Raw genomic sequence first — 121,306 nt, forward strand, 5'->3', positions numbered from 1 at the left:
AAAGGTAGGGCAAAGGCTGGTCACGGCGGCTCATGCCTGTAATCCCAGCACTTTGGGAGGCTGAGGCGGGCGTATCACCTGAGGCCAGGAGTTTGAGACCAGCCTGGCCAACATGGTGAAACCCCGTCTCTACTAAAACTCCAAAAAAAAAAAGGCTGGGCATGGTGGTGGGAACCTGTAATCCCAGCTACTCGGGAGGCTGAGGCTGGAGAATCGTTTGAACCAGGGAGGTGGAGGTTGCAGTGAGCTGAGATTGTGCCATTGCACTCCAGCCTGGGCAAAAAGAGCGAAACTCTCTCTCAAAAAAAAAAAAAAAAAATAGGTAGGGGCAGAGATGGAGAAAGACAAACAGGCAGAGACAGGAAGTAGAATGACCTGGTGCCAGGCGCCACTGCCAGCAAGACCCTACACCAAACACTGGCCCACTTTCTTTCCTTTCTATTTTTTTTTTTTGGAGACAGGGACTTGCTCCGTCCCAGGCTGGAGTGCAGTGGCACAATCACATCTCACCACAGCCTCCAAACCTGGGCTCAAATAACCCTCCCACCTCAGCCTCCAAGTAGCTGGGACTGCAGTTGTAAGCCACTGTGCCCGGCTAATTTTGAAATTTTTTTTATAGAGGCAGGGTTTTTTGGGCCAGGTGCCGTGGCTCACGCCTGTAATCCCAGCACTTTGGGAGGCCGAGGTGGGCGGATCACGAGGTCAAGAGATCGAGACCATCCTGGCCAACATGGTGAAACCCCGTCTCTACCAAAAATACAAAAAAAGTAGCTGGGTGTGGTGGGGCACGCCTGTAGTCCCAGCTACTATGGAGGCTGAGGCAGGAGAACTGCTTGAACCCGGGAGGCGGAGGTTGCAGTGAGCTGAGGTCACGCCACTGCACTCCAGCCTGGCACCTGGTGATGGAGTGAGACTCTGTCTCAAAAAAAAAAAAAGAAAAAAAAAAATAGAGGCAGGGTTTTGCTATGTTGTCCAGCCTGGTCTTGAAATCCTGGGCTCAAGTGATCTTCCCACCTTAGCCTCTCAAAATGCTGGGATTACAGGTGTGAGCCACTGCACCCAGCCCACTGGCCCAGTTTCTAGGGACTGGATACCTGCCCAGGTGCACAGCTTGGTACAAAGTCAGAGGATACCTCCTCAGGCTTTGCCCAACTCGTGGGGGGGTCCACCCTCCAGATGCACCAACAGGTGGTCAAGGGACAGGACCTTGCCCTCCCCGACCTGGTTCTGGGGGCCCCAGCCGACCTGCAGCAGAAGATGGTACTTGAGGATGCGCTGGACGGGTTTCAGTAGGAAGCTCTGCAGGGGCAGCGAGTGGCGAAGCTGGGCCTGGCGCTCTTGCAGCCAAAGGGCTGCTGGCGGAGACAAGGACAGCTCCCGGAGTAGGGCCAGGGAGCTGGGGGCACAGCACAGGTCAGTGGGGGTTGTCAGTTCCAGTGGGTGGGGCCAAGAGGGGTCGGGGAGGGGCCAGGGTTTGGGAAGGGTAGAGGTCTGACAGGGGGCTGGGCAGTGGGGGAGAGGTCAGTTACTGTCACAGCCTGGCAGGGGTCGGTGCTGGATGGGTCGGGGGGTAGAGGGAGGTGACTGGCACATCAGCTTGTGGGCACGGCCTGAGGCCCGGCAGGGGCTCCTGCCCCTCACCTCGGGTAGTTCATGCAGTACAATGTGTAGATGTCAAAATCCTCGCTCTGCGGGTGACATGGGAGTCAGGGAGACCCCAGGTCCCAGCTTCCCACGACCCCCCTTCCAGCCTAGCCCAAGCCTGCTCTCCCCGCTCTACCAAGGCCCCCCACCCCTCTCCTCACCCGCTGCACGAAGCACTCGGCAATGCCCCCGGCGCTGCTGGTGTTCTCCAAGTCCTCTAGGAGCTCGCTACAAGGGAGAGGGGAGGGTGAAGAACTGCCTGTCTCCACGAACCCCCCCATGGGAGGCCTCCAGGAGGCCGACGCCCCAGCGGGCTGCTGAGGCTGGGGGTTTGCTGACTGCCAGCATCTCCTAAGGGGATGTCACATCTGGAGGAAGGGTCCTCTGAGGGCTACACGGGACATGGAAACCTGCTTAGACTTTGTCCCTGGACAGCTTCTCATTCTCCAGCTTGAACTGGTGTCACCGCTGGCATGAGTCTAGGGGTGTCATGTCGTGACTCAAAGAGCTAGGATGATCTTAATATCCTGCTATTATCCTGAGACCTCATCAAGGCACTTGAAAGTGTCATGGTCCTTGGAACCCAGCGTCCTCCTTACCACAGTGACCCTCCTGGTTTTTCAAGCAGTTTCCTAGGATGAAGGTTTTCAGTGCTAAAGCTGGAAAAGTCCCAGGCAAATCAGGTTTAGGGGGTCACACGCATGCTCACGCTGTCCCGGCCTTCAGGCCCCACGTGATTCTTGGATTCATCGTGAGCTCAGACCTGACACAGCCTCGAGACCTTGTCCTGATGCTGGAACCCTGTCCCAGTGTTTGGGCTTCATCCGGGTCCTCTGACTCCCATCTCCTATGGCCCTCCCTCACTCTGGGTCCTCACTCCCAGTCATGATCCCTGATCCCTGCCCAATGTCACAATCCCACGTACCAGCCTGGACAGAACACTTTGAAGCTCCAAGATTTGGGTTAGAAAATAATAGACCTTCTAACTAGTCAATGCCCTCCCCCCGCCTGTCCCACCTGCCCCTGACCTGCTGAACTCGTAGATGTCCTCTATGTTGGCAAACAGCGTGCCCACCTGCTCCATGCTCAGCCCCAGGACCCCGCCGTCCAGCAGAGGGCCCAGGTAGTCCTGCAGGGATGACTGGGGTTACCAGGGCCAAGGGGCTGGCCTGGGTACTCACTGCCCTCAGGTGTCTGCCCGCCTTACCTCCACGATGCTGCGGAGGTCCCTGACGTAGGCACGCTCTGTCTCCACGATCTCTCGGGCCACACGCTCCAGCCTGGAGGGTTTGGCTGAACCTGGGATCCCCACCGGAGAGAGATGTAGGCGGATGGGGGGCCCTGGAAGGGGCTCTGGCCTGGAGGCTGAGCAGGCTGGGGTGGGCCCCGGGGCTGGGTCTCCCTCAGAGCCCACTGTGCTCAGGGATGTGGAGCTCCCAGAACCTCGGGGGGAGGCCATGGCAGGGGTTGCAGGAGCTGCTGGGGTGTGGAACAGGAGGTCAGAAGAATCTCTCCCCACACCGACTCCCACAGCCTTTCATGCATTCAGCCCCCACCCTCACCCGCACCTGGCCAACAGCATGCCCACAGGCTCCTTCCTCCCTCCCAACTGCCCTGCCTTGGTCTAGTCCCATCCTCTCCTATTGGGGTCATCTCTGGACTTCTGGCCTCCATTCCTCTAATCCACCTCCACGAATCAGCCAGGTAGACCTTTATTAATTTGTCCATCTGACCGTGTCACTCCCGTGAGTATAACCCCTTCATGCCCCTCGAGATAAAGTCCAAACTCCTCAGATCCGCAGGGCAGTGGGCAACGTGGCTGACACAGATTCCTCCAGCCAGCTCTCCTCCCACAGCCACCCTTTTTCTTACACTCTGCATTCCACTGACACTCAACTTCTTTCAGTCACTTACATGCAGCCTTTTCTTACCTCTGGGCCTTTGCACATGCTGTTCCTTGCATGTGGAATACTCTTCCTTGTCTTTGCCCAACTCCTTCCCCCTAATTTTCCACTTCTCAGTTGAGATGTTCCCACTTCCAGGACCCTTCCCCTGACCTTCCAGGATGGGAGGATTCCCCCATCACAGCCCTTACCACTCTGCCCAGCGCTGCCCACTCTGGCCCTGTCATTGCCTGGGGATGCGGCCACCTCCCCCACCAGCCTCGGAGCTCAGTGTGAGTTGGCCTGGGGCTGTCTCGATCATCCCGCGTTGCCAGCATTGCCCAGAAATAAATGCCCCACAGGCTCCGCCCCTGCCTCTGGGCTCACCTGTCCGAGTCTCACACACGGTGGCACAGTCACACACTTCGCCTCTTCGGCCACACCCGAGGCTTGGGCTAGGTTTGGAGAGGCTCAGTCCTTGGGCTCCCTCAGGCATGGCTGAGCGGCCCAGCAGGGTCCTGTAGAAAGACCACTTTCTTGGCTATCAGGACCCCATGGGCCTCTCCGCCGACCAAACTCACAGATGGGGGCTGGGAATGAGGAGCATGTTCTAAATCCAGGGAGGGGCTCCTGGGAATCACTAATGGGGGAGGCACAAAGTGACAGAAAGATGGGGACAAGGAGAGAGAACCTGGGGAAAAAGATGGAAAAGCTGAGACAAAGAAGAGTGAGCGGAGCAGGAGGCGCAGAAGCTGCGAGTCCCGTTTGTTTGGGGCCAGAGGCTTAGAGATCCTGGGAACGTTTGGGCTCTGGCTGGAGCGGAGGGCGAGGGGCAGGGCTGGGAAAAGCCGTGGGCGGGAGGCCGCGGGGTCCCAGGGGAGGGCGGAGGCTGGGGGACCGGATGCCAGGGTCCTGCAGACGGCTCCCTCCCCCGCCGAGGGGTGCGCGCTGGGGCGCTGGCCCGGAGCCCTCGCTCCCCCTCCGGCCGGTCCCCCTCGAGCCCCGACCGCCGTCCGCACAGCCGCAGCCTCCCCAGCGCCTTCCCACACCCCTCCAGCCCCCAACTCCAGCCGGCGCCTCAGCTCGCCCCCCGCCGGCACGCCCCCTCATTGTTCAGCAGCGGCGCCGCCCCCTCCCCCAGTCCGCCTGGGCCCCTCGCCTTCCCCTCACCTCCCCGGGAGCCTCCAGCCCCGGCCCGAGGCAGCCCGGCTCCTGCGCGACCCCGACGCGGTCTCGAGAGAGGTTCGGAGCCCGGACTCAGGGGCGTGAACTTCGGGCTCTCAGGCTCCAGGAACAGAATTTGGGGTCTCTCGGAGAGTGGGGTCCCACAGTCGGAATTTCTCGGTGTTCTAAAGTGGGGGATGCTAGGAGCCTCGACTCTGGAGTCTCAGATGGGGGCGCTGGGGACCCACATTTCTGAGTCTTCTAGATAGGGCTGTGGGGTGGCGGGTGGATTCCCGGAGTTCCCCTAACTCTAGGGGCAGGGATGAAACTCCCTGTGGGGTGGCGGGTGGATTCCCGGAGTTCCCCTAACTCTAGGGGCAGGGATGAAACTCCCTCTAGGTGGGAGCACAGGGGGGTCCCAAAGTCCTGGGTCCCCTTGAAGTGATGGACGCTGCAGCCCAAAACTGGATAGGGGGCTTAGAAGTCTGAATCTCAAGTTCCTCCAATGCGGGGTCTTGGGATCGGAGCCAAGAAGGGAGTCTGCGGTCCTGGATCCTGAGTTCTTGAAACGGGGGTGTGGGGCTCTCGGCCTCCAGGGTCCTGCGGGGTGACGTCCAGGGCTCCCGGCTGCTCCAGGAGGGGGCGCTGGGCACCTGGATGGCTCAAGTCCTCCAGCCTGGGCGCCCGGGCCTGGGCTTCGGGGTCTCTCAGGATGCCGAGCAGAAATTCTGGACGCCGGGGTCCGAGCCTCTGGACCCCTCGGGCTCTCAGCTGGGTGTCACAGGGCTCGAGTGACGGCGGCGGCGCCACATCTGGGGAGGGAGAATCCGGTCCCAGCTGTGCGGCGGGGGGCGGTCGCCCGGGGCTTCCCCTCCCCCTCTGTCGCCCCGGCTCACATCCTGTTCCCGCCTGCGGGGGGGAGGGGCAGCCTTCCGGCCGGCCCGGCAGCGACGGGTTAAGGCCCCAACCCCTTATTCTGCATATTCATGAGGAGGCGTGTTCTCTGGGTAGGCGACACCTCTACATTCCAAATGCCTCGCGGACTTTTCCCTTTTACAGCAAGGGCTGCGAGGCGTGAGAATCCGGAACTGACGAAGGACTGTGTCCCATTGGTAAATCAAAAGTTTTTAATCTGCATATGTAATACAAGGCGGGGCTGTCCGGTGAGGTCACGTGGCCATGAATGACTGAAGGACTCCCCGGCGCAAGGGTGCGGCCAGAGCTCCAGTGGCGCAATCGGTTAGCGCGCGGTACTTATATGACAGTGCGAGCGGAGCAATGCCGAGGTTGTGAGTTCGATCCTCACCTGGAGCACTCTTTTTCTTTTACCTCCCCCAGCACTTTTAATTATTTTCTCATCAGTTCTTTTTTCTCATCAGTTCTTATAAACTTATACATCTTATAAACCAACCAAAACGTCTACATCACTTAGATGAATGAACATTTCCATCTTTTGAATTATTGGGCTCAAAAGACTTCTAGGCTTTTGGTGACAGTCCCTTGTTTGCTCTGTATTGTAGGAAGGTGCGGTTTCCATCCTAGCCACCAGGTGGGGGTATCGTCTCTTATTAGATGCTCTGGGCATGGACTTGAGTGCAAATAGTTTGACTTCTGCAGAGATGTGGGTCCTGGGTAAACTGTATATGGTACTGCCTCTGCATATTTCTCTGTCTCTTTTTAATGCCTCTTCTACAGATGAACGAATTTACCGGTCTTGGAGTTTTCCACCTCTGTTGAAAAGGAAAATTGTTTCCTTTCCGGTTTTGAGTCTTTTTCAACAAATACTGAACATTCACTATGTGCCTGGCCTCCTTTAGTTGTGTGTCATACAGCAGTGAATGTCACAGGGCTCGAGAAACAGAGCCTTGGACACGGAAACAACAAGAAAGAGACATCGCTGGTTCTTCCTTTAGCCAGATCAGATTCTCTTGCCCTTCCCCAAAGAATCCCTCATGTAAGGAAAAGGCACCTCCCATCAGCTCCCACCTCCCAAAGGCACATCCCTGCCCCTGAGGACCTGACATTCTAGTGGGGAGGCTTATTGCTGTAAACAAAAGAATTAAGGACATTTGAATGTTAGGTGATGATGATAAATGTCATGGAAAAAGTCCAGCAAGGTAGGGAAGATGGGTAGTTAGAGGTGGGGTGTGGACTGCCAACAGCAGAGGTCAGGGAGGATCTCATAGATCAGGCAACTTTTTTTTTTTTTTCTTTTTTTTAAAGATGGGGTTTCACCATGTTGGTCAGGCTGGTCTTGAACTCCTGACCTCAGGTGACCCGCCCGCCTTGGCCTCCAAAGTACTTGGATTACAGGCGTGAGCCACCAGGACCGGCCAGCTCAGGCAACTTTTGAGCAGAGACCTGAAGGAGGAAAGTGAGCCATGAGGACACCAGGGAAGTGTTCAGGCAGAGGGAACAGCTAGTGCAAAGCTCCTGTGGATGAAGCAGACCAGCTAAGAGGCCAGTGTGCCTGCAGCAGAGTGGTCAAGGGGGAGGGTAAGCGATGGATGCCAGACTGTGTGGGCTGTGGGGAGGACTTAGGACTTTGACTTTTATGTGATCTGACTCAGGTCTCATAACAGGCTTCCTCTGGTTGTCTCTTGGGGAAGTGGGGAAAATGGAGACCGAGGGCAGGGGCTGGAGCAGAGACTGGGTGGGCTGCTATGAAGATGCAAATGGGAGACCTTGTTGGATAGGACCAGGGTGGGGGTCATGGTGGGGGTCATGGTGGGGGCAGGTGGATTGTGGATCTGTTTTGCAGGTGGATCAGACAGGATCGCTGTTGGCCTGGGGTGTGGGTTTGAGAGCAAGGTGTCAAGAGGTACTCCCGGGTGTCGGGCCTAAGCCCTGGTAGCTGGTGGGAGATGCCGTTTTCTTACATGAGGGATTCTTTGGGGAAGGGTGAGAGAATCTGATGGGGCTAAAGGAAGGACCAGCGATGTCTACTTTTTGTTCGTTCCGTGTCCAAGGCTCTGTTTCTGCGAATGTCTCTGCCTGCTTGCTCCTGCTCTTGCTCTCTGCCCCTCCTACGCCCTTCCATGGCAGGGGTTCTGACTCCCTCTCGCCTGACCCTCTTCTACTTATCAGGGCCTGAGCCCTTTCCCACAAGGGAGGCAGTTTCCTGGAAGAGGAAAGGTCAGTGGGCCAGGGGAGAAGGCGAAGGAGGCCTGAGAGCAGGAGGGAGGCTTGAGGAGGGAAGAGAGAAGGGAGAGGAGGGAAGGGGCTGGAGAGGGCGAGAAAAGGGGGAGGAGGGGGAGAGGACAATGGGGAGTGAGAGGGCAAGGAAAGGGTGGAGAGGGAAGGAAGGACAGAAAAAGGGAGAGAAGGGAGACAGGAAGGAGGAGAAGGGGTAAGAGACGGCAGGATGGGGAGGCTGGAAGTGGGAGAGAGGAGTAATGAGGGAGGGGACGAGTTGGAGGGTGGGGAGAAGAACTGAAGGCAAAGGGCATGGGGTGGGGCAGGAGGGTGCAGAGGAGGAAGTGAGAAGGAGGAGGAGGGGTGAGGGTAGGGAAAGGAGAGAAGAGGGAAGCGGGGGGCGGGCAAGGAGAAAAAAGAGGGGCAGCGTGGGGTGAAGGCTGGACGGCAGGGCCGAGCCGCAGGCGCTGACGCAGGGCGGCTTCCGGGCGCGGGGCGCTAGGCCCCGGGGTTGGTCCCGACGCCGCTGGCCTTGTATGGTCGGAAGACGCGGTTCCCCCGGGGCCCCTCCTAGACGCGCGGCCCCTACTACCCACACACCCTGGCCTCGCGGGGCCAACCCTGGTGGGTGTCCGAGGCCTCGGGCTTCCAAGGTTCGGAAATACCAAGATCCGGTAATTCTTGGGCTCCAGGGTCCCGGGTGGCCAGAAACCTGCAACTCCAAGCCACCAGGGCTCTAGAGTCTAAAGTGCCAGGGTACTCAACCTGAGACTCCTAAATGTTGAGATCCTAGACTCTTGAGACACTAAAACCCGCTTTCCCCCAACATCCCGAAGGCGTCGAAGCCCCCCCGGAACCCCGAGTCCCGAAACGGTTTCCGTTACCCCAGGCTGCCCCGCCCCGCGCCCGCCCCCGCCCCCGCTCGCCCTGGGCGCGCGCCCCAGCACATTCCGTCCTCTCCACCCGGCCCCTCCCGCCTCCCGCGGCCCCGTGGGGACGGAAACATCCCGTACCCGCTCGCGCGCGCCCGCCGGAGAGCTGGGTCAAGGAACCCGACAAGCCGGGAGCGCGGCGCCCCCGACGCCCGGGAACTGGCTCCCCCGGTTCTCATCTGGTGACCTCACCTGGTCCCACCCTTTCAGGTGAACGGCCAGGCCCGGTGACGTCACTTCCTGCCAGGTAAGCGCCGCGGGGCTGGGAGGAGCAGAGTTGACTGGTTCCAAAAAGTCACCCCTTCCCTCCCCATTCTTGTCTCTAGACCGCGAAGAAGCGAGGATCCCAGTTTACACGCAGATTCCGTTTATTTAAAAATTTCCAAAAACACAAAAATAGACTTTTAAGGTAACAATATATATTACTAAATATATTATTATAGTCTACTTATAATAATTATACCGTCGTTTCCAATATTACAAAAAAAGAGGAAGAAAAATACGAGGGAAGCAGACGACCCAATATATATAAATACTATAAAATCATATTAGAATAAATAAAGTCGTCATAAATAAAGACCCATTGATTCATGGGTGGGGTTTGGCAACAGCTTTGGCTACTTGCTTTAGGAGGGTAATTTGAGCACCAGGATTCCCCCTCAGGGGAGGTTCCAGTTACCAGGAGACTCTGGAACCTCAGATCTCTAAAAACTGGAGGGGCAGAGAAGGCCTATTATTCACAGCACGTAAGATTCCAGGAGACAGATTTGCGCAGGGAAGAGGTGGGGGAGAGGGTTCATTGCCTCCCTTAAATATGCTACATTGTTTTTTAAGAACCTCAGAAGACACTCCATCCCCCACCACGAATACTGAGCTTGCACACTTGGGGACCTGCCCCAGCGTGAGGTTAGGGGAGTGGGTTAATGCATTCTGGAAAAGGGGGTTACTTGATTACTGTCCCCGAAGTCTCCACAGCCATGGGTCCATGCAAAGACCACAATGCAAGAGACGCGGCTCCCCCACTGAGATCCAGCTGATCTGGCAGGGCAGAGTCACTTGTCATTCAGAAACAGAGATGCGATTGAAAATGGGGAGTCGCCGGGGGGCTGCCGTGGGCTGGGGTGGTGCAAAAACCCCCGCCTCGAAGACTGGAGAGTCAGAGCCCCCCAAGCTGCTGCCGCTGCTGGCATATTCATCAGGGTCAGATCCCAGGGATTGTACAGAGGGGCTTCGAACCAGGCCACCCAAGGCACCCCCCCAGACGCTCATAGGGGTGGCCCTTCGGCAGGAGGGGCAACAGACTGGGGTGGGGTCTCTTCGAGCCACGGGGGTACCAGGGGCAGCAGAGAAGGCAGAGGGTGACAGTGGAAGGTCCCCAGGTGGTGGCGGGGAGCTGGAGGGTGAGAAGGAGCAGGACAGGGAAGGGCCGGCCAGGCCTGGCGGTGGTGGTGAGGTCCGGCGGCCGGAGGGCAGGCCAGAGAAACTGATGCTCTGGCGAAGCACAGGAGGGTGGCCCGGGGCCGCCAGGTCTTCGCTGGGGTTGTGGATGAAGTGGCAGCGAGAGCCGTAGGGGCAGCGGCCCTGGAGGTAGAACTTGTGGCAGAGTTCCGTCTTGTACTTGGGGTGGCGATTGGCTTGGCGCAGCTCGCCCAGGCCATGGGCAAACTGGCATTTGGCCCCATAGCGGCAGCGCCCACTCTCTGAGAAGGTCCGACATAGCTCAGTCTTGTAGCGGGAGGAGGTGGTGGGGGTCGCTGTGGGCGAGGTGGGTGAGGGTGACAGCTCGGGGCCCAGGTGGGGAGCCAGCGGTGCGAAGCCAGGGGGTGGGGGCACCCAGCCAAAGCTGCGGCCCTCCACCAGGCTGGTGGAGCGGCCAGGCAGGCGAGAGATGACCCCAGACGGGCTGGAGTCAGAGGGGCTCAGGCTCCAGAGTCCCGAGGAGCCCCAGCCTGGGCTGGACTCGGTCTCTCCGTGGTCGGATGGCACGGGCGCGTCGGCGTTCAGCGACAGGAGGCTCTGCGGAAATGAGTCGGTTAAGGCACCCGAAAATGGAGGGCGACGCCCCACCCCAGCTGTAGGGATCAAGAGCTTGCCAGGCCGGTTTGTGGGCTCCCGGCCTGAGCCCCACCCGCCCGCAGAAACTCCCAGATTCCAGATGCCAGGAACCCAGATTTGGAGATTCCGAGTTTACCCCCGACCGAGGCATTATCCCGAGGGACCCAGGAATTCCTGTTTCCCCCGCTGGACCAAGAGGGGTCCCCTAAGTCAGAGCGCACCGTTTCCCAATTTTCAGTCTCTGGGTCTCCCCGGATATGACCCACGCGTCGGGATCTCCAGTTTCACAACTGGAGGAACCGGGCAAAGTTGACCCAGGAGTCCGGATCGCTTTGGTTTTAGGGTTTTCAGAGAACTACGGTCAGGGACTGGAGAGACATAACTCGGATCCCCCCCACCCTGAGACTTCAGCCCCAGAAACGCCTCCGCGCAAAACCACGCCCTCAGCAACGACTAGGGATGAGCCAGGTATGGGGGCCACTTCCGCCTCCAGGCAGCCTCAGTGTGAGAAAAGTTCTCCGACTTTCCACTTGCACGGGCCGCCCCACCCATGTTTGAGCCGAGACCCGGGAGACGCGAGCTCCATTTCCACCTCCAAATCACCAAGCTGGTCTTGGGAGTAGAAGGCAGGGGCGCCGGGCTGGCGCGCTAGGGAGCCCCAGTTGGAGAAGGGAGGCAAGCGTCCCGGACTGGAGCTTGCGACTCTAGAGAGCTGGGAGTCAGGCGTGCAGGTGCCGAGTGGCGGGGACTCACCTCATAGATGGCGGTGAGATCCATGGTGTAGCGGTTGGCCATGAGAGAGTCGGCCAAGTGTCGGAGCGCTGAAGTCAGGCTGAGGCTGGCAGGGAGAGCCGGCTTCTTATAGAGAAACGGCTTGGGGCGGGGCCGGGGGCGGGGCAGGAGGGGCGCTTCCCGGACGCGCGCCCCTGGCGCAGCCTGGCTGGCCCTGGACTGGTTCCCTTCCGCCCGGCCCTGGGCCAGGACGCGCCTGAGTTTGGCCGGTGGACAGCCGCGACCGGGCGGGGAGTGCGTAGGGCAGGGGTGGAGGTCGGGGTAGGGGTGCGGATGGCGGGGCGCCTGCCGAGTTTTCAGAGCTGGAGACTGAGGCTTGTAGAAGGGAACTGGGACGGATGTGGGGGCAGGGTTCCAGGGACAATTGGCAAGGGCAGAGGCCCGATGGGGCGTGTGCGTGCGACACAGAGGGACAGGGGCGGCGAGAGACACGCAGAGGGGCACAGACAGACCGCGAGAGAGGCAGAGAGAAAAACATCAACAGAGACCCAGAGAGGGATAGAGAGAGTGAGGAGGGAAGGGAAGGTGGGGAGAGAGAGAAAGTCCCAGAGACAGATTCAGAGGGAGAAGAGGGTTGGGAGGATCACAGAAACAAACCGAAAGGGGCTGAGCGCAGTGGCTCACGCCTGTGATCACAGCACTTTTTGTGTTTTTCTTTCTTTCTTTCTTTTTGAGAGACAGGATTTCCCTATGTTGCTCAGGCTGATCTCGGGCTCCTGAGCTCCAGTGATCCTCCCACCACGGCCTCCCAAACAGCTGGAATTACAGGTGTGAGCCGCCAAGCTCGGCCAATCCCAGCAATTTGAGAGGGTGAGGCAGGTGGATTATCTGAGATCAGGAGTTTGAAGTCAGCTTGGGCAACAGCGAGATCCCATCTTTATAAAATGTATTATTAAAAAAAAAAAATGACACCTGTTGTGTCATAAAGAAAGGAAGAAAGACTGGACAAAAAGGAGAAAGACTATGAGAAAGAAGCACTTAAAGAAATCTGAGGCTGGGCGTGGTGGCTCACGCCTGTAACCCCAGCACTTTGGGAGGCCCAGGCGGGTGGATCATGAGGTCAAGAGATCGAGACCATACTGGTCAACACGGTGAAACCCCGTCTCTACAAAAAATTAGCTGGGCGTGGTGGCACACGCCTGTAGTCCCAGCTACTTGGGAGGCTGAGGCAGGAGAATTGCTTGAACCCAGGAGGCGGAGGTTGCAGTGAGCCGAGATCGCGCCCATTGCACTCCAGCCTGGGTAATAAGAGTGAAACTCCGTCTCAAAAAGAAAGAAAGAAAGAAAAATCTGTAGAACAAAGCCCCAAGAAAGAACCAGCAGGCCTTGGAGGAGAATTCTCTGAGAACTGCTTGCCTTGTGTGGTCTCACTCCCAAACAGCCCAGACAGATAAGGAGGCCGGGACTGCCCTCCCACTTAACACTTGCTGGGATTGGGTGGGTGAGTGAGTGGGTTGGGGTCCAGGATACCTGGTGAAGCTGAAAAGGGGCCTCCTTTCCCAATTAACAGGGTGCTTCTAGCCCCTCACTTTCAGGCAGATAATCTCTTCTTCTGGGCTGATCATTGTTCTAAGTGCTTTAAGTATGTACAGTAATCCTAAGTAAGCCAGGTGGTATGCCCATTTAATGCAGGAGGAAACCAAAGTTGAGTTACTCTTCCTGCCTGGTTCACACCTGTAGCCCCAGCACTGTGGGTGTCGGAGGTGGGAGGATCACAAGGGCTCAGGAGTTAGAGACCAGCCTGGGCAACATAGCGAATCCCGTTTTCTACAAAGCATACACAAAATTAGCTGGGTGTGGTGCATACCTATGGTCCCACTACTGGGCAGGGGAGGGGGGGCAGGCTGAAGTGGGAGAACCGCTTGATCCAGGAGGTGGAGGTTGCAATGAGCTGAGACTGGGGTTTTTTTCCAGGGGGATAAAAATGTTACTCTTCTAGTTCGAGCTAGCAAATGGCAGAGGCCTCATACCAGGGCCCGAAATTATGTTGAGGTTTGCCCTCTAGGAAAACTCAAGCTTGGAAAGGTGGAGGTCTTTTATTATAATAGAGAGTTGCATTGATTGAAAGCTGTTTTAAGCTTAAAAAAAAAAAAAATTGGGTCATCCCCAATTGATGGCTGGATGAGCCTCTTATAGTGGGATGTGGCTTCAGACTACATTTTCTTTTCTTTTTGAGACAGAGTTTTGCTCTCATTGCCCAGGCTGGAGTGCAATGGCACGGTCTCGGCTCACTGCAACCTTCACCTCCCAGGTTCAAGAGATTCTCCTGCCTCAGCCTCCCAGGTAGCTGGGATTACAGTCACCCGCTACCACGCCCAGCTAATTTTTGTATTTTTAGTAGAGACTGGGTTTCACCATGTTAGACTGGTCTCAAACTCTTGACCTCAGGTGATCCACCTGCCTTGGCCTCCCAAAGTGCTGGGATTACAGGTGTGAGTCACGGCACCTAGCCCAGACTACATTTTCAAGGCTCATTTCCCACACTGGCGCATCATTTCTTATCAAAGGGTTGCCCTAAATGAAAACTCTCCTTAAGATCTGGGAAGACAATTTATTTTTAAAGGGGTGTTGGAGAACTGGCTGCCCTGAGTGAAAATGCGGGGGTAGAATCATTGCCACAGTGCGCAGGTATAATGCTGGAAAGTTCATTCTTGCAGGGCGCGGGCTTGTGTTAAGGTGGGGAGATTCTGCCAGGATCCACGTCGACTTGCTTCGTCGGAGAGCTGTTGGGGGGAATCCCTGGTGCATCGCTTGCTGAGGCCGAGGGGCCTTCCCGGGCCGGTCTCGTGAGCTGGGCGGGCCGAGGGCGGCTCTGGCACGGTTGTGGCCTCCAGCTCGCCGGTGACTCACTCGTAAGGGGCGGGGGAGCGGGGGCTTCCTGGAAGCCGTGACGAGGAGGTTCAGCCCGGACACTCGGGTTCCTTGGGTTCCTCTCCTGTAACCAGGGCTCCTGTCTCCTGTAAACAGAGCCCCGAGGACAACGGCGGGAAAAAGGGGCGAGGAGGGAGACGTGGGACCCGCCTCTCGGCCGAGCTCCAGATCTTACGCAGCTTATAGGACTGAGGCGGGGAAAGAGGAGTGGGGGGCACCCTTGGGTCTTCGGAGCCCGGCTCAGCTTGGGCTGCGCTCTATCCTGGAGGAGGGATTCCAGTTTCTATTCCCCAGAGACCAGGAGCATTTCCCATCCCTGAGTCAGGCTATCCCCCTCCTCTCTCCCATCTGCTGAGTCATCGGCCCCAGAGTCAGGACTTTTGGGATAGGGCCACTCTCAAAGGAGGGGGATGCTTTGCTCGCAGAAAGACTGGTCCTCCATCTCCCTAGACCGACAGACCTGGAGACCCAGGAGCCAAGGCCTCAGTCCCTCCTCGAAGTGACCCAGGGGCCTGAGTCCCCAGCCCCTCCTTCCTCAGACCCAGGAGTCCAAGTCCCAGCCCCCTCCTCTCTCAGGACCTAGGAATCCGAGACCCCAGCCCCTCCTCCCTCAGATCCGGGGGTTGAGGCTCCCAGCCCCTCCTCCCTCAGACCCAGGAGACTAGGCCGTCCATCCTCCCCCCAGGTCTCGGGAGTCCCAGGCCAGGAGGAAGTTCACGGCAGTACTCCTCCCTGTTCCCCACGTAGCCAGCGGGAAAATCCGCGGCCCCAGCAGCGGCCGGGAATCCCCTCTGGAATGACGGTGGGGAAGGGGATGGCCGGGGTCCCCCGCGGGGAGCTGGGGCCAGTCCTGGGCGGGCGGGGAGAGAAGGAAAGGGGCGGAAACCAGAGAGGCTAAAAATACAGCCAGCACTTCCGGCCTAGGGGGAGGGGAGCGGAGAGCAGAGTTTCCAGAAAAACAAGCGGGGACGGGAAACGCGGGGGTGTGAGAGCCGGCCGAGTGCGCGGGCGAGCTGGGGAGCGTGTACTCGCGGCACGTGTGCCCGCGCCGTGTGTGCGCCTGGAGTGATTGCCTGGGCCTGAGCTGGCGTGGCCGAGGGCCGGGCTGGCCGTGTGTGCCCTGGCCTGCGACTGCGTGGGCGGTGGGCCTGGGCCGGCCGGCGTGTGTGCTTGTGGGTGCAAAGGTGTGCGCCTTGGCATTTAGGGGTGCGAGATCCGGCGTGCCTGGTGAGGGACCGGAGTGTGCCCAGTTTCCTGTGAGAAGGCTGTGTGCATACAATCCCGCATGACTTGGCGGTGTGAATCAGTGTGTGAAACCGCCTGTGTGATTGTGCCATGTGTGCGTTGACCGTCTGTGGGTGTGGGGTGGATTCTTTGTTGTAACTGTACTGCAGTTTGTCTTTGAGGCGGCATTCGTAAGAACATGAGGTTTTCATCCCCACCTGCACATCTGTGTGTAGCTCTGAGCCACCGTGGGATCTGCAGTGACTCAGTGTGTGTAACTCTTCGCAGGTGCCTGGGTGAGGGAATGACTCTACCCTCCACTGTGACTGAGGCTCTGTGCACACACAACTGTGTGCGTGTGTGTGTGTGGGGCTTTGAGGCAGGGTCTCGCTCTGTTGCCCAGGCTGGAGTCCAGCGGCATGATCTCGCTCACTGCAGCCTTGACCTCCCAGCTGAATTGATCTTCCCACTTCAGCCTCCCAAGTACATACAGGCACATATGAAGCTGTGTCAGCATCCGTGTGACTCCAGCTGTGACAGTGCAGCAAGGCCCTTCCTTGTGGTTCAGTGTGTGTGGTCCCCAGGTGTTCACATGTCCACGTCCTTTGTCGTGGGTGTCTAAGACTGCGTGTGCACATCACAGTAGGCCGGCATCTAAATGCTGTTCCTGTGGCCCCAGTCATAAGGCAGTGAAACGGATGAACTTTGGTTCTTGACGTCTACAGCCCGCGTGATGGGGAGAGTGGCTGGTGAGCTCCCCCTTTATGTCACTGGTTCTTGTGTCCGCCTCCGTGGGCAGAGCAGACATGCAGATGCGAGCACCTGAGAAGCTGGGGCAGTGCCGCTGAGGCTGCTTCTGATAGTGCTGGGCTAAGGACAGGGCTGAGTCAGCCCGTGATGGGCAAAGTCTGCGATGGGGTGAGAGATAGCTTATCGGGTTAAGTGGTGGTTTAGAGGGTTTTGTGTTCATACAGCTAGGTTGCTCCATGAGAGTATTTGTTTATGGGACTGTCAGTGGGATGGGGTTCCTGGGGGCACCACGGTTGTAGGATGGTAGGTTAGCTCTGCAGGGGGGCAGGCATGCTGTGTTGCTGGAGTCCCCACGGTCTGATTTGTGGTGGCTGTGCACCTCACATCCACCCCCTCCATGGAGCCTGCAGTGTGCACCAGACTGTGTAATCTCCCTCTGGGTTTAGTAATCTAGCAAAGCCAAGTCCTCACCAAGGCCCTCTGTGACCTGTCTGGATTTCCTCTCCTATCCCTGCTCCCCCATTGTGCCCAAGCCTCCTTTTTATGTGTTCCATAAAGCCCAGCACATTCCTGTCCCAGGGCCTTGGCACGTGCAGTTCCCTCTGTCTGGAGCACTCTTGCCTGGATGTGTGGATGTCCCCGAGCTTATTCTTCTCCTTTGGAGCTGCTGTAAAATCACCTTCTCGGCCAGGCATGGTGGCTCACGCCTATAATCCCAGCACTTCGGGAGGCCGAGGTGAGTGGATCACTAGGTCAAGAGATCAAGACCATCCTGGTCAACATGGTGAAACCCCGTCTCTACTAAAAACACAAAAATTAGCCAGGCATGGTGGCGCAGCCTGTAGTCCCAGCTACTCGGGAGGCTGAGGCAGGAGAATTGCTTGAACCCAGGAGGCAAAGGTTGCGGTGAGCCGAGATCGCGCCATTGCACTCCAGCCTGGGTAATAAGAGCGAAACTCCATCTCAAAAATAAAAATAAATAAATAAAATAAAATAAAATCATCTTCTCAGTGAGGGCTTCCTTGACAAGGATTAAAAACACAAAAGGTGGGGCGCAGTGGCTTTTGCCTGTAATCCCAGCACTTTGGGAGGCTGAGATGGGCAGATCACTTGAGGTCAGGAGTTCAAGACCAGCCTGGCCAACATGGTGAAACCCTGTCTCTACTAAAAATACAAAAATTAGTAGAGGCCGGGCGCGGTGGCTCAAGCCTGTAATCCCAGCACTTTGGGAGGCCGAGGCGGGTGGATCACGAGGTCAAGAGATCGAGACCATCCTGGTCAACATGGTGAAACCCCGTCTCTACTAATACAAAAAAATTAGCTGGGCATGGTGGCGCGTGCCTGTAATCCCAGCTACTCAGGAAGCTGAGGCAGGAGAATTGCCTGAACCCAGGAGGCGGAGGTTGCGGTGAGCCGAGATCGCGCCATTGCAGTCCAGCCTGGGTAACGAGAGCGAAACTCCGTCTCAAAAAAAAAAAAAAAAAAAAAAAAAAAAATTAGTAGAGTGTGGTAAATGCACACCTGTAATCCCAGCTACTCAGGAGGCTGAGGCAGGAGAACTGCTTGAACCCAGGAGGTGGAGGTTGCAATGAGCTGAGATCATGCCATTGCATTGCAGCCTGGGCAACAGAGTGAGACTCGTCTCAAAAATAAATAAGAAAACCCTTTCATCTGTTTAATAATAAATACATGGAACATATATAGACCATAATAAATGAATGTTCATGAAACCAGAATCCAATGTAAGTTCTCAAACTTTTAATGTTAATAAGTAACACAATTCTCCATATGCAGATGTTACATTTCATGCGTTAGATTTGCTATCATTTTTAAATTATGCATCTCCATTTTTTGATCTTCAATTACACTGAAAAAAATGAGTATTTTGCTTGTGTAAACACCTCCACTTCTTTTTTTAAAAACAGGGTCTCCATCTGGCCAGCGCAGTGGCTCAAGCCTGTAATCCCAGCACTTTGGGAGGCCGAGGTGGGTGGATCATGAGGTCAGGAGAGCAAGACCATCCTGGCCAACATGGTGAAACCCTATCTCTACTAAAAATACAAAAATTAGTGGGGTGTGGTCGCGCGTCTGTAATCCCAGCTACTTGGGAGGCTGAGGCAGAATCGCTTGAACCCAGGAGGTGGAGGTTGCAGTGAGTTTAGATTGTACCACTGCACTCTAGCCTGGTGACAGAGCGAAACTTGTCTCAAAAACACAATAAAAGCAGGCTCTCCATCAACCAAGCTGGAGTGCAGTGGTGTGACCACAGCTCACTGCAGCCTAGACCTCTCAAGCTCAAGGGATCCTCCCACCTCAGTCCCCGAGTACGTGGGAATCTGGGAACGCACCACCACCCCTGGCTAAGTTTTGTATTTTTTGCAGATATGGGCTTTTGCTAGGTTGCCCGGACTGGTCTTGAATTCCTGGGCTCAAGACACCACCTGCCTGCGCCTCCCAAAGTGATGGGATTACAGGCCTGGGCCACTGAGCCTGGCCCCAGCATCTCCACTTCTGATCTCACTTTTCAGCTTTAATTTCTCCCCCCTGATATGTTTTATCACATGTACTGTCTCTCACTAGAATATCAGCTCCAGGAATACAGGGCTCGGGCAAAAGATACCCAGTGTTTGCTGAGTGACTGCAACTTCCTGGTGCCCATCTTTCGCTGTGTCCCTGGTAAATGTGCATCCATCACCTGACCACCCACTCTGCGTCTCTGTGGCTTCCCTGGGTGTGGTTTTCAGCACTGGTAGGCCCTGTATCATGGGTGCTGGGCTCTCAGGCCCCCCATGTGTGTGATGTTGACCACCTGTGAGGGCCGGCAGTCCCTCAGTCTTCCTGTGTGCGTGTGTTCATGGACAGACATGTCTCTACCACTGCTGGTGGGCTCTGCTTGGGTGAGGGTTAGTGGTTTTCAGCTGTATTGAAGATAACTATGTCACGTTGGGCAGGGCTATGACTATGTTATCCTGCTTATTTGGAGATGAAGTGTGGTTAAGGAGATGTGTGATGGTGCCCAAATGTCAAGGACTAGATGGTCAGTTTTTTTTTTTTGAGACTGAGTCTTACTCTGTTGCCCAAGGCTGGAGTGCAATGGCACAGTCTTGGCTCACAACTTCTGCCTCCCGGGTTCAAGCGATTCTCCTGCCTCAGCCTCCTGAGTCGCTGGGATTACAGTTGCGCTAATCTTTTGTATTTTTAGTAGAGACGGGGTTTCACCATGTTGGCCAGGCTGGTCTTGAACTCCTGACCTGAGGTGATCCACCCGCCTTGGCCTTCCAAAGTGCTGGGATTACAGTGAGCCACCACACACAGCCTGGTTGGTCAGTTTCATGTGTCAACTTGGGCGGGCTACATTCCCAGTCAGTCAATCAAACACTCATCTCGGCTGTAGCTATGGAAGTGTTCTGTAGATGTGATTGAAGTCTGTATCAGTTGACTTTAGATAAGGGAGATTATCCTACATCTGGGGACTGGGTAGAAAACTGATTCAGTGAGATAAATGGGCAAAACTGAGGCTTCCCTGGAGGAGAAATTCCTCCTAGGGACAGTGCTTCAGCCTTCCTCCTGCCCTACATGCCCAGGCACTTCAGGAAGAACAAGGGGAGGAGTTTCCTGGGACACATGCAGCTGGCCATTTCTGTTTCCCCAGTGGGGACTTGGGCTCAGCGTGAATCACAGAGGTTTCCATGGTCCTGGGGTTTCCTTGCAGAGATGGGGTCCAGGACAGGAGGCCACTGGGTGGCAATGTGGGAACCATGGCACAGAAGGTATTGGGTGGGGCAGTTCTCCAACCAGGCTGAGTCACTAGAGCCTTTCACACCCCAACATCTGAGCCTGGGCTGGTAACTCCGCCCTGCACTTGCTCAGGCCTGAAGCCAAGGCTGAGCTTCCTGAAGCTCCCAGAGAAGCAGGGAGTCTCGTGGGGCACTCCCTCCTTGAAGCCCCCTCCCCAGGGCCTGCTTCCCGGAGCTGGGGCTCAGGCACCTGGGTTCTTCCCCAGGACTGATGATTCATCCTGGCTGGGGCCTTTTCACTTCTCCTTTAGGGCTAAAAATACTGGGACCCAGGCATCCAGCTGGGCCAGCCTTGTCACAGATTGCACAACGCCCCACACTTGAGTTCCGCTGACGCAGGCTTGGGTGAGGGTGGAGGCCTGAGTTGCACCCTGCTCAGACCCATGGAGCTCAGAGCCTGGGCCCCTCCACTGCTCCTTTCACAGGCCAAGGACCCTGGGGTCTGGGCTGACATGGGAGCCTCTGGGGGACTCTGGGCTTGGCTGTGGCCCCTGGAAATGAAGTCCCTTCCCTTAGTCCCAGATAAGAGTGCTGGCCTCCTGCATAGACACAGTCCCAGTTAGGAGCTAGGATAGAAGACAGCTAAAGAGGACTAAGAGAGAGAGGTCAGAGAGAGAGAGAGACATAGGACCACAGGGGCAGAGACACATTAGCCAGAGCAGAGACACAAGGACAAAAAGAGACAGGCTGAGACAGACAACTGTAATAGAGATAGAGGAAGAGACACAGAGCCCACCTCCCAGCTGGAGACAGAAGGACTGAGAGAGAGGGGACAGCCAGGGCTCCACACCCAGCCTAGGTTGGGAGAGGGCCCCTGGAACAGAGAGGTCATCAACACACACAGTCCAAAGTCTACCTGAGGCTAGGAGGGGGAGCAGGAAGAAGGGCTGGGGAGGCAAGGGCCCGGGCTGCGAGCTCCCTGTCGGCCTCTGCTGCCCCCTGCTGGCTCCAGCCGCAGTGCTCAGACAGGAAGAAGAGTCAGAGGAGGCTGCTGGGTTTAGGCCTAGGCCACTTCATTCCCTTTGCACACCACCCACCAACCACTGCCTGCCCCACTCCCTGCCCCCGACTTCACAGGGTGCCCCCAGGGCCAGCAGGTGGTGCAGGCGTCTTGCCCGTGACCTTGTTGGCACAGTCCAGCAGGGCGGTGTGAATGTCCTTGGCACAGGTAATCTGGGCTTTGATGACCGCCAGGTATTGTGGGTAGGGCAGGCTGTCAGGCTGCACTGCGTCGGGCTTGGTGGCTGTGGGCACCAGTGTCGGAGAGTGCTTGGCACTGTCGCAACTCTGTGACAGGCACTCATGTGCCAGGCGCTGTGGACAGGCAGGTAAGGGGGCAGCATCAGATCCACCCCAGGTCATTCTACCCCACCCCAAGGGCTAGCTGGGGGTTGTTGGTTTGGCCTCTGGATTTCCCAGGTCTGGGAGTCAGAGCCTGGCCCTGCCAATCACTTGCTGGGGAACCTTGGGCATGCGGCTGCTCTTCTCTGAGCTTCAGTTTCCTCCTTTGGAAAATGGGTTTAATAACCACCTCTTCCTACCTCATAAGGTGAGAACAGTTAGACCAGGTGTGTGACACCCAGGCCCAGGTCCTGGCACACCATTTAAAGTGCCAAGAAATGTTAGCTACTATCACTGTTCCTGCCCCTGCCCCAGGCCTGGTGTTGGCAGTGGCATCTTGGATGGCACTTGTCCCTGTTTTCTGCCTGCTTCTCTAGCTGCTCTACTTTTTATTTTTTGAGACGGAGTCTTGCTCTGTCACCAGGCTGGAGTGCAGTGGCATGAGTTCAGCTCACTGCAACCTCCGCCTCCTGGGTTCAAGCGATCCTCCTGCCTCAGCTTCGCAAGTAGCTGGGACTACAGGTGTGCTCCACCATGCCCAGCTAATTTTTTGTATTTTTTAGTAGAGACAGGGTTTCACCATATTGGCCAGGATGTTCTTGATCTTTTGACCTCATGATCCACCTGCCTCGGCTTCCCAAAGTACTGGGATTACGCCTTATTTTTTATTTTTTATTTATTTTTTATTTTTTTATTTTATTTTATTTTATTTTTGAGACGGAGTTTCGCTCTTGTTACCCAGGCTGGAGTGCAATGGCGCGATCTCGGCTCACCGCAACCTCCACCTCCTGGGTTCAGGCATTTCTCCTGCCTCAGCCTCCTAAGTAGCTGGGATTACAGGCACGCACCACCATGCCCAGCTAATTTTTTGTATTTTTAGTAGAGACGGGGTTTCACCATGTTGACCAGGATGGTCTCGATCTCTTGACCTCGTGATCCACCCGCCTCGGCCTCCCAAAGTGCTGTGATTACAGGCGTGAGCCACCGCGCCCGGCCCATTTTTTATTTTTTTTGAGAAGGAGCTTCACTCTGTTGCCCAGGCAGCAGTGCAGTGGCACAATCTTGGCTCACCGCAACCTCCGCTTCCCGGGTTCAAGCAATTCTTTTGCCTCAGCTTCCCAAGTAGCTGGGACTATAGGCGTGCGCCACCACGCCCGGCTAAATTTTGTATTTTTAGTAGAGATGGGATTTCACCATGTTGGTCAGGCTGGTCTAGAACTGCTGACCTCATGATCTGCCCAACTCGGCCTCCCACAGTGCTGGGATTACAGGTGTGAGCCACCACACCTGGTCAACTCTAGGTGCTTCTCACACTACCTAAGACATGCGCACAGCCATTCCCAGCCCTGTCGTCTCACTGTTCAAGACCTCCCAGGGCTGTCACACTCACACACACCACTCAGTTTCCACCTCTGCACTGACGGCGCCCATATTGTTGCCACCTCCCCCAACATTCCTAGGGCGCTTATACTCCCCAAAACTGCTCCTCCTAGGTCCCTGTTTCAGGGACAGCCCTCCATTCTAAACCAGAGAACTGAGCCTCATCCTAGAAACTCTCTCTCCTTCCAGCACACCAGTCCTGTGGCCCAAATACAAAGCCCTGCACACAAACCTCTCAAGTTCCCACCGGTCTTCCACATTTTCTCACGGCCCCGCCCTGGTGCAGCCTAGTCCAGGTGTACTTGGATTCTGCCATGGTTGCCTCCTTGGGCTCCTGCCTCTAGTCTCAGCCCCTTGAACCCACCCCTCGTTTGCCAGTCAGAGGCATATTCCTAAAAAGCAGATAGAACGCCAGGTGCGTTGGCACACACCTGTAATTCCAGCACTTTGGGAGGCTGAGGTGGGTGGATCACAAGGTCAGGAGTTCAAGACCAGCTTGGCCAAAACCGTGAAACCCTGTCTCTATTAAAAATATAAAAAAAGGCCGGGTGCGGTGGCTCAAGCCTGTAATCCCAGCACTTTGAGAGGCCAAGGCGGGTGGATCACAAGGTCAAGAGATCAAGACCATCCTGGTCAACATGGTGAAATCCTATCTCTACTAAAAATACAAAAGCTGGCCAGGCGTGGTGGTGTGCACCTGTAGTCCCAGCTACTTGGGAGGCTGAGGCATCAGAATTGCTTGAAACCAGGAGGAGGAGGTTGCAGTGAGCCGAGATTGTGCCACTGCACTCCAGCCTGGGTGACACATGCCTAGTATTATGTTAAGTAGTTTATATGCATAATGTGAGTTTTCCTGGAAACTCCATTTCCCTAAGGAGGAACCCTTTCCTAAGGAGGTAGAGATTGATGGTACATCTGACAGCAGCGTCTGTATTCTTAGTCACTTGCCCTCCTCTCAACTCCTGCCCCTCCTCCCTTCTTTGTCCCAGACTTGCTCACATGTGCTCTAGTAGTAGCCTTCCCTAAGCCACTCTCTCCCTATCCCACCCTGGGCTTCCACAGCTGAGATTCCCCCAACCCAGCCCTGATCCCTGTGCCTGTGCCTCCCCAATCATAACCCTAAGCACTCTGGCCTAGGCTTCTCCCATCACAGCACTGACCACTCTGAGCTGTCCCTGTTTAGGGGTATGTTTGTTATTCCATGCAATTGAAAGCTCTGTGAGGGCACAGATCAGAGCAACCCTGTGTCCCCAGCGTTGGTGGAAGCACAGGTCTGGCCCACAGAAGGTCCCCAGTTGAGTGTGAGCTGACTGATTGAATGAGGGTTTCTGAAGACCCCGGAGAATGGGATAGAGCTGTGGTTACCCAGTGTCCAGGAGGCCTCTTACCAGGCAGAGCTCCAGCTGGTCACAGAGTGCGTAGAACTCCTCCAGGCACTTGTCAAAGCGCTGTATGGGTCCGTCACTGCTCTTTCTACAGACCAGGAAAAAAGGATGTCTGAAGAATTGATTTCTAATCTCTGGGACACCAGTATCTACCCAACCCAGTGTCCATCAGGAAACTAGGTACGGGCCCAGAAGATCTGAAGTAGTGGCTGAAAACAGAAGGGTTAAAAAAAAAAAAGAAAAGGAGGTTGGGCGTGGTGGACCACCTGAGGTCAGGAGTTCGAGACCAGCCTGGCCAACATGGTGAAACCCTGTCTCTACTAAAAATACAAAAATTAGCCAGGCGTGGTGGCAAGCACCTGTAGTCCCAGCTACTTGGGAGGCTGAGGCAGGAGAATTGCTTGAACCCGGGAGGTGGAGGTTGTAGTGAGCCAAGATTGCACCACTGCACTCCAGCCCAGGTGACAGAGCAAGATTTCATCTCAAAAAAAAAAAAAAGAAAGAAAAGGAAAAGTCTGGGGGTGATGGCTCATGCCTGTCACCCCAGTACTCTGGGAGGCCAAGGTGGAAGGACTGGTTTGAACCCAGGAGTTTGAGACCAGCGTGGGCAACATGGTAAAACCCTGTCTCTAAAAAAAACAACAACAAAAATAAAATAAAGAAAGAATATAGGCCGGACCTGGTGGCTCACACCTGTAATCCCAACACTTGGGAGGCCAAGGCGGGTGGATCATGAGGTCAGGAGTTCGATACCAGCCTGGCCAACATGGTGAAACCCTGTTTCTACTAAAAATACAAAAAAATTAGTCAGACATGGTGGCACACGCCTCTAGTCCCAGCTACTCGGGAGGCTGAGGCAAAAGAATCGCTTGAACCTGGGAGGTGGAGGTTGTGGTGAGCCGAGATTGCGCCACTATACCCCAGCCTGGGCAAAAGAGTGAGACTCTGTCTCAAAAAAAAAAAAGAATATAGGAGGAGTGATTCATGAGGCTGAGAGGATTATGTGAGGCCAGGAGTTTGAGACCAGCCTGGGCAACATAGCAAGACCTTGTCTCTATAAAAAATTTTTTTACAAATTAGCCACGTATGATTGGCTCATGCCTGTAGTCCTGGCTACTTGGGAGGCTGAGGCAAGAGGATCACCTGAGCTCAGAAGTTCAAGGCTGCAATGAGCCAAGATCATGCCACGGTATTCCAGCCTGGGTGACAGAGGGAGACCCTGTCTCAAAAAAAAAAAATTATAGGAGGTGAGGTAGGCAGGCAGCAGGGAGAAGGAAAGATGAATTTCAAAGACTGGAGTGAAAATAGAATATCCTGGGGAAAGGGGCTGTACTCACTGTCCATTGTCGATGTTAGTGTTCTGAATCAAATTTTGGGCTGCAACCTTCATCAAGGTCTAGTCAAAACAAAAACGAAATATGTGGGAGGTAGAAAAACAAAAGGGAATATCTTTGGCAGATCTACACTGTTCCTTAAGATCACTCAATCTCAGGCCATCATTTTGCCTGGCACCTTCTCTCCTGACTTTCCAAAGTAATACTCATTTCCATTCCTATAGCTGTCACCACTCCATCTTCCCAGAGGCCTGTCCTCACCTGAGCTTCTTGACAATAACCTAAGGATCCTCCCTCATCTAGCAATCAAGGGCAGAATCTCTGTATAAGCCAGTCCTCTCTTCAGCCTTTAATGACCAGAGCCCAGTTTCTCCTTTAAACAACCCTTCACTCAAGCTCCAGCCAATCCCAGCCTCAACATCAGCGCTGATGCCATTTCTGCCGAGCTTCACTTAGGTCTCACATAAAACAGGTTTTGGCCGGGCGGGGTGGCTCACGCCTGTAATCCCAGCACTTTGGGAGGCTGAGGTGGGTGGATCACGAGGTCAAGAATTCGTGGTGGTGTGCCCCCTGTAATCCCAGCTACTTGAGAGGCTGAGACAGGAGAATCGCTTGGACCTGGGAGGTGGAGTTTGCAGCAAGCCGAAGATCATGCTACTGCACTCCAGTCTAGGTGAGAGAGCGAGACTCTGTCTCAAAAATAAATAAATAAATAAATAAATAGAGCCGGGCGAGGTGGCTCACGCTTGTAATCTCAGCGCTTTGGGAGGCCGAGGTGGGCGGATCACAAGGTCAGGAGTTCGAGACCAGCCTGGCCAACATAGTGAAACCCCGTCTCTACTAAAAATACAAAAATTGGGAGGGCGCGGTGGCTCACGCCTGTAATCCCAGCACTTTGGGAGGCCGAGGCGGGTGGATCACGAGGTCAAGAGATCGAGACCATCCTGGTCAACATGGTGAAACCCCGTCTCTACTAAAAATACAAAAAATTAGCTGGGCATGGTGGCGCGTGCTTGTAATCCTAGCTACTCAGGAGGCTGAGGCAGGAGAATTGCCTGAACCCAGGAGGCGGAGGTTGCGGTGAGCCGAGATCGCGCCATTGCACTCCAGCCTGGGTAACAAGAGCGAAACTCCGTCTCAAAAAAAAAAACAAAAAAAATACAAAAACTAGCCGGGAGTGGTGGCACACGCCTGTGGTCCCAGCTACTCGGGAGGCTGAGGCAGGCGAATCGCTTGAACCCGGGAGTCGGAGGCCAGCTTCAGTGGCAGAGTGAGACTCCGTCTCAAAAACAAACAAACAAAAAAACAAGAGTTTTTTTTGTTCTTGCTTTTTTGAGATGGGATTCTCGCTGTGTTGCCCAGGCTGGAGTGCAATGGCGCGATCTCGGCTCACTGCAACCACCGCCTCCTGGGTTCAAGCAATTCTCCTTCCTCAGATTCCAGAGTAGCTGGGATTACAGGCGAGCGCCACTATGCCCGAGTAATTTTTGTATTTTTGGTAGATACGGGGTTTCACCAGGCTGGTCTTGAATTCCTGACCTCAAGTGATCCACCCGCCTCAGCCTCCAAAAGTGCTGGGAACACAGGCGTGCGGCACTGCGCCAGGCCAATATAGCAGGTACTACTCCTCTTTCAGCTTAGCGCTCTCTCCTACTGACCTGGCCCTTGGCCCGCCCCTCTGAAGTTAGACTACCAAATCCCGTTTGTTTTTCGCTGCTTCCGGCCAATCACCTGTAGACTCTCCTTCAGCTGCGGGATGAGCATCTTATAACGCTGCACAGGATCGAAGTCCTGTTGCTGTTGCTGCAGGAGGCCGCTCTGGGCAGAGCCCACCAGTTGTGCTGGCGGTTGCGGCTGCTGCTGGGGACCCGGGCCGCCAGCCGAACTGGGACCCGATACACTAGCAGCTGAGGAAGCCGCTGAAGCTTGCTGCTGGGATGCAGCCATCTTCTTGACGGACCGCCGGAAGTGCGTCACAAGTGTGTCTCTCCCGGTTGCTTTTCAACATCCCCATCTCTAGTCCCCGTTTGCTAGATAGTCCCGCCTCTCAGGCAATTCAGCCAATGGAAGGGAGGAGTTGCCCTCACGTTCCGTCATTCTCAAATCCGAGGTTCAGACGGAGAGATCTGTCTACCAATCACAGAAGCATGTCTCTCCCTCGCTCCGCCCTTCACCCAGACGCTGGCCAATCGACGTGTGGTTCCAATCCGGACTTCATTTTCCCGCAGGCGTTGCAGCCTGAGGAGACCCGTCGGGTCCTCAGCGTCTTGGCGGCAGCTGATTGGAACAGCAGCTTCGAGTCCGTCCCCGGTGCTGCCTGCGTGTTCACCCGAGTCTCGCTGGAGCTCTTCTCGCCCGCCCACCTCATCTCAACCCACTTTCCGCGGAGAGCAGCGCCAACCCGGGCCTGCCTTGGATCAGGCGTCCCCTGAAGTCGGCACGCCCCTCCGCGTCCCGCTTCGGCCCCGCTAGGACCCCGTCCGGGCTGCCGTCGCCTCGTCGCTATGGCGCCCACCATCCAGACCCAGGCCCAGCGGGAGGATGGCCACAGGTAGGCGCCACGGTCTCTCTTCTTTCATTAAGGCGGGGGATCGGGAGAGGGTTTCTGCTGAACGTCACCAGCCCCCAGGTCTGCCCGTGACGTCACGGAGCGCTCACCTTTGACGAAGGGGGCGGGTTTCTTCTGAGACGCAGGTGTTGCCCTCCTCCCCTGCCGTGCAATTCAGGGATTAAGCTCTTGGAGACCTCTAGAAGGGATTCCTCCAGTCAAGTGTTTGAAGATCCCTCTTCCAAAGACGATTGAGTACATGATTCTTTATGAAAACACTTGAAGCCATCCCCTGCAAAAGGGATTGAGCACTTGGCCTTGTTCATTAAAGCTTTTGGGTGCACTTCTTCCTAAAGAAATTGAACATTTGTCTCCTTCCATTAAAGCATTTGGCCACCCCCACCACCAAAACAAACGAGCATTTGTCACCTTTCCTACCTTTTGAAAGGTTGGAGAAGCCTTTTTCATTCTCCTGTCAATCCCGTCGTCTCCACCTATCGCTGTTTCTTTCTTCTCTACTAGGCCCAATTCCCACCGGACTCTGCCTGAGAGGTGAGCCCCACTGTGCTTTCCCAGGAGCGGTGGGGCAGTAGGGCTGGGAGCAGAGGCGGGGCAGCGGGGGCCCATTTTGAGCCACTGTGTTCCTAGGTCTGGAGTGGTCTGCCGAGTCAAGTACTGCAATAGCCTCCCTGATATCCCCTTCGATCCCAAGTTCATCACCTACCCCTTCGACCAGAACAGGTGAGACTAAGGAATGGGAATACTACTCAGGTATCAGTTCCTTGGAGGCGGGGACTGCTTGTCTTGTTGGCTGCTGTCTGCTCAGGGCCTCGCACAGTACCCACCTAGCACATAGTAGTAGCTGCTCAATGTTTATTAATGAATGGAGCAAGCAGTGTCCAAGTCCCTTCCCACTGGGGAGCCAGCTTTCACACTCCGCCATGGGGGACACTTGATTCTGAGTTCCTCCCCAGAGAAGTTTCGCCTCTGGGAAGCAGGGCTGTGAGGACTGAAGCTGGAATCCAGACATCACAATAGGTGTTTCCCCACCCAGGTTCGTCCAGTACAAAGCCACTTCCTTGGAGAAACAGCACAAACATGATCTCCTGACTGAGCCAGACCTGGGGGTCACCATTGATCTCATCAATCCTGACACCTACCGCATCGACCCCAATGGTGTGTGGGGAAACAGGGAGGGTCTGCTGTAGGTCAGCAAAGGCCCAGGCCTGGGCCTCCCTCATGGTCCTCCTGCCCCCTCGCTCTCCTCTAGTTCTTCTAGATCCAGCTGATGAGAAACTTTTGGAAGAGGAGATTCAGGCCCCTACCAGCTCCAAAAGGTAAGTGGGTGCCAAATGGGTATTGGTGACTGGTTCAGGTGGGCCCTACAAGCAGGAGGGCGGTGGGGTCCTGAGGTACCTGATTTCCTACCCCAGATCCCAGCAGCACGCGAAGGTGGTGCCATGGATGCGAAAGACAGAGTACATTTCCACTGAGTTCAACCGTTATGGCATCTCCAACGAGAAGCCTGAGGTCAAGTAAGTTGCAAATAGGAAGAGGGGGAAGGTGGAGATATCAGGTGTGTCCAGTGGCCACTAAACACCTTTTTCTTCACTTCTAGGATTGGGGTTTCCGTGAAGCAGCAGTTTACCGAGGAAGAAATATACAAAGACAGGGATAGCCAGATCACAGCCATTGAGAAGACTTTTGAGGATGCCCAGAAATCAGTAATTGAGGGACTGGGATGGGGAGAGGCAAGGGTGTGGCTGCAGAGCTCTTCCTCAGCCTGTTTTTGCCCCACCAGATCTCCCAGCATTATAGCAAACCCAGAGTCACACCGGTGGAGGTCATGCCTGTCTTCCCAGACTTTAAGGTCAGGCCCAAGGTGGGAGGTAGAAAGGGATAGCCTCCCATTTGTGCCTGTTCCCATCTAACCCCAGTGCCTACCATCTTCCTAGATGTGGATCAATCCATGTGCTCAGGTAATCTTTGACTCAGACCCAGCCCCCAAAGACACAAGTGGCGCAGCTGCGTTGGAGATGATGTCTCAGGCCATGATTAGGTAGGTAGTCCTGCTGCCCACCTTAGCCTGCTCCTTGCTGCCTTTTGTCCTCACACTTCATTGCCACTCCTTTTTCCCCAACCAGGGGCATGATGGATGAGGAAGGGAACCAGTTTGTGGCCTATTTCCTGCCTGTAGAAGAGACGCTGAAGAAACGAAAGCGTGACCAGGAGGAGGAGATGGACTATGCACCAGATGATGTGTGCGTGGACTGGGGTTAAGTTTTGGGGATTGAGAAGTGTCCCCTTTTCTCCCTCATAGGGAGGAAATGGGGCTGAACCTGTGCCTTCATCCTCAGGTATGACTACAAAATTGCCCGGGAGTACAACTGGAACGTGAAGAACAAAGCTAGCAAGGGCTATGAGGAAAACTACTTCTTCATTTTCCGAGAGGGTGACGGGGTTTACTACAATGAGTTGGAAACCAGGTACTCGGCACACTCCTGTCTGATTAGCCTAGATCTGTGCTTCTTAAGACCCTCGGGCATGCAAGAGCCACCTTGGAGGTCATTTGTACCTAAGAATTTGTTGTATGCATTGATAAACGAGCAGCAGATGTCTGGTCGGGCACATGTGCTGGACTAGGTTCTAATGGGAGAAACCAGAAAGAAATTTTTTTTTTTGAGACAGAGTCTCACTGTGTCACCCAGGCTGGAGTGCAGTGGCACGATCTCAGCTCACTGCAACCTCTGCCGCCTTGGTTCAAGTGATTCTGCCTCAGCCTCCTGAGTAGCTGGGATCACAGGCGTGTGCCAGCATGGCAGCTAATTTTTTTTGCATTTTTAGTAGAGATGGGGTTTTACCATGTTGAATGAGATTTTGTATGAGACTTATTTATATCTCTAATACAAAGGTTTGATAAAGAACTTAGGGATAAAAAAGATGGGGTTTTCTAACATGTGAGGATTAAGTCTGCACTTCAAATTAAAAAGGCTTATGTTGGAAAAAAAAAAAAAAGTGAGCCACTGCACCTGGCCAGAAAGAAAATCTTAATGCAGGAGACATTTAGAGCTTTTGTAGGGTAGAGGGCCAGATTTCTCAGTTATTAGTAACAGACTTCACATGAAAGTAAACATTGCCAAAGTATGGAGTGATACATAAAATCAGCATGAATGTTTTAAATGAAATGCTTAATACCCATGTTCAAAAATGTGACCCCAAAACTTCCCTGATGGCTGAAAGTTTACTGCTGTGCCAATGCCTCTGGTTTAGAGTTGGGAAGGCTTGAGTTTCTGTTTAAAGCAGAGATCACAGGTTCTGATCCCACAGGCCAGGCAGGAAATGTAAAAGAGCAGTGGCCTGGTAGAGTCTGAGTGACCTGGAGACCTGGAGCTCTGGGCAACCATGGAGAGCATTATTCACTTCCAGCCTACTGTGGCTATGCTGTGGGACCTACTTTCCAAAAGACCCAAATCCAGATGATTTGACATTTCTTGGTTTCTCAGAGTGCTGGTAACTAATTCACATATACAGTCATGCACTGCATGTTTCTGTCAACAACGGACTGCTTATGGGTGATCACTTAAGATAGAATAGCATATCTTTACTGTACCTTTTCTTTTTCATTTTTTTTGGAGACAGAGTTTCGCTTGTTACCCAGGCTGGAGTGCAATGGCGCGATCTCAGCTCACTGCAACGGCGCGATCTCAGCTCACTGCAACCTCCACCTCCTGGGTTCAGGCAATTCTCCTGCCTCAGCCTCCTGAGTAGCTGGGATTACAGGCATGCGCCACCATGCCCAGCTAATTTTTTGTATTTTTTAGTAGAGACGGGGTTTCACCATGATGGCCAGGCTGGTCTTGAACTCCTGACCTCAGGTGATCCACCCGCCTCGGCCTCCCAAAGTGCTGGGATTACAGGCGTGAGCCATCGCGCCTGGCCCGGTCCTTTTTTTTTCTTTTAAAAGATGGGGTTTCACCATGATGGCCAGGCTGGTCTTAAACTCCTGACCTCAGGTGATCCACCCACCTCGGCCTCCCAAAGTACTAGGATTACAGGCGTGAGCCACCGCGCCCAGCCTTTGCTGTTCCTTTTCTAAGTTTAGATACATAAATACTTACCATTGTGTTGTAACTGCCTGCAGTATTCAGTACAGTCACATGCTGTACAGCTTTGTAGCCTAGGGCAACAGGCTACACCATTATAGCCTCAGTATGTAGTTGGTTGTACTATGTTTGTACAAGTGCATTGTATGATGTTCACATGATGTATTACCAGAATGTATCCCTAAGTGGCCTGTGCCTGTATTTACGTAAATATACCATATAACACCCCCCCCACACACAGGGTGTAGGGCAACCAAACTGGTGCCATGGGAGCCAATCTTCCTCTCTCCTGCCCTCACTATTTTGAGCTTAGTTGCCCTTATTCAATCTGTATTTATTCTCATTTGCTCTGAGCCAAGTATCGATGGGGAACTAAGTCAGACCAGACTCTTCACAGTGGAGGTGGCGGAGGGAAGTGAGAGGTTATGTCTTTAACTGCATCTTCCACTTCTCTCCCCCAAATTCACCTGCAGGGTCCGCCTTAGTAAGCGCCGGGCCAAGGCTGGGGTTCAGTCAGGCACCAACGCCCTGCTTGTGGTCAAACATCGGGACATGAACGAGAAGGAACTGGAAGCCCAGGTAACAAGCACCACTGGGCCAGGGCATACATGGCAGGGAGGGCAGTGGTTGTAGGTGAGGAGGGGGAGAAAAACCCAACAGAACACCCTCCTTTCCCTCATTCCAACCTTGCTGCTTCCAGGAGGCACGTAAGGCCCAGCTAGAAAACCACGAACCGGAGGAGGAAGAGGAAGAGGAGATGGAGACAGAAGAGAAAGAAGCTGGGGGCTCAGGTAAATCTGAACAGGTCAAACCCTGGGAGCCCTGGGAGGGTGGAAAAGTGGGTCTCACCTCTCTCCATTCCCTTCCAGATGAGGAGCAGGAGAAGGGGAGCAGCAGTGAGAAGGAAGGCAGTGAGGACGAGCGCTCGGGCAGCGAGAGTGAACGAGAGGAAGGTGACAGGGATGAGGCCAGTGACAAGAGTGGCAGTGGCGAGGACGAGAGCAGCGAGGATGAGGCCCGGGCTGCCCGTGACAAAGAAGAGATCTTTGGCAGTGATGCTGATTCAGAGGATGATGCCGACTCTGATGATGAGGACAGAGGACAGGCCCAAGGTGGCAGTGACAATGATTCGGACAGCGGCAGCGATGGGGGTGGCCAGCGGAGCCGCAGCCGCAGCGCCAGTCCCTTCCCCAGTGGCAGCGAGCACTCGGCGCAGGAGGATGGCAGTGAAGCTGCAGCTTCTGATTCCAGTGAAGCTGATAGTGACAGTGACTGAGTCCCAGGGCATTCAGGGCTGGTTCAGACACCACTATTACGAGCAGGAAAGCACTTTTCTAGTGGTCTGTTTGTAAGCCTTTCACTTGTTTGTCCCCCACCCCCAAACCTTTGCTGTTAATAAAGCCAATTTCTCTTTACTTCCCTCCCTTCCCCTACCTTGTCCTTCTGCCCGGTGCACACCTCCCCTAACCCCCAGGTGCTCAAAGACCTCAGCTTGAGGCTTAGAAACACAGGCCAGAGGCAGGGCCAATGGTTTCCCACAAAATGTAGCACAACAAAGGTCAGAATTCGTTTTTTTTTTTTTTTTTTTTTTCCAAAATAAGCCCAGACCATTAAACAAGTGAAACTCCAACAAATAAGTCTTCTCCAACAGCGAGAAAAACTGTACAGTTACTCAAAGCTGATTCTGCCAGTGGGGCTGGGGACAGAAGTGGGTAGGGAGGGCGAAATCATGGAGTAGGGCCTGGGGAGGAGGCTGGAGTGGGAGAGGGTCAGTCCTGCCCATCAGAGTGGGGCCGCCTGCGTCCTGCACACTCTGCTGTCAGGTGGGGTGGGGGGCAGCTCTTGCCTCCCTGTGTGTGTGAGAAGGTGTCCCTCACCACCTCCCAGTGCCAGGCACAGTCAGCTCACCCTGATGGAGAGTGAACAAGACAGGACAGGCTGGGGAGGGGGGAGGGTCCCATGAGAGGGACACCCTGCTGATTCCATCCCACTTCCTGCAGCTAGTGGGAGGGGGACTGGAGAAGCCCTGGGAGATTGAGGGGATGAGCAAAGGCACAGAAACATGGAGGGCCGGGGTGGGGGACTTGCATAGGTTGATGAGTGTGCAAGAGGTACATAAATAAACCTGACACCCCACCCAGCCCGGCACTGGGAGAGGAAGTGGGGACCCAGAGGCAGGTTCCCAGGGCCACCCTACCCCCTGGCTTCTTCCCCCTCCCTGGGCTCAGAGCAGAGGGAGATCCACAGACCAGGAGGGAGGGGGCAAGAAGGTCTGGGGAATGGGGTGATAGTGCAGGGAGGGTGGTGGTTTTAAAATTTTTTTTTTTGGTTTTTTTGTTTTTTTCCCAACATTTTGTATCTTTAATAACATACACAATGGTTACCAGCCATATTCATAACAAAAGTTATTCATAAAATGTATCTAAAAATAACATTTTTTTTTTTCCTTTTCGGTGTGAAAAGCTTGAGAATGTCCCAGTGGGGAGGGTGGGTTGAGAGGGAGGAGGGCGTTGAAGAGGGAGACCCTGGCTTCCCCGCAGTCTGAACCCCCAAATCCCCTCCCTCCACCTGGGCCCCAACACAACCCCTCATTAGGAATAGGGACCAGACGGTCTGTCAGACTCTGGGACTGGGACGAATCTCTGGGTTATGATATAGTGTTTCACTTAAGTGAGGTCATGACATAATGGGGGAAGAGGAAAGGCTGAAAGAAAAGGGAGGGGCTTGGGGAAAAACCCAAAAACCAAACAATCCCCTTTCCCTAATTCCTGACTCCCGAGTCTCACCAACCAGACCTGGGAGTGGAGAAGGGTGTGTATTCATGGGGAAGGGGACGTTAAGGCAACAGACTTCCTGACCTCACTGGCCACCTTGGCTGCCCACCTCCAACCTCTTCGTCTGGGGAGCCAGGGCTGGAGGAAAACGGGTTAGAGCTTGGGGGTCTGGAGGAGGGGGCTCTGCCCTCTCCCCTCATGAAGTTCAGGCTCCCCCTGCCACTGTCTTGGCTGAGAGAGAAGCCAGGGGATTCTAAAAATGAGAGGGAATGATCAGAGAAAAACCGTTAAGAACTATATAAATATGTATCTTAAATAGGCCTAAGAAATTAATCATAGAGAACCTCTGGTGAACAGGGCCAGGGGAGGTGAGAGAGGAAGGTGGCTCCTGTCCTGGGAGAATGTGGGGAATGGTGAAGGGGAAGAAGGTGGAGACAAGAGAGGGCTTCCTCTCCTTGCTCCCTTTCCTTCTCCCCAGCTCCTCTCAATAACATTCTGGAGGGCAGGTCTCTGCCCTGCTCATGTCACCCCAAATGTCAAATGTTTCTGAGCAGCTCCACAAGGTAGTGGTCAGTCTGTCTCTGGGGAGTCTGCTCCCTTGGGGAGAGGCAGGTGGTCAGCGGTCTGGAGGAGGCAGGGATGGGATGGGGCCAGGTGGGGATGAGGAAGGGAAGGAGAGAGGCAGGCAGTCTGGCCAATCCCTGCCTCCTTTATCCTGACTGCCCCCAACTCCCCGGGCCTCAGCAGAGATCCCTCGACGGGCCTGGGAGTGAGCAAGGCATGTGCCAATGTTAAACAAAAGTTAAAAGGGTGAGAGAGTAGAAAAATATTAGAATAGATAGCTGAGCCAGCCCACCCTCTCGCTGTCGCGGAGAAGCCCGTTGGGGGTTGGCCCCCGCCCGCCGCCCAGGGAGCCTATGGGTGCGCTGGGCTGTGGGTCCTGTCAGATGGTGGAGGTTTTGTCTGTCCCATCTGTGGTAAGAAAGGGAGGAAGGGAGGAAGATCAGGAGCTGGAGGGAGGCCCAAGAAAAGGCACTCAGGTAGCCTGTCATCCCGGTCAGGCCCTCCCTGGAGTCTGGCCTCCCTGGGGACCCCTCAGGATGACTCTGAGTTGCTCAGTTCAGAGGCAGAGATGCTGGGTAGGTGGGAGCTGGGTCAGGGATAGAGGAAATGCTCACCACCCAAGGCGTGTTCTGTCATGCTCAGACACAGAGACTCCAGAGTGGGATTGATCTCCAGGTCAGGCCCAGGGACCGGGCAGTCTGGGTGGGAGAGAGGAGAATGGAAGTGGTGAGGACAGACTGGACTCGGGTGAAGAAGAGAGCTGGGATAACAAAGGATGCTGGTATGGGAAGGGAGAAAGAGAGATGGAGGGGAGAGAAAGAGATGGAGAGGGAGAGAGATGGAGGGGCAGAAAGAGAGATAGTGGGGGAGAAAGAGAGATGGAGGGGATAAAGGAAGAGGCAGAGGTGGACAGAGAGAAGGGTGAGTGTGTCACACAGCAGGCAGAGGAGACAACGGCAATGGCAGAGGCTTGGTGGTGACACAGAAAAAGCCTGACTTGCAGACAGCAGAAGTGAAACTGAAGGAGCTCCTGGAGGCCACACACAGCTTGCTGTGACTACTTTGGACACAGACTGCACACTGCCTTGGGCACAGTCTGGGCATCTGCCCTGGACACTGGGCAGCCCCCTGAGGCTCCCTGACTGAAGACCTGCTCTGTACTTGGTGCAAAAGCTAAATTAAAACCCTTCCTGTCCCCATTTGGACCTGCTCCTCTGGGCAGGATTTGATCCAGGCAGGCCAGGCAGGTGGGGCAAAGCAGGACAACCACGGGACTTGTCCTCAAACCACACTTGGCAAAAGGGCCTCCTATTCTGGCATCTGGGAAACTACTCACCTCCCTAGGCAGACCCGATCCCACCCCACACTGCTTAAACCCTTCCCTGACTCCTCACTGCCATTAGGACAAAGTCTGAGCTGTTTACCTGGGTTTAGAAGACCCAGCTCCCATCTCCACCCTCATCTCTCATCACCATCCCCTCCGAACCTTGAGCTCATGTCGTATCAGATCACCCAATTGTCTCTCCTTAAAAAAAATTTTTTTTGAACTTGGGCAAGACGTTTCTGTCTCTAACAGTTGGGAGGATTCACAGCACAGGAGAGTTGTCTGAAAGCCTGGCACATAGCATACTGGTAAAGAGAATGGTTCTTGTTCATTCCTGCAGTTCAACCACCTGCTTGTTTAACATCATTTCAGATGCCTACTGTGTGCCAAGCGCTGTGCTAGGATGAACATGATGGATGAGTTCCCGTGGCCTCAACAGATGGCTGCCCACAAAACCTCATTAAGACTCCCAACTGACCTGGCAGTTTATAACATGAATTCTGCAAATCCAGGTTGTCTCCAGAGTCAGCCCATTCCAGACCAGCCTTATCTGTCTGTGTAGCCCCAGTGCCCAGCACTGGGTGGAGGAGTCAACCCCTCATTTGTTGAGCAGGGCAGGGACCTGTGGCTAGCAAATCTCTATCTTCCTTTTGCCCGCTTGGCCCAGCTTCTTTTAATTTTGAGATGGGGTCTCACTGTCGCCTGGGCTGTGGTTCAGTGGCACAATCTCTGTTCACTGCAGCCTTGACCTCCTGGGCTCAAGCGATCCTCTTGCCTCAGCCTCTGAAGTAGCTGGGACTACAGGTGTGCACCACCACGCTCAGATAATTTCTGTTTTTTTTTGCAGAGATGGGGTTTTGCCATGTTGCCCAGGCTGGTCTCAAACCGCTCTACTTGCCTCAGCCTCCCAAAAGTGCTGAGATTACAGGCGTGAGTTACTGCGCCCGAATTTGACCCAACTTCTCATCTCCCATCTCTAGGATGGTCTGTGAGCAGAGGTCAAACAGCCCTCTCACTTCAAACACTGTTTGTGTAGAACCTCATCTAAGAGGTGAAGTCCACTGGTTCCTGTGTGGTCACCTGGCGTCTGAAAGAATGCCAGTAGGTGGATGGGCAGGACTCCCCTCCACAGAAATCTCACACTTTGACTGTACCATCCCCTCAACCCCTTCTAAATTGAGTATTCAATGATTCTGTAAAGAAAGAGATGATGACAGAGACCAACACAGACACTAAGATTATGACATAGGGTGAGAATCATGGGATGGGATGGGTGTAAGGGGTGAGAGAAGACGATTGAGAGGGGTAGGGGCAAGACCTGAGAGATAAAATTGAAGCACAGGAGGAAAACAACCCCTCACAACTGGGGGAGATGGGGAAGAGTGGTGCCAGGTATGGGGAGAGGTACCCAAGCAGTCTATAAGGAACAGTGGATATGAGACCCAGGAGAGAGGGGAAAAGTCAGCTGAGGGTGTTGGCCAGGCAGAGTCCCAAGGGTGGGGCACCTCACCTGGAGGGAACATGAGAATGGCCTGGGGTGACGAGTGGACCGGGAGCGAGTGGGTGCGTTGCACAGAGCTGCGGCTCTGACTGGGCATGCTGTTGCTGCCTCCAGGGTTGGCAAACCACAGGTTCTGCACAGGTCCCAGGAAGAGAGAAAGTAGTGAGTGGGGAAGAGGCCCAGACCCAAGAGTGGTGGAGTTGGTACAGGCCTTCTCCCACTCCCACCCCTGCCACCTCTAAGCTGGGCCCAGATGCAGAGGTACAGACATACACATCCCAGGTACTGCCACCCCAGCCCCAAGAGGCCAGGTCCCCTGCTTCCAGGCAGCTCACCTGTCGGCCCTGGCCTCCAAGGCTGGGGCTGGTGAGGGCATGTCGAGGGGAGACACCCCCAATGCCTGAGGGGCTCAGGAGGCCCATCCGGCCGGGTGGGAGGGCCCGGGGAGGCATTGGGAACTGCCGCTGGGTACGCCGGGCCACTCCTATCCCCACAGAGCCAGCTATGGGGAGCGAGTTGGAGCCGAAAGCCCAGCTGTGAGAGAGCAGAAGGCAGGGTGTTAACTTAGGTAGATGGGGCCCATCTGTCCATCCCTTCCTCACCTTCCCCAAGTGGTAGGAGAGAATATAAACCTCCATCATACATTCTGTCCCCATCTGCCCCAAGGGTACCCCTGGAAGGAGATAGGAAGAAGACAAGAGTTTCCTCACTGTTCACTCATAATAGTTCTCTAAACTTCAATTCTCAAGGGAGATATTTCTGTTATTTGTCTGGTCTAAGAAGGGACTTCTGGCCCTTTGCATACAGGTGAGGAGCAAAACACAGATGAGGGGCCTGCCCATGGGACATGTGTTTCTTAGCTCAGCATCCTACTCTAGTGGGAAATTTTCTTCTGGGAAGGTACCCCCGTGACTGAGTAAGTAAAAATTGGGTTCTCAGCCCAGAACATAATCACCCAATTAAGGACTGATTTGCTAACCAGCAGAGACCTGTGAGGGCATGTCCCTGTACCCTGGCTGCCTGCCTACCCTTTCTGCTGCCGGTAGTTCTGCATCTCTAGTGCGGCTTTGCGCGGGAATGTCCGGAGGAGCTTCAGCACTTGCTGTTTCCAGGATAGCAGCCGTTTCTTTTGCGTCTCCGTGAAAGCCTAGAATTGGCAGGGCATGGGTGAAGCAGAGAGGGTGGTGCTTCTTTCAGACTTTCCTTCCAGTCTTCCATTCATTTATTTAAATATTTATTGCCTGGTCGGGTGTTTGCCTGTATTCCCAGCACTTCGGGAGGCTGAGGAGGGTGGATCATGCCTGTAATCCCTGTACTCTGGGAGGCTGAGGTGAGTGGATCACTTGAGGTCAGGAGTTTGAGACCAGCCTGGCCAAGATGGTGAAACCTCGCCCCTACTAAAAATACAAAAATTAGCAGAGTGTGGTAATGCACGCCTGTAATCCCAGCTACTTGGGAGGCTGAGGCAAGAGAATCCCTTGAACGCAGGAGGCAGAGGTTGCAGTGAGCCGAGATCACACCACTGCACTCCAGCCTGGGCAACAGAGCAAGAATGCCTCAAAAGAAAAGATTTATGGCTCATCTACTCTGTGCCTGTGCCAGGCAATTCTGGGATGCGGAGGTGATCATGCCCACAGAGCTTACAGTTTGGTTGTGAGGGAATGATACACACATAATGATAATTGTGATAAATTATCCCTCCCTGAGGGAGAATAGGAAGCAAAAGAAACCTAAATAAGAATGAGGGGTTGGTAAAGGTGTCCCCGAGGTACAAATGTCTTTTTTTTTTTTTTTTTTAAATTTTGAGACAGAGTCTCACTCTGTTGCTAGGCTGGAGTGCAGTGGCATGATCTCAGCTCACTGCAACCTCTGCCCCCTAGGTTCAAGTGATTCTCCTGCCTCAGCCTCCAGAGTAGCTGGGAGGACAGGCATGCACCACTATGCCTGGCTAATTTTTGTATTTTTAGTAGAGACGGGTTTTCAGCATGTTGGGCCAGGATGGTCTCGATCTCCTGATCTCGTGATCCACCCGCCTCAGCCTCCCAAAGTGCTGGGATTACAGGCGTGAACCACTGTGCCCGGCCTCACAAACGTTTGAATTGACAGTTGAAGGGTGAGTAGGAGGAAGGGGTACTATTCCTGACAAAGAGTCTATGCAGGCTGGGCATAGTTGCGCATGCCTATAATCCCAGTACTTTGGGAGGCTAAGGCAGGGGGATATCTTGAGGCCAAGAGTTCAAGACCAGACTAGGCAATAAAGCAATACTCCATCTCTAAAAAAGAAAATTATCATGCCTGTAATCTCAGCACTTTGGGAGGCTGAGGTGGGAGCACTTGAGGTCAGTTCAAAACCAGCTGGGCCAACACAGTGAGACTTTGTCTCTATTAAAAAAAAAAAAAGGCCAGGTACAATGGCTTATGCCTGTAATCCCTGTACTTTGGGAGGCTAAGGTGGGTGGACCACGAGGTCAAGAGATCAAGACCATCCTGGCCAACATGGTGAAACTCTGTCTCTACTGAAAATACAAAAATTAGGCCAGGCATTGTAGCTCACACCTGTAATCCCAGTACTTTGGGAAGCCAAGGTGGGCGGATCACCTGAGGTTGGAAGTTCGAGACCAGTCTGACCAACATGGAGAAACCCCATCTCTACTAAAAATACAAAATTAGCTGGGCATGGTGGTGCATGCCTATAATCCTAGCTACTTGGGAGGCCGAGACAGAAGAATTGCTTGGACCTGGGAGGTGGAGGATGTGGTGAGCTGAGATTGCACCATTACACTCCAGCCTGGGCAACAAAAATGAAACTCCATTTCAAAAAAAAAAAAAAAAAATACAAAAATTAGTTGGGAGTGGTGGCACATGCCTGTAATCCCAGTTACTTGGGAGGCTGAAGCAGGAGGACTGCTTGAACCTAGGAGGTGGAGGTTACAGTGAGATGAGATCACACCACTGTACTCCAGCCTGGCGACAGAGTGAGACTCCATCTCAAAAAAAAAAAAAAAAAAAAAAGAGGAGGAGAGAGAGGAGTGTATACAAGGGCTCTGAGAAGAACACTCTAAAGCCAACACTGGTAAGATGCAAGACTGGAAGGGCTGGCAGGTGCCAGGTCAGGCAAGGCCCTGCGGGCCACATATGACACAATGGTCCTCAGAATGATAGGGCAGCCTTTCCCTTTTCAAGTATGTTAGGGAAGGCCTTACCTCATGAGTCAGGCACTTTTCGATGAGCTGGAGGTAACTGGTGATGTTCTCTTCGTCTGGTCGGGACACCAGCAGCTGGGTGCACACTGTGGGACATGAGAAAGGGCAGGCTAGCCCCTAGTGTGCCCTCTGCCATGTTCCAGCCTCCAGCTGGCTCGTGCACAAGAAGGAACAGGAGATTCAGGCTGGATCAGTACCAACTATTAAGTGCTAGCCATAGTACTTGGGTTATCATGAGGATATTTAACACAGTTCCTGACACAGTCTTGTCACTGCAGACGTTTTTAGCCGAGAAACCTAAATCTTGGTTGAGTCACTTGCCCCAGGTCCAGATCCAGATTGATCTGGATCCAAGTGTAGAGTCTGCTGTGTCATGCTGCTTTAGGAAAGACTGGAGCTGTGATGAATTTCACCATCCCCACCCCCTGGACTTTGGTCCCCTCCAAGAAAAATCAATGGACTCCCCTCAACTGCTTACCCTTTACTACACGCAATTTCTTCTGACACACTGCCCCATCTTCTGCTCAGCCTGGAGATGCTTTGAGGGGAAGGGCTGTTATCCACCATCAGCTCAGATGTGCCCAAGGGCAAGAGGCCTTGTCACCCTGTCTTGGCTACTGTCTGTAGTGTTCCAGTGTCCCCCAGGCTTTACAAAGCTCTGCTCCCACCATCTAACTTGGATTTGATCCCTGGTGGCTGGGTTCACTTGGCTTTCTGCCTCAGGATTTTCTGCTAGGCCATGGCTGGTCTCACCTTTGCCCATCACCCGTGTAAACTGGCTGGGGATGTCTCCGTCGGCGACGGGAGCCGGAGCAGGCTCACTGCCATCAGTGGGAGCTGGAGCTGGTAGAGGTGGGTAGTTCTCCACAGGTGGAGGGTCCTTGGCCTCAGTGCCCTTGTCTGTGATGGGGTGGGCTAAAGGAGGCTCAGCACCTGGCAGCGGTGGCTCCCCTGGGGCCCCATCCTTGGCAGTAGGGGTGGTGGCGGCAGCAGCCACGGTGGCCTGGAGGACACTGTAGGCCTTGATAGGAGTGATGATGATCTGCTGCAGCTCCTGCAGAGCGTTTCGTAGGTTCCCACCTTCTAGCACATCCTGGATGGGAGGACACAGGCTGGGGTCACATGCAGACCCTACAATGAGGGACAGAGGATATCTACACAGAGGGTCAGACAGGGCTTGCAGAAGACTGGGCAGGACCCTGGGTTCCAGCACAGAGAAGGCATGTACGGGCACTGCAAGCCCGCAAACATATAGGCACACATTTCCTCTTTCTCATCAAGGTGAAACTCACGAAAAGGCAGTCTAATGTTGGAGTCTCAGGGACCCACCAAGGACAAAATCAGAGATTCAGACCCACACATTGAGTGGGGAAGAATACAAACAGAAGGCAGTGGCAAGGAAAGGGAAAGAGGAATGCAAATCAGTCAGATCAAATCAAATCAGAAATGGAAGGAAAATGAGTTTAGAAACAATCAAATGAAAGGAAAAGAGAGATCGTGCATACAAAGACACTCTCCTCTACCAGAAAGACCAGTAAGAAATGGAAAAGAAAAAAGGGAGAGAAGGTATAGAGTCAAAAGACAGAGATTCTGGAACCACAAACCAGGATAGACAGGGAGGGGAGCCTCTTAGCCACCAGCAAGTGAGCCCTTTGATGCTGGCTTGTATGTGGTCCCTGGAGTCTAGCTCCCTAGGACTGGGGCTACTGAGGCCAGACCTGAGGAGTTGGAAGGCCAACTCAGGGCCTTTGGTATACTGATACCACCAGGTGGCTGGGTGGCCTTGAAGATATAGATACCAGATCCTCACCTTCTCTAGGGACTTGAGGACGCTCTGTCTCTCACGTAGTTTCTGGATGCTCAGGGCTATCTTGTGGCGGGCACCTTTGGTGACATTCTGTGATAAGGGGAGAAGGTGACAAGAAGCTGGAGATGGGAGGCTGAGGTACTTGGGGGTGCCCAAATAGAGATTAAGGAGACAAAGGAGGCTTGGGCTGTAACGATGCCAAACTAGTGATGACCCCAGCACCTCCCTGATGGTCCCCTTGGCTTCACCTGAGACTCCAGGTGCTGCTCAGTCAGTGTCATCATCTCCTCGTAGCTCATCTGTGAGAAGAGCGCTGCATACTTGTGCAAGCGGAGGCTCTTGAGCCATGAGGGCACATCTTTGGAAAAGGAGGGAGGGTGAAAGGTCAGGAGTTTGGCCTTGATGACCAACGTAAAGGAAGGGTTGTGGGGATAAACCCACAGGAAGCCACAAAAATGCAAAAAATTGGAAGGGGGTTGGGAGGAGCTAATGTTCCATCAGCTCCTTCTTTATCTGCCTGGCCAGACCCTCTCGGGCAGCCTTCCCTGGGGAGGACATCTGACCCTTCTGAGCTGCTCAGCTGGATGTGTACTAGGATGACCTCACTGATTGCTTCAAAACTCTTCCAGGAACCTCTGATCCATCAGTTACCTGTGTCCTGGCTTCCTTGTCAGACTGGGGTGTGTGAAGACAGGGGGCTCCTCCCCAGTCAGACCAGAACCTGTTAGGGTAGATGTGGGGTCTCTCTGCTTAGTCTTGAGCCCTAAGAGCAGGGACTATCTATTCCCCTCAGACATGTCCCCTCCTCAGAGGGGTAGGCAGGTGTCAGCTACAAGCTCCTTTCTGCCCTCTAAACTCTGCAGAAGCCCCTAGAAATGGAGAAATGAGTCCTGGTGCTGCTCTCCCCAATGTACCTTTCATGCCACTTCCATCCTCCTGGAAAGTGTTCCGGCTGGAGCCCTGCTCCTCTGTCTGCTCACTGCCAGAGGAGGCCACGCTGCTCTGGGGTGAGAGGGGTGCGTGATCGGGCGTGGTAAAAGCAGCCCGGGCCCCAAGCTCCTCTGGACTCGGCCACTCACCAGGGGCCTGGGGGCTTGTAGGGATGAGTGACATGGAGCGCTTCAGCGGGCTGGGGTGGATTTGGCAGGGGAGACCTGGCCAGAGTGGGAAAAAAGCAGAAGATTAGGCTTGGGGATCCAACCACAGGAGACCATCCCCCTGCCGTCAGGGCCAGGATGGCAATTTGGCCCCATAATGTGCCAAAGGAAGGGACCTGGGGTCTAAGGGGAACCGCCTACTAGATATACCTCACTCCCTCACCCCCAACACCCAACCGATCAGCAAGCTGTCAGCCATTTCCCTGAACTTCTCCAGCTCCACTGGCTCAAGCCACCAGCACCCCTGGAGGGAATTACTGTCATACCCTTCTCACTGGTTTCCTGCCTTCACTCTCACCTCCTGCAGTCCACGCCCCTCACCATAGCCATAAGGATCCTTCTAAAAATGAAAATCTGACCAAGCTGGACTCCTGCTCAAATCCATGTGACTTCCTTTCACAGTGGAAACAAAATTCAAATGCTTCCACATGCCTAAAAGGCCATGCAGAACCTGGCCCCTGCTCCTCTCTAACTCTCCTCTCCTACAACCCGCCACTTGGTTCATGCCTATCCTTGGCTTCCTCCCAAATGTCCCTTTGTTCCTGAAACACTCAAGCTTGTTCTAGTCTTAGGACTTCTGGACTTGCTTCTTACTTTCCTGATCTTAGTGGTTGGCTCCCTCAAGTCTCATCTCAAGTGTCACCTCCTCTGAAGCCTACTCTAAACCCTTAATCTGAAGTCATGCCCCACTCTGCTGCCCCAACCCCAGTTACTCTATCACCTTACTGTCTTGTCTTTCTTACAGCACCTATCACAACCTGAAATTATCAAGTTATTTATTTATTTATTCATTGAGATGGAGTCTTGCTCTGTTGCAGGGCTGGAGTGCAGTGGCACAATCTTGGCTCACTGCAACCTCTGCCTCCTGGGTTCAGGTGATTCTCCTGCCTCAGCCTCCTGAGTAGCTGGGATTACAGGCGTGCACCACCACACCCATCTTTGCAGTTTTAGTAAAGACAGGGTTTCACCATGTTGGCCAGGATGGTCTCCATCTCTTGACCTTGTGATCCGCCTGCCTTGGCCTCCCAAACTGCTGGGATTATAGGTGTGAGCCACTGTGACTGGCCTTGTTTACTTATTAACTGTACCCCCTAGAATAGAAGACTTGTGATAGCAGGAACCTGTCCTATCTTAAACATTATATATTGTAATGAATGAAGTATGTAAGCTGCTTCCTCAACAACCTCGTTATGGAGCCTCACCATCTCCATTTTTTTCTGCAATGAGCCCAAACTGGCCACCCATGGGGCATGGTGGCTAAGGGTGATCCCAGGCCCTCTTCTGCAGGATGCTCCACACCCTCTGTCCATCCCACGTCTGAGATTGACAAATGAATCCAACTTTTTTTTTTTTTTTTAAAGATGGGGTTTCACCATGTTGGTCAGGCTGGTCTTGAACTCCCGACCTCAGGTGATCCGCCCGCTCTGGCCTCCAAAGTGCTCGGATTACAGGTGTGAGCCACCACGCCCAGCCAACGAATCCAACTTGATTTTCTTTTTTGAGATGGAGTTTCGCTCTGTCGCCTAGGCTGGAGTGTAGTGGTGTGATCTTGGCTCACTGCAACCTCTGCCTCCCAAGTTCAAGCAATTCTCCCTGCCTCAGCCTCTAAGTAGCTGGGACTACAGGCACCCGCCACCATGCTGGCTAAGTTTTGAATTTTTAGTAGAGATGGAGTTTCACCATGTTAGCCAGGCTGGTCTTGATCTCCTGACCTCAGGTGATCCGCCCGTCTTGGCCTCCCAAAGTGCTGGGATTACAGGCGTGAGCCACCATACCTGGCTTCCAACTTGATTTTTAACCACTCTCAAGACAGGGCAGGCTCCCATGAGCTTCCAGACCTTTATCTGTGCTTTTCCCTCTGCCTCGCTCACCTCTCCAACCCTTCTCCATCAGCCACTTCTCCCTTTGTGCCTTGCTAATATACCCCTCTGCTGCTGTCTCAGGCACAGAGCTTGCTGCCCTCCTCACTATCCTCCCTCTCGCACTGGACTGTGGGCTCATGGAGGATGGCAGCTCAGCCCAATTACTTCTACAACTCCATGATCAGGCACAGAGCATGACACACAGAAGTCCTTCCAATGAAGTTTCATAAAAGACAAAGGGGTGCTAAGAGGGCCTCTTAGTTCCACTTATCTCATCCAAAAGTACCCCAAGTCAGCCTAGACAAAAAGAAATAAAACAAAGCCAAAAAGCCTCATCCTGGGTAGGTGAGAACATCAAGGCCCGTGGAGCTGAAGCTGAAGCCCTTTGCCCCAGTTCCTATGGGGAGTTGATAGGCTGAGACAGAGCCCAAGCCTTGTTTCTGATGGAAAGGCTGGGGTTCCTGCCTGTGCTCTACTGACATCCAGCCCAGGAAGGAGGGCTAGCCTGATGCAGGCCCTAGAGCATCTTCCCTCAGCTGTGACAATACTGATGCTCCTTGCTAGGAAATCATCTAAGGGAGAAGGCAAGGCAGTGTTCCACCCCTAATATCACCTTCTGCTCTACCCTAGAGTGTCCGAGGTCCTCTTCCCAGGGCTTCTTCAGCCTCTAGACTCCCTCAGCCTGGGCTTCTGTCCCCATTCAGGACTCTTGAGGGAACATGGCACACTCTGGGCCCTGGGGGGCTGGGGAATCCTCAAGACAGGCCTTTTGGCCTGTTTTGGTGTTTCTGGCCTTCTTCCTCCCTTCTCAGCCAAGAAGGGGGCAGGCGAGGCTGAGAGGGCAGGAAATTACCCTGACTGGAATGATCGTGCAGTTCCTGAGGAGTCCTGCTTGGCTCCGCACTGGGGTGGAGGCTGGCCACAGCATGAGAATGACAAAAACAAGAATGCCGGCTGGAGATCCAGGGCCTTTCACTCTCCAAGAAATCCTGATCTGTCCTTGGCAGCACCCCAAACCCACGCTGGCTGCCCTCAAAGGCCAATCCTTGCTCCCCACTCAAAAATATTTTAATGATTTCCTGTTTCTTGCAACTGCCTGGAATCCGAAAGCTTCTCCTGTCCTTCAAGGCCCCCCAGAATGTGGCCTTCACACACTGAGGTCTGAGGGTAAAGACAGACCTGAGTTCAAATCCTGACTCTGACTCTGTCGCCTGTGTGTGATCTTGGGCAAGTCACTTCATTTGCCCCTCTGTCTCCATTGCCACATGAAGTCCTTAGCTGAGGGATAGGCACATGGTAAGCACAAGTGTCTGCTACTGCTATTACTCATTCAAATCCACTCCAGCCAGACCTGTCTGTACACTGTCCCCTCTAATTTTCCACCCCTGTGCTAATTTAATGTTGTGCTTTCTACTTGGAATGTCCAATTCCTTTTTCTCTTTTGGTCCAAACCCCTATCAACATTGTTGAATCTTGGTCCTTTAATAGCTGCTGGGGTCCCCATGATGGGGAGCACAGAAGGTATCAGAAGCAAGAAATTTATAGGTACCCTGCATGGGTTATCCCTCCCCTTGGTGAGGGCTGAGCATTTCCAGGAGGGGTACTTTTTGGTGGAGGTAGTGTAGCATCGTAGTTCAGAGTATGAGCTCTGCAGCAAGACTGCTTGGCTTTAAATCCTGGCTATACCACCTTGGCCAGGTGAGACTTAGCCAGTGAGTTTATAAGTATAAAGTTCTTAGAATAGCTCCTCGTAAAGACTGAACACTCAAGTTTTTTTTTGTTTTTTTTTTTTTTTGAGATGAAGTCTTGCTCTGTTGCCGGAGCTGGAGTGCAATGACGTGATCTTGGCTCACTGCAACCTCTGCCTGCTGGGTTCAAGCAATTCTCCTGCCTCAGCCTCCCAAGTAGTTGGAATTACTGGCACGTGCCACCACACCTGGCTTATTTTTGTGTTTTTTTTTTTTTTGAGATGGAGTCTTGCTCTGTCACCAGGCTGGAGTGCAGTGGCACGATCTCGGCTTACTACAACCTCCACCTCCCGGGTTCAAGTGATTCTCCTGCCTCAGCCTCCCAAGTAGCTGCAGCTACAGGTACGCACCACCAAGCCCAGTTAATTTTTGTATTTTTAGTAGAGACGGTGTTTCACCATGTTGGCCAGAATGGTCTCAATCTCCTGACCTCATGATCTGCCCACCTCAGCCTCCCAAGTGCTAGGAATACAGGTGTGAGCCACCATGCCTGGCCTAATTTTTGTATTTTTAGTAGAGATGGGGTTTCACCATGTTGCCCAGGCTGGTCTTGAACTCCTGACCTCAAATGATCCACTCGCCTCGGCCTCCCAAAGTGCTGGGATTACAGGCCTAGCACTCAATATTTTTCGGCTAGAATGATCATTATTAATACATCCTCCCATCCTGGAACTGTGATGCTCCATGACTGGTAAATGAGGTCCAAGGCGCCTCAGGTTGCTGTTTCCTGAAACTGCCCTTCTATCCCTTTATCTTCCCAGGTTCTCACCAGCAACTGGGAGGGAGGCAGGTGCACTAGAATATCCACATTAACTGGGGAAAAAACTGGCTCAAGGGGTAACTGACGAGCACTAGGTACCAGACAGTGGGGCATTTGGGACCTGAGGTTACCCCCATCTGCTGGCACACATGACATTTCACTGCCACTCTCTCCTGTCTTGCTTTAAACCAGTGCCTGCTGAAGGGGACTAGCCACTCTGAGGTTAAATCATCAACCACCCCCGCACCCTGAGTCAGGTCATGCCGCCTTACCATGGCTTGGAAAAGCCACCCTTCCTTATCCTGCATATTTCAACTAACATTTCATAAAGTCACTGGGATACCAATTCCTCCTGCTCACCCTAGCCTGTAGGGCTTTCACTAAGAGAGCTCTTTCAAACCTGCTTAGTTGGCAGAACAGTGTAGTGGTCAGAGGCAGGCTCTGGCATCAGACTGGTTGGGTCTGTTCCACCACTTGTTCTACGTATAACCTTGAACACATGACTTCACCTCTGAGTCCCAGTGTCCTCATCTGTTGAATAGGGCTAATGATATGGTTGTGATGCCGCTTGAGATCATATCTACAAAGTGTCTATAAAACAGCACCTAGCATAGTCAATGCTGAAAAATGTTACTAGCTATAATAAACACCTTGTAGCATGAGTTTTGTCTTATACAGACAGTGCTCTCAGAAACAAAGCTGTAAATTGAGGCTAGATACAAAAATCCATAATGACTGAACTGGAAGGGACCTCAGATGACAGGATCCACACTTCCACCAAGCGTCATAGCCTAATGTCCTTAGAGGCCAGGTATATATCAGAAATGCCCAAAGTGGGGTTGGTGCAGAGGCAGACTGGGAGCAGAGGCAGACTGGGGTGCTTGTGCAGAGTCTAAAGAGCATGCTCAACATTAAGCTCTATATTATTGTTGCCACTCAGAAAACAGGTCTTGCTGAGTTGCTAGATCTTTTGACTTCTCAAGAGAGGCTGGAAATCTCATTTCTAGGGAAGCATCCACATTTATTTAAAAACCCAACACAACAAAACAAAACCAAAGTATGGGTTCAATAAGACATGTCTGTAGGTCAGATTCACCTTTGGGAAAGCCAGTTCACAGCTCTGCATTGCCTCATAAAGCTGAGGCCTAGAGCTTATGCGACTTGTCTAATGCCACAGAGTGAGGGAGCTCTTACCAGTCCAACCTTTTTCAAGTAGACATGGCCTTCTGGGACACCACCCCCACTTACCTGTGTTTGTGTTGCTCCCAATACTGTTGATGGCTGGCGGCACTGAGCTGGACGGGTGGAAGGGCACGTGTCCATTTTCCCGGGGTGGCTTGTCCTGCCAGCCTGGCCCTGCCTCCCCAGGGCCCAGCTCTGCAGGGCCCCCCCACTCATCTGAGCCTTGGCGCGAATGGTAGGAGGGCTCTGGCCGGGAGCGGAAGCCACTAGCCAGCCGCTCTTCCAGGTGGCTCAGCCAGAGGGCCAGTGCGTTGCGGTCCTCCAGTGTGGTGGCTGGGTGGATGAGGGCATAGGAAAGCAGCTGGCGGCTCTCCTCAATGAAGGCATTGCTCTCGATTGAGTAGGCCAGTACTTTCTGCAGTAGCCTCATGTACTCCGACTTGGCCTCTGTGTTGCCTGGCTGAAGCAGGGGAAGGTGGGTCAGCAGGAGGGATACCACCTTCTCTTTGGACTCCTGCTGCCACTGGCTGACGATGGCTACAGAAGGGATAAGAAGAAATGTCAGGAAAGCCAGGGTGGGGTACTCCTATTCACCTGAGAGCACTGCCTATGGCCTATTCCCTCATATTCCCTCAGCTCCAATCTCCTTTCATAACAATCTCCTTTCCATAACTCCCAACCTTATCCCTCATATAGGTGAGATCAAACACTGACCCTGCTTCTAGCATTTTTTTCTTATTTTTTTTTTGAGACAGGGTCTCGCTATGTTGCCCAGCCTGCAGTGCAGTGGCTATTCACAAGTGCAATCCCACTATTGATCAGCATGGGAATTTTGACCTGCTCCATTTCCAAACTGGGCCAGTTCACCCGTCCTTAGGCAACCTGGTGGTCCCTCGCTCCTGGGAGGTCACCATATTGGTGCCACTCTTAGTGCAGACACCCAATCAGCATAGCACATCATAGCCCAGCACTCCTGGACTCAGGCAATTCTCTTGCCTCAGCCTCCCAAGCACCTAGTACTACAAGCACATGCCACCACACCCAGTGTAATTTTTCTTGGTTCTGTAACTCCTGATCTCAATAACCTGCAGTGCCTTCCAATCAGCCAAACTTGCTACTCTGGAATCTGAACTCCTCCTGTCCCCAGGCTTGCTCTCATGCTTTATCTCCATGATCCTTTACTCCATTCTTCATGGCCTCTATGCTGTTTCACCTGTCAAAAAACAGTCTCCTTCCTGAATGGAGAAGGCAGTGGTATATGGTAGTTAAAAGCTTGGGCTCTGGAATCAGATGGTCTAGACACCCAAGCTTATAGCTGGATCTTAATAAGCCACCTTGAACCTCACTGACACTAAATTATCTGTAAAATTTTGGCGATAATTACAGTACCCAATTCACAGTATTGCTTTGAGATTCAATGAGCTAGCTAAGAATGGAAAGTGGTTTGGCCTTTAGGACATAGTAGATGCTTGCTATTGTTTTCTCTCTGCTTCTAGATTCTCCCCTTCCAATCCATTCCATACATGTAGATGCATTTATCTTCCTAAATCACAACAAGATGTCATGTTCCTGACCAGGAGTTTACAATGGCAATCAGCAAGCACCAACAGACTCAAGTCCAAGAACTCCTAGCCTAACATCACCTTCATTTCCAGGGCACTCTCCATCTCCCATTCCTCCAGACAAAGACTCAGCTCAGGGTATCTCCCCATCTTCTCTGGGGTTCTCTCCACAGTATATATTCATCCAAGTTCCACACTTGGCTGAGATTCAAGGTTTTGGTCCGCAACAACCTCCTTCCTCCTACACAAATTCTCTTTGGTAGATGGCCTAACTTACTGACCTCCTCCAGGAAACATCCCCTGGCTGTTCCATGCCATGGTCATCTTGACCTTTCCTTTCTATCCTACTGTGTGAGGACCTGAGTCTGCCCTGTGGAGATAAGTCAGGTTTCCCTTTTCAACCCAGAAGGGAAGTCCCTAAGAATATGGCCCCAGGCTGGCCACATCAAGGAAGGCTTGGGGAGGAACTGTTACAAGTCTGACTCTCCCCATCAAAAACCTTGTTAGTGCTGGGTGTGGTGGCTCACACCTGTAATCCCAGCACTTTGGGAGGCTGAGGTGGGTGTTCAAGGCCAGCCTGGCTGACATGGTGAAAGCCTGGTTTTACTGAAAATACAAAAATTAGCCAGACTACAGTGGTGGATGCCTGTAATCCCAGCTACCTAGGAGGCTGAGGTGGGAGAATCGCTTGAACCCAGGAGCTGGAAGTTGCAGTGAGCCAAGATCATGCCATTGCACTCCAGCCTGGGTGACAAAGTGAGATGCTGTCTAAAAAAAAAAACAAAAACCTTGTTAGCTAAACAGGGTGGAAGATGGAGATAGTGCTGACAGGAAAGGAAGAGGGATAAAGAATAGCAATACTTGAGAAAAGAGACAAAGATTTAGGGCTGAGGCCAACTATGCTCTCACCCGTGGGCAACTGAGCTCACACCTGTAGCCAAATCATTCGTAATGATTTACAAATACCTCACAATAAAGGAGTTCTGAGAGGTGTGCTAATCGTGAGGTCTTGGAAAAGGGCAAAGGATCTGGCTCTAACCAGACAGAACTAGGACCCCAAAGGAGTGGGTGATGAAAAGGAACAGGCAGAGATGTGGCATATGTCCCGTAACTACCACTTACTGGCCATGTGACTTTGGGCAAGTGTAATCACTTCACTGAGCTCTAATCTATCCGTAAAGTGAAGCCCAGAATCATTCCTACCTGGCATGGCTGCTATGAATTATGTGAGGCCATAGCACAGAATAGGTCCTTAGTAAACACTAGCTGCTTTTGCTAGTATCATGGTTATCATATCTCACTGTGTCTCCCTCCTTTCAAATACACACAGAGATTCTAAAGATACAAGCCAATCTCCTGGCCCAGGAAACCAAGAGGCTGGGAATAAACACCTGTAAGGAAAGTCTTGGAAACCTAAATGTCTGAGGGTCTTTCAATCCAAGTTTCTTAGACCTTTAAGATTCCAATGACACCTAGCATGCTTCAGGATTGGCTTAAAAAAAAAAGTTCTGGCCAGGCACGGTGGCTCACGCCTGTAATCCCAGCACTCTGGGAGGCTGAAATGGGTGGATTATGAGGTCAGGAGATCGAGACCATCCTGGCTAACATGGTGAAACCTTGTCTCTACTAAAAATACAAAAAATTAGCCAGGTATGGTGGCATGTGCCTGTAGTCGCAGCTGCTCGGGAGGCTGAGGCAGGAGAATCACTTGAATCTGGGAGGCCGAGGTTGCGGTGAGCTGAGGTCATGCCACTGTACTCCAGCCTGGGTGACAGAGTGAGGTTCCATCTCAAAGGAAAAAAAGTTCCATGGACCTCTGGTCTCCTCTACCCACACTGAAGGATGGACACCTGGCCTTGCATCAAAAACTCAAGAAATGCCCTTTCCGTAGCACTATTTCTCTGATTGATCTGCTTAGAACTCTGTGGCCTAGAATTCACTCCTAATTCTGCTTAAATCTGTAGCCCTAGGAAAATGAATCTCACACAATTCCTAACTTCTGGCTATAAAGACTGCGGATTTTCTTGACCTAGGGCTCTCTGCTCTAAGCTTCCTAGACAGAATACCTGTTAAGTTTTTGTTTTTTGAGATGTAGTCTCGCTCTGTTGCCCAGGCTGGAGTGCAGTGGCTAGATCTCAGCTCACTGCAACCTCTGCCTCCTGGGTTCAAATGATTCTCCTGCCTTGGCCTCCCAAGTAGCTGGGATTACAAGCATGCACCACCATGCCCAGCTATTTATTTATTTTTGATGGAGTCTCACTCTGTTGCCCAGGCTGGAGTGCAGTGGCATGATCTCGGCTCACTGCAACCTCCACCTCTGGGGTTCAAGGATTCTCCTGCCTCAGCCTCCCAAGTAGCTGGTGTAAGGCCGGTTGCCTCACCGGGAGCTCGGATGCACACCTCCCACCCCCTTTGTCCGAAAGCTCGGACATGCTCGGGCATGTTCCCTTCTCCCCTTCTCGCACAGCCTGGCCTTCCCTTAAAGAACCCAGTATGCAAGCGGGGTCTTGTGATTCTAGCCAATAGCAGCCGAGTCTTTCTAGCCAATAGCAGCTGAGTCTTTCTAGCCAATAGCAGCCGAGTCTTTCTAGCCAATAGCAGCCGAGTAATTCTAGCCAATAGCAGCCAAGTCCTGTATGCAAACAAAGGCTTGTAACCTTACCCAATAGTAGTCCTGCTCTCCCACAACCAATCGAGCTCCTTCACGCCCTATAAAACCCCACATCTGAGAGGAGTCCGTGCGACTTCTCTGGCCCCTCCTGTCAGGCCGCAGAACCTCGCCCAGGAGCCTGAATAAACCCTACATATTGGATCTTCTTGTGTTGGCCTCAGTTTCTTCTTTTTAAACCCGGCAAGAACCCAAGAACAAACCTTACAGCTGGGATTACAGGCACATATCACGACACCTGGCTGATTTGTATATTTTTAGAGGAAGAGGGTGTATCATCACGTTGACCAGGCTGATCTGGAACTCCTGACCTCAGGTGATCTGCCTGCCTAGGCCTCCCAAAATGCTGGATAACACTGTGTCTTGCCTGCTACTTTTTTTTGTTATGTTAGCCAAGCTGGTCTTGAATTCCTGATCTCAAGTTATTTGCCCACCTCGGCCTCCCAAAGTGCTAGGATTACAGGCATGATACACCATGCCCAGCCAAGAAAATACCTGTTAAATCTATTCATTCAAAGACATCAACTCATATTATGTCCACAGCATTGCTTACAATTAATAGTAGAACCAATACCACTACTGCTGCTGCTACTACTATTACTGACAATGGCAATAACATATGGCACTTCCTTTTTTTTTTTTGAGATGGAGTCTTATTCTGTTGCCAGGCTAGAGTGCAGTGGTGTGATCTCAGCTCATTGCAACCTCCGCCTCCTGGGTTCTAGCAATTCCCCTGACTCGGCCTCCTGGGTAGCTGGGAGGTGCACGCCACCGTGCCCAGCTAGTTTTTTGGATTTTAGTAGAGACGGTGTTTCACCATGCTGTACAGGATGGTCTCGATCTCCTGATCTCAGTATCTGCTGTCTTGGCCTCCCAAAGTGCTGGGATTACAGGCGTGAGCCACCGCATCCGGCCGGCACTTTCATTCAGAATGGATACTGTTCATTGAGCATTTACTATGTGCCATACACTATACTAATATGACTGTTTTTCATCCGTTTCAAACCTGTTTTAGCATCCACATCTTGCAGATAAGAAAACAGATCTGGGAAGGTGAGGTCACATACCCCAAGTTGACAGAGCCAGTAAGCGACACAGCTGAGATCCGAACCCAGGCTCTGTGGGCCTCCAGAATTAAGAGGAACGTTTTTTCTTTTTTGAGATGGAGGCTGCTCTATCGTGCAGGCTGGAGTGCAATGGCGTGATCTTGGCTCACTGCAACCTCTGCCTCCTGGTTTCAAGTGATTCTCCTGCCTCAGCCCCCACCAGTAGCTGGGATTACAGGTGCGTGCCACCACACCTGGCTAATTTTTGTATTCTTTTTTTTTTTTTTTTGAGATAGAGTCTCGCTCTGTTGCCAGGTGCCAGGCTGGAGTGCAGTGGCGTGATCTTGGCTCACTGCAACCTCTGCCTCCTGGGTTCAAGCAATTCTCCTGCCTCAGCCTCCCGAGTAGCTGGGACTACAGGCACATGCCACCACGCCCAGCTAATTTTTATAATTTTTTAGTAGAGACGGGGTTTCATCATGTTGGCCAGGATGGTCTCAATCTCTTGACCTCGTGATCCGCCTACCTCGGCCTCCCAAAGTGCTGGGATTATAGGCATGAGCCACTGCGCCTGGCCAATTTTTGTATTCTTAGTAGAGACAGGGTTTCGCCATGTTGGCCAGGTTGGTCTCAAACTCCTGACCTCAGGTGATCCAACCGCCTTGGCCTGCCAAAGTGCTGGGATTAGAGGTGTAAGCCACAGTGCCAGGCCAGGAGAAACTTTTTACCCACAACCTTTTATGTCACCAATGCCAAGTCTCTCTTCTTCCCTAGCTTTCCAAATCCCCTTCAGTATCTGCCACTCAAAGCCAGGAAACCTCATTCTCTTGTCTGTCTTCACTTGAACCAGCTGCCAAGATTACAAAGCTGGCCTTTCAGGCCATCTCCATATCTAAACATCATTTTCCAAGGCAGATCTGGCCTTCCTGAAGTCAAGAACTTTTATCTTTCCTGCTCTCCCATCTCCACCTGGCACTTGATCAAACGGTAAAAACTCTGTGGTACCCTCTTTTCATAACTTAGTCCTAGAGTTTTCAGTTCTTGATGAGAAAGAAGATAGTGATTCCCATTAGGGACAGAAAGTCAAGAATGAAAATAAACAAAAATAAAAATAAAGAAGTTGAGGATATGCATCCCAGTCAAAAAAAACAGTTGCCTGGGCAGTATGCTTCCTCCTGTGTAAAGTAAAGATTATAAAAAGCTGCTGAGAAGATGCAGGGAGATGATGCATGTAAAGCATCTGAGAGTGCACCCAGAGTAAGCATTCAGTCTGTGGCTCAATGATGGGTGTTTTCCTCTCTTCTCCAGTAGAGTCCAGTCGGCCTGCCCCTCCAGCTCTACCCTGACATTTTCAATCGCTGTTGTTTAGGCCTTGCAGGGTAGCCAGAGGCATCTGGGACAGAGAGAAGCCTTGTCTAGTCCCTCCCCCACTCCAGAGTACTGCCAGGACCCCAGGGCTAAGGGGACCAGCTTCTCCTCTGGTACTGCCAGGGGACATGACAGAACAGCCCCAAGGGTTGGGCTCAATGCAAGACCTTGTTCTGCTGCCGAGAAAGGGGAGACTGGTTTTGGACGAATGGAGGCTGACTCCAGGGAAATGTGTATTCATGTGTCTGTGTGGTGGTGGTGGGGAGGGCAGGCCTCCCATGACTGAGAAGCATCAGTGAGTACTGGAACTGGTCCAAGGAATTTGAGCAGCCTCAGGCCCCTTGGGGTGAGTCCAGCTGGGGCTAGAAATGATGGGTGGGGATGGAACTTCTAGTTTCCTGCCCAGATCAGAAAAGTCTGGCCCAGAGTGGAGGCACAGCAGAGGCCCAACGAATACCTGCACAATTGAACCCAGATGGTCTCCTGGAAGGTAGTAGTGTCTGTGCATATCATGTGCCTCTCTAGGATCCCCTAAGCTCAGGTCACTCCGTCTCAGGTTCTAGCAGAGTATATTGAGTGAGAGCACAAGTTCAACAGGCAAATTTGCTGGGTTCAAAATCTAGCTCTGCCTCCATGATCTAACTCAATGTAATTGTGGGCCAGTCCTTTAACCTCTCTGATCCTTGGTCTCCTCTTCTGTGCAATGGGGACTGTAAAGCCTCTACCTCACAGGGTTGTTGTAAAGAATCAATGAGACAATCATGCAAAGTGCCTAGTATGTGGTAAGTGCTCAGTACATTTATTATTGTTGCTCCTGGTTAAAATCTAGAGCCCATGCTGTTACAGGGCTGGTGGGAACAGTTCATGTACAAGAGCACATCTGGGCCTTCCCCTTAAGATTCCCGACAGGGGTGGGGAATTTCACACAGTTATTTACCAAAAACAGACACATCTCTGGTTCCTTGGAGCTAGATGCACAACAAGCAATGATGAAATTCTGGAGGTGGGCGGATGGGGGAAGGGGCTGGGGAATGCTATGACGCCAATAGCTCCTTCTCACCAAGCTGCAAACCTGGACTCTGCAAACATGGAGAGGCTGAGGAAGATGGTGCATATAAATGTCCTCCTTGGCTATAGTGGCAGCAGGGGAGAACTGGCCAGGTGACCAGAGCTAAGTAGGTCATGACCCTAGGTCCTGGCAAATCAAAGGCACCAAACAAGACTTCCATAAGAGCAAACCCATTTTAATATAATGGGCTAGTGCAACAATTGTAGTAGCCTCAGGCACCAGTCGGAGGGGCTAGGATTTGGCACCAAGCATGACCTTCTCTGCCTCACCCCAGCTCACACTGACACAGGGGAGGGCCAGGGGGCTCACATTTTTGTTTGATGAACTGTCAAGCAGAGCCTGAAATTGGAGGGTGGAGGCCAGGGTTGCGCTCTGGTGACTCACTTGCCACTGCTCCCTCCTGACCTCAGTTTCCCCACCCAGATTCAATTAGCCAGAGAGGGAGGAGTTTAAACCTGCTAGATATGGGGACTGACTCAGAGGATAGGAAGTGGGAAGAAAATACAGGAAATGTCTCCCAGGAAGCTACAGGACCATGGAGTGAAGGGGAATTCAGCTTCCCTGACCCTAGTCTCCTCTCTCCTTTCCATGGGAACAGCCTTCCGGTCCAAGTTAGCATCAGGGAAAAGGAGAGGGGCAGGGTTATTGTTCTAGCTCCAAAGAGGCAGGGAAGACAGCACCTGGAGAATGAACAGGGATTACAACAAGGGACAACCTGGGACCTCTCCTTCCTTGTTCCAGAGATCCCTGGAATATTGCTTTTCTGTTCCTAGGTGTTGCCTCAGGTCCTGCTACCATGAAACTGATGCTGGCTGCCCGGGCTGGAGGACTTCCCTACACCTTCCCAGCTGCCCGAGAGGAAGCGATGACCTAGGCCAGGCTTTCCACAGCTATAAGCCCCGATTCCCCACTTCTAGTAGGTCACAAAACAATATCCTTACTACCTTCCTGGGCCTACCCAGAATCAGCGTCAGCATCAAGACAAGTGGTTCTCCACGAGGTGCACACAAGAGTCAACCAGGGAGCTTTAATCTCCAGGGAAGGACCTGGGCATCACACTATTTTTAGAAAGGCCCTGGGGGATTCTAACACAAAGCTAGGGACATACTCACCTAGGTAAATTTCTCTGTGCTACCTGACCTATCTGAGCAGGAAAGAGGCAACTGGGCAGCTCTGACCCAAACCCACATCCAAGGTCTCCCTGGAGAACTGGAGGAAGTAGTAAGGTTAGCTGGGTGGGACATGGAGATAGAACCCAGATAAAGCTGGGGATTTGCCTCACTGTTCATCTCTCCAGGTTTGAAAAGACCTGAAAAGCTTAAAAAAAAAAAAAAAAAAAAAAAAAAAAAGGGCTTGGAGACAGGCAACTCTTAACCGGGGACTAGTGAACCAACTGAACTCAAGAATTGGTTTGTTGAGTAGGTATGCATCTTTTTGGGGAGGGTAGGGAAGAAGGGAAGATTTTCTGAGTGGTCTATCCCGATAAATATTAAGAACGCTTGTTCTAGAATAATGTGCTGGGCTTCTCCCAAAAGAAAGAAGTATCCTTGGCTGTGGCTTTGTCTTCTTTGGCACATTATTTCAGAGCCCAAGAAGTACCTGGAAAGTACCAGGACAACCCCTTCATCGTCCAAATGGGGATCCTGAGGCCCGAAAGGGTCAGGCAGGACTGACCCAGGTCACAAGAGGTGTTAGTGGAGAGCTGGATCTACAATTCTTGGGTGTCTCATGTCTCAGGACAAATGAATCCACCAGCAGGGCATCGCCTGTCACACTGCCTGGTTAGCAGAAGAACCTGGGTATTCATTCCCAGGTCCAACCCCTCAAGGTTCAGATCTTAGTAGGTCTATAGGGGGCAGAAATCTGGATTGTAACAATCACCTATCCCCAGTGATTGAGATGATGATGCAAAGTTTGAGAAACACCAGGGAATGGGAAGGCCATAATGACCAAAGGAGAAACAAGAGTATGAACAGTTCCTTCTTTGAGGCAGGTCTCCAGGCCCAGAAAGGAGCATCTTCCTTTACAAATAAGGCAGATGGGGTTCTACTTGAGGGTGGGAGTGAGATAGGAGGCACCTGCCTCCCTAGTCTTAGAGCCTTTAGGTCTACTAGACAGCAGGCATTCAAGACCCTACCAGAATTTACCTCTGTGATCACTTCTCTTTCAAGTTATGCTTTGCTCCAGTCCTGGCAGCCTTCCTGCTGACTCTGGAACACACCATGGCCCTCCCTCATTCTAAGTTTTCCTTATCTCTCCACCCATTTAAGTACCAGCTTATTATAGTCTCACCATCTGACATTGGGCTGTGGATAAAAACCTTGATTCATATATTCATTCATCATTCAATTCCTTTCACAGCACTTCTCAACCTTGGCTAGGCATTACCTCCAATATCCCACTGCAAATCATCTGGGAATGGGCCTGAGGTTATTTGTATAAAATGCAGCATGTCTTTCAAGGGCAATGTGGTGAGAACAAATATTTTAACTGCATATACCTCTAAACTAGCGGTTCTGCAGAATCTGATGAATTCATCCTAGAGATGTTTAAAGTGTACTCATTACATCACTATTTGTAAGAGCAACACCACATGTACCATATGGAAGAGTCTATTGGTCAAGGGTGCTAAAGAGCTTTGAAGTCAAATCTGAACTCTACTGCTAACCAATTGTGTGACCCATGGCAAGTCACTTAATATCTCCTGACCTCAGTCTCCTCATTTGTAAAATGGGGGAGTAACAGGGCATACTCTAAAGAATTGTTGTGAGGTGTAAATGAATACTTAGCAACGAGATATAGAAATATGTGCTGAATATGGAACAATCTTCAAATCATATTGTTAAGTGGTTAATATGCATGTTTGGCCACATATATTCAGACAATTAAAACAATGACAAAGTTGGAAGGAGAATATGTATGTGTTCATATATGTAGGGAATTTATCTCATAAAACGTAAGAAAATGAGAACATGAAGTCTGGAAGAAAAACCTCACTTTTCACCCTTTGTACTCTGATTTTAATACAAGTTCTGAAAACAAAAGCAAAACCTAAAAATACTCAAACCACTACCAATAAGTACTATTGGTGATTCTGATATACAGCTAAGAATGGTACCCAGTGGTAATCCAACTGCCTGCTCAGGATGGGGCAGTGGGGATGTGTGACGAAGCTGTGTAAGATACTGGCCTGCCCCAAAGGAGCCCCCACTCTAAAGGCAGAGCCGTATCACAAACAGAACTTCTGCCCTTAGTGTTAGAGTGGTGGGAAGGGTGGCAAGGGTGAGAAATGGCTGAGCTCTGAGCCTACTACAGTGGAGCTGGGTTCTTATTGCTCTTTGTCTAGGACTAAGAAATTACTGCCAGACCAGGAACTCAGCTAGTGTGATCCCTGGCCTGAATAACCATCTCCTCACTACAGTCATGCTGCTTCTGTGACTTCTACATAAAAACTCAGTAAAATAAGGGTGACTATTGCTAAGGCAAGTGGGCCTGGGAGATGAGGGAGGCCAGGCAGCTGTGTGGCTCCCCAAATCCCAATCCTAGCAGTCCATGCTTGCTTCTTCACCTGTAAAATAGGGCTAATGACAGGTACCTACCTCATAGGGTTGTTGTGAGGACTAAATGAGTTATTAACATTAAAAATAACAACTGACAGTTATTAAGTGTTTAAGCTATAGGTGTGTGAATTCACTGAATCCTCACAACTACCCTAGAAGGTCGATATAATTATCATCTTGATTTTTTCTTTCCTTTCCTTTTTATTACTGAGATTACATACTTCTCAGGATATCATCTTGCATTTAAGATGAGGAAACTGAGGTACAGAGCGGTTAAACTACTTGGTTATAAGACAAGTAACAGAAATGAGATTTAAACTTAGACAGTCTGACTTGAGAGCCACACAAGAACATGCCTTTTTTTTTTTTTTTTGAGACACAGTTTCGCTCTCGTCACCCAGGCTAGAGTACATTGGCGTGATCTTGGCTCACTGCAACCTCCGCCATCCGGGTTCAAGCAATTCTCTCACTTCAGTCTCCCGAGTAGCAGGGATTACAGGCGAGCACCACCATGCCCAGCTAATTTTTGTATTTTTAGTAGAGGTGGGGTTTCACCATGTTGGCCAGGCTGGTCTCAAGCTCCTGACCTCAAGTGATCCACCTGCCTCAGCCTCCCAGTGCTGGGATTACAGGCCTGAGCCACCACACCCGGTCAAGAACACTGCTTTTAAAAGTTAATATACAAGTAAAGATAGTACTTGGCTTGTTGTAAGGGCTCAATATGAACTATTATAAAGAAGAAGGTGCAAACAGTTGGGGTGACTAATTTGGACAAACTGCATGGAGCCCCTTGATTCCCTACCCAGCTAGCTTTCAGGTATCCACTACCCTCCCTCTTCTCTGGCCTCCACCTCTCCCATTTGTCACTGGTGCCAACAGCTCTCCATCCAGCCCTGTGGAGGCCCAAACAGCCAGAGCAGCTTCAGCAATAGCCTCTGACTCCTGTCTACAACTGGGGCTTAAGAAAGAGACAGGTCCTAGAGAAGCCTGGCTCACCCATGCCAATGCCAATCTCACAGGACACAGAGTGCCTCTCTAATAAGTACTTGGGGAACTGACAGGATGAACTGTATCTAAATTCTAAACTCTCTGGAAGCTGCTTATGCTTTAAATCCAACCTGCCTTTGAGGGTAAAGAATAGTATAAGATGACATGAATTTTGGAAGAGTTCTAAAATTCCCTCCTAGCCCTGATATCCTGAAGCTTAAGAAATTAATTACTGGCCAGGCACGGTGGATAATGTCTGCAATCCCAGCACTTTGGGAGGCAGAGGCAAGTAGATCACAAGGTCAAGAGATCGAGACCATCCTGGTCAACACAGCGAAACCCTGTCTCTACTAAAAAAATACAAAAATTAGCTGGGCATGGTGGCGCATGCCTATAGTCCCAGCTACTCGGGAGGCTGAGGCAGGAGAATTGCTTGAACCCAGGAGGCGGAGGCTGCAGTAAGCTGAGATTGCGCCATTGCACTCCAGCCTGGCGTCTGGCAACAGAGTGAGACTGTCTCAAAAAAAAAAAAAAAAAAAAAAAAAAAAAGAGGCCGGGCGCACTTTGGGAGGCCGAGGCGGGTGGATCACGAGGTCAAGAGATCGAGACCATCCTGGTCAACATGGTGAAACCCCGTCTCTACTAATACAAAAAATTAGCTGGGCACGGTGGCGCGTGCCTGTAATCCCAGCTACTCAGGAGGCTGAGGCAGGAGAATTGCCTGAACCCGGGAGGCGGAGGTTGCGGTGAGCCGAGATCGCGCCATTGCACTCCAGCCTGGGTATCAAGAGCGAAACTCTGTCTCAAAACAAAAAAAAAAAAAAAAAAAAAAAAAGAAAGAAATTGATTACTGCTCACCTTCTATCCCCCTTTCATTATGACTTTAGTCTGTTCCTTTCAGCAGCCCACATAAGCCACTCTCAATGATCTTCCTGTTAGGGGGAGTTTCCAGTTTGTGTTGCCTTCTCCCATGAGTCCACTATTCTATGCCTGAGGATTTATGGCAACACAGTCCCAGAAGACCCATGATGACGACTTGGGAGGTAAGGGATTCCCCACCCACCAACCCTAGAACCCACAGTTTTTAGCCCCATTGTTGGTTTGGCCTTCTTAGCCACGTGACATCTGTTCCAGGTCTCTCTCCTGCTGTGTTCCCATCTCTAAGGGTGGAGACTCACCAGCACTGTTGGCCTCCGACTCCAGCAGGTGGATGTCATTGCAGTCCGCCAGTGAGTGCTCTAAGCAGAGCTGCAGGAAGCGGGCCTGGGTACGGGTGACCCGTTTCAGAAGTGACAGCAGGGCCACTGTCTGCTCACACTCATTCCAGCCCTTGAACCAGCCAGCGAGGATGCCCACCTGGTCTCGGAACATCATGGTGCCGGGCCTGGGGCCAGGGTGGGGGGACGGCGGTGGCAAGGGCCAGCGCCGTCACATGGTCCCGGCTCTGGCCTCCTGTTACCTTTCCCCTGAGGGCCAGGGCTTAAGGACGTTTCTGGGCGTGGTGGCAACGGTTGGTGGGGGAGGAGGAAGCCTGCTCACATGGGGGAGGTCTTGGTCCAGCCACGCCTCTTCAGTCTCCTGAAAAAGGAAGCAAAGGGGTCAAACAGAAATAAGGGGCTGAAACTTGTGTGATGAGTGTGGGCTGAGGGAGCATGAAGGCCTCATACGTTTCTCTTTCAGGGTACTTGCTCTGCTGAGCTCCTAGAAGAAAGATGAAGCCAACACCAGATATTAAATCAACTTTCACTCAAATCTCCAAATCCAGAAAAAAGGCTTGTTGGGACTTAGATGCCTATCTCAGAGACCCCAAGGAGATGCTGGCCCTCACACCTGGCTATCATAGTGTCAAAGGAAGTGGATTTAATGTAGGAATTGGAAAGATTTTTCAGAAATGGGAAATAGGAGGCTGCAAATTATGAGAAAAGATATGAATTGATGGCAATCTGGCCCAAGGTGACATGACTAAGCAGAGCATATCTTTGACCTTGCTGGTTTCTGGCCACCTTCTTTGAAAGCTGGACACTGTGACTGCTAACCTACTGATAGGACTCTAAGGGCTCTCGCTCTCTTTTTTTTCTTTTGGAAACGGAGTCTTGCTCTGTTGTCCAGGCTGGAGTGCAGTGGTACAATCTCAGCTCACTGCAACCTCTGCCCCCAGGGTTCAAGTGATTCTCCTGCCTCAGCCTCCCGAATAAGTAGCTGGGATCACAGGCGTACACCATCATGCCCAGCTAATTTTTGTATTTTTAGTAGAGATGGGGTTTCACCATGTTAGTCAGGCTAGTCTCGAACTCCTGACCTCGTGATTCGCCTGCCTTGGCCTCCCAAAGTGCTGGGATTAGGCGTGAGCCACTGCGCCTGGCCAAGGGCTCTTTAAATTACTTCAAGCGAGACCCAAAATGCTGAGTAGAGGATGGATGGTAGGGTAGTGACCTTGGCGGAGATCTCAGATATGCAGCCGGCCATCTGATCAGTAACTGGCTGGGTATCTATCAGGTATGGGGATGGTCAGAGGCCTTTTCAAATATCACCACAGGCTGAGGGAATCTCACCCTCTCGAACCCAGCTCCCTGACTCTGGAAAACGTACAGCTCTGATTTTTCAGATTTTACCTACTTCTACTCTGAGGTGAATCACTCCCTGCCCTCTTAATTTCCCCGAAGGCTGCTCCAAACCCAAACTCTCTGTTTGGGAAGTCCCCCTGACTTCCAGAGACGCCAGCCTGTCTCAGACTCCTCCTGGGAGCCAAGAAAATGCCAACCTGAGGGGAAGGGGACAGACCAAAGTAAAAAACTCACCAGCTAGGAAGTATCCAAATTCCTCTCTTAGGAACTACAGATAAGTTACTTCAACTGGGCAAACAACAGATCTATTTTTCAGTTTGCTGGTTTCTGGATACCACCCTGAAGCCTTTTTCTAAGTATCTTGAGGTCTCCACTCAACATTTCCTCCATCTGTCTCTCTTGCAACCAGTGCCCTTGGCTGTATCCTCAAACCACATTCAGCTCCATCCCCCTTTGGCTGCCAAAGGACTAAGGCTCCTTGGACTGAGAACTTCATACAAAGACCCATTGAACCTACTGGGCTCAGGTCTAAGGGAGCTACTTATTACTCTCTGAACTTCTGTGCACTTGCTGAAGAGAACTGTGGGATGCATGAGGCAATAGCTGTGACTTGCCTCATGGATCTCCTGTGGGACCCCTAAACAGAGCGAACTGGCCTGGTTGCCAATCCCTTTGGATATAAGAAGCAGGAAAGGTATGAGGGAAAATGAAATCTTGCTCCAAGTTAAACAAGCATCCAACAATTTTTTTTTTTTTTTTTTGAGATGGAGTTTTTTGCTTTTGTTGCCCAGGCTGCAGCGCAGTGGCAGGATCTCAGCTTAACACAATCTTGTAACCACCGCTTCCTGGGTTCAAATGATTCTCTTGCCTCAGCCTCCCGAGTAGCTGGGATTACAGGCATGTGCCACCACATCTGGCTAATTTTGTATTTTTAGTAGAGACAGAGTTTCTCCATGTTGGTCAGACTGGTCTTGAACTCCCGACCTCAGGTGATCCACCCACCTCAGACTCCCAAAGTGCTGGGATTATAGGTGTGAGCCACTGTGCCTGGCCCAGCAATTTCTTTTAAAGGGGAAATCAGATGTCACCTCCCTGACCTAAAATTCTCCAATGACTTCCCATTGCACTTAAGTAAAATCTAAACAAGGTCAGGTGTGGTGGCTCATGTCTGTAATCCCAGCACTTTGGGAGGCTAAGGTGGGTGGATCACTTGAGGTCAGGAGTTTGAGACCAGCCTGGCCAAAGTGGCGAAACTCCATCTCTATTAAAAATACAAAAATTAGCCGGGCGAGCTAGCACACGCCTGTAATCACAGCAACTTGGGAGACTGAGGCACGAGAATTGCTTGAAGCTGGGAGGCAGAGGGTGCAGTGAGCCAAGATTGCACCATTGCACTCCAGCCTGGGTGACAGAGCGAGACTCTGTCTAAGAAAAAAAAAAAATCTAAATGAATTCCAAACTTCTTAACTTGGCCTACAGAGCCCTATAGGACTCTTGTGGCCTCTCCAACCTCATCTTGTACCAAATTCTTTCTTGTTCAGTGGAATACTCTTCTGCTGGAGACTGGCCCCACTTGTCATTCAGGTCTCAGCACACTGTCATTTCCTCAGAGAATTTCCCTGACCATCCAATCTCAGGTGTTTCTCCTCCAATTATATTAACACTATTTCATTCCTTTTATATAATTTGGCACCCGCAGGTATCATCTTATTTATGCTTCTCTTGTCCGACCAAAATGCAAGCTATACAATCAGCCAGTGCCTACCACAGTGCCTGATATATAGAAAAATGCTCAATATTTATTTAGTGAATAAATAAATAGCTATAGAAGATGAATGTGGAAGCCACACTTGGGATTTCTACAGTCCTGGGGGGAAAGAAGATAGAAGGAACAGCTCACAGGATGGCAAAGGGATTTGGAAACCTTAAGAAAAAAAATTGAAGGCACTGAGACTTCCCCTGGGGAAGAGAAGACTCAAGGGGAATGGCATAAATGACTTTGAATATCTGAAGAGGTAGCACACAGAGAGGAACTGTATTTGTTCTTTTGCTCTAGAGGAGAAAAGCAGGGTAGATGACTCTAAAGGAGGCTGGGCGTGGTGGCTCACGCCTGTAATCCAAACACTTTGGAGGCCAAGGCGGGCAGATCGCCTGAGGTCGGGAGTTCAAGACCAGCCTGACCAACATGGTGAAACTCCATTAAAAAAAAAAAAAAAAAAAAAAGATGACACTAAGGGAGTCACAACATGGGATATGGGAAATGCTGAAAGTCAAGAAAATTCAGTTCTAGTCCTGCCCCAAGTCATGGATTCACTTTGATCTTGGGGCTAGTCTGTTCTCTTCTCTAGAATGTGGGATAAAGAGCTGGACTGGGTGTGACATGACTAATAGGTTTTACCTTACAGGCTAACTCCAACTGATTGGCAGTGGCTGCCTGGTGCACTGTGATGAGAAGAATCCTGAAGAAATTAATGGGAATATCCATCAATGGGGAACGATTAATAAACTGGGGTAGATCCCACAGTGTATGATATAACATATATATTAAAAACACAAGGTGGCTCACTCCTGTAATCCTAGCACTTTGGGAGGCTGAGGCAGGTGGATCACTTGAGGTCAGTTCAAGACCCACCTGGCCAACATGGTGAAACTCCATCTCTACTAAAAATACAAAAATTGTAGTTCCAGCTACTTGGGAAGCTGAGGCAGGAGAATCGCTTGAACCCAGAAGGTGGAGGTTGCAGTGAGCTGTGATTATACCACTGTACTCTAGCCTGGGTGACAGAGTGAGACTCCATCTCAAAAAAAGAAAAAGAAAAAACCAACAACAAAACAAAGCTATATACAATGTTTCATCTGTAACTATTTAGAGGGATGTCCATAAGCTACATAGTAACATGTACAATATGACGCCTTTTTTTTTTTTGAGATGGAGTTTCGCTCCTGTTGCCCAGGCTGGAGCACAATGGTGTGATGCTGGCTCACCGCAACCTCAGCCTCCCAGGTTCAAGTGATTCTCCTGCCTCAGCCTCCTGGGTAGCTGGGATTACAGGCATGCGCCACCCTGCCCGGTTAATTTTATATTTTTAGTAGAGATGGGGTTTCTCCATGTTGGTCAGACTGGTCTTGAACTCCTGACCTTAGGTGATCCACCCGCCTCAGCCTCCCAAAGTACTGGGATTACAGGAGTGAGCCACCGCACCTGGCCAATATAATGCCATTTTCGTGATTTCAAAAAGCCACATACAAAACCCCTTACCTATTTTATATATGAATATCTATGCTTGTATGTGTATAAATGTATAGAAGAATACACCCCAGGCTGCTAACACTATCTTGGAGAAACCGGGGAATTATTAACACTATCTTTATGTAACTTTGTACTATTTCACTAGGTGCAAATGAATACATATTACTTTTGTAATTTTTGAGAATGAATTTAATTAAAAACAATTTTAAGGCAGCATACTTCCTGACTCAGTGAGAAACAGTGCTGTGATTAACTATCAGTGTTTGCCCTGGATGCAGGGTGGATGAGTGGTAGCTCACGCGCCTAAAAAAAATCAGTTTTCCTTCCCAGCTCCAGCATTTTGTGGCTTTCAGTCCCAATGAGGCAGCAGCTGCCTCAACATAAGGAAGAATTTTAAAATAACGCATCTGTCCAAGAATGGAACTGGCTGCCATGTGGGGAGGTAATGAGCTCCCTGGCTGCTGGAAGTGGTCAAGCGGAGGCTGGATGAACATCCCTTGGGAGTGGGAGGGATTCCTTCACTGGGTGGCAACTCATAAGATAGAAGGACATGTTACTATTTCAGAGGGAACATTTGTGACGGAAGGTTTGATATGCCAACAGCATTTACAGCAAAAAAACGACCAAATCCACAAACAGACCAAAGTTGTGCACACTCTTTCCCATAAATTCTTTAACTGGGTTGTTACTTTTCCTAAGCAACAGCACTGTACCCCCCGCACCCTACCCAAATGAGCTGCTGACTAAACATTAATCCAGCTTTCCCCCACAGGCCAGATGCAAGAAGCAAAGCTTTAGAACGTCTCAAACATGATGCTTACAAGGCCAGGCTTTGAACAAAGCAGGCCAACAGGGACTATGGTGAGTTGGAAACTCCACACCCGGTCTAAAGGGAGAAGTCACTATCTAGCTGTCATCAGCTTACTATGAAGGAATGTGGGTCTAGTATTGTTAGGTCTTAGTATTTTCTTTTTCCCTAAGAGGAACTAGATATTTGGATTTTAAAGTAAATTCCCCTTTTTTTTAAATATGGGAAATGAATCACATTAAAACAACAGTGAACTACTACACAGAACAACACACACCTGTGGTCCTTGCAACAGCTAAGCACAAGCTAGAAAAAGACCAGAAGTCTGCTAACTATTCCTCTCTTGGGCTTGTTTTTTTTTTTTCCTTTGAGACAAAGTTTCACTCTTGTTGCCCAGGCTGGAGTGCAATGGTGCAATCTCGGCTCATCGCAACCACTGCCTCCCAGGTTCAACTGATTCTCCTGCCTCACCTCCCAAGTAGCTGGGCTTACAGGCATGTGCCACCACACCCGGCTAATAGTTCCATTCTTGGAGTAGAGATGGGGGTTTCTCTATGTTGGTCAGGCTGGTCTTGAACTCCTGACCTCAGGTGATCTGCCCGCCGTGGCCTCCCAAAGTGCAGGGATTACAGGTGTGAGCCACAGCACCCGGCCTAGGGCCTTTCTGGTTTATACCTTCAAGCCACCCCAATGCTCAGGGAACATGACCTGTGGAGAGGATCTAGTGATGGAGGATGATTATGACAGTCTTCAGTAAACACTGGAGGCCTTAGTGAAAGTTACTTTGAAGATTTCATTGTTAAAAAAAAAAGTCATCCCTGAAGGAAGGGTTCCTATGTCCTCTGGATGAGAAAAGGATGCTTTGTGTTTGGTCTGGATGTTAACTGGAGAGGACTGGATGGCCTTCTTCCATTAAAGGGCCAGAGGCCCCCTGCTACCGTCTATTCCATTTGCTTGGCTGCAGTGAGAGAGGGAGACCTGGGCGAGGCATCTCACTATGGCAGCATCTAACTGTAATGAATTCTGGTAGATTTGCCTGCCAAATATCCATTTCTATCTTCTAGTATCAACATCCTGGGTTCCCCTTGGAGAAGGAACTGTCTTTCTTGGCTCCAGAAGTGGACACAGGGTTAACCCTAGCCAAGGATAGTCCCCTCTGGATTTTTGCTGGAATTACTAAGGAAAAAAAGTTCTTGGTTAGGGTTGCTCAGATCATACATCATTTCGTGATGTTACTGGTTGCCACCTTTTCTATTTTATGGTGGAAGCCTGCATCAGAATGAAACTAACACAGATGACAGCAGAGTCAAGAGATCGGGAAGAAGGAAGGGGAGATCTGTTCACTTGATTTGAAACCTAGATCCAGCTAGCCTGAAGCCTCCCCTTGTGGCCCACTCTTTTCAGTTACATAGACGAATAAATTCCTTTTTGGCTTAGGCCGGTTTGAGTTGAGTTTCAGTTAAGACTGAAAGAGACTTGACAATTCCCATGCAAGAGAGAATTCACCAATGGTTTGGTCTCTGCCCTCATATGACCAAAAATTACTCCCTAGCTTTGAGGAAAGACACAAGAGGGGAACCTCTATAACAAAAGTCTCTCTGAAAGCCCAGCAATATTGCTGCCATACTTGAAGAAGCAGCCCCTACCAACTCCAGAGGTGGGAAACGAAGCTACCAAAATAGCTAAGGGGGCTGGGCGCAATGGCTCACACCTGTAATCCCAGAACTTTGGGAGGCCTGGGCGGGTGGATCGCTTGAGCTCAGGAGTTCGAGACCAGCCTGGGCAAGATAGTGAAACCCTGTCTCTAAAAAAATACAAAAAAGTTAGCCGGATGTGGTGGTATGCACCTGTAATCCCACCTACTTGGGAAGCTGAGGCAGGAGAATCGCTTGAGCCTGGGAGGCAGAGGTTGCAGTCAGCCAAGATCGTGCCACTGCACTCCAGCCTGGGAAACAGAGTAAAACCCTATCTCAATTAAAAAAACAAAACAAAACAAAACAAAAAAACTAAAGTTTCTAAACCAGCTTGGGCAACATGGCAAAATCCCATCTCTACAAAAAATAAAATCCAAAAACTAGCTGGGCATGGTGGTGTGCACCTGTAGTCCCAGCTACTCAGGAGGCTGAGGTGGGAGGATCACTTGTTTGGAGGTCAAGGCTGCAGTGAGCTGAGATCCCTACACTCCCACCTGGGTGACGGACAGACCCTCTCAAAATAGAAAAAAGAAAGAAAGGGGGAAAAAAAAAGGGCTAAAATGCTCCAGGTCAAACTACCCTCTGGGCTTCTTCCCTGGCCCCAGTGAGAAAAGGCCCATTTACTCATAAACAGCACCTCTGGAGGTCAGCTCTCTTCATCCAGAAGCAGCATAGTGGAGTCAGTCGGACCTGGCTTAAATCCTGGCTCTCCTGCTATACTTAACTTGCTATATTGACTTTTGGCAAGTAACTCTGTTTCTTCCTCAATGAAGCTTGCTACAAGAATTAAATGAAACAATGTATTTAAAAATACCTAGCATGAGGCTCAATCCCCAAACTTCATTACAATAGCAAGCATGATGCTTAGCATGTCTTCATACATCATAAATTGTCAGGCCCTTTGCTAACAGTTTTCCATGGATAAGCACATTTGATCCCAAAAACTCTATTTGAAAAATATATCACACACACATGATATGTGATTATCCTCATTTTACAGATGGAGAAACTGAAGTACAGAGAACGTAAGTCACTTTGCCCAAGACTGCACACTAAGCTGAGATTTTCAAGGCCAGGCAGTCTGGCTTCAGAGCTCTTGTTTGCTCTTAATAATGCAACAAGGCTGGGCATGGTGGCTCACACCTATAATCCCAGCACTTTGGGAGGCTGAGGTGGGCAGATCACTTGAGCCCAGGAGTTTGAGACCAGCCTGGGCAACATGGTCAAAGTTGGGCCTAAGGTCCTTTAATATAATAAGGGCCCAACATCTCTGGCTAAATAAGGGGATCCTATCTGCCTTCTTACCCACTCCTAGTTCTTTTACAACATGACCTAGGCCTTTGAGGAACTCATACTTCACGAACAAGATAATAGGCTAGTTACCTAGGGTTAACTCACCATCCTAATCTAAGAAGAGACTGTCAGAAGCCAAGGGAGCCCAACTTCTCTTATAAGAACCGTTATTTCCAGAAACTCCTGAAATATGTACACAAAATATGTATACTACTGCATTAGCAAACAATGAGCTTTTTGTATGAATGGTCTGGGGAAGGGAGGGAGATGGGGGGAGAAGCCAGGCAGGGCCTCCTGGAAGATACACACAGTATGGAGAGCTCTGGGAAACTCTGGAATAGAGGGAAAGCTAGTGTTCTTCCTCCCACTCCTAGATGTGTTGACACCCCTTCCCCCTGAAAAGTTTATCCTCTGCTCCTTTTCCCTGCTTTACATTTGTTTTCTCTCACTTAGGAATGCAATCAACTCCTGTAGATTCAATTATCACCTCTCTGTGGACAACATTTTTTGAGTTATCTTTGATTTCTTCCATTTCCCAAAGACCCAGTCATCAGGTCTTGATATTTCTTTTTTTAAAAATGTTAGCTAAACATGCCTTCCTTACCTTTCCCCAAACCCAAGTGGCTCTAGAACCAGACTGCTGGGTTGGAAATATAGGCCTGCCACTTACTACCTGTGTAATTTTGGGCAAGTGATTTCACCTTGCTGTGCCTGTTTTGTCATCTGTAATGTGGATTTAATAACAGCACCTACTGGGGAGGAAGACAAAAAATAATAATAGTGCCTACTCTCATAGAGTTGTGAGGCATAAATCACTTGGCTATTATCATTATCCTAGATTTCTCTCTCTCTCTAATCCCACTATCAAGTTCTGTTTTCTCTATACCCAAAATAAACCTGCTTCTCTCCATCTTCACTACCACCACCCTCACATCCATGTTGCCATTTCTCATCTGGACAAATGGATTGCCTCCTAACTTGCCTCCCTGATACCTGTCCTGACCCTCTGTTTTCCTCCCAGAAACCAAAGTGAGCTTTCTAAAAAAATTAATCTGATCATGTCGCTGTCTTGCTTTTAAAAACTCCTTTCTAATGGTTTTCCAATATCCTTAAAAGAAAATGGAAACTCCGGCAGGGCGAGGTAGCTCATGCCTGTAATTCCAGCACTTTGGGAGGTCGAGGCTGGCGGATCACAAGGTCAGGAGTTCCAGACCAGCCTGACCAACATGGTGAAACCCCATCTTTACTAAAAATACAAAAATTAGCTGGGCATGGTGGCATGTGCCTGTAATCCCAGCTACTGAGGAGGCTGAGGCAGAAGAATCACTTGAACCTGGGAAGCAGAGGTTGTAGTAAGCCAAGATTGTGCCATTGCACTCCAGACTGGGTGACAGAGCAAGACTCTGTCTCAAACAAAACAAAACTAAACAACAAAAAAAATGGAAACTCCTTATTATGGTCCTTAGGCCCCAAGTGATGTGGCTTCTGTCAAGCTTTCCAACTCTTGCCTCTCTCCCTCTTTTAGGCTTTAGCCACACTGGTCCTTGCTATTCCCTGAACACATCTCAGGGCTTTTGCACCTGCTGACCTCCCTGCCTGAAATGCTCTTTCCCAGATCATCACAAGGTTGGTTCCTGCTCATCAAACAGATCTGTGCTCACCTGTGCCCCATTCTGCCTTATCTCCCCAGTAGGTAGGAGTCTGCGATATCATCATCAAGAGATGTTTCTTCAAAGGCTGCAGCTCTTCCAAAAACACCTAGACTGTAAGATCCACAAGAAGGGAAGACTGTAGCTATATTATGCTACATCTCCAGTTCCTAGCATATCACATGGTGCATAACAGGCCCTCAATAAATATCTGTGATAAATTTCTCCACCTTGCAAGCAGTCTTTTTTCTGCAAGTAACAATGCTTAGATTAGAATGTTCCACTCCCAGATGTTCCCACAACTGGTGCCCTCTCATCTTTCTGGTTATCAGGCTCAACTGTTACCTCCCAAAAGAGGCCTCTTCTGATCCCCGTGTCTACAGTGGCCACTCCCACCCTCTCTTTCACACTGTTTTATTTCCTTCATAGCATGAATCACAGTCTGATTTCTTTGTGTTTCCTCCCTCCATCAGAATATAAATTCCATGAATTTCAGGACCTTGACTGTTTTATTCACTGCTCTATCTCTAGCACCTAGAACAGTGCCTCCACACATTGTTTAATGAATGAGTGCAGGCTGGAGACATATGAGACCTGCATACTCCATATACACCGTGGTTCTGTAACTTGCCCTTAACCAGCTTCTATTCAACAAGTTTACACTAAAACAAAACAAAACTCCACTGACAGCAACCCTACTTAACTCTCTTCCAAAGTTCTGTGTCTTGGAAACCTAAAGCTGAGGTGAGGGTATTAGCCAGTACTCCTGGATTCTGCCACCCTGAGGCCACCACCAAGCCAGGCTGATCACCTATAACACCCGTGACATCCCAAAGTAAAGTGTAGTTGGGTCAGACCAGCCATAAACTCTCTCTAGACCCAAGAATCACGAGCAGAGGATGATTGGGGCTGGGGGACAGTGAGGAGGGAGACTGCCATCAATGCTCAGAAAGTTCATGGGATAGAATCACAGGCCTATTTGGCTCAGCAAGCCAGAGACTGAGTTGCAGGGTACAGAACCCAAAATATGTCTCTAAGGATCTTCTGGCATAATCTCACATCTATTCAGGGAATAAACTATTTTCAAACTGGGACTCTCAAGAAAGAGTTCTTTCCACTAAGGCTTTCCAAGGAGGTAGGGTTAAAACCTGGGACTGCTAAGGCCATCTTTGTCACCCAAAGCAGAAGCTTGTTGAAGAGAAAGCTAACTCAGTGGAGAAATGGGAGAAGATGACTTAAGAAAATTATTTGAACACATGGATGCAGCTAGGTCTGAAGCCAATGCAGCTCTGGACTTTTCAGCAGCAAGAGCCAATTGATTCCCTGCTTTTCTGATTAAACCACTTTGAGCTAAGGTTCTATCACTTTATGTTTTTAGAGTTCTGGCTGATACTTTTTTTTTTTTTTTTTTTTTGCTAACTGCACTTATGGGCAAGGCATTGTTCTAAGTACTTTACATGTATTAACTTATTTAATTCTCCTAACAATTTATGAATCTAAATAGAGTAACATTATTTCCTTCATTTTTTTAGCTGTGGAAACTAAAAGACCAAAGAGGTTAAGTCACTTGTCCTACAGCACAAAACTGGTGAGTGATAATGTGGGATGCAAATCCTGTTCAGAACCAGGGTCCGCATACCTAACTACTACTGCCCCATTGCAGCCAAACCTATCTTAACTAAAAATCCAACTTTTTGACCCAAGGCATTACCATCTTAGAATGGACAGTGCCCACAGACCTATTAGTTTTACCCATCCTTAATCTCATCATATGCAAAATAAGGATAATGGTAGTTTACCTACCTCATAGGGTTCCTATGAATACACATAAAGCACTTAAACAGTGCCTGGCAGTTAGAAAGAATTAAAAAACCAGTGGTCATTATTATTATTACTCTGCAGGCCACTAAAGCGCAGCTGGCAAATACAATGCAAATGGAGGAAATCTGTCTTCTTTCATCTCTATCTTTTGCGTGAAGAGAAGAGATACCATGGGTGACAGATGAGGAGGCTTTCTTGTCTTTGATCCATTGCTTAAGCCGTTTCCTCTGCCTGGGAGGCACCATCATTGTCCCAATGCCTGTGGAACACTACCCAGCCCAACTACCACCTTTTCTGTGAAGTCCTTCCAAATAAAAGGCTCCCTCTCACTGCTGAATTTCTATAGCATATAATTTGTACCTTGTTTTCTGCTCTGTACATGTCCAAGCCCCCTAACTGGTATTGTGAGCTCCCTGAAGGCAGGCCCTAGTGTTTACCCTGGGGTCTGTTTCCCCCTGTGGGCCCTAGACAGAAACAGAATCCCTTGAAAAAAGTTGAGAGCTCTGTGGAGGTCCCACACTTATCAGCTGAGAGGGGCTGCTAAGAGAAGCCAACAGGTGAGGCAGGTCACCAGGTAAAGGACTTGGGGTAGCTCAGAATCAGGAAACAGCACAAAGAAAAGTCCCAAAGACAGGAGCAGGTGGAGCAGGAGGAAAGGCAAAGGGTGCTGTGTGGAGAAAAGAAGGGAGGTGAGAGGAGAGGAGGGGCAGGGAAGGTGTGCTAAACCTGAATGGGGAGTGAGATCTGAGGAACTTGGAGATTTCTGGCCAAATGCAGAAGGCACAGCTGCTTATTCGCCAGTGATTTTCAATAACTTACAAAGGGTAGAGCCCACCTTGTGAGATTCAGAGAACAAGACACATCCCGTACTTTCAGAGTTCCCAGTCCAGTGAGGGTGAGTGGACAAGTACAGGAAAAACTACAAGGCTGAAGGTGAGTGGTGTTCTAAGAAGTACAACGCGGGTGGAGGGGTCTTGGCAGTAAGACACAGAATGAAAAGACCTCCTGAGGGTGCCTATGTGGAGACGGATGGACAAGAAGAGATGGATATGTGTGTTCAAAGAGGCAGCAATCTAAAGCAGAAGCACCAAAGGCTGGGGGGTGGGTTGGAGGGGTAGCCAGAAAGAGAAAGCACCGAGGAACATCTGAAAAGACACCATTCAAAGGTAGAATCTGAAATAACTGCTCAGAGGATGGAGTAACCTTGTGGAGAAGCCAAGACCCTTTCAAGGTAGGTAAGAAAGCTTTCTGGAGGAGGGGTACTTTGTAAAGGGGATTCCTAGGAAACAGGAAAATAGCAGTGGGCTGTAGGGCAGAGGCATACCCTGAGGCATCTTTCAGGGAGTTTTTTGTGGGAAAAAGAAAATCCTCCTAGAGGGCACAGGTTCTCAAACTTGCGTGTGCATCAGAATTACCTCAAAATTACCAGGAGGGTTTGTTAAAACTCAGATTGCTGGGCCCTGCTCCTAGGTTTTCTAATTCAGTAGATCTGAGTGGGACTCAAGAATGTGTATTTCTAACAAATGCTGCTGCTGCTGCTGGGCCAGGAACCACACTTTGAGAACCACAGCTACAGGGGAAGGGATTCTTTGGTGAGGAGGCCCTCAAAGGGGAAAAGGAAGAAGGTTTCTGAAAGGCAAACAGGGAGAATCTTGTCTCTAACGAGGGTGTTAAGGGTCTCCCGATCACTGAAGGGAAGAGGGGTCTATGAGGACGGGACCTAAGAAAAATGGTCTGAAGAAAAGATCTTGGAGCATTGAGATTTCAAGGGGGTGGGAAAGGTGTCTCTCAAGAATCTTTACAACGAGACATGGAGGTTCTGGGAGAACAAGTCTGGAGAATGTTGTGGGCCTCTGAAGGGATAATGGGGAAAGAGGGCCCTCTGAGAAAGGTCTCTGAGTTGATTTGAGGGGAAAGAGAATGGGGAAATGAGAGGGTGTAAATAGGAATTCTTAACATAGCGGGTAAATCTGATAGGGTCCTCAATGTTTCTTGGGGATGTCAGAAGTGGCATCTGAGGCAAAGTTCTGAGGAAGTCTCAGGAAGCGCTGGGAGTGGGTGGCTGATGGAGGGCAATTTTGGGGGAAAATTCTCTAAAGAGTGTGTGAAGAAGGTGTGGTCTTCTGAGACTGGTCCTGGGTGTCCTGGAGCGGGATGACAGAGGGATCTTTTTAGGAAAAACTCTTCAGAGATCTCAGGGAAGGAGAAACCCGAGTAAAGTCTCCAAAAGAGTATATTCTGAGAGAGTGTCAGAGGAGAGGGTTTTTCAGAAAGAATTCTAGGACTTGCTTTGAGAGTTATTTTGGGGGCAATTTAGGTGTGTGAGGGTCTTCTAAGGGGATTCTAGAGAATTTAGGGGACCTGTGTGGGCAAGTTCAGGGAGGGAAATCTCTATATTGATTCAAGAGTTTCGGGGTGTCAGGAAGGTCTCCAGGAGAGATTTCAAGAACATATGTCAGGAGGGCTCCAGGGGGTTGCTGGGGTCTGTAAGCTGTGTGTGCTGGGGGAGGGGGCAAGTCCTGAAAACCTACATCTCAGAGGGGTCACCAAGAGAATGTTAGCATCTTACAGGGGTTGTGGAGGACCTTTAGAAAATTCCTCTAAAACCGATCTGCAAGGGGGGATTCTGAGGTGTTAGCAAAGGGCAGTTTTAGGGGATCTGAAAAAGAAACCACGAGAAAACTTTTCAGCATCCTTAAACAATTTTTGGAGCGTGTGATGTGGAGGACTGGAAAAGATGTGGGGTATGTAAAAGGGGTTTTGGAAGAGCCTTTTGGAATGAGGTTGAGAGTCCTCTGGAGATTTCAGGCAATTGCTGAGAGTTTTAGAATGAGAGTGGGTGGGGAAGGGGCTTCTGGGGAAGATCGTTGGGCTAAATGAGAGTGATCTCTAGGGCATTTCAGGGTGCTGAAGCAGGGCGGGGGGGGGGGACAGAAGGCCTCTGTGGGAGACTTCTGGGATCTGTGGAAAGGTCTAGAAGAATATGTGAAGGGGGAGTGTGTACGAAAAATGGTTGAAATATGGTGGGGAGTGCAATGAGGTCTTCCAGGTAAGTTTTTGGGATTTGGGGGCATTTCAGAAAGTCTGTGAGGAAGATTTATTTTGAGGATATGGGAAGGAGATCTTCAGGGAAGACGATCGGGGGGCATTCTGAAGGATTTCTGGGAGGGGGACTCAGAAACGCAGGGGGTATGAGCGAAAAATCTCCAAGGAGGTTTCTGGAATGGGGTAAGCGGGAGAGAAAATTCTTAGGATCCGGGAGGGGGAATCGGGGTGAGCCTGCTGGGTTGTGAGAGGTAGGGCTCCGGGGGAGAGTTCTGGAATGGACGGGGGTCCGGAGGGGGCCTTGGGGGGGTGTGCAGGGCTCGTGAGGGAGGTTCCTGGAGCAGCTATGAGAGCCACGCTGTGGAATGGACGAGGAGTGGCCTCCGCAGACTATTTCTGGAGACAGGAGGAGGACGGGGGCTTCGGGACCAAAGGGCGGGGGTCTGCGAGGAAGGCTGCTGGGACCCACGAAGGGCTCGGGAAGGCGGCTCCATGAAAGGGGTGGGCTCTGCGGGGGCCATCTGGGGCGCACACGGGGGCTCGGCAGGGTTTCCGGGGTTCTCCGACGGGGATGTGCGGCGGGTCCTGAGGAGGGGCACCCGGCCCCTCGGTGATCCCGAGGGCGTGAGAAGGATTTCGGAGGGAAGCTTCTGCCGGGGCCCAGGAGGGAGACTGGGGACGGGCGCGGGGCTTCTCCCGTGGGCCCGGCCCCCTGAGGCCCGCGCTCCGCACCCGCCCGCCGCCGCCGCCCGCGGTTCGGGGTCCCTGAGGGGGCGGGGCCGCCCGCGCGGCCTGGGTCGCCCTGAGGGGAGCCCTGCGCACCCTGACCCGCCGCCGCCCCGCGCCGGCCCGGCTTGAGACTCACCGCCTCGGCCTTCGCCTCCGCCGCCGCCGCTCGGGCCTCCTCAGGCCACCGCCGCCGCCGTCGCCCCCTCTCCTGCCCGCGAGCTCCCTCCCTCCTCCCGCACCGACAGCCGCCGCCGCCGCCGCCGCCGCCGCCGCCGCCGCGCTGCGTCACCGCGCCGTGCGTCACCGCCCCTGGCCCCGCCCCGACGGGGGCCGCCGCGCTCCGGCATTAGCTCACGCCCGGGTGACGAACGGCGGGCCAGCCAACGGGCGGGGAGGGCAGCCCGAAGGGCGGGAGGTGTGCGCCGAGAAAGGCGGGGTCCCGGAGAGGAGGGGAGCGACGGGGGTGGAATGGGGCCCAAGAGGCCCGCCCCCTCCTCAGCGGGATTGGTCAGACTTAGGGGTGACGGGCAGTTCGCCAGGCCTGGGGTTCGGGGCTGGGGGGGCGGGGCAGGGGCGGGGCGCGCGTGGCGTTGCCCAGGGCAACGGGTCCGGTGGTGCCTGGGATTGGGCCTCCAGGCCCGCAGGGGGCAGGCTCGCGCGCGTCCACTCCAGCGTCCCAGAGCGAAGTCACAGTTCCTGATTCTGGCGTTCCAGGCTTCCTCTTCCCCGCCCCTCGGGTTGCCTTCCCCACCCAGAGCTGTCCCCGGTGGGCGTCTGCACTCGAGCTTCTGGGGATTCGGCTTTTTCATTGCGGTGTTCTGAGCCTGCCGCTTCCTCTCTCGGATGGGAATGGCGAGGCGAGATCTAGCCTTTAGGGTGGAAAGAGAATGCACCGAAAGCGCTCAGGATGAAGGAGGCCGTCAATAAACGGGAGTTGTTGCTATGACTTTAGTTGTGATCTGCGCGTTCCACAAACTGTCCTGGGTTCGGATGAACTAATTAGAGGGGCCTGCGTTCAGAAGGCTCTCGGTGACAGAGATCTGGCTTCTTACAGGCACTCAGAGAGGCAGTTGGGGTGGACGGTCGAGTTGAAGACGGGGAGGGGTGAGGAACGGGCAGAGGCCAGTTGTTTGGCCACTGGAGGGAGTTTGGACTTGTCCAGAGGGCACTAGGGAGCCGTGAAGGGCTTCAAGCCGGGGAGGATCATGGTGAGTCCGGGGTTTTGGAGAGATGTCTCTCTGGCTTATACATGGAGGGCGGATTGGAGGGAATGAAACTGGGGGGTAGGCAGCTGGGGGCGGGGGTGGGGACGAAAGAGGGGGCTTTGCACAAGGGAGGGAAGGAGGTGCAGGTAGGAGAGAGGCCCGGGAGGTAGAGTCAACGGGCCCTGAGACTGGCTGGCCATGGAGTGGAAGGGGGAGAAAAGTTCAGGACCAGGCCCTCTGGCTGGGAGATTGGGCCCCAAAGGAGAAAGAAGCAGGTTGGGAAGATGCTAAGCCCAGCGTGGATGCCCAGCAGCGAGGTCCAGGAGCTGCACAAACCCTGGTCTGGAGTTTAAGAGAGAAATTGAGGCTGGAGACCAAGATTTAAGGATAGTCAAAGATGGTCATTGAGGGTGTGGGAGTTGGGGGTCTAATCCAGGGAGGATATGAAGGATCACTGGAGACAGGGACTGAATAGAACCCTGAAATGGGAAGCCAGGATTTGAGCAAAGGAATTCACACTGTCCATGAATACTGAGAAGGGCAGCCAGAGAGAGGAAAACCAGGAGAGTGTGGCATTACAGGCGCTTTGAGGAAAGGCCATTTCACTATGGTGGGGCTATGTCACAAACCCCATCCACTACCTCCTGCATTTAAGCAACAGCTTTCACACTGTATAGAATCATAGATGCTAGTTCATCCATTCAATAATATTTCTTGAGTATCTAATATGTACCAGGCTCTGCTTAAGGTGCTAGAAATACAACAATAGGCTGAGGCGGTGGCTCATGCTTGTAATCCCAGCACTTTGGGAGGCTGAGGTGGATGGATCACTTGAGGTCAGGAGTTGGAGACCAGCCTGACCAACATGGTGAAACCCTGTTTCTGCTAAAAATACAAAATTAGTGGGGTGTGGTGTCGCATGCATGCCTGTAGTCCCAGCTACATGGGAAGCTGAGGGAAATCGCTTGAACCCTGGTGGTGAAGGTTGCAGTGAGCCACAATTGGGCCATTGCACTCCAGCCTGGGCAACAACAGCAAAATTCCATCTCAAAAAAAAAAAAAAAGAAAAGAAAAGAAATAAAACCATTAACAAGGCAGACAATCCCTACCTCCATGAAACTTACATTCTAGTTCGTGGGGACACAAACAATAAGGAAATACAGTGTAACTTGGTGATCAGTACTACGAAGGAAAAGAAAGCGGTGGCTGGGCATGGTGACTCACGCCTGTAATCCCAGCATTTTGGGAGGCTGAGGCCGGTGGATCACTTGAGGCCAGGAGTTTGAGACCAGCCTGGGCCACATAACGAGATCCTGTCTTTCTTTTTCTTTTCTTTTCTTTTTTTTTTTGAGATGGAGTCTTGCTCTGTCACCCAGACTCTGTGAAAATTCTCTTTTGTTTGCTTATATTTTCTCACTGAAATACATATGGTTTTTGTGTGAATTACTTTCCTTTTATTTCTTCTTTATATGACAGGACATCATATTGATTTTTTTTGAATTTATGTGTGTAAGTAGGTTATATTATCTAGGAATTTTATTTCGGGATGGGAAAAGGGGGCAGTGCAAAAACACTCAATAGAAAAGAATAGCCGGGCACGGTGGCTCACACCTGCAATCCCAGCATTTTGGGAGGCCGAGGCAGGTGGCTCATTTGAGGTCAGGAGTTCGAGACCAGCCTGGCCAACATGGTGAAACTGTCCCCCCAACCCGCCGCCTCTATTAAAAATACAAAAGTTAGCTGGGTGTAGTGGCACGCGCCTGTAGTCCCAGCTACTCTGGAGACTGAGGCCGGAGAATCCCTTGAACCTGGGAGGCGGAGGTTGCAGTCAACTGACATCACACCACTGCACTCCAGCCTGACGACAGAGTGAGATCCTGTCTCAAAAAAAAAAAAAAAAGTGAGTACTAGTCTGACAGGATTGAACTCCCTTGTTGCTCATTGTAGGGCCTCATAGGCCATTGCAAGGCTAGTGAGGTTGAAAAAAATGCAGAAAAAAACTCACCATTACCCAGGTAGTTTGGGGTTGCCCCTCTGGTCCCCATTTTGCCATTGGCATAATGGGCATCAGTCTGACCAGCAAAAGACTAAACTCCCGTTTCCAGCTCTGCAATTCAAATATCTCAGATGAGGGTAAATCCAGGAAGGCTGACTGGAGGAGGGGAGGAGCAAAAGAGTTCGTTTTTAGTATCTGTTGTGTCTGCCATGCTGGCAGCTATGTGAAGCTATTTATTTTTATTTACTTTTATTGAGACAGAGTCTCATTCTGCTGCCCAGGCTGTAGTGCAGTGGTGTGATCTCAGCTCACTGCAACCTCTGCTACTTGAATTCAAGCGATTCTCATGCCTCAGCCTCCCCAGTAGTGGGACTACAGGCTTGCACCACCATGCCTGGATAATATTTTGTATTTTTAGTAGAGACAGGGTTTAGCCATGTTGACCAGGCTGGTCTCCAACTCCTGACCTTAGGTGATCTACCCGCCTCGGCCTCCCTAAGTGCTGGCATTACAGGTGTGAGCCACTACGCCCAGCCGATGTGAAGCTATTTATATCCTCACCACAATCTCAAATCAGAGAGGTGAAGTTACTTAGCTAGGGTCACATAGCAAGGCAGCTTTTGAACCCCCGGTCTGAGCAATTTCCTGACAGGTCCTGGCAGATGAGAGGAAGGAAGGAGGGGGAGGAGCCCTCGGTGACACTTGTCCCAGCAAGGGCATAAACAGGATGTGGTGTTGGATGAAACCTTCCTCCTGCACAGCCCGCTCCCCACAGCCCCGGACCCCACCCCTACAAGACAGCGGAACTGAGAAAAGAAGAGGCCTGCGGACAGAAAAACCATGGTCAGGGGCTAGGGGTCCTGTGGGAAGAGCTGGGGCTGGGGTTGGGGTTGGGGCTTGGAGGACACCTGGGTGAAGTTCAGGCTACAGGATGCAGGTCACGGGCTGGTAAGGGGACCCAACTGTGGCGAACAGCCTGGCTGGGGGAAGAGAGAGACGGTGGCTTCGGGTTGAGGACCAGGAAGTGGCTCTCTTCGTTTCCTTGAGTGTCACCCAAGGGTCCCCATGGAGAGGGCGGGAACCCAGCCCCTGCTCTGCACCCCAAGCTGAGTGCCCTGGTGAGGGGTACCTACTCTGAAAGGGCACCTTTTCCCAATGTTCACAAACGCATCAGATGGGCTGGCGTGATGCTCCTTTTCTTTAGTGGATGGAGAAACTGAGGTTTGGGGAAGGGGTGTGGGCCAAGGCCAGGCCATTTCAGCTCTTCCTGGGTCCCTCTGGCAGTCTGACTCCCTGGTGGTGTGTGAGGTGGACCCAGAGCTAAGAGAAAAGCTGAGGAAATTCCGCTTCCGAAAAGAGACGGACAATGCAGCCATCATAAGTGAGTAGCATCTTCCCCTGCGGAAGGATGGGAGGGCGGTGGTGGGGGCAAGTTGGGAGGACTGGGCTCACGACCCCCATGGATCGGAGAGGGGCGTGTCTAACCCCTGTGTGCCACCCCTCCCCAGTGAAGGTGGACAAAGACCGGCAGATGGTGGTGCTGGAGGAAGAATTTCAGGTGAGGGGGGCGGTGGTTGGGACTGGGAGGTACACACTGGGACTGGGAGACCCAAGTGGTTGGAACTAATACTAAGAGCCTGGCATGGGGGTCAGAAAGACCTGGAGATCGGTGGGGTGCAGTGGCTCATGCCTGTAGTCGCAGCACTTTGGGAGGCTGAGGTGGGTGGATCACTTAAGGTCAGAAGTTCAAGACCAGCCTGGTTAACATGGTGAAACCAAGTCTCTACTAAAAATACAAAAAGTTAGCTGGGCGTGGTGGCATGTGCCTGTAATCCCAGCTACTTGGGAGGCCGAGGCAGGAGAATCGCTGGAACCTGGGAGGTGGAGGTTGTGGTGAGCGGTATCTTGCCACTGCACTCCAGCCTGGGCCATAGAGCGAGATTGTCTCAAAGAAAAAAGGAAAGAAAAAAGACCTGGAGGTTAAGTTCTAGCTCAGTTGTGACCCCCAGCAAGAGACTGCCTGTGTGTGTCTCTATTTCAGGTGAGGGGTGGGGGTGGAATGGGCAGAATAGTACTTACCTCCCCACCTGTGAAATGGGGAGAATAGTACTTACCTACCCATCTGTGAAATGGGGAGAATAGTACTTACCTCACAGGTTTGTTTTCACATCCAATAATTAATTCTTGTAATGGGTTTAGAACAAGTCCTGACACTTAGTAGATGCTCAATAAAGTGATGATGATGATGATCTTATTAATGATGATAATAATACTTTATTGGCATTTAAATGAAAGAATTTCCATATAAGTTAAAATGGTAGCCGGGCATGGTGGCTCACGTCTCTAATCCCAGCACTTTGGGAGGCTGAGGCAGGAGGATGCCTTGAGCTCAGGAGTTTGAGACCAGCCTGGGCAACATGGTAACACCCTGACTCTACTAAAAATACAAAAATTAGCCAAGCATGGTGGTGTACGCCTATGATCCCAGCTATTCAGAAGGCTGAGGTGGGAGGGTTGCTTGAGGCCAGGAGTTTGAGACCAACCTGGGCAACAAAGCAAGACCTCATTTCTACCAAAAAAAAACCAAAAACAAAAAACCAACCAACCAACCAACCAACCAACCAACAAAGCGTAGACCTCATTCTGGTGGCCTCACGTCTTTATCAGTGACAATGATAATAAGGCTTATTTCCCTAGTGTTGTGGTAAGGATTTCTCAGGGAATCCATGGAGACTGAGGACTGGGGCTCCCTCAGGCCCTCTGAAAGACAGTATAGTGAAGCAGTTAGCATTCGAACACAGATTCAAATCTCCACTTTGCTACTTTCCATCTGTGCTACTTTGGAAAGTGCCTTAGCACTTCCGGGCCTCAATTTTCTCAGCTGTCTAGTGGGCATAATGGTAGGACCTACTCCACAGGCTTATGGGATAGTTCCATGAATTAATCCATGTGTGTTTCATAGAACAGTGCCTTGGCACATGGTAAGTGCTCACCTAAAGGTGGTCATTCTTTCATTTTTTTTGAGATGGAGTCTCACTCTGTCACCCAGGCTGGCATGCAGTGGTGCAATCTTGGCTCACTGCAACCTCTGCCTCCTGGGTTAGAGTAATTCTTCTGTCTCAGCCTCCCAAATAGCTGGAATTACAGGCATGCACCACCATGCCCAGCTAATTTTTGTATTTTTAGTAGAGATGGGGTTTCGCCATGTTGGTCAGGTTGGTTTTGAATTCCTGACCTCAGATGATCTACCCACCTTGGTCTAGGAAGTCCTAGGGTGCTGGGATTACAAGCGTGAGCCACCGCACCTGGCAGAGCTTTGCTCTTTTTTGCCCAGGCTGGAGTGCTATGGTCCCATTTTGGCTCACTGCGACCTCCGCCTCCTGGGATTTCAAGCAATTCTCCTGTGTCAGCCTCCTGAGTAGCTGGGATTATAGGTGCATGCCACCACTTCCGGCTAATTTTGTATTTTTAGTAGAGACTGGGTTTCACTATGTTGGCCAGGCTGGTCTCTAACTCCTGACCTCAGGTGACCTGCCTGCCTCGGCCTCCCAAAGTGCTGGGATTACAGGTATGAGCCACCACACCCGGCCTCATTCTTTTTCTTTTCTCCTGTTTTCTTGCCTCAGAACATTTCCCCAGACGAGCTCAAGATGGAGTTGCCGGAGAGACAGCCCAGGTATCCTGGGGGAAGAAACGATTGGATCAGGCCACGAGGGGAGGGGTGATGTTGGAGGAGCAGGCTGAGGAACTGCTTGGATTCCAGCCCTATTCATGAACTTAGAATCTCTGTGTTTGGCCGGGTGAGGTGGCTCACGGCTGTAATCACAACACTTTGGGAGGCCAAGACGGGTGGATCACTTGGGGTCAAGAGTTCAAGACCAGCCTGATAATATGGTGAAACGACATCTCTACTAAAAATGCAAAAATTAGGCTGGCATGGTGGTGTGTGACTGTAATCCCAGCTACTTGGGAGGCTGAGGCAGGGGAATCGCTTGAACCCAGGAGGCGGAGGCTGCAGTGAGCTGAGATCGCGCCATTGCACTCTAGACTGGTGACACACCAAGACTCCATCTCAACAAAAAGAATCTCTGTGTTTGAGGACAAGAGTTCATACCCTAGAACTTTTTGTTTGTACAGCAATATTTTATTGCAGAATTTTACACTGATAATTTATATATGATATTGGTTTAGAGTCTGCCTTTTTTTCTTTTTGTAAAAATTTTGTGGGGTTTTTGTCTCAACATTACACTGGCTTCATTTTGTTTTTTGAGACAGAGTCTTGCTCTGTTGCCCAGGCTGGAGTGCAGTGGTCTGATCTTGGCTCACTGCAACCTCTGCCTCTTGGGTTCAAGTGATTCTCCTGCCTCAGCCTCCGCGCCACCACATCTGGCTGAGTTTTATATTTTTAGTAGAGAAAGGGTTTCACCATGTTAGCCAGGCTGGTCTCGAACTCCTGACCTCAAGTGATCTGCCTGCCTCGGCCTCCCAAAGTGCTGGGATTACAGGTGTGAACCACCATGCCTGGCCGAGGACCTTGTCTCTATTAAAAAGAAAAAAAATTAGCCGGGCATGATGGCATGTGCCTGTGGTTTCAACCACTTGGGAGGCTGATGTGGGAGGATCACTTGAGTTCAGGAAGTTGAGGCTGCAAGTGAGCCAAGATAGCAGTCCTGCACTCCAGCCTGGGTGACAGAGCAAGACCCCGTCTCAAAAAAGCTGAAAAATTTTCCTTCATTTTCAATGTTTGGGGAACACTTTAATTAGCAAATGAATTATTGTTATTATTATTATTGTTATTTTATTTAATAAAATTTTTAGAGGCAGGGTCTCGCTGTGTCACCCAGGCTATTGGGCAGTGCTATGATCCACGCTCACTGCAGCCTCCAACTCCTGGGCTCAAGCCATCCTCCTGCCTCAGCCTCCCAAGTTACTGGGACCAAGGCGGCGCCACCGCACCCTGCTAAAGGCATGACTTGACTTTTAATGATAGGTAGAATCCTGGGCGAAGTCACATGAGTCTGGTGCTTTTTTTTGGTGAAAGAGCTCTTTGACTATTTCTATGAAAACGGGTCTGTTAAGATTTTTCATCTTGACTGAATTCATTTTCGGTGTTTAGGATTTTGATCCTCAATCCCAGGCTGTAGGACTTGGCCAGGATCAGCTTCGTGGGCATGTGATAATTATGCAGGGCCCCAAACCCACAAGGGGGCCTCACACGTGGGGGTTAATGGTCACACTCTTTATAGTTTTATCTTTGAATTTCTGTTTTGTATGAAGTCAGATGGGACAATGGGCTTCACACAGATGTCCTGGGGTTTGGAGCTAGGTTCACAGGCAGTCCACCACCTGGCTGCCTCCCTGAACAGGTTCTCCGCCACCCACTCTCTGCACCCACCCACCCAGTGATTACTGCTGTCCTTCGGCTTCCTGCTGGTGTGGGGAGGGTCAGGGTCCAGTAGGCACCCCTTGCCTAACAAGTTACAGGGTGTTCCTGTGAGCGTCTGCTCTGTCTCCTCATGCCCAAGGGAGCACCACTTTAAATAGCAAGTTAAAAAGGACCGGCTGAGCGCAGTGGCTTGCACTTGTAATCTCAGCATTTTGGGAGGCCAAGGTGGGAGGTTTGCTTGAGGCCAGGAGTTCAAGACCAGCCTGGGCAACATAACAAGACCCCCCCCTCCCCATTTCAACTAAAATTTTTTTTTAGAAGGCCAGGTGCACAAGTGGCTCATACCTGTAATCCCAGCACTATGGGAGGCCAAGGGACAGATCACTTGAGCTTAGGAGTTCGAGGCCAGCCTGGCCAACGTGGTGAAACCCCATCTCTGCAAAAAATACAAAAAGCATTAGCTGGGTGTGGTGGCATGCGCCTATAGTCCCAGCTACTTGGGGGCTGAGGCAGGACGATCCCCTGAGCCTGGGGGAGTCGAGGCTGCAATGGCCTGAGACCACGTCACTGTATTCTAGCCTGGGTGACAAAGTGAGACCCTGTCTCAAAAAAAAAAAAAAATTAACTGGACATGGTGGTGTGCACCTATAGTCCCAGCTACTCTGCAGGCTGAGATAGGAGGATCGCTTGAGCCCAGGAGTTCAACACTGCAGTGAGCTGGGATCATACCACTGCACTCCAGCCTGGGCAACAGAGTGAGGCCCTGTCTCTAATAAACAACATCAAAAGACCGTGATCAGTCTAGAGAGAGACTACAAAAGAAAGGAAAACAATTTTCCTGCTTTTTGAACACGAAGCCCCACATTTTCATTCTGCAGCAGGCTTGGCAGATTATGTAGCCATCCCTGGTCACAGTGCACTGGGGTTCTAGTGCACTGGACGGTGTCGCATAGTGGGCGAGCACTAACACTCTGGCATTGACTTTCCCAGGTTCAAATCTCTCCCCTATCCATAGAACCTGGGGCAAGTGACTTTGGGCCTCAGTTTTCCCATCTGTACGATGGGGATATTAATAGCACCTATATTATAAAGTTAGTGTGAGTCAAATGAGCATGATTATTGTTCTTATTATTATTTGAGATGGAGTTTTGCTCTTGTTGCCTAGGCTGGAGTGCAATGGTGCGATCTCGGCTCACTGCAACATCCACCTCCCGATTTCAAGCAATTCTCCCGCCTCAACCTCCTGAGTAGCTGGGATTACAGGGGCCCACCATCACACTCAGCTAATTTTTGTATTTTTAGTAGAGAAGGGGTTTCACCATGTTGGCCAGGATGGTCTCAAACTCCTGACCTCAGGTGATCCACCCGCCTCAGCCTCCCGAAGTGCTGGGGTTACAGGCGTGAACCCCGTGCTTGGTCCTATCATTATTTTTAATCATTTGTTGTGTTTGAGGTCAGTACCCTGGCTCCCAGACATCAATCCTGGGTTCTTAGACTCAGCCAACATTTCAAGGCTGTGGACTCAGGTAATGGCTGTTGAGCCTGGGCTGCAGGCCAGAGTCCTGATTGTCAATTCCCTTTCATGGTAGGTTTGTGGTTTACAGCTACAAGTATGTGCACGCAGATGGCCGAGTGTCCTACCCTTTGTGTTTCATCTTCTCCAGCCCTGTGGGTGAGACACAGCTCTATTCTCCTCAGGAGAGGGTCTCTGATTCTCTGTGATGTGTGTGTGTGTGTGTGTGTGTGTGAGAGAGTGCAGGTCTGTGACTGTGCGAATGTGTGCAGGCACCTGTTTTAGAGTGTGAGGATGTGACAGCCTGTATGTGCCTGTGTGAGGGTGTGTGTGTGATGCATTTGTGATATGTGAGGGCACAGAAGTGGAGGTGGGGGCTCAGATTCACCAAGAGCCCACCCATCCTCAGTCCTGGGGCCTAAGCCAACCCACCTTTTCCTTTTACCTAGAAATCCCCATCTGGTCCCTAAACCATCTCCAGAGACCCTCAGAATAACTCGACACCCCCAAGCCAACCTAGAAACTGTGTACAGTGCAGGGACCTCCTTAGAAGAGCTCCTAGGACCCTTGGAAAACAGCAGGGCCTTCAGGACATTACTAGAGCTTTAGAGGACACGCCTGGGTCCCCACTCATTGCCCTTCTCCTCTCTTCCACGCAGGCTGCAAGCCGGAACAACAGATGATGTATGCAGGGAGTAAAAACAGGCTGGTGCAGACAGCAGAGCTCACGAAGGTTCAGCCTGCGGCGGGGCTCCACAGTGTTAGGGAGGGGTGGTCTGGAGTCCTGGGTCTGAGGGAGGAGGGGTCTGAGGGAGGACAGGCTACAGTCCTCACTGTCTCAGTATTTTTTTTTTTTTTTTTCGAGACAGAGTCTCGCTCTGTCACCCAGGCTGGAGTGCAGTGGTGTGATCTCGGCTCACTGCAACCTTCACCTCCTGGGTTCAAGTGATTCTTCTGCCTCAGCCTCCCAAGTAGCTGGGACTACAGGCCTGTGCCACCATGTTTGGCTAAATGTTGTATTTTTAGTAGAAATGGGGTTTCTCCATATTGCCTTGTTTATTTTTCTTTTTTCTTTCTTTTTTTTTTTTTTTAAAGAACTGGGTCGGCTGGGTGAGGTGGCTCAAGCCTGTAATCCCAGCACTTTGGGAGGCCAAGGTGGGCAGATCACGAGGTCAGGAGATTGAGACCATGTAGCTAACATGGTCAAACCCTGTCTCTATTTAAACAACAACAACAACAACAAAAATGCAAAAAATCAGCCAGGCATGGAGGCTCATGCCGGTAGTCCCACTACTTGGGAGGCTGAGGCAGGAGAATTGCTTGAACCCAGGAGGTGGAGGTTCCAGTGGGCCGAGATCATGCCACTGCACTCCAGCCTGGGTGACAGAGTGAGACTCCATTGCAAAAAAAAGAAGGAACTGGGTTTTGTATGGTTGCCCAGGCTGGAGTGCAGTGGCACAAACTCAGCTCACTGCAACATCCCTCCTGAGTTTAAGGGATTCTCCTGCCTCAGCCTCCTAAGTAGTGGGACTATAGGTGTCCATCACCACACTCGGCTAATTTTTGTATTTTTAGTAGGGTCAGGGTTTCAACATGTTGGCCAGGCTGGTTTCGAACTCCTGACCTCAAATGAACCACCTGCTTTGGCTTCCCAAAGTGCTAGGATTACAGGCGTGAGTCACCATGCCTGGCCACTGTTTCAGTTCTTGAGTGGATCATAATGTTGAGACCTCTTTCTGCCCAGGTGTTTGAAATCCGCACCACTGATGACCTCACAGAGGCCTGGCTCCAAGAAAAGTTGTCTTTCTTTCGTTGATGGGCTGAAACCTGAATTCCTGATGTCTGAGTCCTCAAGGTGATTGGGGACTTGGATTCCTAGGACCTGAACAAGCAAGACTTTAAATAAATTTAAAAATGCAAAAACTCAGAGATTCTCAGTTCGGACTCAGTTTCTGCCTCTCAACTGGGCTCTAGCCGACGGTTCCTGCAGTATCAGCCTTCGGCCAGCAGGGGGCGGGCTGACCTAGTGGAATGAGAGCTGGGTCCCGGGAGGGAAGGAGGATACCTGTTTCTTGGAAAGGGAAGGGCCTGTAGGATTTTCTTGGCGGGTGGAGGGATGGATGGGCGAGGCCTGCGTCTCCTGGAGGTATTGGGGGGAATATCTGGATCTACGGAGTGGTCGCTCCCAAGGGGAACAAGGACCCCTGAGAATAAAGGAGGCAAAGTGTCCCTTTTCTCTCTCCTCCCCACCTCTGGGGGGTAGCAGGCATCACCAAATGCGACTTTTCTCCACTGAGCCCCTAGGTAGGAAGAACTTAAATGCCAAAGAGGTTTGAACGTAAATGCTTCAAGATCTCAGGAGCTGCTGGGGGTGGATGGTTTGTATGGTTGGGTAGGCCTGAGGGGCCAGGGCTGGGGAAGGTGAAGTCCAACTTGGGCCCTCAGTGGACCCCTAGGGGTGTGAGATTGAGGAGACAGGGAAGGGACACCTGCCCCCATCTGAAGATTCTTCTTTTCTTTCTTCTGGCATCTCTGGACATCGAACTTTCTCAGGCTTTCTGTGTCTGTCTCTGAGGGACATTGATTAAGCACCCGCAGTGTACCAAGCTCTGAGAATTCTGAGATGGGCAGGTCTTCACACAGATGAATCACACCTTTTCTGTCTCTCTGCTTCTCTTCCATGTTTCTGATTGTTCCCCTCTCTGTCCCCGGTTTTAGGGACGTGGGAACTCCCTCCCCCCCCCACCCCTTTTCAGGTTCCCGGTAGAGAGGTGGCTGTTGCCATGGCAACAGTGACACAGTGACCTTGGGCCTGGGCTGCCCGTCCCCCAACCTTGGCGTTCCCACTGGTAGGGTCCAAAAAGCCCAGCTCCAAGCCCTCCCAGCCTTAACACAGCATCCCGTTACCACCCCACTCCACCCTATCTCCTGCCCACTCACCCTCAATCAGGGCAAGTCCTTTGCATGAGGGATTTGGGATAGAACCACTCTACGCTGGTTCATAAAGAAATTCACCCTACCCTAAATTCTCTGGAAGGTTGGGTTGAGCTTCTCTGCTTTTCACTAGTGCCCTTTTCCTATCCCCATCTCTCTGTCCCTCCCTCTACTCACAGGCCCAGTCCCTGAGGGCAGGAGATGGAGGAGGAGGAGAGCTGGAGACACGAGGGGATCATTCAATTAAATGGACAAGGAACTCCTGGCCTGCAGAGGTCAGAGAGGCAGAAGGACTCATCCAAGTTCATGCAATTACATGATCAAATGAATACTAATAGCTGACCCTCCTCTTGAGGGCTTCCTATGTATCAGGCACTTCTATAAGCATTTTATAAGCATTAGCTCATTGAATTCTTGGGATACTTTATTAAAAAGGTACTATTATTCTTCCCAACTTAAAGATGAAAAACTGAGGCACAGAAGCCAAAGGCACCAGTGGTTTGTACAGTTAGAGCTCTAACCCCAGGCTATCTTGGGCTCAATGGCCACACCCTCCCTTAGGCAAGAGATTTAGGGAATCATCTCTTCCTCCTCCTCCTCCTTCTCCTCCTCTGTGGTACTCCCACCCTCCATAGTGCAACTTCTGTTCCATCCAGGCTTGTGATTACAAACGATCCAATCAGAAAGAGCCATGCACAAGGACTTGCCCAATCAGGAGCAAAGCATGGGAAAGCAGGGGCCAATCAGAGAAGGTGGCTCACAGGCACAGTCCAATACAGAGTGAGTATGGCTAGGGATTGTAGAAGGACCAATCAGAGAGGCCAGAACAGATTGCACCATCCAGCGAGGAGTCAGTACGATGGGGCTTGTCTTCAGGTTTGGAGTGACTCTCAGGAGAGGCAGTATAAACTGGGGACCGCCTCCTCTAGTTCCACCGACCTATCCTCTAAGCGCCCACAGATCCAAGCTCCCTGATGGTTGAGTCTGGGCCCTATACCTGGGGGATTCCTAACTTTGACTGTGAGCAGGGCTCATGTTGGAGAGGTGGAGGCTGGTCTTTAGGACAGAGCTGAGAGGGCCGGACCTAGCTTAGGCATCAGGGACCCAATTTAGGCGGAGAGGTGGGATGCTTTCGGGGAGGAGCAAGGTGCATGGGTGGGGCTCAGGCTGAGGGTGTGTGTGTGGCAAAGGGCTAGGCTGAGGAGTTCTGAATATTTTATACTTGGGGTGGTCTCTAAGACAGAGACCGAGGGATAGGGCTCTGCCGGAATGGGCATTGCTTAGCTTAAAAAGGGCTGAAGTTTTTTGATTGGGGTCGGGGGCCTAGGCTTGGGGTAGGGCCTGAGGAATGGGATTGGTAGAGGGTCTGTATTAGGTTTGGGGCAGGAATTAGGGCAACAGGGAAAGAATTAAGATATTTACTTCAACCTGTTGCCCTTGTTTCAGGCCAACTCCCACATTCCCTGACCTCATGAAACATTCTCCAGCTGCTGGGTACACCCTTTTCTTCTAGGGAACCTGGATTAGGAGGTCGTATTTATTCCTTCCTGGGGTCCCTGAAGTGAGTCTGGAGCCAGCCTAGCTTTTCCCAAGACGCATTCAAGAACATATGTTGGGCCAGGCTGGTCTCGAACTCCTGACCTGCAATCCCAGCACTTTGGAGGGCAAGGCAGGAGGATCACCTGAGTTCAGGAGTTCGAGACCAGTCTGGTCAGCATGGTGAAACCCTATCTCTACTGAAAATACAAAAAATAGCTGGGTGTGGTGGTGCATGCCTGTAATCTGAGCTACTCGGGAGGCTGAGGCAGGAGAATCGCTTGAGCCCAGGAGGCAGAGGTTGCAGTGAGCCGAGATCATGCCATTGCACTTCAGCCTGGGCAACAAGAGTGAAACTCTGTCTCAACAACAACAACAACAACAATGACAACAAAAAAAGTGCACATGTTGGCCGGTGCAATGGCTCGCACCTTGTAATCCCTACACTTTGGGGGGGCCGAGGCTGGAAATCTTAGAGGCCGGGAGTGTGCAACCAGCCTGGACAACATAATGAGACCCTGTCTCTACAAAAAATAAAAAATTAATTGCATGTGGGGGTGTGTGCCTGTAGTTGGGATGCTGAGGTGGGAGGATCACCTGAGCCTGGGGAGTTCGAGTCTGCAGTAAGCCATGATCGAGCCACTGCACTTCAGTCTGGGTGACAGAGGGAGACCCTGTCTTAAAAAAGAACACGTTTATTGGGTTCCTGGGTAGCAGTCACTGTTCTGGGCACCGGAGGATGTTGGTGTCCCTGCTAACATGGACACCTCGGGAGGCTTACATTTCAATGACTAGACGGTAAATAAATAATTAACAATTAATAGGTCAACAAATAAACAAAATCGTTAAGAGGGTGACAAAGGACAGATGCAGTGGTTCATGCCTGTAATCCTAGTACTTTGGGAGGCCAAGGAGGGAGGATAGCTTGAGCCCAGGAGTTTGAGACCAGCCTGGATGACATAGCAAGACCTCTTGTCTTTTTTCTTTTTAAAATACATTTTTTAAAATAAAAAAAAGAGAGTGATAAGTACTATAAGGGAAATTAATAAGGTGATGTGCTAGACAGAAATGGTGGCGGGGCTGTTTTTTGCCACCAGAAGAGTCCTGCTTCTCCACTCCCCAACATTTACTTTGAAACATTTCAAACATGCAGCCTAGTTGAAAGAACTATTTATGTGTGTGTGTATATATATATTAAAGTTTATTAGAGATGGGGTCTTGCTATGTTGCCCGGCTGGTCTTGAACTCCTGGCCTCAAGTCATCCTCCCACCTTGGCCTCCCAAAATGCTGAGATAGCAGATATGAGCCACCACGCCCAGCCTGAGTTGAAATAATTTTTTTAAAAATTCTATTTATTTATTTATTTTTTAAATAAAGATGGGGTTTCACCATGTTGGTCCGGCTGGCCTTGAACTCCTGACCTCAGGTGATCCACCCGCCTTGGCCTCCAAAGTGCTTGGATTACAGGCGTGAGCCACCACGCCTGGCCAATTTTTTTTTTTTTTTTTTGAAACAAAGTCTTGCTCTGTCACCCAGGCTGGAGAGCAATGGCATGATCTCTGCTCACCACAACCTCTGCCTTCTGGGTTCAAGTGATTCTCCTGCCTCAGCCTCCAGAGCAGCTGGGATTACAGGCAAGCACCACCACGTCCAGTAATTTTTTGTATTTTTGGTAGAGACGGGGTTTCACCATGTTGGCCAGGCTGGTTTTGAACTCCTGACCTCGTGATCTGCCTATCTTGGCCTCCCAAAGTGCTGGGATTACAGGTGTGAGCCACCGCGCCTGGCCAAGTTGAAATAATTTTATGGTGAATGCTCATATACCCATCACCTAGATGCCACCACTGACATGTTACTGTATTACTTTATTATAGATCCATCCATCTATCCATCCAGGAACCCCCTCCTCCTCCTCTTTCTTCTTCTTTTTAATGTATTTCAAAGTAACATCAGAACGCTGGTTGGGGGCCCACGTAGGAATGGTGTGTGTAAATTAGGGATGGAAAAGGAAGTTCCTTCTGAAGGGATTACATTTAAGATCTTCATGAAAAGAAAAAACCAGCCATGGAAAGGGGAGAAGAATGTATATGCTCAGGAGCTGCTACAGGCTGGTGTGTTGGAGGAATAGAAAAGTCATCATAGAAGCTGAACAAGGGGCTGGGCACGGTGGCTCACACCTGTAATCACAGCACTTTGGGAGACTGAGGAGGGCGGATCACTTGAGGCCAGGAGTTCAAGACCAGCTCGGTCAACATGACAAAACTCCATCTCTGCTAAAAATACAAAAATTAGCCAGGCATGGTGGTGGGCGCCTGTGGTCCCAGCTACTCAGGCTGAGGTGGGAGAATCGCTTGAGCCCAGGAGGCGGAGGTTGCAGTGAGCAGAGATCATGCCACTGCACTCCAGCCTGGGTGACAGAGTGAGGCCCTGTCTCAAAAAAGAAAAGAAAAATCGTCGTTAAACCTGAAAGAGGGGCCAGGAGTGGTGGTGCACGCCTGTAAACCCAGCACTTTGGGAGGCTGAGGCAGGAGGATCACTTGAGCCCAGGAGTTCAGGACCAGTCTGGGCAACATGGTGAGACCCCCCATTTCTACAAAAACCAACAACATCAACAACAAAAAACCAAGAAGCTGGAAGAGGAGAGTGGTTGGTTGGTTGAGTGACTGGAAGAAGAAAGAGGCTGAAATTCCCTGGGGAGTTCAGCCTCTTTCTTCTTCCATCTCTGTCTCTCTTATTATTATCTTTTTTTCTCTCCCTCCCTTTTCTGCTCCTGTCCAGCCCAGGCCTGCCCTCACCCTCTCTCCCCTTCACCCCTACCCTGTTCTGCCGCGTACTATCTGTGTGACCTTGGGCAAGTGACCCAACCTCTCTGTGACTCTATTTCCCTTATCCATAAAATGGGGATGGTAATAGGACCGCCTCATTTGGCCGTTGTGAAGATTGAATGAAGTGACGGATGTGAAACGCTTAGAATCATTTCTGGCACACAAATAGTGCTGTATGTGTTCACTTGTGTTGTTGTTATTCTTACCCCCACGCTCCAGCAGGGAGCACTAGCAACCATGGTGGGGGGTAGGGATGCTGCCTGGGTGGTGGTGATGAAGGAATCTGGAGACTAGGGGGATTGTGAGTATCCCCAGGGACATCTCAGAGTTGTGAGTGGGGTCAGGGTTCACTAGAAGGAGTTATCTGCAGAGCTGAGCTTGATCTGGAGGATAGGGTGGGCTTCATGTCAATAACTTAGGCCAGGCACAGTGGCTCATGACCACCATGGTCAGGAGTTCAAGACCAGCCTGGGCAACATAGTGGGAGTCCATTTCTAACAAAAACAAAACTAAAAACAAAACAGCTACAGAGGAGGCTGAGATGGGAGGATCACTTGAGCCCAGGTGGTCAAGGCTGCAGTGAGCTGTGATCACGTCAGTGCACTCTTGCCTGGGTGAGGGAGCTGGGCTCTGACTCAAAAACAAACAAGACAAATTAGACCAGGTGCGGTGGCTCATGCCTGTAATTCCAACACTTTGGGAGGCCGAGGCCTGAGGATCACTTGAGATCAAGAGTTTGAGACCGGCCTGGCCAACATAGTGAAACCCCATATCCACTAAAAATACAAATATTAGCCAGGCCTGATGGGGCATGCCAGTCCCAACTACTTGGGAGACTGAGGCAGGAGAATCGCTTGAACCTGGGAGGCAGAGGTGGTTGCAGTGAGTGGGGTTCATGTCAGTGTACTCCAGCCTGACAAAACAAGACTGTTTCAAAAAACAGAAACAAAAAAATAAAAGAAAAATTAGCTGGGCGTGGTGGCACACGCCTTGTAATCCCAACCACTCAGAAGGCTGAGGCAGGAGAATCGCTTGAACCTGGGAGGTGGAAGTTGCAATGAGTCGAGATTGCACCACTGCACTCCAGCCTGGGTGACAGAGTGAGATCTTGTCTTAAAAAAAAAACAATTGGAGGCCGGGCGCAGTGGCTCACGCCTGTAATCCCAGCACTTTGGGAGGCCGAGGCGGGTGGATCACGAGGTCAAGAGATCGAGACCATCCTGGTCAACATGGTGAAACCCCGTCTCTACTAAAAATACAAAAAATTAGCCCGGCATGGTGGCGCGTGCCTGTAATCCCAGCTACTCAGGAGGCTGAGGCAGGAGAATTGCCTGAACCCAGGAGGCGGAGGTTGCAGTGAGCTGAGATCGCGCCATTGCACTCCAGCCTGGGTAACAAGAGCAAAACTTCATCTCAAAAGAAAAAAAAAAAAAATTTGGAAAGAGGTTTAGGGGAGGACCTCCGTTCAGTGGGATCCAAAATGAGAAGGGTTTGAGACCTTAGGAATCTGGGGCATTGCATGCAACAGCACAGATTTTTAGGGGAGAACTTGCTGGGTTTGAGAACCCTGCGAATATCTCAGAAAGAGAGAGTGGTCTGAGACTCAGTGGGGTTTGAGGAAAGGGCTGGGGGTCAGCTATGGGACAGAGGATGGGCAAAGGGGTCTGAACTAGGAGGGAGCAAGGCATTCTGGGCTCCATGGAAGTCACAGGGAAGGGGGACTTTCAGGGTCTAAGAGAAAGAATCAGAGCAGGAAGGAGGCAGTGTCCTCAAGGGGGCAGGACTAGTAGGGGGATGGGAAAAAATTGGGGCTAATTGGGGGGGTTTTGGGAACCAAAGGATGCCTTGAAGGGGAAGGAGAGAGAAAGGTCTAAGGTCACCAAAGGGGTTGAGGATGGTTTGGGGTCTAATGGTGTTAATGGGGAAAGTTTAAGGGTCTCTTACGGGATAAGAGACATTTTAGGGCCCCCTAAAAGTTAGGCATGCTTTGGAGTTCATATTGGGGGTAAGGGAATGGGTTAGGGTCCTTGAGGGTAGAAGGACATGGCTGGGGGCCCCCAAGAAGGAGTAGAATCTGGTTTGTGGTTCTGGGTGGCTGTAGAATGTGATTTGGGTTCCCAAAGGGAGTCAGGCACCATCTGGGATTTCTCTGGAGGCTGACATATGGTCTGAAGTCTCCCCGGATGTTGGCGTATGATCTGGGGTCCCTGAGGGAAGGGATGTGGTCTGAGGGTCCATCTGAATGTTGGGATATGATTTAGGGTTGCTGGTGGGGTGGTCTGGATCCCCTTGGATGCTGAGATATGATCTGGGATTCTTCTGGATTTGGGGGCATGGTCTGGGGTCCCTGATAGTGTGTGGGGCTAGTCTGAGGTCAAGCAGGAGAGCAGGGCATGATTTACGGTCCTGGGTGGCTCTAGAACATCGCCTGTGTTCTCAAAAGAGGTGAGGCCTGATCCGAGGTCCCCCTGGGTATTGGGACGTGATCCGAGGTCTCTGTACGGAGATCCGTGGTACCCAGGCCAGTTGGGGCGTGGTCTGGGGGGGGTCTCGGGGGAGGCCGGCGGGGCTGGGGGTGGGGCTGGGGAGGGGTCGGGGGCGGGTCCGCGGCGGCTCCGCAATGGAGAGGGGTCTGCGGAGGGTTCGGGGCGGGGATCCTGGGTGTGCGACCGCCCCGCCCGGCCGCCCCCACCGGCCGGCGCCCCCTCCCCCGTTGCGGCGGCGGCGGGCGGCGCGGAGGGCGGAGCTCGGCGGCGGCTCGGGAGGGAGGGCGGGAGGCGGGAGGCGGGAGGGAGGCGGCCCCGCGGCACCGCGCCCCCTCCCCCGGCCCTCCCCCCACCATGGCGCGGAGCGAGGCGGCGGCGGCGGGACCGGGCCCGGGCCCCCCCCGGGCTGGGTGAGCGCGGCCCGCAGCGGCCCGGGAGCGGCGGGCGGGGGCGCGGGTGTGTGCGCGGGTGTGAGCGTGCGAGCGTGCGAGTGTGTGTCCGCGGCGCTGCGGCGGGCCCGGCGTGCGCCCGCGCGGCCCTGTGTGTGCCCGGCGCCGGCGTGTGCGGCGCCCTGCCCGTGTGGCCATCGGGTGTGCGCGGGTGTCGAGCCCGGCCGGCGTGTCCGGCTGTGCGCGCGTGTCGCCCCGAGCGGCCGCCCCTCCTGCTGTGTGTCTGGGGGCTGTCGCGCGCCCATCGGAGGGGCTGTGTGCAGGTGTGTGTGTGCGTGGGTTGTGTGCCCAGGTGCGGGTCCTCCCCAGCCCTGGTGCGTGCGCGGCTGGCTGCGCTGGGTGTTTGTGTCCGGGTGGATGTCCATCCCCGGGTCTGTGGAGCCGGGTGTGCCCGCTCGGGTGTCCATTTGTGTATGTGTATGTGTGTGTGTGTGTGTGTGTGTGTGTTTGCGGGTTGTATGTCTCCGAGGGTGTGTATCTGTGAGTCCACGGCAGGTTGCCGGCTTGGGGACTGAGGCTCGGCGCCTTGTGGGTCCAGGCCTCGGTGTAGATTTGGGGGAGGGGAGTTTGCCGCTCCTTCGGTCCATGTCAACTGGGGGGTCCTTAGCGGTCCTCGGGGGAAGCAGCCATGTCTTCCCCTTCCCGGTGGTTGGGGGGGGGGATGGGCAGCCAGGAGGTGGACAGATGGAGGGGGGATGACAGGCCGAGAAATGGACAGATGGGCCCCGAGGTGGGGGTTGGGGGGACGAAGACCGGGCCCTTCCCCACCCACCCCACCCTAATTCCCCCACTGGCCAGACAACTGCAGATGGAGCCTGAGTTACCTCCATCCTGATGGCCAGGCTGGGGGACCTTTGGGGCTGCTGGTGGGAGGATCTCCTTGAAACGGTGATCTAGGACTCAAACCCCCAAATCCTCTGAGTTTCCACCTGCTGAACTCTGACCTCTGGGCTGGCTTGTGCCCTGGTTTTTTGGGGGCCTTGGGGAGAGGATGACAATATGCTGGAGGGATGTTAGGATTTCTTGGGCCTGGGAAGTAAGTAGGTGGGGTGGTGGAGGGGTGTCTCAGGGCTGGGAGGGATGTGTGTCCAAGACTGTGTGAGTGTGAATCTGAGCATTGACTAGGCTACTGTGGTTCAGTATTGTGTGTGCATTTGTAAGTGTGTAAATCACAGGACTGTTTTGTGAGCCATGTGTCTGTTATAAGTGAACATCTTGGAATGTCTGCAAAGGTGGATCTTTTTGTGTCTGTGTGCATGTTCCAGTGTGATCAGCCTCATATCTGTGTGCTTGTGGTTGTGTGTGTGTGTGTGTGAGGTGTGTATCTGTTGGTGTGGTGCTATATCAACTTTGCAACATGGGAATGTGTGAAGTTGTATGAGTGTGTCTGGGCATTTAAGAGTGTGCACCTGTGTATCTTTGTGCAGGTGTGCATTTGTGAGACATGTGTGCCCCTGTGTGCTGGTGACTGTGCAAGGTATATCTGTTGTAGATGCACGGACCTGCTTGTCTGTTAGGGGGCACATGAGTTTCTCTGTTGTATCTGTGCATGTATGTGTGTGAACGTGCAGGGGAGAGTCAGTGTTGTACATGTGTTGTTGTATGCAGGTGTGCCAACCTTGAGGGCATGTAACCATCTATGTTGTGAGTCTGTTTGTGTTTCAGTGTTAGTCTCTGGGGAGTGGGTTTGTCTATGTTCAAACATGTATGTGAAGGACACATGTGCCTGTGCCCTGGCACGAGGCTATCCCTACTTCTGGCCCAGTGGGTTTGAGGCTCATGTGGCATGACCTGTGGTGGTACGCTGGGGTCCTTGGACACAGTGTGTCCATATGCCAGGCCAAGTGCCATAGAGGGTGGGGAACACACAGATCCTGTTGCTATGTTCATGGAAATCCGGATGTAGAGACTGGGGTTGTGGGCCTGTGTGGGTTTTGACGTGGCCACACATGTTGGTGTGGGCAATGGTATCATGGCAAGGATGGGAAACTCTGGCCCTTCCCCGGCTCTTGGTACCATTCAAGACTTTGAAGTTGAGGGGCTGGGATGTGAACTCTTGGGTTCTAAAGGCGGGCCAGGGGTCGGTCTAGACTCTTGGGTCTGAGGGAGGAGGGGGCTGGGGTTCTTGGCTCCTGAAACCCCAAAGGACAAAGGGCTAAAGTCCTGGTCTCCTGGACTTTGGAGGGTGAACAGCCCTTAGGCCTAATCTCCTAGGAGTCCGGAGAGGACTTCAGGGTTCCTCTGAGACTATGCAAAACCTGCAGCAGGAGAACTGAGAGAGTGATCACACCAGGGACTTCCTTGGCCAGGATGGTCTCTGAGGCAGGATCTGGTACCCAGAGAAGAGCCAGAACGATGCTAACAAGGTGGTTCTGTTCCTTTGCAGGTGCTGGCCCAGGCCCTGACTCCCTGAAGAGAGGTGAGTAGAGCCATGAGGCTTCAGAGGGAGAGAGATATGGGGAGATGGGGCTTGCTGTCAGTCATCTGGGGGCCTGGAACCCTGCCTAGCATGGATTTCAGTGCAGGGGAGGACAGTTCCCTGAAGGGCCAGATGCCCACCGCTCTGCCCAAGGCTGGGGAGTGGTGACAAGGTCAGGAACATCATAGTTGGGTGAGGGCTTGTGGTGACTAGGAGGCTGTGGGGAGCAGGTGGGGGGTTCAGGCCAGGAGACATTCAATCTCAGGATGGTTAAGGTGGTTGGGAAAGCAGGGTTTTTCTCATGATATCAGTAAAGGATACAGGAATATGTCAAGACATGAAATGACCCCTGCATTTAGAGAGTTGAATGAATATGTTTTCCCATTTTGTGTGTGTGTGTGTGTGTGTGTGTGTGCACATCGGTGTGGGAAGATCTCCTGATAGCCTGGCCTGCTGGTGGCTGAGAAAGCTGGAGAAAATAATAAATTAATACTAATAATAGTAGTAATAATAAAAGCAGCAGCTCACATGTATGTAGTCTTTACTTTGTCAGGAGATATTCTAAGCATGTCATAAAATATTATCTCATTGAATCCTCATAGCAACCCTGTGAGGGAGGTGCCACCATTATTCCCATTTGACAGATGAGCACACTGAAGCACAGAGAGGGGAAGTCACTTGATTAAAGTCACACAGTGGGGAGGTGAGGTCTGAACCCAGGCAGTGGGGTGGATCTGTCCTGCAGTGCTGTACTGTTCTTCATAAATGTTAGCCATTTCCATTGTTATTATTATTCCCTCCATTGGAGCCCCACCCCAGCTGTAGGAGGCGAGGCGCTGGACTTCTGTTTCATAGACTGGGGTTCTGAACCCTGGAGACCCCACACCAAACAGGTGCAGAGCCGGGCCTCCTAATTCTGGACTCCCCCCTTCTAGGCCAGGGTTTCCAGTACATTGTAGAGCAGCAATCTAGAAGGAGCGAAGGACAGATTTGGGGTGAACTCAGAGATGGTCGGACACCCCGATCCAGCCTCTTTTTCTGCCTTCAGCCTGGTCATTGTCTTCCTTAGTCGCTGTCTCTTTCCTCCTCTGTCCTTGTCTCCCTAATACTGTGTCTCTCTCTTTCTCTCCATCTCTATGTCTCTGTCTCTCTTTTCCGTGTCTCATTCTTCTCTCAGTTTTCTGTCTGCTCACCTTCCTTTCAGACTCATTCTCCTTTTGTCTCTCTGTCTCTCTCTGAATCTGTCTCTCTCTCTTTGCCAGTCCACTTCTCCCTCCCCCTGGTTTCTCCCTGTCTCTTTTCACTTCTCTCCATGACTTTCTGGGTCTCAGTCCTAGGCGCCCTCCCCACAGGCAGGAAGATCAAGGCCACCTAAGGCCATAGCCCCAAACACAGATTCCCGGGAGGTGGGCCAGCAGGGGTTAGGGTACAGGGCAGGGTGGGGTGAAAACAGTTTCAGGGACGCCCCCTTCCCATCCTTTCCTCTTTACCCCCCACCCACCCTGTGTTGTGATGGGAACTGACATGTCGTGGGCTGGAGCCGCCGCAGGGGGAATCCCCGCTGGAAGGTTTTGCCTGGAGCAGAGACATAGCGTGAGTGTGTGAGTGTGTGAGTGTGTGTGTGTGTTGTGTGTACCCAAAGATGTGAGCATAATAGTCTGCCCTGCTTGGGAGCTCAGCTGAGCCCAGGATGAAACCAGACCTCAGAGAAGGACTTCTTGAAGCTGAACTGGAAGACTCTGATATGTTTTTCTCAATCCCTCCCACTTTCACACTCTCCCTGCCAATGCCAGAGGTGGGAGGGGGGAAACCCTTAACATTTATTGAGTACTTACTGTATGCCAGGCATGTTCAGTGGTACATGAACGAAGATGATTGGATTATTATCCCAATTTACAGATCAAGAAATTACAACCTAGTTAGGGGAAATCATTGATTTAAAGGGTCACAGAGCTAGCAAAGGGGGAACCAGGATTTGAACTTGTGTCTGTTTGATTTCAAAGTACTTCCTCTCAGTAATAGGGCACAGTTCTATGCCTGGTGCATATTAAGCACTTGATGATGATGATGACTGCTAACATGTAATAAGCATATTTTATGTGCCAGGCACTAAGCATGCCATGTTCACCAATCCATTTAATCCTCACAGAAGTAAGGCCCATTTCTATCTCCCTTTTACAGATGAAGAAACCGAGAATCAGAGAGGTTCAGACACTTGCTGGAGGTCACACAGCTAGTGAGTATCAGAGCTGGGATTTGGAGCCAGGGAGTATGGCTTGGACAGTCAGGGCCTTAAACCATAGTTAACAGTGATTTTTAGAATATTTAGCGGGTTCTGGAGGCCCCAGGCTGGGCCAGGTATCACCCCTCTGGTTGGGAGATCATGAGAGATTTGGCAGCTGCTATGGGACGGGCAGAGGTGAGGGTGGGACGCACAAGGTAAGGGCAGGGGCAATCTGTCAATCAGCATAGAAATATTTTTATTTTTATTTTTAAGATGGAGTCTTGCTCCTGTCGCACAGACTGGAGTGCGACGTCGTGATCTCAGCTCACTGCAACCTACACCTCCCTGGTTCAAGTGATTCTCCTGCTTCAGCCTCCCCAGTGGGTGGGATTACAGGTGCCCGCCACCATGCCCACCTAATTTTTGCATTTTTATTAGAGATGGGGGCCCGGCGCGGTGGCTCACTCCTGTAATCCCAGCACTTTGGGAGGCTGAGGTGGGTGGATCACGAGGTCAAGAGATGGGGTTTCACCATGTTGGTCAGGCTGGTCTCGAAATCCTGACCTCAGGTGATCTGCTGCCTCGGCTTCCCAAAGTGTTGGGGTTACAGGCGTGAGCTACTGTGCCCAGCATGGAAATATTGTAATAGCTGATGATAGCTGATAGTGGGTCCTCTCGCCATCCTGTGGAACCCAGCTGTAGGCGGTAGGGGAAGGATCTAGGTCTGACTCGTAGCAAGACGTCCCCTGTGGCCAAGCCCCACGCCTGGGTAACTGGCTCCTTCCCCAGCAGGTCTCACCTCCCACCCCTCCGGCCTTCCCACTGCACCATGGCTCCAGGACCCTTCTCCTCGGCCCTCCTCTCGCCGCCGCCTGCTGCCCTGCCCTTTCTGCTGCTGCTCTGGGCAGGGGCATCTCGTGGCCAGCCCTGCCCCGGCCGCTGCATCTGCCAGAACGTGGCGCCCACACTGACCATGCTGTGTGCCAAGACCGGCTTGCTCTTTGTGCCGCCCGCCATTGACCGGCGCGTGGTGGAGCTGCGACTCACGGACAACTTCATAGCGGCCGTGCGCCGCCGAGACTTTGCCAACATGACCAGCCTGGTGCACCTCACCCTCTCCCGGAACACCATCGGTCAGGTGGCGGCTGGTGCCTTCGCCGACCTGCGCGCGCTCCGCGCCCTGCACCTGGACAGCAACCGCCTGGCGGAGGTGCGTGGCGACCAGCTCCGTGGCCTGGGCAACCTGCGCCACCTGATCCTTGGCAACAACCAGATCCGCCGGGTGGAGTCGGCAGCCTTCGACGCTTTCCTGTCCACCGTGGAGGACCTGGACCTGTCCTACAACAACCTGGAGGCCCTGCCGTGGGAGGCGGTGGGCCAGATGGTGAACCTGAACACCCTCACGCTGGACCACAACCTCATCGACCACATCGCGGAGGGCACCTTCGTGCAGCTTCACAAGCTAGTCCGCCTGGACATGACCTCCAACCGCCTGCATAAACTCCCGCCCGATGGGCTCTTTCTGAGGTCGCAGGGCACCGGGCCCAAGCCGCCTACGCCGCTGACCGTCAGCTTCGGCGGCAACCCGCTGCACTGCAACTGTGAGCTGCTCTGGCTGCGGCGGCTGACCCGCGAGGACGACCTGGAGACGTGCGCCACGCCCGAGCACCTCACCGACCGCTACTTCTGGTCCATCCCCGAGGAGGAGTTCCTGTGTGAGCCCCCGCTGATCACGCGGCAGGCGGGGGGCCGGGCCCTGGTGGTGGAGGGCCAGGCGGTGAGCCTGCGCTGCCGAGCAGTGGGGGACCCCGAGCCGGTGGTGCACTGGGTGGCGCCTGATGGGCGGCTGCTGGGGAACTCCAGCAGGACCCGGGTCCGGGGGGACGGGACGCTGGATGTGACCATCACCACCTTGCGGGACAGCGGCACCTTCACTTGCATCGCCTCCAACGCTGCTGGGGAAGCCACGGCACCCGTGGAGGTGTGCGTGGTACCTCTGCCTCTGATGGCTCCCCCGCCGGCTGCCCCACCGCCTCTCACTGAGCCCGGCTCCTCCGACATCGCCACGCCTGGCCGGCCGGGTGCCAACGATTCCACGGCTGAGCGTCGGCTCGTGGCAGCCGAGCTCACCTCGAACTCCGTGCTTATCCGCTGGCCAGCCCAGAGGCCGGTGCCCGGAATCCGCATGTACCAGGTTCAGTACAACAGCTCCGTGGATGACTCCCTCGTCTACAGGTGGGTGCGGGTGCTGCCATCCCAGGGCCTCCTCCCAAGTCCAGGGGGACCCTCCCTCCCACCTGCCCATTCCCTTGGCCTTCTTGCTCAGCGAGGGTTCTAGATGGCTGTGAGAGTTGTCCTCGCCCTCCTTTGCCCTCTCTCCTCTCTCCTCTATTTCTCACTGTCTCTGTTTTTCATGCTTATACAGAATATTCGCTGAGCACCTACATGAGCCAGGCCAGGGCTGGGCACTGGAGCCCTAACAATCACCAGCCCAGCATGAACCCAACCCTCATGGGGCTCATAGTCAATATCACTGCTCCTCAGAGCAATCTGACTGGGCACTTCTTCAGTTAAACATTTTGGAGTGTGAAATACACACACACATTTACAGTGACTTTTTTTTTTTTATGGAGACTGAGCCTCACTCCATCACCGAGGCTGGAGTGCAGTGGCATGATCTCGGCTCACTGCAGCCCTCCAGCTCCCGGGTTCAAGCAATTCTCCTGCCTCAGCCTCCCAAGTAGCTGGGATTACAGGTGTCCACCAACACGCCCAACTCATTTTTGTAGTTTTAATAAAGACGGGATTTCACCGTGTTGGCCAGGCTGGTCTCAAACTCCTGACCTCAAGTGATCTGCCTGCCTTGGCCTCCTAAAGTGCTGGGATTACAGGTGTGAGCCACCCCACCCGACCTACAGTGACACTTATAAATTATATACCAGTACTACTGTACCAACACTTCGGGTACATTACAGAAACAGAAAACAAAAAATATGAGAAAAATATGTTATTTCCAACCTCCCTTGGGTCTGAAGCCATTGCTCTGGTGTGGACAGGCAGCATGGTGTCGCAGATATTTTAAGAGAAGAGTTACTGTCTCCCATCACCTCCTCATTCTCTTGCTTTCACCTCTCTGTCTCTACCTTCTCTGCCCTCATTATGCATAGAGCCCCTGCTTTGTGCCAACTCCTGAGCTGGGTGCTGGGGACACAGGGAAACAAGAGACCGAGTCCCCGCCCTCAGGGAGCTCATAGTTCATGGGATTCCACAGTAGGTGATGTCCTTGACCTTGCCATGTCTCCCCATCTCAGCTTTTTTTTTGAGGCAGGGTCTTGCTCTGTCACCCCAGGCTGGAGTGCAATGATTTGATCATAGCTCACTGCAACCTCAAACTTTTTGGCTCCAAGCAATCCTCCCGCCTCCTCAGATTAGCTGGGACTATAGGCTTGTACCACCACACCGGGCTAATTTTTAAAAGTTTTTAGTAGAGATGAGGTTTTGGTATACTGACCAGCCAGATCTGGAACTCCTGGGCTAAAGTGATCCTCCTGCCTCGGCCTCCCAAAGTGCTGGGATTACAGGTGTGAGCTGCTGTGCCTCACGCATCTTGGTAGTTTTTTAGTATGGCTGTCTGCCACAGAATTGGCACACAGTGGGCACTTGATAAATGGCTGTTAGGCACATGGACGTCTCTCCTTCTACCTCTGCCTCCCTCATGCACATTGTAGAGCACCTGCTGAATGCTTCAGTCCTGTGCTTGGCTTCACTTGGAGATGCCAGAGGGGTTGCAGCGATTTCCCTACCTGTGGGGAGCCCCAGCTGCTGGCTGTCAGAGCTCAGAAACCTGCCTCTTGGCCTCCATCTCCACCTTTCCAGTGTTCTCTTGGCCATGGACTTGGTGCATAGTAGGTGCTTCCCAGTGTTGGTTGAATGAAAAAATGCCTCTTGGCCAGGCACAGTGTCTCATGCCTGTAATCCCAGCACTTTGGGAGACTGAGTTTGGCAGATCACTTGAGGTTAGGAGTTCAAGATCAGCCTGGCCAACATGGCAAAACCCTGTCTCTACTAAAAATACAAAACTTAGCCAGGCGTGGTGGCATGCACTTGTAATCCCAGCTACTTGGGAGGCTCAGGCAGGAAAATTGCTTGAACCTGGGAGGCAGAGGTTGCAGTGAGTGGAGATCGCACCATTGGACTCCAGCCTGGGCGAGAGAGATAGACTCCCTCTCAAAAAAACGCCTCTCCTTTCCTTTGTCTCTGTCTTCCTCATTTCCCTCTCTTTGATTCTGGTCACCACACACTGAGTAGATGCCTACCATGTGCCCGTCTTGTGCTGGGCCCCGGGTCTACTGAGATAGATTAGGTCCTGGCCCAGCTTTACAAACACTGGGACAAACAAGTGAACAAAACAAAAAGCTTCACAAGGAGCTTCCGAGCCTGCTACTTCATTCCATCTTCCCAACTCTGCTATGAAGGCGCGATGACCCTCCTCTCCATTTCACAGACAGAAAAACTGAGGTTCAGTGGGGGATGTCACTTGCCCAAGGTCACACAGAAAGTAGCAAAGCTGTCCTTTTTTACACTGACACACATTTGTTGAGCACCCACTGCTGGGAGGGGAGATGGATTAATATATTTCTGTAAATAATTCTTAGCTTCTGTGACTCTCCACTTCTCTGTCCCTCTCTTTCCTTTGCTCTGACCCATGGCCACCACGTGGTAGGGTCGGGGAAATTCACAAGCCCCCAGACCCTGCATGGATGCAGATGTGGATGGCCCCCTGTCCCCAGCTGGGCAACAGACCCTGGAACTCTCCTCTTCCCTGTAGGGCCCCAGTTCCAGTTCTCCACCCCCCATTGCAGATTCCTATGCTATGGTGCTGCAGGGGTTAACTTCCTCATGCTGTCACGGGCGGAGGTGACAGCCAACCAGAAGCCTGCTTAGCTGCTTGCTTGGATTTTGCAGCCAATTAGAGACCCAGGGGTTCAAGCTTTCTTAAGGAGTCAGCCTCTGTCCTTGAAAAGGGGTGGGGGAAGCCCCTAGCCACTGGTTATTTAGGAGAAGGAGCAAGTGGAATCCAGGGCTCTGGAGAGGAGAGATCAGGAGAGGAAGAGGAAGGCTTAAAGCCAGGGCAGCCGAGGGTGGCTGGGGTGAGTGGCAGTGGTCTCTGAAATGGCAGGCAGGGGTGGGTAGAGTGGAGTTGGAGAAGTGGGTGGACCTTTATGAAGGGGAGGGGCCCTGACTGGAAGTCTTTTGGTTGGAGGGTGGCTCTTGGTAGTTGGGGAACCTCCTGGAGGTGGGATGACAGAGGTGGAGCTTCAGGGCCAGAAGGTGGCCCTGCTGGAGGGGAACGGGAAGCATCGGAGAGAGAAGCAGGCCCATTGAGGTGGGGGTATGGCCTGTCAGAAGGGGTGGAGCTTGTTCTGCATGGTCTCGAGAAGTGGAAGGGGTGGTCCTTGTCTCCAGGTATCCACTAAAAGTCTTTACAGGAGAAGAGAGCTGGTGAGGTTGCATCCTAGCCATGCAAATCAATGTGGACCGGGCAGTCCAGGTTTAGCTGAGGCTGAACATGGCCCACAGTGTAGAAGGGATGTGCTCAACAGAAGAGAAGAGGGCCAAGGCCTAGTGGGAATGGTCCTCTGGAGGGGTGGGTCTTAGAGATAGGAGGAATGCAGTGGGCTGGACAGTGTGAGCCACAGCAGGGTTACTGGCCAACACAGGGCGAGATGCAAGCTAATGGTGATATCACTAAGTGCCAGGCCCTGGCTATGTTAACTCATTCATTCCTCACACCATCTCTAGGATGTAGGAATTCTTATCATCCCCATTTGAGGAAAAGGAGGCACAGGGAGGTTAAGAAACTTGGAGAAGGTCTCCGGGCATGGTGGTTTATGCCTGTAATCCCAGCACTTTGGGAGGTCAAGGTGGATGGATCACCTGAGGTCAGGATTTGAGATCAGCCTGGACCAACATGGTGAAACCCCGTCTCTATTAAAAATACAAAAATTAGCCAGGCATGGTAGTGGGTGCTTGTAATCCCAGTTACTCAGGAGACTGAGGCAGGAGAATCGCTTGAACCTGGGAGGCAGAGGTTGTAGTGAGCCGAGATTGCGCCATTGCACTCCAGCCTGGCTGATATAGCGAGATTCTGCGTCAAACAAAACGAACGAAATGAAACAACAGAGAAACTTGCCTAAGGTCACAGACCTAGCAAATGGCAGAGGAGAGACTCAAACCCAGGCAGTCTGGCCGCCAGACTTTGTCGTCTTAACCACTTCTCTACACTAGCCCTCATTCGATGGGAGAGGCCTGCAGCAAGAAAGGAGTATGATGTGTGCTTGGCTACATTTGACCCCTTTAGGGAAGAAACTTCTGGTAGCGTGATTTGGTGACTTTTGGTGGCACAGGAACATATGAGGTGGTTGCCTTTAATATCTGGACAAGGAGCAGGGCCTGCAGCCTGGATGTGGCCTACACACAGTAGGGGAACCATCCCTAGTGGGCCGTTGTGGGGTGTGCCTGGAAGCCACAGTTCAATTGGTTGGGGAATGGCCGGTAGCAATGTGGGGAACATGTAGTCAAGGGACTTGGAAACTGTGCCAGGACATAGACAAAGCTAGAGTTTTTTTTTTTTTTTTTTTGAGACTGAGTTTCTCTCTTGTTGCCCTGCGTAGAGCGCAATGGCACAGTCTGAGCTCACTGCAACCTTTACCTCCCAGATTCAAGCAATTCTCCTGCCTCAATCTCTTGAGTAGCTGGGATTACAGGCATGCACCACTATGCCCAGCTAACTTTTGTATTTTTAGTAGAGAAGGGGATTTCACTATATTGGCCAGACTGGTCTCGAACTCCTAACCTCAGGTGATCCACCTGCCTTGGCTTCCTAAAGTGCTAGGATTACAGATGTGAGCCACAGTGCCTGGCCAAAGCTAGATGTTTTACTTAAAGGTGCTGCATGCAGATGAGGGGAGTGACCTGCATCATGGTTTTCCCTGAAAGGTACGAATATGTATAAAAGAGGAACTAGAAGAGCATCCATTGTTCCAGTAGGAATATGACAGGCATTGTGAGTTGACCTTAGTGTCTACCTGAGTGAGGCATGGAGGATGCAGAAAAGGGAGGTGGCCAGTAGCATTGGCCCAGTTTTGAGGTAGAAATGCCTAGATGAAGGACCTTGAGTGGCAGATATCCTAGCAGGAGTGAGACAGAGCTAGGGGGCATGTCCCTTGAGGACAGGGCTTAAAAGCCATATCCCCCACTGCAGGGGCCGGAATATGAAGACGAGGGACCACGAATGGCAGATATACTGTCCCAGTGGGTGACGAGAGCAGCCGGGAGGTGGGTCTGAGGGCGGGGCATACAGATGAGGGGTCCTGAAAGGGTGGGAATATGTTGATAAAGGCGGGGCTTGAATTGCTGCTGTTGTCTCAGTAGTGGGTGAGACTTTGGTAGCAGGCTTTAGTCCCCACTGCTCACCATGGGCGGGGCATAAAGCGAAGGGGCGTGGCTAGGGGTGGGACTAACCCATTCCTGACCCCGCCCCCTCCTGCAGGATGATCCCATCCACCAGTCAGACCTTCCTGGTAAATGACCTGGCGGCGGGTCGCGCCTACGACTTGTGCGTGCTGGCGGTCTACGACGACGGGGCCACCGCACTGCCGGCCACACGAGTGGTGGGCTGCGTGCAGTTCACCACCGCTGGGGATCCCGCACCCTGCCGCCCGCTGAGGGCCCATTTCTTGGGCGGCACCATGATCATCGCCATTGGGGGCGTCATCGTCGCCTCCGTCCTCGTCTTCATCGTTCTGCTCATGATTCGCTACAAGGTGTACGGCGACGGGGAGAGCCGTCGCGTCAAGGGCTCCAGGTCGCCCCCGCGGGTCAGCCACGTGTGCTCGCAGACCAACGGCGCAGGCGCGGCGCAGGCCCCTGCCCTGCCTGCCCAGGACCGCTACGAGGCGCTGCGCGAGGTGGAGTCCCCAGCCGCCCCCACTGTCGCCGTCGAGTCCAAGGCTATGGCGGCCGAGGCGGCATCCGCAGAGACGGAGGCAGTCCTTGGACGTTCTCTGGGAGGCTCAGCCACCTCGCTGTGCCTGCTGCCATCCGAGGAAACTTCCGGGGAGGAGTCTCGGGCCGCAGTGGGCCCACGAAGGAGCCGATCCGGCGCCCTGGGGCCGCCAACCTCGGCGCCCCCTACTCTAGCTCTGGTTCCTGGGGGGGCTGCGGCCCGGCAGAGGCCACAGCAGCGCTATTCGTTCGACGGGGACTACGGGGCGCTATTCCAGAGCCACAGTTACCCGCGCCGCGCCCGGCGGACAAAGCGCCACCGGTCCACGCCGCACCTGGACGGGGCTGGAGGGGGCGCGGCCGGGGAGGATGAAGACCTAGGGCTGGGCTCCGCCAGGGCGCGCCTGGCCTTCACCAGCACCGAGTGGATGCTGGAGAGTACCGTGTGAGCGGCGGACGGGCGCCGGGACGCCTGGGTGCCGCAGACCAAATGCCCAGCCGCACAGACGCTGGGGCGGGACTGGGAGAAAGCGCCGCGCTAAGACGTCGGACCGAAGTGGAGATGCGCCCTTGCTCCCGGGAGTGGGCGGGGCGGTCTCGGGCTGCGGCTCGAGGCCACGCCCCCGTGCCCAGGGCGGGGTTCGGGGATTGGCTGCCGGCCTCCCCTACCCCACGGACTCCTCGACCCCCTCCTACCCCTCCCCCCGCGCGCTCGCGGACCTCGCTGGAGCCGGTGCCTTACACAGCGAAGCGCGGGGAGGGGCAGGGCCCCCCGACACTGCAGCACTGAGACACGAGCCCCCTCCCCCAGCCCGGCACCCGGGGCCGGGGCAAGGGGCCCATTTCTTGTATCTGGCTGGACTAGATCCTATTCTGTCCCGCGGCGGCCTCCAAAGCCCTCCACCCCTACCGCTCTCACATCCCTGGTCCCGTCGGGTCTGGCTTGGGTCCCTCTTTCTCTGTTTCCCTCGTTTGTCTCTATCTGGCCCTCTTGTCGTCTGTCTGTTGCGCCTGTTCTTCCCTATTTGCCTCTCCTTTCTCCGTCCCGTCGTCTCTTCTCCCCTGGCCCTCCCTGGTTTTGTCTAGCCTCCCTGTCTCTCCTGATTTCTTCCCTTTACTCATTCTCCCGGGCAGGTCCCACTGGAAGGACCAGACTCTCCCAAATAAATCCCCACATGAACAAAATCCAAAACCAAATTCCCCTACCGGAGCCGGGACCCTCCGCCGCAACAGAATTAAACTTTTTTCTGTGTCTGAGGCCCTGCTGACCTGTGTGTGTGTGTGTGTGTGTGTGTGTGTGTGTGTGTGTGTGTGTGGTGTGTGTGTGGGGAGGGTGACCTAGATTGCAGTATAAGTTCTCGAAGTGAGACTGAAGGAAGACGACTAACTGGGGCTGGGGGAGACTGGCAGACAGGCTTCTATCCTCTGAGAGACTTAGAGGTGGGGAATAATCACAAAAATAAAATGATCATAATAGCTAACACTTAGTGAATACTTACTACGTACAAAGCATTTAAGTCATTTAATTCTCACGACAACACTTGGACATTGGTATTATTATCCTGTTTTCCAGATGAGGGAATTTCAGCCCAGAAAAGTTGAATAACTGGCCCAAGATAGCAAAACTGGGATTTAAAAAGGCGGGCAGATTGACTTCTGAGGCCGTGCTGTAGAAGTGAAAAGACAGCTTCTCCTCCACTCTCTGAAATTTCACTAGAATGGGCTGACAATAGACAGATTAACAAAAGAAAAGGCATATGGAGTTTATTAACATGTGCTGGGGAAAATCACAGGAAAGTGATTACCCAATAACCCAGTGAAGTTTAGATGCTTGTATGCTTTTCTTCATAGGGAGAGGGGAGATGGGGAAAAGTAGGCAATTTTGAGGGGTAGTAAATGATTTTTGAGAAAATGAATGGATCCAGGAGAGAGAAATTAGCTTGTAAATGTCTCTGGAATTTGAGCCTGCCAGATAATTTCTTGCGACAAAGTCCGTCCAGATGTGGTTACATTTCCCTGTCTTTTTTCCTGTTAAAGACAATGAAATGTCAGGGAGAGGACAGAAGGCAATTGTGTTCTTTCTGGTGGGTCTGGTCTTTAGGCAGATAAGAAGACATCAGAGGAAAGCCTCTTCCAGCATCTGCTGATCTCGAAGTGCCTTTAAGATAATCAGCAAAGCAGGGTGCCATATTTCGGGGTGACATTCCCTGAACTCCTTCAATACTCTTAAGTACAGCACTCTACTGCTGAGCAGTTATTGAATATTCATTCCATCCTCTGACACCTCACAACTCAGTGGAGTAGGGTAGATATCCTTGGTCCCATTTTACAGACAAGAACCCAAACCACAGAGAGATGAAGTCCTTTGCCCAAGTCCCTCCATCCCCCACATGAATAAATAGCGGGGCTAGAAGTTTGATTGTACCCCTATACTATGCTGCCTCTGGAGTCTGTGTGAGGCTGGGGAATGGCCCCCATGACTTTAGCTGAGCTTGGATATCCACAGCCAGCCTGGTGAGCGCAGGGATAAGAGTTCTTGTGTGGCTCTGCCTGGAATCTGAGGGACCCTGGTGAAGAAGTCGGCCGAGGGCATGGAGGATGGCATGGGAAGAGAGTTTCTCAGGTGAGGCTGAGGGCTGCGGCTGGGGAAGGGAAGCTGGCTGGGGGGAGGAGAAGGGCAGACATCCCAGCCCTTGCAGGGGCCCTGCAGTGACAACGCCTTCCCGATCCTGGGGAAGAAGGAGGAAGGCTTCTTGCCAGCCAGGGGCCCCCTGAGGCCAGGGGAGGAGGAGAGAAAGACAGAAATAGAAACAGAGCAGGAGGGAGGGGGATGGATATAGGCAGACAGGGTGGGAGGCAGCTAGGACAGAGGCGCCAGAGAATCACAGGCCAGGAGGCTTCCTCAACCAGGGGCCCAGCCACCCTCATGCCACGGCAGTGCTCCCAAACCCTCCCTGGTGCATGGATAAAGAGCATGCAATCCATCAGGTGCAGCGGCTCACGCCTGTAATCCCAGCACTTTGGGAGGCTGAGGCCAGCAGATCACGATGTCAGGAGTTCAAGACTAGCTTGACCAACATAGTAAAACCCTGTCTCTCCTGAAAATACAAAAATTAGCTAGGTGTTGTGGTGCACACCTGTAATCCCAGCTACTTGGGAGGCTGAGGCAGGAGAATTGCTTGAATCTGGGAGGCAGAAGGGGCCAAGATTGTGCCACTGCACTCCAAAAAAAAAAAAAAAAAAATGCAACCCAGTGCATGGCACATAATGGTCAGGAAATAGGGTTACTCCGATAATAAGCATGATTGCATTTAAAGCCTGCACAGATATATGCAGTGTGTGCACACAATTTTCAAGATGAGAAAACTGAAGCTCAGAGATGTTAAGGAACATGCCCAAGATCACAAAGCCAGTTAACAGCAGAGCCATGACTGGAAAGCTCTGCCTCCAACCTGCACACAGAACCATTGGGAATACTGTCTCTCATTCACTTGACAAAGGCTTATTGAGCCCGTATTATATATCTGGTCCTATGTAGGGGCTATTGCAGTGAACAAAATAGATGAAACAAAACAAGAAAGCCCTGCTCCATGATGCCTACACTCTTTTCTTTTCTTTTTTGAGACGGAGTTTTGCTCTTGTTGCCCAGGCTGGAGTGCAATGGCATGATCTCGGCTCACTGCAACCTCCGCCTCCCAGGTTCAAGTGATTCTCCTGGCTTAGCCTCCTGAGTAGCTAGGATTACAGGCATGCACCACCATGCCTGGGTGATTTTGTATTTTTAGTAGAGACGGGGTTTCACTTTGTTGGTCAGGCTGGTCTTGAACTCCCGACCTCAGGTGATCCGCCCACCTCAGCCTCCCAAAGTTCTGGGATTACAGGCGTGAGCCACTGTGCCTGGCCATGGTGCCTATATTCTAGAGGGAGGAGAAATAAACAAATAAGCAATTAAATGAGTTCAGGAGGTTGATGTTGCAATGAACCCTGATCGCACCACTGCACTCCAGCTTGTGTGACAGAGTGAGACCCAACAAACAAACAAAAACAAATAAGTCAACAGTGCATTCCAGTGGTAAATAAATGCTATGCCAAGAATGAAAAAAGTATGATGCATAGAGAATGACTTTGAGGCCGACTTTAGGGGCGGGGTCAAGGAGGGTGATGTTGGAGCTAAATAAATTCACCATGAGAAAAGCAGGGAAAAGCATTCCAAGCAAAGGGAACAGCATAGGCAAAGGACCTTAGGAAGTAGTGTGCTTGATGTGTTGGAGGCAGTGTGTCTGGACTGAAGTGAGGAGAGTGAGAGGAGGGAGGTGGGAAAAGCAAGCAAGTTCTACAGAACATTATAGAGTATTGGCAATTACATGTGATTGAAGCTAATATTCACCAGAAAAAGTAGGATAAGAAATATTGTTGGCTGGGCGTGGTGGCTCATACCTACAATCCCAGCACTTTGGGAAGCTAAGGTGGGAGGATCACTCGAGGCTAGGAGCTGGAGGCCAGCCTGGGCAATATGGCGAGACTCTGTCTCTACAAAAATAAAAATAAAAAAATAAAAAATTAGCCAAGCCTGGTGGCATGCATCTGTAGTCCTAGCTACTCAGGAGGCTGAGGTCGGAAGGTTCCTTGAGCCCAGGAGTTTGAGGGAGTAGTGAGCTATGATTGAGCCCCTGCACCCCAGCCTGGATGACAGAGCAAGACCTTGTTGCTTAAAAAAACAAAAAAACACAAAAAAAACGAAAACAAGGAAAGCTTGTTGCTGTTATATGCTCAAAAAAGAAACAAAAAAATAAGAAAGCCTGTTGAGCATATAAAAGCAATAGAGCCCGGGCGTGGTGGCTCACGCCTGTAATCCCAGCACTTTGGGAGGCGGAGGCAGGCGGATCACCTGAGGTCAGGAGTTTGAGACCAGCCTGGCCAATATGGTGAAACCCTTTCTCCACTAAAAGTACAAAAATTAGCTGCACATGGTGGCAGGCACCTGTAGTCCCACCAATTCTGGAGGCTGAGGCAGGAGAATTGCTTGAACCTGGGAGGCAGAGATGGCAGTGAGCCAAGATTGCACCATTGCACTCCAGCCTGGGCAACAGAACAAGACTCTGTCTCAGAAACAAAACAAAGCAAAACAGGCCGGGCGCGGTGGCTCACGCCTGTAATCCCAGCAATTTGGGAGGCAGAGGCGGACAGATCACGAAGTCAGGAGATCGAGACCATCCTGGTTAACATGGTGAAACCCCATCTCTACTACAAATACAAAAAATTACCCGGGCACCTGTAATCCCAGCTACTACTCAGGAGGCTGAGGCAGGAGGCAGGAGGCAGGAGAATCACTTGAACCCGGAGGTGGAGGTTGCAGTGAGCCCAGATTGCACCACTGCACTCCAGCCTGGGTGACAGAGCTCTGTCTCAAAATAAATACATAAAATAAATAAGTAAAAAAAAAAAAAAAAAAGCAATAGAAATCCTGGTGTAGTATACAGAAGTTTTGGAGGAGAAGGTGATGTTGTAGGAATGAGCCAGGTGGAGGCGTGGTAGGGGGAGAATGATGGGAACTGTCCCGAGCAGAGGGAACCGCTTAAGCAAACGCCATCACAAGAGAGGACGAGGGAAGGCTTGTTACTGGGCTCTGGAGATGGAGCGCTTGCTCTTATCGATCAAATTGGAGTCATGTGTCCCACCAAACGAGGGAGTAGGAAAGGAGGTCATTTCTAAAGGAAAATTGAGGAGCTGTTACCAGGAGTAATGGATGCTGGTCAGGCAAAACCAATATATCCAGTTCAAAATCTCTTCTCTGAGGCCTTGGCATCTCCAAGAGAGATTTGCAACCTTGTTTTTTTTTTTTTTTTTTCATTGCAACATTCATAATTGAAGAGGCTTATATGCCTGGGCTGAGACATGTCCTATATGATTAAAATTTTTATGAAATATTAATTGACCACCTACTCTGGGTTCAGTGCTGGCCATGCAGAGATGAATTTGTGGGGATACATTTGGCCGCAAGAAACAGAAAAATCCAGTTAGCATGACTTAAGCAATAAAGGCATTCAGTGATGTCATCTGAGAGTAAGTGTGGAGTTAGGGGATTGTGGGGTTTGGTGCAAAGGCTTGTTAATATCAGCAAGGACCCCGTCTTCTACTCTTTTGTTCTACCTTCCTCAGAATGATAGCTTCACACCCTCAACTTGTTACCTTCTGGTCACAAAATGGCTGCCATAGCTCTGGGTCTCACATCTTCATATCAATGAACTAAGCAGGAAGGAAGGGAGCAAGGGGGAAAGAGTTCTCTTTGTATCAAGGAAGAAAAATATGTTAAAATAATAAGAGTAACAGCAGCAAACACATGTACGGGACTCACCCTTTGCCAGGCTCTGTCACTTTTTTAGATGGAGTCTTGCTCTGTCGCCCAGGCTGGAGTGCAACAGCGTGATCTCGGTTCGCTGCAACTTCTGCTTCCCAGATTCATGCTATTCTCCTGCCTCAGCCTTCCGAGTAGCTGGGACTACAGGCGCGCGCCACCATGCCTGGCTAATTTTTTGTAGTTTTGGTAGAGACAGGTTTTCACTGTGTTAGCCAGGATGGTCTCCGTCTCCTGATCTCATGATCCACTCGCCTTAGCCTCCCAAAGTGCTAGGATTACAGGAGTGAGCCACTGCACCTGGCATAAATTAATTTATTTAAGAAGCCCTTAGTAGGCCAGGTGTGGTGGCTCATGTCTGTAATCCCAGCACCTGTAATCTTAGCTACTCAGCAGGCTGAGGCACGAGAATCACTTGAACCCAGGAGGCGGAGGTTGAGGTGAGCCGAGATCATGCCACTGCACTCCAGCCTGGGAAACAGAGAGAGATTCCATCTCAAAAAAAAAAAAAGAAAGAAAGAAAAAGAAAACAAAGAAAAAAAAAGAAGCCCTTAGTTGCATGTCCACTCTGAGCTGTGAGGGAGCCTGGGAAAGCAGGTATCAGGCAAAAGGGACAGAAATTCATGTCCCGGGCTGGACACCATGCTGCCCCCTACCTGAACTGAGGTTCTGCTAGTCATAGACTCTGTGATATAGAGGGAATGGCTGTGAGGTTGTGTGTAAAATTCTTTTTAATTCACAAATTTTTTTACGTTCACTTTTATTTTGTTAAAAATTTCAATATTGATTTTTTTTTTAATTTTATTTTTTGTGACAGTCTTACTTTGTCGTCCAGGCTACAGTGCAGTGGCACGATTGTGGCTCACTGCAGCCTCAGCCTCCTTGACTCCAGCCATCCTCCTGGGACTGGGGCTACAGGCACGTGCCACCGCGCCTACCTAATTTTTAATTATTTTTGTGGAGACAAGTTCACTGTGTTGCCCGGGCTGGTCTCTAACTCCTGCGCTCAAGCAATCCTCCCACCTAGGCCTCCTAAAGTGCTGGGATTACAGGTGTGAGCCACCAAACCCAGCCACATTTAACTTGTTTTTGGTTATCAAGAGGGGTGCTTCAGCTTTTGCCTGTGGGTTGAGTGTAATTTTTTGTGTATGGCTGTTCTCCAGCTCTCTGATTCCCAATCAAGAAAATAAGAATGCAAAGGAGGCCAGGTGCTGTGGGTCATGGCGGTAATTCCAGCACTTTGGGAGACTGAGGTGGGAGGATTACTTGAGGCCAGGAGTTCGAGAGCAGCCTGGCCAACATGGTGAAACCCCATCTCTACTAAAAAGACAAAAATTAGCTGGGAGTGATGGCACACATCTGTAGTCCCAGCTACTCAGGAGGCTGAGGCAGGAAAATTGCTTGAACCCAGGAGGCGAAGGTTGCAGTGAGCCAAGATCTGGACATTGCACTCCAGCCTGGGAGACAGAGCGAGACTCCATCACAAACCATCAAACACACACAACAAAGAATGCAAAGAAGTGAGAGTCATAGAATTATAGAATGGAATTCCATTCTGAAATCCCTATCATCTGACAAAAAGTCAACCATTCAGAAACTTTGGTGGGGCTGGTGCGGTGGCTCACGCCTGTAGTCCTAGCACTTTGGGAGGCCGAGGCAGGAGGATTGCCAGGAGTTCGACACCAGTCTGGGCAACATGACGAAACCTCATTTCTACAAAAAATACAAAAATTAGGTGGCGTGGAGGCACACACCTTTAGTCCCAGCTGCTGGGAAAGCTGAGCTGGGAGGACGGTTTGAAACTGGGAGGTGGGGGTTGAAGTTATCTGAGACAGATCGCAGATCGCGCCACTCTGCTCCAGCCTGGGCGCCAGAGCCAGACCCTATTCCCTTCTTCCCAACCCAAAAAAGAAACTTTGATGGGTTACTTTTGGTAGTACATTTCTCATGACACACCTCACAGTGAGTTGTGATGGACTGGTGGCTGTCTCACTGTCCCAATATTGCCTTATAACAAACCAAACTCAGTGGCATAAAACAAATATTATTATGCTCACAGTTTCTGTGGGTCAGGAACTTACTCAGGGCCCAGTGTGGTGGTCTCTACTCCAGCTGGGACCTAGAATTATCTAAGTGCTTCTTAATACACATGTCTGGTTCCTGAGCTGGGATAATTCAAAAGCTGTGCTGGGATTATCCGACGGAGTACATATATGTGGCCGCTCTGTATGTCCGAGCTTCTCACAGCATTTTGGTTGGGTTCCAGGTTGTAGCATCCTGAGAGCTTTGCTTTTTCTTCTTTTCTTTTCCTTTTCCCTCCCTCTTTCTTCCTTTCCTTCTCTTCCCTTCCCTTTCCTTCTTCCTTTCTTTCCTTTTCATGGTGAAACACGGGGTTTCACCATGTTGGCTAGGCTGGTCTTGAACTCCTGACCTCAAGTGATCTGCCTGTCTTGGCCTATCAAAGTGCTGGGATTACAGGCGTGAGCCACCGTGCCCAGCAGTACAAGCACATACTTGCACACATGTGGGCATGAACACTCACAGTTATGTACCTTCGGTTAGGCTCAAGTTCAGGCAGACACTCATGCATACAAATACACACACAGTCACAGAAGTCAGGCACACACAAATATACAC

The 121,306-nt window shown here is 51.8% G+C and overlaps 7 protein-coding genes and 1 non-coding gene across 14 annotated transcripts in view; 4 read left to right on the top strand and 4 right to left on the bottom strand.

The window, feature by feature from the left end:
• Positions 1-4,300, bottom strand: part of PLEKHG2 (pleckstrin homology and RhoGEF domain containing G2) — a 12,158-nt gene extending 7,858 nt beyond the window's left edge. The window contains exons 1-7 of the mRNA XM_012435695.2: positions 4,219-4,300; positions 3,915-4,045; positions 2,852-3,123; positions 2,673-2,773; positions 1,806-1,872; positions 1,642-1,688; positions 1,246-1,396 (exon numbers count right to left, since the gene is read on the bottom strand). Of these exons, the coding sequence (XP_012291118.2) occupies positions 1,246-1,396; positions 1,642-1,688; positions 1,806-1,872; positions 2,673-2,773; positions 2,852-3,123; positions 3,915-4,023 (747 nt within the window). The 5' untranslated portion in view covers positions 4,024-4,045; positions 4,219-4,300. The remainder of the gene's footprint in view (positions 1-1,245; positions 1,397-1,641; positions 1,689-1,805; positions 1,873-2,672; positions 2,774-2,851; positions 3,124-3,914; positions 4,046-4,218) is intronic.
• A 1,612-nt stretch (positions 4,301-5,912) lies between these two features.
• On the top strand, positions 5,913-6,005 carry TRNAI-UAU (transfer RNA isoleucine (anticodon UAU)). The gene is given in 2 exon segments: positions 5,913-5,950; positions 5,970-6,005. It is a non-coding gene; the product is annotated as a tRNA-Ile (tRNA).
• A 3,103-nt stretch (positions 6,006-9,108) lies between these two features.
• Positions 9,109-11,647, bottom strand: ZFP36 (ZFP36 ring finger protein). Its single transcript, XM_012435748.2, has 2 exons — positions 11,567-11,647; positions 9,109-10,774 (listed from the first exon to the last, which is right to left on the bottom strand). Exons 1-2 carry the CDS (start codon positions 11,606-11,608, stop codon positions 9,818-9,820), a joined length of 999 nt encoding a protein of 332 aa, XP_012291171.2. The 5' UTR covers positions 11,609-11,647; the 3' UTR covers positions 9,109-9,817.
• A 6,539-nt stretch (positions 11,648-18,186) lies between these two features.
• MED29 (mediator complex subunit 29) lies at positions 18,187-27,707 on the bottom strand. 2 transcript variants are annotated; one of them, XM_064381330.1, is made up of 4 exons: positions 27,419-27,707; positions 25,691-25,749; positions 24,357-24,441; positions 18,187-21,491 (listed from the first exon to the last, which is right to left on the bottom strand). In XM_064381330.1, exons 1-4 carry the CDS (start codon positions 27,632-27,634, stop codon positions 21,261-21,263), a joined length of 591 nt encoding a protein of 196 aa, XP_064237400.1. In that variant the 5' UTR covers positions 27,635-27,707; the 3' UTR covers positions 18,187-21,260. The 2 variants fall into 2 exon arrangements, with proteins under 2 accessions (XP_064237400.1, XP_012291206.3); XM_012435783.3 differs by having other exon boundaries at positions 18,187-21,561.
• Positions 27,708-27,914: 207 nt separating this feature from the next.
• On the top strand, positions 27,915-33,753 carry PAF1 (PAF1 homolog, Paf1/RNA polymerase II complex component). Its single transcript, XM_012435773.3, has 14 exons — positions 27,915-28,238; positions 28,758-28,787; positions 28,884-28,976; positions 29,290-29,411; positions 29,506-29,572; positions 29,669-29,770; positions 29,854-29,959; positions 30,037-30,105; positions 30,191-30,294; positions 30,380-30,496; positions 30,593-30,721; positions 32,812-32,917; positions 33,039-33,129; positions 33,208-33,753. The coding sequence occupies exons 1-14, from the start codon at positions 28,192-28,194 to the stop codon at positions 33,612-33,614; spliced, it is 1,590 nt and encodes a 529-aa protein (XP_012291196.1). The 5' UTR covers positions 27,915-28,191; the 3' UTR covers positions 33,615-33,753.
• Positions 33,754-33,897: 144 nt separating this feature from the next.
• Positions 33,898-79,630, bottom strand: SAMD4B (sterile alpha motif domain containing 4B). Of its 2 annotated transcripts, XM_021676568.2 has the most exons (14): positions 79,470-79,515; positions 73,751-73,852; positions 63,659-64,058; positions 50,287-50,757; positions 44,426-44,665; positions 43,760-43,869; positions 43,515-43,601; positions 42,458-42,797; positions 41,705-41,790; positions 39,530-39,648; positions 38,837-39,035; positions 38,511-38,634; positions 36,291-36,374; positions 33,898-36,084 (listed from the first exon to the last, which is right to left on the bottom strand). In XM_021676568.2, the coding sequence occupies exons 3-14, from the start codon at positions 63,852-63,854 to the stop codon at positions 36,056-36,058; spliced, it is 2,085 nt and encodes a 694-aa protein (XP_021532243.2). In that variant the 5' UTR covers positions 63,855-64,058; positions 73,751-73,852; positions 79,470-79,515; the 3' UTR covers positions 33,898-36,055. The 2 variants fall into 2 exon arrangements, with proteins under 2 accessions (XP_021532243.2, XP_021532242.2); XM_021676567.2 differs by lacking the exon at positions 73,751-73,852 and having other exon boundaries at positions 79,470-79,630.
• Positions 79,631-80,437: 807 nt separating this feature from the next.
• Positions 80,438-91,360, top strand: GMFG (glia maturation factor gamma). Of its 2 annotated transcripts, none has more exons than XM_012435804.3 (7): positions 80,438-80,541; positions 83,819-83,915; positions 84,043-84,092; positions 86,161-86,210; positions 89,510-89,592; positions 90,093-90,166; positions 91,178-91,360. In XM_012435804.3, exons 1-7 carry the CDS (start codon positions 80,539-80,541, stop codon positions 91,247-91,249), a joined length of 429 nt encoding a protein of 142 aa, XP_012291227.1. In that variant the 5' UTR covers positions 80,438-80,538; the 3' UTR covers positions 91,250-91,360. The 2 variants fall into 2 exon arrangements, with proteins under 2 accessions (XP_012291227.1, XP_012291214.1); XM_012435791.3 differs by lacking the exon at positions 80,438-80,541 and adding an exon at positions 83,254-83,377.
• An 8,194-nt stretch (positions 91,361-99,554) lies between these two features.
• Positions 99,555-113,571, top strand: LRFN1 (leucine rich repeat and fibronectin type III domain containing 1). 4 transcript variants are annotated; one of them, XM_064380685.1, is made up of 5 exons: positions 99,555-99,625; positions 102,051-102,083; positions 104,265-104,319; positions 105,100-106,542; positions 111,860-113,571. In XM_064380685.1, exons 4-5 carry the CDS (start codon positions 105,137-105,139, stop codon positions 112,761-112,763), a joined length of 2,310 nt encoding a protein of 769 aa, XP_064236755.1. In that variant the 5' UTR covers positions 99,555-99,625; positions 102,051-102,083; positions 104,265-104,319; positions 105,100-105,136; the 3' UTR covers positions 112,764-113,571. The 4 variants fall into 4 exon arrangements, with proteins under 4 accessions (XP_064236755.1, XP_012291246.1, XP_012291260.1 ...); XM_012435823.2 differs by lacking the exon at positions 99,555-99,625 and adding an exon at positions 99,890-99,927 and having other exon boundaries at positions 111,860-112,763; XM_012435837.2 differs by lacking the exon at positions 99,555-99,625 and adding an exon at positions 99,896-99,927 and having other exon boundaries at positions 105,097-106,542; positions 111,860-112,763.
• The last annotated feature ends 7,735 nt before the right edge of the window (positions 113,572-121,306 follow it).

This window comes from Aotus nancymaae, unplaced genomic scaffold, assembly GCF_030222135.1.
Source record: "Aotus nancymaae isolate 86718 unplaced genomic scaffold, 86718_ANA_hifiasm-v0.15.2.pri h1tg000028l, whole genome shotgun sequence".
Lineage (NCBI taxonomy): Eukaryota > Metazoa > Chordata > Mammalia > Primates > Aotidae > Aotus > Aotus nancymaae.

Bases quoted from the DNA above. Each gene is read 5' to 3' on its own strand.
- LRFN1 (XM_012435815.2), top strand. From the start codon at position 101,975: ATGGTCTCTGAGGCAGGATCTGGTACCCAGAGAAGAGCCAGAACGATG. The intron at 102,084-104,264 runs GTGAGTAGAGCC...TCCCTTTTACAG, and splicing joins CCCTGACTCCCTGAAGAGAG to ATGAAGAAACCGAGAATCAG. The intron at 106,543-111,859 runs GTGGGTGCGGGT...CCCCTCCTGCAG, and splicing joins GATGACTCCCTCGTCTACAG to GATGATCCCATCCACCAGTC.
- MED29 (XM_012435783.3), bottom strand. From the start codon at position 27,634: ATGGCTGCATCCCAGCAGCAAGCTTCAGCGGCTTCCTCAGCTGCTAGT. The intron at 24,442-25,690 runs GTGAGTACAGCC...CCTGGTCTGTAG, and splicing joins ACTAACATCGACAATGGACA to AAAGAGCAGTGACGGACCCA. The intron at 21,562-24,356 runs GTAAGAGGCCTC...GCCTGTCCACAG, and splicing joins ACCAGCTGGAGCTCTGCCTG to CGCCTGGCACATGAGTGCCT.
- GMFG (XM_012435804.3), top strand. The intron at 84,093-86,160 runs GTGAGGGGGGCG...TTCTTGCCTCAG, and splicing joins TGCTGGAGGAAGAATTTCAG to AACATTTCCCCAGACGAGCT. The intron at 90,167-91,177 runs GTTCAGCCTGCG...CTTTCTGCCCAG, and splicing joins AGACAGCAGAGCTCACGAAG to GTGTTTGAAATCCGCACCAC.
- PAF1 (XM_012435773.3), top strand. From the start codon at position 28,192: ATGGCGCCCACCATCCAGACCCAGGCCCAGCGGGAGGATGGCCACAG. The intron at 29,960-30,036 runs GTAATTGAGGGA...TTGCCCCACCAG, and splicing joins TTGAGGATGCCCAGAAATCA to ATCTCCCAGCATTATAGCAA. The intron at 33,130-33,207 runs GTAAATCTGAAC...ATTCCCTTCCAG, and splicing joins GAAAGAAGCTGGGGGCTCAG to ATGAGGAGCAGGAGAAGGGG.
- SAMD4B (XM_021676567.2), bottom strand. From the start codon at position 63,854: ATGATGTTCCGAGACCAGGTGGGCATCCTCGCTGGCTGGTTCAAGGGC. The intron at 41,791-42,457 runs GTGAGACCAGCC...CATGTCCCACAG, and splicing joins TACACGGGTGATGGGCAAAG to TGTGCACCCAGCTGCTGGTG. The intron at 39,036-39,529 runs GTAGGCAGGCAG...GCTCTCTCACAG, and splicing joins AACTACCGGCAGCAGAAAGG to CTGGGCTTTCGGCTCCAACT.
- ZFP36 (XM_012435748.2), bottom strand. From the start codon at position 11,608: ATGGCCAACCGCTACACCATGGATCTCACCGCCATCTATGAG. The intron at 10,775-11,566 runs GTGAGTCCCCGC...TCATTTCCGCAG, and splicing joins ATCTCACCGCCATCTATGAG to AGCCTCCTGTCGCTGAACGC.